Source organism: Brassica napus, chromosome A6 (genome assembly GCF_020379485.1).
Source record: "Brassica napus cultivar Da-Ae chromosome A6, Da-Ae, whole genome shotgun sequence".
Classification (NCBI taxonomy): Eukaryota; Viridiplantae; Streptophyta; class Magnoliopsida; order Brassicales; family Brassicaceae; genus Brassica; species Brassica napus.
The window spans coordinates 10,463,044-10,587,205 of NC_063439.1; the positions used below are offsets into that span (position 1 = coordinate 10,463,044).

At 37.0% G+C, this 124,162-nt stretch overlaps 15 protein-coding genes and 4 long non-coding RNA genes across 35 annotated transcripts; 9 read left to right on the forward strand and 10 right to left on the reverse strand.

The window, feature by feature from the left end:
- Positions 1-2,012: 2,012 nt before the first annotated feature.
- Positions 2,013-4,280, forward strand: LOC106430799. The gene is made up of 3 exons (XR_001286084.3): positions 2,013-3,029; positions 3,296-3,674; positions 3,775-4,280. It is a non-coding gene; the product is annotated as an uncharacterized LOC106430799 (long non-coding RNA).
- A 10,528-nt stretch (positions 4,281-14,808) lies between these two features.
- Positions 14,809-16,598, forward strand: LOC106430785 (cytochrome P450 94B3-like). The gene has a single exon (XM_048782624.1). The coding sequence runs from the start codon at positions 14,940-14,942 to the stop codon at positions 16,458-16,460; it is 1,521 nt and encodes a 506-aa protein (XP_048638581.1). The 5' UTR covers positions 14,809-14,939; the 3' UTR covers positions 16,461-16,598.
- Positions 16,599-17,683: 1,085 nt separating this feature from the next.
- On the reverse strand, positions 17,684-20,426 carry LOC106430775. Of its 15 annotated transcripts, none has more exons than XR_002652674.2 (6): positions 20,146-20,426; positions 19,964-20,073; positions 19,567-19,670; positions 19,382-19,457; positions 18,215-18,899; positions 17,684-18,107 (listed from the first exon to the last, which is right to left on the reverse strand). It is a non-coding gene; the product is annotated as an uncharacterized LOC106430775 (long non-coding RNA). The 15 variants fall into 15 exon arrangements; XR_002652681.2 differs by lacking the exon at positions 17,684-18,107 and having other exon boundaries at positions 18,118-18,497; positions 18,847-19,325; XR_007340358.1 differs by lacking the exon at positions 17,684-18,107 and having other exon boundaries at positions 18,118-18,501; positions 18,847-19,325.
- A 9,392-nt stretch (positions 20,427-29,818) lies between these two features.
- LOC111198618 lies at positions 29,819-35,515 on the forward strand. 3 transcript variants are annotated; one of them, XR_007340360.1, is made up of 11 exons: positions 29,831-30,037; positions 30,422-30,629; positions 30,716-30,888; positions 30,974-32,192; positions 32,468-32,617; positions 32,756-33,165; positions 33,285-33,557; positions 33,634-33,845; positions 33,940-34,945; positions 35,029-35,122; positions 35,206-35,515. It is a non-coding gene; the product is annotated as an uncharacterized LOC111198618 (long non-coding RNA). The 3 variants fall into 3 exon arrangements; XR_007340359.1 differs by having other exon boundaries at positions 29,819-30,033; positions 33,634-34,945; XR_002652691.2 differs by having other exon boundaries at positions 33,634-34,945.
- On the reverse strand, positions 29,899-30,817 carry LOC125610295 (ATP-dependent DNA helicase PIF1-like). The gene is made up of 2 exons (XM_048782626.1): positions 30,298-30,817; positions 29,899-30,023 (listed from the first exon to the last, which is right to left on the reverse strand). Exons 1-2 carry the CDS (start codon positions 30,815-30,817, stop codon positions 29,983-29,985), a joined length of 561 nt encoding a protein of 186 aa, XP_048638583.1. The 3' UTR covers positions 29,899-29,982.
- Positions 35,516-36,823: 1,308 nt separating the features above from the next.
- Positions 36,824-39,823, reverse strand: LOC106430793. Its single transcript, XM_048782627.1, has 10 exons — positions 39,583-39,823; positions 39,329-39,495; positions 38,883-39,156; positions 38,707-38,797; positions 38,251-38,375; positions 37,928-38,127; positions 37,684-37,847; positions 37,489-37,603; positions 37,236-37,400; positions 36,824-37,162 (listed from the first exon to the last, which is right to left on the reverse strand). Exons 2-10 carry the CDS (start codon positions 39,359-39,361, stop codon positions 36,998-37,000), a joined length of 1,332 nt encoding a protein of 443 aa, XP_048638584.1. The 5' UTR covers positions 39,362-39,495; positions 39,583-39,823; the 3' UTR covers positions 36,824-36,997.
- Positions 39,824-41,102: 1,279 nt separating this feature from the next.
- On the forward strand, positions 41,103-42,841 carry LOC106430784. The gene is made up of 2 exons (XR_001286076.3): positions 41,103-41,441; positions 41,530-42,841. It is a non-coding gene; the product is annotated as an uncharacterized LOC106430784 (long non-coding RNA).
- A 1,258-nt stretch (positions 42,842-44,099) lies between these two features.
- Positions 44,100-46,564, forward strand: LOC111198875. Its single transcript, XM_022688216.2, has 7 exons — positions 44,100-44,535; positions 44,625-44,846; positions 44,967-45,026; positions 45,211-45,270; positions 45,452-45,511; positions 45,697-46,074; positions 46,148-46,564. The coding sequence occupies exons 1-7, from the start codon at positions 44,100-44,102 to the stop codon at positions 46,357-46,359; spliced, it is 1,428 nt and encodes a 475-aa protein (XP_022543937.2). The 3' UTR covers positions 46,360-46,564.
- A 538-nt stretch (positions 46,565-47,102) lies between these two features.
- On the forward strand, positions 47,103-48,907 carry LOC111198992. The gene is made up of 2 exons (XM_022688388.1): positions 47,103-47,969; positions 48,083-48,907. The coding sequence occupies exons 1-2, from the start codon at positions 47,103-47,105 to the stop codon at positions 48,905-48,907; spliced, it is 1,692 nt and encodes a 563-aa protein (XP_022544109.1).
- A 2,030-nt stretch (positions 48,908-50,937) lies between these two features.
- LOC106430794 lies at positions 50,938-54,958 on the reverse strand. The gene is made up of 9 exons (XM_013871596.3): positions 53,960-54,958; positions 53,297-53,890; positions 53,168-53,218; positions 52,979-53,074; positions 52,649-52,753; positions 52,378-52,458; positions 51,958-52,298; positions 51,775-51,856; positions 50,938-51,690 (listed from the first exon to the last, which is right to left on the reverse strand). Exons 1-9 carry the CDS (start codon positions 54,851-54,853, stop codon positions 51,073-51,075), a joined length of 2,862 nt encoding a protein of 953 aa, XP_013727050.3. The 5' UTR covers positions 54,854-54,958; the 3' UTR covers positions 50,938-51,072.
- A 2,968-nt stretch (positions 54,959-57,926) lies between these two features.
- LOC106430797 lies at positions 57,927-58,753 on the reverse strand. Its single transcript, XM_013871597.3, has 2 exons — positions 58,524-58,753; positions 57,927-58,391 (listed from the first exon to the last, which is right to left on the reverse strand). The coding sequence occupies exons 1-2, from the start codon at positions 58,615-58,617 to the stop codon at positions 58,108-58,110; spliced, it is 378 nt and encodes a 125-aa protein (XP_013727051.2). The 5' UTR covers positions 58,618-58,753; the 3' UTR covers positions 57,927-58,107.
- A 2,867-nt stretch (positions 58,754-61,620) lies between these two features.
- On the reverse strand, positions 61,621-65,252 carry LOC106430802 (GDSL esterase/lipase At3g48460-like). Its single transcript, XM_013871598.3, has 3 exons — positions 63,872-65,252; positions 62,523-62,704; positions 61,621-62,045 (listed from the first exon to the last, which is right to left on the reverse strand). The coding sequence occupies exons 1-3, from the start codon at positions 64,514-64,516 to the stop codon at positions 61,724-61,726; spliced, it is 1,149 nt and encodes a 382-aa protein (XP_013727052.2). The 5' UTR covers positions 64,517-65,252; the 3' UTR covers positions 61,621-61,723.
- A 17,486-nt stretch (positions 65,253-82,738) lies between these two features.
- On the forward strand, positions 82,739-83,490 carry LOC106430821 (RPM1-interacting protein 4-like). The gene is made up of 3 exons (XM_013871620.3): positions 82,739-82,856; positions 82,938-83,165; positions 83,256-83,490. Exons 1-3 carry the CDS (start codon positions 82,848-82,850, stop codon positions 83,277-83,279), a joined length of 261 nt encoding a protein of 86 aa, XP_013727074.1. The 5' UTR covers positions 82,739-82,847; the 3' UTR covers positions 83,280-83,490.
- Positions 83,491-83,603: 113 nt separating this feature from the next.
- LOC106430820 (zinc finger CCCH domain-containing protein 43-like) lies at positions 83,604-86,085 on the reverse strand. The gene is made up of 6 exons (XM_013871619.3): positions 85,622-86,085; positions 85,037-85,105; positions 84,829-84,951; positions 84,461-84,748; positions 84,120-84,395; positions 83,604-84,005 (listed from the first exon to the last, which is right to left on the reverse strand). Exons 1-6 carry the CDS (start codon positions 85,967-85,969, stop codon positions 83,838-83,840), a joined length of 1,272 nt encoding a protein of 423 aa, XP_013727073.2. The 5' UTR covers positions 85,970-86,085; the 3' UTR covers positions 83,604-83,837.
- A 7,366-nt stretch (positions 86,086-93,451) lies between these two features.
- On the reverse strand, positions 93,452-99,167 carry LOC111199047 (lysine-specific demethylase REF6-like). Its single transcript, XM_022688493.2, has 8 exons — positions 97,994-99,167; positions 97,416-97,494; positions 97,260-97,327; positions 97,006-97,156; positions 96,311-96,918; positions 95,732-96,238; positions 95,277-95,644; positions 93,452-95,184 (listed from the first exon to the last, which is right to left on the reverse strand). The coding sequence occupies exons 1-8, from the start codon at positions 98,865-98,867 to the stop codon at positions 93,691-93,693; spliced, it is 4,149 nt and encodes a 1,382-aa protein (XP_022544214.2). The 5' UTR covers positions 98,868-99,167; the 3' UTR covers positions 93,452-93,690.
- Positions 99,168-99,935: 768 nt separating this feature from the next.
- LOC106428922 (DNA-(apurinic or apyrimidinic site) endonuclease) lies at positions 99,936-102,570 on the reverse strand. Its single transcript, XM_013869673.3, has 9 exons — positions 102,138-102,570; positions 101,809-101,901; positions 101,467-101,611; positions 101,106-101,307; positions 100,928-101,006; positions 100,690-100,751; positions 100,490-100,576; positions 100,294-100,397; positions 99,936-100,196 (listed from the first exon to the last, which is right to left on the reverse strand). Exons 1-9 carry the CDS (start codon positions 102,354-102,356, stop codon positions 100,111-100,113), a joined length of 1,077 nt encoding a protein of 358 aa, XP_013725127.2. The 5' UTR covers positions 102,357-102,570; the 3' UTR covers positions 99,936-100,110.
- Positions 102,571-114,923: 12,353 nt separating this feature from the next.
- Positions 114,924-118,930, forward strand: LOC111216059. Its single transcript, XM_022720342.2, has 2 exons — positions 114,924-115,468; positions 117,012-118,930. The coding sequence occupies exon 2, from the start codon at positions 117,367-117,369 to the stop codon at positions 118,147-118,149; it is 783 nt and encodes a 260-aa protein (XP_022576063.2). The 5' UTR covers positions 114,924-115,468; positions 117,012-117,366; the 3' UTR covers positions 118,150-118,930.
- Positions 118,931-119,047: 117 nt separating this feature from the next.
- LOC125610296 (protein LAZ1 homolog 2-like) lies at positions 119,048-121,036 on the forward strand. The gene is made up of 6 exons (XM_048782628.1): positions 119,048-119,310; positions 119,469-119,525; positions 119,606-119,714; positions 119,820-120,013; positions 120,085-120,173; positions 120,268-121,036. Exons 1-6 carry the CDS (start codon positions 119,182-119,184, stop codon positions 120,890-120,892), a joined length of 1,203 nt encoding a protein of 400 aa, XP_048638585.1. The 5' UTR covers positions 119,048-119,181; the 3' UTR covers positions 120,893-121,036.
- Positions 120,964-123,027, reverse strand: LOC106428942 (CBBY-like protein). Its single transcript, XM_013869687.3, has 8 exons — positions 122,570-123,027; positions 122,425-122,495; positions 122,159-122,317; positions 121,853-121,919; positions 121,602-121,697; positions 121,456-121,502; positions 121,281-121,361; positions 120,964-121,178 (listed from the first exon to the last, which is right to left on the reverse strand). The coding sequence occupies exons 1-8, from the start codon at positions 122,888-122,890 to the stop codon at positions 121,055-121,057; spliced, it is 966 nt and encodes a 321-aa protein (XP_013725141.1). The 5' UTR covers positions 122,891-123,027; the 3' UTR covers positions 120,964-121,054.
- Positions 123,028-124,162: the final 1,135 nt, after the last annotated feature.

Here is a 124,162-nt window from a genome sequence, read left to right on the forward strand (position 1 = left end):
GATTATGTGTTGATCATTTATGAAATCTTAAAAACTGTTATAAATTGACTGTCGATAATTTATGGTTTCTATTTATTTTTATTTATTTTAATTAGATTTTTAAAAAAATCTATAAACAGTTAATATCACTTGCCAAAAATCTACATAATATTACAAATAATTATTTATAGTAACTAATTATTGAAACAAAAGAAAAAGTAATAATGTTCGATCATTTTATATATTTATATACTAGATAAAATAGTAAAAAAAAAGTTTATTAAAATCGATATAATGATTTTATATTCTTATATAAAGCGTTATATTTGTATATGGCCTTATATTTTTATATAAAGTATTATAATAACTATTAATATCTAATAAAATTCATACATGCTTTTATAAATCATTTATAAAAATTAGAAATACATTTATAAAATTATTTATCTTGGCTTATCATATGATTCAAATTATGATAAGAGGTTTTAATTTATTTATACAAGCTCATAAATTAATTTATAAAATCTATTTTTAAATTTTATTTTATATGAAATGATAAATCACTTAATTTATTTTTTCTTAGGTGTCGATCATATATAGAGTTTGAGAAAAAAATATTATAACTTGATTTATTAATGTATTTTCAATTTTTATTTATTTATGATTACGAAAATTAGTTCTAGAAATAGTTTTATCAGTATCCAAATGACCTAAATATATGGCACAAAATAAATTATGGTAATTAAATATTTGATTTATATAATATATATAATGCTTCATAAAATTATTTTTAGCAATCAAGTATTTCTAAATTATATAAAATATTCCAAAAGTTTTAGTATTATATAGCTTCAAAAATTAAATAATTTTATTAAAAACTGAATCATGAATATTATACATAACTAATTTTAGTACAATTATCAATACAAAATGTCAAAAAAAATATTTAAAATAGTCATATTTATATTTTTTTAAACAATTATTCTTAGAAAAATATTTAACAAAAAAACATTTTAATAAAAAATATTTCAATTAAAAAAATTATAATAAATATATTGTTACAAAACATTCAAACCCGCGAAACCACGGGCATCCACCTAGTTTTCTTTAAAAAAGAAGATATTCCCACTTTTAAAAGTATGTGAATTCCGTACATAGCAGTTAGATGAATATATCTAGCTTGTGATGCAATCGAAAATTTAATATGATTGTTGATCACGCAATGGATATTTAGAAAGAATTTGTGGCTTCCTAAATTTTAGTAAGTCAAACTTAATTAGTTCATATACGGATATTAATGCTTAATTGTTTTCAAGAAAAAAATTGTTTTTTTAGAGCAAAAATGATAATTATGTCCATTTAAACTAATTTCATATACTTTATGTCCCATTAGGTTAATTATTTTCAAAATGACAAAAAAACTCTTAAAATTTTAATTTTAAAATATAATAAATAATGGGTTCGATCAAGGAGGATAGATCGATCCAAAATTACAAGGTCGAACAGATCAATCGATCCTGAACATTATGAGGAACAAAATAAACGAGGAGCATATACTGATCGAGCTGGTCCATTTCACTCGATCGGCAAAGGTCGATTTCATACACTACATGCAGCATAGATATGAATCATAGTAGAAATAATGTGAAAATTTTGTGAACAATCAATGAAATATAGAAGACTGCGTGAGAAAATGGTTACAACGTTTTAAAAAAAATCGAGTTTTTTCAAAATATGAAAATGAATATTCCCAAATATTTTGTTTCCATATTTTTGGAAACTGATTTCTTATCCGTAAAATATTGTTAATTTGTAGAAATCGGTTTCTACATGTCTTTAGAATTATAGTAATGTGTAGATTTTGATTTCTACATGTTTTAGATTTACAGTAAATCTGTAGAAGTCGGTTTCTACGTGTCTTAGATTTATATTAATGTGTGGATTTTGATTTCTAAAGATTTTAGATCGGTAGGTTAAGCGCGGAATGTGTATTCTAAATATTTTTAGAATATTCTTATTTACGTATATCACATATTCTAAACATTGTAGATTCAATGAAAAAAATGGATTTCGTTTTTTACTTCGGAGAATGTCATTTCTACTTTATTTAGAATAGAATCTGAAAATTATGATTTAAACATTTTTAGAACTGAGAAAAATACCATTAAGTTCATACAGGTATTTTATCAATAGTTACTATTTTTCTAATTTTTTTGTTTGTAAGACATTTATTAAATTTATATTCAAAAATAGGTATTATAAGCAAAAATGACACAAAATAGATATTAGTCTAAAAAGACATAGTTATCATTTTTTTCTTCTCTAAAATTTTTTTTCCCAATTTTCAATTGGTTGACTATGATCTCACTGTATGTTGTTTACAATTATGATTGAGCACGCAAATATTGTATACGTTTTTGCAAGATTTTTGGCTTCATATTTAATATTTTGTTTACCAAATGTTATTTTCCTTGCAGGTAATATCTTTATGAATCAAAATACATAACCGGTTGGTTACTTAAACCGAATGCTTGAAATGGATAATGAGAAAAACAGAACCAGCTTGTCAGAGTACGTTGTATCTATAAAAAATATATTAGTAATATAATATCTAACCTATACTAAAAGTTGGATATGCTCAACAACTAACGTGTCCACCTAAACATAAAAAATCATCCAATTATAGAGTTTCAATCTGCCACGTCATAAATAATAACTAAATTCTAAAATCAATTAAATAATACGGACAGAGCAGCCCAAAGCCCAAATTACCTTAGGTCTTCCTAACTCTGTCTTCAATAGTATCGGTGACTTTCCTCCTTCCTCTCCCATTCACTGTTCTGTGAAAATCAAACGTCACCGGTCAAAGATCTTCGAGAAACATATTTCCTCAAACTTTACTATCCTTCTCAAATTAATAACGATCCTCTCTCTCTCTTCAGCTTCAAATATCTTTATATATAAGCTGATGCGTACTTACACAACGAACTTCCAATCCAACTACAACATGGATGCTCATCCAGCTTAGGCATCTTCTCATCGATGAATAGGTACCGTTTCATTTTCTCCTCTAATTTTAATATTTGTAATCTCCAACAACGATTCTTTTAAGGACAATGAACTTTGTTTTTTGTGTGTTTTTAATCTTTGATGTGATTTCTTTCTATCCATGCTATGCTAATTGTTTTGGATTGCACAGAACAAGTTGCAGAATTTGGTTTGATCACTATTGAGAACTTGAGTTCGACAATCAGTTAATATACGAGTCAAGCTTATTAGAATTTTCTGACTGTCTTTGTGCTTTGTGATCTTCCAGGTTCACCTGGATCAAGCTATGGAAGAGACATGACCGAAAACATGTGCTCTGTTATATATTCTTATTGTGCTTTTCCTTACTCTTGCTTTGAAATCTCGGAAGCATTTTCGTTACAACCATATGATCAGAGTTCTGATCTTTTGTTATCTTTTTTTTTTGGCTGCTCTATCCGGTAGACATTTGTCCTTTTGTTGGTATTTTTCTGCTCTACTCATAAATGGCTCGAGTTAAAGCTTCAAGATACTGTTAGAGTAATATATGTCTTTGTCTCACAACACTGAGTATTGAAAGATATTGTATCTGATACGTATTCGAGAGTCCATTTATTTTTGATATATGTAGAGAGCGCAAAGAAATTTTGAGGCTGGTCAAGAAAGAGGTACAGTGTCCACAATATCATATGATCATCTGGATAAGTAGTTTGCTTGATTATCAAACTGTGTCCTTGATTGAAAGTCATTGTCTTTCGGTTTCTGCAGATGGAATTTCTATAACACAATGGCGGAGCGAGAATATGCTGATTGTGAAAAATCTGCGATGAATGCATACAAAGTAGCTACAGAAAATAGTGACACATGTGATGAAATTTCTCAAGGCAGTCACCTCGCACCAAATCATCCTGAACCAAAACCAGTTTCTGGTTTGGCCCAGATGATGATGTTGTCTGATGCAAGACTACAGATTAAAGACAAGGAGTGATGCAAGCCGTGAAGACTATGGATTCCTGTCCCGTCTGCGTTTTCTCGATGCCAAGGCCTCAATGAAGTTAAAAAAACTGATAAAAGATTTAAGTCGCCAGTTCTTTTAACGCCATTGTGGAAGAAACATAAAATATTAGAACATATCGAATGATTACCCGGTAAGCTACGAGCATATGTATATTTTTCAAGTTTTTGTTTGTTCGGTATGGTTGGAAGTTCTATTGGTTCAAATACTCTGATGGGTATGGTTAATAACATTGAAGAATAAGTCTATGTTACATCCATATAGAGATCTATATACTTATATACGTTGCACACATATATACTGAGATATATAACATTTATGAATAGCAAATGTGTAGCGTAGGAAGAAGGATGGAAACATAGCAAATCGTGTTAGTAACGGCGGCGATATATTCATTAAATAAAAATGTTATTGAGAGTACGGCTACAAGTAAATACCCCATTCTAGATTTCCAAGATTTTTTATTCGTTGACTAAAAAAACAATACATTGCTTATGATATAGTACATTTGTTTATTTGATCTTTTAGAACTGATTTTGTTAGTAAAATCTTAATTTTATCTATGTATAGCAATGTGTATGTGGAGGAAGAAGTATGGAGACGTAATAAATCCATCCATATTTCTAAATAATGCATTTGAAATATGAAAGTATTTAAGTAATTTTTTTTTCATATTCCATTAGCTAATTTAATAGTCATGTTCATGTAGTAATTTCGCCATTTCATTTGTTTTATTTAGTCAAAAAATTATTATAATACAAAACTAATCCTATTTTATCATTTGCATCTGAACATAAAAATATTCACTGTTTCCAAACCATAAATACATTAGATCACATCTTATTATATAAAAATTGGTTTTTCAAAGTTGCTAATATTAATATTAAGTTGTGAATATTTGTTCAAAACCTTTATAAAAAAAATTCAAAGCAAATTTGATTGCGTTTCGACCATTCTCTTCTACGAACTTGAGATGCTTCAAAGCATGAGTTAGTTCTTTATGTATGCCTAATGAGAGGCTTAACGACGCGATTAACATGCTGAGGATTAGTTTAGAATAGCAGCGGTACCACGAGCTTCACGTCATGGATCAGTTATGGTGTTCTCTTTGTGGAGTAGATCTACTAAGCTCTTTGTGTAGTTTGATTTTCTTTTGTACGTAATTAAATGTCAGCTTCAAGATTTATCTCTTCTCAACATGTTCTCTTTTTTTCCACATAATTCTAATACTCATGCCTTTCTAATGCAAAGATAAATTGGTCAACAAAATTAAAATGGATCTCTCTCACCATTTTTCCTCTTTCTCTTTGTTTCCGTTAACAAACATGGGTCACTTGAACGTTAATTTTGAGAACAAGATTGTAGATTTTATACAAGAATTGAATCTAAAAAAGCCTTAAGATGGTTAAATTCCTATGGATTTTATTTATAATCAGATAGCTCATGCTGATTTGTTTCGGCTATACAAAGCGGCTGAGCATTTGTGTTGCCTACACGAGGAAATAACACAAACACAAGTCCATATTCTGATTAATGATTGTGCTGCTTTCAACTAAGCTATATTTATTAATCCATTTAATTACTAATAATGAAGTTCTTATGTACGGTGTTACAGAATCAAAATGTATTCTTAGAATCTATATGGATCATAATTAAAGCTTAGACAACATAAATGCTCTCCGCCTCTCTGTATATAGCCGAAGCAAATCAACATACGAGAGTTATGTGATAATAAATAAAATACACCAAAATTTAACCATTTCTAGGCTAACACAAATGTTCTCTATTCATCTCACATGTTTGCTCAGCATCCCAAATACATTTTTTGATAGTAACAATAAGCAAATTTTGAGTTTAAATCATTGCAAATTTGATATACGATTTAGATTATATATTTAGAAAAATATAACTGTCAAAAATCCGGGCGTAGCCCGGGAAAATCCCTAGTAGATATAGAATTGCAGCAATGTCTAAATTTATGCGCAATTAAAAAAAAATATATTTTTCAGTTATCGAGAAGTGTATTTTGTGTAAGAAGTCTGAAACTTAAATTTAATTTACTGAACCGGCTCAAATAAATGTCATATATCATCTTAATGGGCTTCAATTTATATTATACTATTATTTGACAAGTAATTTTGCTGATTTGTCAATTTATCATATATATATATACCGATAATAACAATATTTAGATGAAGTCTTGCCGATAATTCCCTTCCTTCAATTATTTTTTCTGTTTGGCTCACTGTCAACGAAGAAGAACATGTTGTTTCTTTGTCTAACCAATAGTTTTAATTTTGGTTCAATCGTTTCAGCTCTGTCTATCCCCTCTCTTTTCCCATTCCTTTTCTTTATGGTGAGTGCACACAGTCAACATTAGATTTCTTACGTAGGCTGTTCTTTCTGTCACACAAGTCTGGTAACGTGCTTATTTGAATCTGGTGGTTTTTTCTTGTGTTGGTAGATTGATGAGTTTAACATAGCAAACAAGGAAGAGGACATTGGGTTTTACGCTGGATTTGTTGGCGAGCCATCTTCATATTGTTCTCTTTTTCTTATATATATCCAAGTTCTTGACCACCTTAGACTTATTTCAAGTGTTAGAAATGTAAGCCTTATCAGACTCACAATATCTTCCTTTGAAGGTTGCTCTTTCATCCTCATAGGAACTGCGTTAGTGTTAGTAATTTTTAACGTTTTTGATTCTTTAATCTTTATCTCATCTTTTTGGTTTGTTTCTTATCTAACAAATTAAAGTTAAGATTAAAGTCAAAGCATTATTGAAAATATATGTAATAAAATGTTAATTGTATACTTATGCTAAATATTTTATATAATTTACATATTAACCAAATATTAAACAATTATATTTCTAACTAAAATACATTAATTTGTATTTATACACGATGGACATCCAATTATTTTTTGATCCATAAAATTACAGATATTATCAAAATAATACATTTAAAACAAAAATAAAAAAATAAAAAATAACGACAAAACGAAACTAAAATATTAAAAAGTATATAGAAGCATGAAAACAATAAATAACATAAAATAAATTGATAAATAATAAACATAATATAAGTATAATCTAAGAGAATATGTCAATAGTTTTTTGTATTTTATTATTTTTGTTTTGGCTCATGGTTTTCAAAATCTAAATTGTTGATAATATATGATGTTTAGTGGCTTTTGTTGTTTTATTGATGTTTTATAAGTTGTAACAGTGTATAAGGCTTTCAGTGCCACTAAAATTATTTTCAATCCACACATACAATTTGATAATTACTATATTACATACCATAAATAAAAATATGAAAACATAATTTAATACATTGATGGCCAATATAAATATTGAAGGGAAGTTAGAGAATTTATAATATCAATTTAAAATTTATATATAATTTAATAATTTATATCTAAATTAAAATAACATTATGAAAAGTTATTGGATATATACTCTCTCCATTTCATGAAAATAGTAGTTTTGAGATTTTTATTTGTTTCACAAAATTAGTATAACTTTATACTTTATTTACTCATTTTACAAATAATATTTTTTTTAGAAATTATGTATTAAAGTAGAATTATTTTGGTATGATTTATTATTAAAATGGGTAAAAATTATAAAACTACAATTTTCGTGAAATAGAAAGAGTATATAATAATCTGCACAAGGTGCGGGTCATCTAGTGTTTTGTAATAACGAAAGATTTATGTTATATTTGTTAAAGTCAGTGGTATACGATGGTAAATACTGTAGAAAACTCATGGTTAAGTACAAAATGTATTTCAGTTTTAATAGTTTAGATATAAGAACTACCTCTTCCCTGTTATTTCAAAAATTCCCAGACATATCTACAAATGACTAAATAAAGAGCACTTCCAGGCTATGTTTTTACTCTTTATCCCTGTTAATGATGTTTATAATAGTAATATTAGCATGATTGATGTTATTAATATCTGATGTGGGATAGTAATAGGCTCCCTCGATATATAGGTGGGAAACGGTCAAACGGAAACAGCCCAAACCGTGGAAATATCACAACAATATGAACCACTTGTACTAGCTACATAAGTAAGAAACTGTTTACGTGGGAAATTGAAAATCATATGCTCGACCAAACACCATAGACTCTGGTACCATATTAATGATGAGCCTAACTCACACCCAAAAGCAACTCAAGAGTGCAGGATTGTCCTTACATTTATATATTGCCCAATGATCACATTACTATCCGATGTGGGATACTAATAAATGTAACTTAAAAAGAGATTAACAACTTTTCTGTTCAACAGTTTGAAGATGACTAAATCCAGATCTATTAAAAAATCAGACCTAACACCTGGGTTTGAGGTGCGGCCCACAGTTGAATCCTCTCTCAGGTATTCAAATGGACCGTAAACAAGAGGTCCATATTTGTATGGCCACATGTGAAACTAATAATTTTGCATTATAGAAGAATTGATCTCTATCCTAGACCAACAGGATAACTCTTCATCTATTGAAAACCACTAAACTACTACGACGTGCTTTACAGTTTGAAGATGCCATCAGACATTCAGTGACCTGAGTCAAATGTAATTCTTACAAATGCTAAAAACAGGAAAAGAATAATAAAGAAGTTAGTAACCAGTTTGTAAGAACACGAAAGAGTATGTGTGGCATATGGATGATAAATGCCATGTTTAAAAATGTAACTGGAAAATGATATATATTAGGTAGAACCATTCAATTGTGACAGCCAAGTAAACTGATTCTAACTGCCACCCTTCAAGCAATCTAACTTTGAACCTGATATGCTTAGTTTAGCAAAACAATAGGATAGGAAACAAAAGACACTCTTCTTAACGTGGACATGACAAAATATCAAAATTCACTAAAACTGATTTCTATATGAAAAATCAAAACCATTTTTTGACCAATAACACAATTCTTACATATGAGCCTCCATTTCAAAAATTCCATAACTTAATCTAGGGATGGCCCAATTTTTATTTAGGTATGCTTCAAGTTTCTTTGTCTTTAGCAAAAGTTTAGTCTTTAATGTAATCTCAAATATGAACCATATGTGATTTTAGCTCAAGAATTTAATATTCCAAGTAAAACTGGTCTGCAGGAGGAGCATTAATGCATAATCTTAATATGAACAAATCAACTTATAGAAACACCGTGGTCTAATGGTTAAAATTTTAAATTTTTTACAACTAAACTATTCAATTTCTTATAGATTATATGATGCAAAACTGTTTATTGTGGTTTCACTGCGGTAATCAGAGTGTATAAAAGCAGGACCGGTTAATATGGGGAACAAACAGTGGGATCGCCCCGGATCCAAACCCGTGTCCTCTGTATCTTAATAATTAAAGCGTCCAATATTTTTATATATGCATATTTTATATAATATTTAAAAATAATAATTTTGGTCGAAAAAGTCCTTAAAATTTTTACATGTATTTTGTTTTCATCACAAAATTTTACAAAGATGTTAGCGATAAATTTTTTAAATGACATTGAAATTTTTATATAAACGTAAATATTAAGAACTTTAATTTTTTTTTGCCTAGAAGTCCATATAAATGTTGAGCCGATCCTCTATATATAAGAATAAGAGTAACGATGTCGAGCAGCCAAAATATCCTTGGCCGAAACCTACTGTAGTTTCTTTCTAGAGGAGCTCGCCATAAGAAATACGAAAAAAAGTAAGAATTACAGCCTATGATTTCACAACTAAACTGGCAACGGCAATGAACAATGAACCGCTAAAGGAATATATACCTCTCTTTTTTGGTAAAATGGTAAATATAAAGGGATATATACTTTAGTTTAAACATTACAAAAGGGATCGGGTACCTGACCATCTAAGCTCAAAAAATATATTTTGAACATAATCAGTTCTTTGAAAACCAGTGCAATCGTAAAATCTACCTCTATGAACCAAAACCCACGTGGTTTGGAACGACCACCTATAAGTAATGGTAAGTTACAATCAATGAAGACCGTTATGGGTGGATCGTGCAAGATTCAAGGGGAACGTATGTAAACATTACACACTATACACAGTGACATGATGAAGAGTCAAACGTTTTCATGGGCATCACGTTTTGTATTCGTAGGTTTTTTATCTTTGAATATAGCTTAATGAAAATGTAAAGACGGTTTACCAGTATGAGATATCATAGTGCATGGTGAAAAAAAGATTTTTAAAATAAATAAAGATATAAGTTTCAGTTTTGTTTTATGGACGGTGAACTTGATAAGAGTTATTGAAAGGAATAAAAAACGGCTAATCCTTTTCTTATTATGTCTCCTCTTTTTGTCTCTTTGTATCAAATCAACTTATCTTGCAATCACCTAATTCATAGAACGGCGCCCCTAATTTTTGGTCGCTCACAATTTCTGCACGAGTGTTTTTTTCTGCCCTTTAATTTATCAGATTGTGCACGAGAAGATATCCTAATTAAGGTGAATGGCTGGAATCCATTTCACCGAAATAATTTCGCTAATCCTAAAAATATCAACATTACTTAAACATATATTACCAACTCTAATAAATAGAAAATCATAACTTACAATCTAAATTTTACTTATTATGCAAAATATAATATAATATAATCTATTAATTTTTAATTTATATATTTTTTCAATAAATGGCTATTCTAATCTTAAAAAGACCCCATATCCAAAAGCCAATTCAATGAAATTGAATCAATACAAAGTACAAACTATAACAATTTACATAATTTAAAATTGTTTATACTTACATATTTTAATGTATTCTCCAACAAATATTTTTAAAAATATTATAAATTAATTTTTAAGATTAAATACATGAATACGTAAACACTTCATTATTGTTTCAAGAAGTTTTTTCTTGGTATAAAATTCAAAGTGTCTATAATTTATTTTTTTGTTTGGTCGTAGAGAGATAGTTCTAATTTTACTATTTTTATAGGTTACGGTTACAGTTTATTGTATTTGAAATGTAAATTTGCATTCAAGTTTAAGTTTTACATTATTTTTGGTAAATTACCCAAAACAATTAATTTGTATCCACCGGAATTTTAGTTAAACTTCTTAGCTGTTTTTGTTCATTTTAAACAGTATCAATACTATTAAAAGGGAAGGAGTCTAAAAAAATCTAACTATAAAAGTTGTTTGGACCCTTTCATTTAACTCTTTATTTTTTGGTCTTACCTTAAATTTATACTAACAATATGTTACCATATATTTCTCTAACAATAAATTTAGTCAATTCTTTTATTTATTTAAATCTCAATCCTAAATTCTAATCATTACTATTACTATATTTATCATTTTGATTTTTAATTATAAAAGCATTGAAACGAATGTTTTATATTATCACTTTTATCATATAATATATGATTTAAAACAAGATAAATTACAAGACATATATGTGTACATTCTAACTTCCTCATTCGTTTATAATAAAGTAATCATATTATATCTAAACTTTTCCACTAAAATCTCATATTATATACTAAACTTTCAACTGTCTATAGTTTGATAATATTTTCATATTTAAAAATAATTTTTCTGAATATTCATGTTACCTTCACAAAAATGAAGAAATTCATTGGTTCTATTAAAGCTAACCCGACTTCACGATATCAGTATTGATTATTCAAGATTTTGAAAATTATTTGTTTAGATATTATACTTTTATATATTTTTCACTTAAAACGAATCAATACTATTAAAAGGGAAAGAATTTTAAAAAATCTAATATAAAAAATTGTTGGAGTTATGTATAACTATTTATTATTTTTCTGATAATACATTAATCATTCTAAACATACAATATTTCAAATATTTTTAACTGATCTTAATATTATTTTTTATGATACCTTTACTCAGAAAAATATTTCATCAACCATGTTTTTGTACAATAACATTAAAAATCTATATCAAAAGGTTGTTGGATCTGATATGGACGTAATGAGTCTACATCTGTTCGGGTATTTAATTTGAAACAAAATATCCGAAACACGAAAAGTATTTGAAACTCCAAACAAATACCAAAAAAATTCAAATAACTAAAAATTTAAAATCTTATTCAAAATCCGACACGATGAACTGAAAAATACCCAAAATTTTATCCAAATACCCAATTTTTTTTAATTTAAAAAATTTACCTGAAATCAAAATTCTAATCGTAAACCAAAAACTTAAAAATAATATCCATAATACTGGAAACATATTCGAAATATTCAAATATACCTAATAAACACATATTTATGATCGGGTCTAGGATAGGACCCAGACTCAAACAAAGACCTGCAAGTCAAAAAAACACAATAGATTATCTTCTTTATACCTGAACTAAACCTATAATTTTGGGTCGGTTCGGTTTGTTTTTTTGATCCGAATATAATTTTCATGTCGAAAAGAAACTTACGTAAAAGTGTACATATAAAATCTCAAATAAACTAATTTGTAGATTATATAGCTGTTAAAAATTATGTTTTTCGATATAATAAAACTTTGTATTATAATATAATCGAACAACCTCGCGCTTTCCAAGCACGGGTCAAAATCTAGTTATTAGTTAAAAATCATTGAGGAACTGTACTTAGGTAACAAATCCTCCTAAAAAGTTATTTTTTCAAACATCATTGGTAATATATCTAATTAACCCGTGAAAATCTATCCTTCAAAGATCATCAAAATTTTTATTGGATTTTGACGGAACTTATTTCAATTTTCTTATGAAATTATTTAGTTATTTGAAATAAATAATTGAACAAATTTCATTACTAGAAAACAAAATAAAATACAAAGCACTAAAATAGTTCAATAAAACAGAAAAACGATTCTCTGTTGGAAAATCTGGAAGTTTCATTCATAGAAATTCCTACAACTTGAAGAATTCACTACAGTAGTGTTGTTTATTTCTTCCAAATTAACAGGATGATTTTTGTTGAGATAGTTGCGTAAGTCAGATCAGATCAGGATGTCTCCTGCCTTACTCGTCTAGATAAATTAACATATTGGTTATAAAAACTATAATTAAACAATTATAAAAATATTGATTAAAAGAAGAAATATATATACTAGATCGTCTTCGTGGGTTTCTATATTTTCATAGCATCACCCATTATACGTTGCAGTTTCGTTACTATACCTAGCTCTATCACTTTCACGGTTCTTTAAGGAGTAATTTTCGTTCTAATACGCCGTGAACCCATCCCAAATCGTTGTGTTCAAATTGACCGACTTCTCTTTACCGTTTCCACTTGTTCAGGTGGTTGGAGTCTTAAGTTTTTGGTTGCTTGTCAAACTTATGATTTTTTGTCCCAACTGTATACTCTTACTATAGATGAAAAAAAAAAACCTTTTTATTAGTGTTCCAGTTACAAAAATAACATTTATATTAGTGTTGATATATTTTTAGAAAGTCAAAATACAGTAGAGATAGTTTTCCATGCGTAAAGATAATATGATATCAGTAAACGAAAACTATGGGTGATTTCCGGATACACGCGCGTGATAGGCTCAATCCTAAAAAGGGTACATGCAAAAATGAAAAGACACCACCAAAAACGGTATTTCGTAATTTTATTTTCTTCTTTTCAGTGTCTTCTTCTCACATTTCGGCTCGAGATTTATTTGACACCGTACCCGACCATTTTATCAAAAGTGTAATGGCTAAGCTGCTTTCAAGATGTTTTTTTTTTTTGGACAAATCTGCTTTCAAGACGTTTTAAGCCACCAATATATTTAAGTTCAACTTTTATTTATGACCAGGTTCAAATATCAACTACAATTATATCTTACAAACATTTTTGGTATTCAAATTTAGAACTGATAAATACTATTGCTTTCTCCGTTTTAGTTTATTGTCGTCATATTATAAAATTTTCGTTTCAAAATAAGTGTCGTTTTAAAATTTCAATGTAAATTTATTAATAATATTTTTTAATTTATTTTTGTATTGGTTGAAATATGGTTAGTGTATGAATACTGATGTTTTTATTTTAGAAATATGTAAAATTAAATATTTTTGTACATAAACCTAAAAAGACAGCTATAATGAAAGGGATTAAATATACAAATTTTGATGTCCATATTATTATAACCATTACTGGGAGATGTCGTGTATCATTTGAATTTTTGTTGCTCACCTTTTTAAAAATATGCATACTTGTATTGTTGTAGTAGTAACGTACCGAATGAAAAATAAAATACTAACGTACAGAATGATATAGTTACGTTACAAGGTTGATTGTTTTTGGTGTTACGGTTTCTCTCTATAAGTGGTTTTGTGACGCTTGTCGGCTAATATGACACGTGATAAGCTTTTGACTAACACCTCTCCAAAAGTCTAAAGCGTTTACAACACGTCAAAATTTTGAAGACAAGTGTGCCTCGGATGGACTCTACTGAGTAAAAAATAAATCATGTTTTTGTTTTTTTTTTACAATAGAAAAACAATGTAACTGCCTTAAATCAAGTATATATTGTATTTTACTAATGTATCCACCTGCTAAAAATTCGTGTATAAATTTACACTACAGCAATTCAAATTTCCTCATGGAGTTTATTACTTAAATCAATCATAAGTCAAACCTAGCTAAAATTGTTAGGAACTCGATACAATCTTATTCTTAAAAGGAGCCGATTAAATATTCTTATATTTCTAACTAAGAAAATAAATAAATGAAGGAGTAACACCATACACTTACATTAATAATATAGTGCCATGTGGATAAAAATAAAACTTATTTAAAACGATGCCCTTTAGGGCGACGGACCCGCCACCACCTTTTCTCTCCTATAAGACACACGCAATACCCACGACGAAGTAAGAACCTGTAGACACATACAAATAGTTGAAATCACTCGCAAAATTTCTCAGATACACACCAAAGCAAAATTCAAGAAAGTAAACAAATGGCATTTCTTCTAAACATTTTTCTTCTAGCGGTTCTTGTAATGATCATCCTATTAATTTTATCTTCATATTCAACAAAAAAGATCCAAGAAACCACCGCAAATGGTCCAAGAGCGTATCCACTCATTGGCTCCACACTCTCTTTCAACAAAAACCGTCACCGTCTTCTCCAATGGTACACCGAACTCCTCCGTCTCTCTCCGTCGCAGACCATCTCAATTCCTCTCCTTGGAAGCCGTCGCACCATCGTCACAGCCAACCCAGAAAACGTAGAATACATTCTCAAGACAAATTTCTTCAACTTCCCAAAAGGGAAACCTTTCACCGATCTTCTCGGTGATCTACTCGGAAAAGGCATTTTTAACGTCGACGGTCATGCATGGAGTTCGCAGCGTAAACTCGCTAGCCACGAGTTTTCTGCTCGTTCGCTGAGGAGTTTCTCTTTCGAGGTTCTTAAAGAAGAAGTCGAGAACCGTCTTGTACCGGGGCTGTCTGCGGCGGCTGATGCTGGTACGACAGTAGACTTGCAAGATGTTTTGAAACGTTTTGCTTTCGATGTTGTTTGTAAAGTCTCTTTGGGTTGGGATCCGGATTGTTTGGATTTGACCCGACCCGTTAACCCACTTGCCGAGGCGTTTGATACGGCTACTGAGATTAGTGCTCGCCGTGCCACGGAGCCGGTTTACGCTGTTTGGAAAGTGAAGAGAGCGCTGAACGTGGGAAGCGAGAGGAGGTTGAGAGAAGCGATTAGGACCGTCCACGTGTTGGTGTCCGAGATTGTCAGAGCTAAGAAGAAGAGTCTTGAGATAGGGACCGGAGAAGAAGCCAAACAAGATCTTCTGTCGAGGTTTCTAGCCGCCGGCCACGACGGAGAATCGGTGAGAGACATGGTTATTAGTTTCATCATGGCGGGAAGGGATACGACTTCAGCGGCGATGACGTGGCTGTTTTGGTTGTTGTCTGAGAACGGTAACGTGGAGAGGAAGCTTCTAGAGGAAGTGGACCCGTTGATAAGTTTAGGGCTAGGGTTTGAGGAACTGAAAGAGATGAGCTACACGAAGGCTTGCTTATGTGAAGCCATGAGGCTTTACCCACCTGTGTCGTGGGACTCAAAGCATGCTGCAAACGACGACGTTTTGCCTGACGGCACACGTGTTAAAAAAGGAGATAAGGTGACTTATTTTCCGTACGGTATGGGGAGGATGGAGAATCTGTGGGGGAAGGACTGGGATGAGTTTAAACCAAGCCGGTGGTTTGATTCTGAACCGGGGAGTACACGGCCGGTTTTGAAACCGGTTAGTCCTTTCAAGTTTCCGGTTTTCCAGGCTGGACCCAGGGTTTGTGTAGGGAAGGAGATGGCGTTCATGCAGATGAAGTACGTGGTTGGTTACGTTTTGAGTCGGTTTGAGATTGTAACGGTTAATAAGGACAAGCCGGCTTTTGTTCCTCTTTTGACAGCTCATATGGCTGGTGGACTCAAGGTGAAGATCAAGAGGAGGGAATTCATGTCACATCCTTGACCATGCACGCACGTTTTAATAGAATAATTTAGGAAACGTAAAATGAGTGAATTTGTATACTAGTACGGTAAACTCGTGCAAAAAATCTAATCTGTAGATTCCTAAGGCATGAAAACAACCGGTATTTGTTTGCACCAACCTACTATGTTTCAAAGAAACCAGTAAAAATCAGAAATTAATAGGAGCAATTGGGTCAGACAACCAAATCAAATTGGAATGAGTAAAGCGATCACAACCAATACTAAATCCGTAATTGAGTTTTAGTTCGGTCCGGACACTTAAAGGAATTAGCAAAATATCGCAAGACAAATTTTGCAACGTCTATTTTTATGTTCGTAAATTGCTACAATTGTTGGCTTTGTACAATCGGTCCGGACACTTAAAGGATTAGCAAAATTTTGACAATCTGGCCTGGATTCACGTTGCTGCCAGATTCCAAAGCCAAGTTTCGGAAGCAACCGTACAATTTACTTTGTAAGAAATTTCCTGCTGTATCTTTTATAGGAGGTGCAGTTCTTTCAGAGTTGGGATTTGGCTTGTTGAACAGACTATTGGGTGTTGACCCTGAGAAGAGGCTTACAGTTGACGAGTCTATTAGCCATGGATGGTTCACTGTAAGTACCTCTCTAGAAATCTAAGGAGTTCATGCCAACATTTCCTCCAAACCGTAATTGAGGAGTCTAAATATTTGTATTCTTATTTTGTAAGCTTTTAAACCAAAGAGATGATTAGGAGGAACTTGCTGATCTAGTGGTCCATAAAAGGTGTGTGTGTCTGCCGCTCTCTCTACCTTGTATAAATACCAGTATCAAAATTAGTTGAGCGAGATACGTTGCTTTTTGAGTTTCTTTCTTAGGTTGATAGTCTTTTCTTTTTGTGTTATCTTCTTCACGAGGTATATAATACTCTAAAGAGTTAGCCTAAAAGATGGAAGGGGACTTTGCCATCTGTAAGTTGTGTTACGTGTGCCATAAGGTTACGTGAACCTGTAGTTTTTTTTTTTAGGTTCGTGCCTTATATAGTTTCCTCATTTATTCTAATAAGCGGTATGTTCTGTAACAATGTTTCTGTAAGATTGCTGATCGTTTTAAAACCACTTATGGTCTGGACATGGTGTCTACTGGTGAGTAAGCGATCCATAATGGCTCATTTCGTTTATTTTAACTCCTTTTTTGTGGGTCGCTTCACTGTCTTTATTGGCAGATAGTAAGCGTGAGCTGAAATTAAGACTCAGATCTTGACTAGTTTCTAAAAACCACCATGAAGCAAAATGTTGCGGTATTCCTCGATTGCTTACAAGGCGATCACCGAGATGTTCTTGTATGGAGTCTACTATAAACAGAAATTTAGTGGAGGATTATTGTAGACGTGACAATCTATGCATGTTGTGGTCACTCGAGTACTAGATTCAACTTGCGCTTGTTGTAGCTACTGTTGTCAGTGATTTACTACTACTAGTACTATTTCACGTATAGACAAGCCCTCACTCTTGTACACCACAACAAAACTCGATACGACGAGCAGAACACAATTTTACCATATCTTGACCATCTTGTAGATCATGATTATGTGTTCACGAAATGAAAGCCTACCAAATCCTTTTTCGGGTCAATAAGAGCCCGTCGGTTCTTAACTTTTAATTTTTTTCTGTAGACAATGTAAAAATGTTATATAATTACCAATTTTCAGTTTAGTAGCAGAAGGAGAAAAATTAAAATACAACAGCAAACAAAGACGGAAGAAAAAACACTCACCAAAAGACAAGCGCATGGCAATATAGACTGAAGCAAACCTAAGCTAGAAGACTGAGAATAAGCCATGTCTGATCAAAACTTCAGCTAGGATCTAGGTCGACGGCTCATTGATCTCAACACATACGAATCAGGGGGAACATCATCGACAGCAGAAACCCCTGCCAAGCTAGCCAAGCAACACCTAAGAACCATGCACACCGATGATGCCTTACTATTACTCGGCATTTGTAGCTACTAACGAGCAACTTCTGATCCACTACGAGCAACTTCTGATCCAAAAGAGCTACCTTATATAGTATTGAGTAATCAAGCAACCAACCCATTGACCTTGATCCCCATCGAAGTAATGACAATGACTTTAAAAATATCAACGTGTGACTAATTACTAATTAGCTAACCAAAATGAGTAACTGAAACCTATACTTGTAGGGCAATCAAGCTAACTTTATGTTTCAAACTTTCCCTGTTACCCACACACAAAATCAAGTTTCATAGGTGGAAACTTATTAGCTATGTAGTGTTCTCTCTAGTTTGGTCCAAAGGAAGTAACATAATAGAACAAACCATGAATCGTGAAACAAGAAAGAATATATAACTAAGTAGATAGGAGCAACATACAGGTACACTCATACCGCTGAATCTTGCCAGTCAATGGATTGAACAACTCCAGGGTACCACGGTCTAGCTGCAAGACAAAGCGTTTAATGAGACCAAAAGCTAACTAGGAAGAAAATTAGATTCATAATATTATTTTTATCTAAGAAATCATGAAATTCGAAATACAAAGTTGAAAATGAAAAGGCCAGGAAAAAATGTTTCAAAACTCAAGCATCAAATGCACGACACTGAAAAAGCCTAATGCCCACATGATTTCTATCAAAACTGTCACATGATTTATCTAACATCAAGTTGAGTTCACTCCAGCTTGCCATCAAAAGTAAACATTTTATATGTATACAGGCCATCAGTGCTCTTTGCATTCCAAGGCGCAAACAGAGAAATAACTTATTTCTCAACTCCACGCACGCTACGGTGTGATCAAAGGATTCAATCACTACTTTATTTCTCACCAAATCAAGTCTACAACTCATGTTGCCGTGAAAACTATAACCTGTGATATGGTGCAGCAGAATCAGACACACAAAGGCATGAGGTAGAAAGCCTTACTTGAGGAAACAGATGATTATGATATGCCCGTAGTAGAATCTGTAAGTAACAAACCCCCAACCGAAGAGCTTCCTCTCTGCAAGAAAGCAACCACAAGAAAAGGGTAATTTATATATAATCAGTAGCAGTCCTTAAAGAAAAAAGAAGTGAACGATCTATAAGAAGAGGATAAGAGCAACACTTACAAGATTGCTGTAGTGAATCATGCACAAGAGCATCTATTATGCAAGTAAGGAACTAACAAGAATCAATGAATACAGCATCTTTAAGCCTGAGATGGATACTGAAGCTGTAAACGATGGTAAAAGTAGTAGATAAGTAGTATAAGCAAGTTTCAGCCAAAGCAAGGCTGCTAAAACTATGAAAAGCTAAAAGAGAGAGAGAGACTTCCATCTAACATCATAAAGAGGGGACAATCTAAGATCCATTTGTTTAGTGTTTCCACTGTCTACAGAATCGGTTCTGTGAAAACTAGATCCAATAACAACTGTTATCAAAGGATTTAATCACACTATTTTCTTTCTCACCAATCAACTGATGATGGATGTTAGTATATTACTTGTCCGTGGTTCACCCACTTACCACAATAATTGGTCCATGTAACGGTTCTCCACTTGGTATAGTGTAACACCTCTTAGAGATTCCATGTACCAGAGTTTATCTCCCATTTGCATTACCTCGTTATGCTTAACCTGTGTACTAACAAACTCAATCCTAGAAAATGATCACATCAATAAGAAGAAAGATCAATTTTTGTTTTAAACCTTTCACATGCGTCTAACTTCATTTTCAGCAACTCTAAAACTCCATCCATCTCAACCTGCCACAAAGAATCAATCAAACTGCAATGAATACAATCCAAATGTACAACCAAAATGAGATTCGATACAAAGTTTCACCGGAGACACTCAGAAGGCCCTTTCTGAAATGAGACTTGTTCGACATAGCAAGCCCTGCTGCTGATTATGAGGCACACGATAGACTGTGGAATCTCGCGTGAAAGTCACTCAGATCTGAGTTAACGAGTCTACTCGACCCGGGTTTTTTTTTTTCCCAATAAAAATTTTAATTAAAAGACCTAAAAGACCACAGTACAGCCAAAAGTCCAAGAAGACGAACCAAAAAACAATACACATCTGGGCCCAAGGCCCACCTACGAAAACCCGATGAGCCAATTACAGATTTTCGTAGGACAAACGCTGCGGCTCCGACGTCGTCCTCGCTTCGAAACACCACCGGATAACCAACCGTCGATTCATCCGAAACCACCTGAGTTCACTGACTCCACACCATCACCACCGCAAACGACTTCAACTCGAGTGAACCGAATCTCGAAGAGCATCAATCGACTGTTTGAGATCTCATCCGTCACCATTCAACACCAGCACCGAGAGGGAAGCTTCACGCGAACCATCACTGTTAACCATGACCGATCTTCGATCATCCTCCTACGAGATCTCCACCAACCCAACCAAACCAGAACCGTAAAAAAAAAAAAAGAGAAGAACAAACCCTAAAACGAAACTAAGGGATCAAAAGTCGGTGAGGCAAAGTAAAGAAACGCCTTCATCCTCCGGGATCTAAACCGACGACGGCAGAGCTGACAAAGCCTCCACCTCGCGGGGACAGAAACCGGCGTCGACAGAGCTGGAGGAGCCTCCGCCTCCTGAAGACAAAACCAAGAAACCGAACGAGAAGCTTTACCGCACCTTCCTCAACACGACTGTGCCCTTACGCCAGAGACAGATCCGCCATGGACGGCCTTGTTCCAGAGCTCAGGCAAGGCGGAGGAAAGAATGGACGAGAACGAAGCGAAAATCGACAGCTTTAAGGGTGGCTTGAGGGGCTCCGGTGACGGCACGCACGCTCACGCGCCGTCCGGTCACCGTACCCGATTACAGATCTACTTTCTCTTTCTTACACTACTTGCAGTTCGTTTTTTTGTTTGTTACACTCGACCCGGTTTATATATACTTATTATTAATAAATAAATGGAAAGTAATAAAATAAATAAATATTAAAAAAAGGAAGGAGAGAGAAAGTCCAAATAAATACAGTCCCACTCTCTCTCTTTCTCGCTCCCACTCTCTCTCGAATTTCAAAAATGGCGAATCGTTTGAATCAACGACGACGACGCGATGCTACTCCTCCCACTCCCACTCTCACACTTACAGAGATAGAAGCTTCTCACCATGCCGAGGATCACCCAACGTTACGGTTACTAACAAAGCGGAGACGGTGAGGAGGTGGATCAGAAACACTCGCTACGCTAACAAGAATCACCTCCGCCACAACCGCCTGCCTGATCGTAGGTCTTGGTCTAAGTGATGAGATAAATGAAGATCCTGCTTCAACGGTACATCTATGCGTTGGTACGAACTGTCTCATCATCCAACTCGATCAAATCCGAGAAGCTCGCCGTCGTCGGAATTTTCAACGGTGGCCACGCCAACAAGCGCTGGGATTCAAGTTGCAAACATCCACGACGTCAATGACTCTCTTCCTTCTCAGGAAAACCACCGTTCCTACAAACAGGTTATTGAAGCTTCCCGCATCGACCGCTCATTCCACGGATTTGATCTGGATCCTGCCATCACCAACAGCGAGTGGAGCAAGCCTGAGCTGGATGGACCACAGATCTCTCAAGCGAGGAGGAGTGCGTTGATTCTTCTTTCCTTTGCTTGATAACCAAGTCAAATACACATAACTATACTAAGATGTTTGCTGCTTTGAATATAACTAGAAAACTGCTTTGCTTTGTGTGATTGATCACATATTACGTAAGAAACTATTGATTTGCTTTGTGTGTTGCCTTTGAATATAACCTAATATTTTAGAAAACTGCTTTGCTTTGTGTGTGTTCTGCTGAATGTGTTATATAGCTAGAGAAGATGATATAATGGCTCTATTTGGAGCCACATGTATGTGGTGATCGATTAGGTACAATAAACGGGAAATCGGCTAATTCCTACATCAACACAGTCCAGCGGTCCCGATCAGTACATAAACACATAAGCTGTGCAAATACATACATGAACACGTAGTTAATTCAAATATCATACATGAACAAACAAAATTTGGTTTTTGCATACATTGACCAATTATCCGTTAGTCAAACGTAACGGAATCTGAGATGTCCGTTATATACCGCTTACGTGGCTTTTTACGTTTTTAAATAATAAATAAATTAATAAAAAAAATTAAATGATGGTTACAAGGTGGAGTCGAACCCTGGTTTGAGATATAACCATCAGAAGATGAAACCATTGTGCCAGACCCATCCTATTCTTTATAGTCCCAGTTGTTTTGTATTTATACAGATATTTCATTCACATATTTCTTTTTTTTCTTTCCATGTTTGACTTATCATCCAAATTGTTCTCTTTTTTCTTTTCTTGTGGAAGAAATTATTTTTTGTATATTCGAAAAAATAAAATAAAATAAAATAATATATATTATTAAAAAGAGTTACGTACATTGGAGTTGTCTTCTATCTTTATTATCTCTTTGTGAATCTCTATTTTTAAAAATAATATTTACTTTTAATAATCAACCCGATAAACAAAAATTCAAATGTCCATTACAAGCTTAAATTGAACAAAACATAACTCATGTCTAATTTCGTTCAACTACCACACCGGCGCGTTCCGCTAAACCGATCCATAATCCTTAGTAATATCAATTTCCTTTTTGAACTAGTTCGTTCTCTTGTTGAAATCTTTAATTTGCTTTTGTTTAAATTTTGAGTAAATTTTTCTTCAGTTTCCAGTAATTGTAAGAGAACGTTAGAAACATAAGGGTTTGCAAATAAACTCAAATTCAAACAAGAGGAAATTTGAAAATTTCAGCAAGAGAACGATCTCTCGATCTCTATCTCACAAAAATATAGTAAAGCTAGAAACAATTTCAATGTATGTGACCCCTTTTTAATAATATATATTATTATTTTATTTTTTTAATATATAAAAATGTTATTTCTTCCACAAAAGAATATTTGAATATTTTTTCATTTTGTTTGGATGATAAGTCTCTTTTCTGAACAATTTGGATGATAAGGTCAACCACAAAAAAAAAAATATGTGAATGAAATATCCATTAGTTATAAATATGAAATCATCCGGACTACAAATAATAAATCTGCCTTGGCACAGTGGTTTAGGCTGCATTGGGTATTGGTCAGACCCAGGTTCGATTCCCCCTTTAAAAACGTAAAAAGCCACGTAAGCAGTATATAACGGACAATTCAAATTCCGTTACGATTGACTAACGGATAATTGGTCAATGTATGCAAAAACCGAATTTTATTAGTTCGTGTATGAGATTTGAATTAACTACGTGTTCATGTATGTATTTGCACAGCTTATGTGTTTATGTACTGATCGGGACCGCTGGACTTTGTTGATGTATGAATTAGCCGTTTTCCCTACAATAAACAGACAAGGATACACCTTCCCTTTTCTCATTCCACTGCCTAGCTAAGTTTGATTGGGATTACTTGAATCTTGAAGCCACAGGTTGATACATTGTGTTTTGACTTGCATAAAAGAGTAGAGGGAAGGTGTATTCGAGAGTCAATGGGTATATATATCTCCCATCCACACAAAATCCTCTTTCTGCAGCCTTTACCAAAACTTCAGAAGCTCTGGAATAGAGGAAGAAGAGACAGAGCACCAGACATTGGGCATTGTGTTCTTTTGATATGGTTCCATTTACTGAAGTGGCCAGCCAAGCACCACAACTAAAAGCATTTGTTGGCATCTTCGAAAGGAAGGTAATGGAGAGACAGACACACACTAAGGTCAGGTGTCCCAAAGGAGAAGGTAATATCTAGTCCAACAAACCCTTTTTTTAATTTACAAGTTCTCATCATGAGAAAGTAGCTGTATTTAACTACGAACGAACTTCTTCTCTGATCTGGAGATACACACTAACCTGAGTTGAGTAACAAATAAACACCTTCATTACGTAGAGAAAGAGAAAATGTGAATGAGAGGGTTTCTTCTAGATATAGATAGATGCTTAAGGATGATAGGTACAACGACAGAAAGCAAATCCTTCCTCGGGATTGGCTAGCTAAGCTCACCCATTCAAGAGAGATATCCAACTCCTGCAGCATATTGTTAAACTATAATCTAATCTCTCCTTGATACATTTACATAAGTTAGTTATTTATGTTATTACACAAAGAGTTGTAACTCTTCATGTTGTGTCCTTTAGTATAAAGAGTTGTGTCTCTTATACTTGTATTGATTCGATCTCTATATAAAGATCAATCATCTGTTGTAAACATTATTACCGAATCTCAATAATACAAAAGTATTTTCAGAAAAGTTTATAAGCCTGAAACGTCTATCTTATTCTTTCTCTCGAACTCGTGTGTAACACATTGTGATCGTTGTGTAACACAAGCGGTTGGTAAAAGATTAACATGGTATCAGAGCTTTACGTTTGAGAGGACAGAGAACAAAGCACTAGTAAGAGAAACACTTGGCGTGGAGAAAAGGAGGCTAGAGGATTTTGTCATACGATTTCGGAATCACTCAAAACGATGAAGAATCAAGTAATCCCCATATTTGATGGAGAGAAGTACGACTTCTGGAGCATTAAGATGACAACCATTCTCAAGACCAGGAAGTTATGGTCCGTGGTTGAAGAAGGCGTAGCAGCCCCACCAGCACAAGTGGATGAAACCCCTGAAACAGCAAGGGCAAGATCGCTTAGAGAAGAAGCGATGATGAACGATACATTGGCTTTGCAAATCTTGCAAACTGCTGTATCGGATCAAATCTTCTCACGAATTGCAGCAGCATCAACATCCAAAGAGGCGTGGGATGCATTGAAGGAGGAGTATGAAGGCTCTCCTCAAGTTCGTTTGATTAAACTTCAAACATTGCGAAGGGAGTATGAGAATCTGAAGATGTATGAGAATGAAGACATTAAGGTCTTCACAGATAAGATAGTTGAATTGGCAAATCAATTAACTTATCATGGTGAACAGAAGTCGGATGTTCAACTCATACAGAAGATACTCATCTCTCTCCCAGCCAAGTTCGATAGCATAGTCAGTGTGTTGGAGCAAACAAGCGATTTGACTTCAACAAAGATGACAGAGTTGATCGGGATCTTGAAGGCTCATGAAGCAAGGCTGGCTGCAAGAGAAGAAAGCACCAGTGAAGGAGCATTCGATGCTCGTGTTAAACACAAAAATTCTGGTGTTACACAAGACAACTCAAAGCGCCAAGGAGGCAAGAAGTGGTGCGGTTTCTGCAAGAGAAACAACCACAATGAGAGCGAGTGTTGGAGGAAACAGAAGAAGGAAGATCCAAAGAAGGATCACAGAAGTAACAAAGAGTGTTACAATTGTGGCAAGTTAGGCCACTTTGCAAATCAGTGCTACTCAAAGAAGAAAGAGAAGGCACATGTGAGTCTCGAAGAAGATTCAAATGAAGATCACATGTTGTTCAGTGCGAGCGAAGCAGCAACAACAGTGATGGAAGATGTCTGGTTAGTAGACAGTGGAGCAACTAATCATATGACAAAGGAGGAGAGTTACTTCTCAAAGCTTGATAGGAGTATCAAGGTTCCAATAAAGATTGGAAATGGAAGCACAGTCATGACAGCCGGTAAAGGAGACATTACCGTCATGATCAAAGGTGGCAAGAAGACCATCAGAAATGTATTCTTGGTTCCAGGTTTGGCAAAAAATTTGTTGAGTGTTCCACAAATTATTTCAAGCGGATACCGGGTGAGTTTCCAAGAGAAGAGATGCATCATAGATGATGCAAAAGGAAGGAGGATAATGGATATCCCAATGACTCACAAAAGCTATCGAATCAGGATGAGTTCGGCTCAGGTAGAAGAAGCCTTGAGCGCTAGTGAGCAAGGAAAGATGGAGACATGGCACAAAAGACTTGGTCATGTAGGCGACAAAAGGTTGCAACAAATGCAGGACAAAAACTTGGTAAAGGGATTACCAAAGTTTAAAGTCAAGAAGGAAGCATGTGAGGCGTGTAGACTTGGAAAGCAATCACGCAAAAGCTTCCCAAAGGAATCTCAAACTATGACAAGAGAGAAGCTTGAGATTGTACATACGGATGTATGTGGGCCGATGCAGCACCAGTCTGTTGATGGAAGCCGATACTTTTTGCTATTCTTGGATGATCATACTCACATGTGTTGGGTATACTTCATGAAGCAAAAGTCAGAGACATTCTCACTGTTCAAGAAGTTCAAAGCAATGGTGGAGAAGCAGTCGGATTGTACCATCAAGACACTGAGATCAGATGGAGGTGGTGAGTTCACTTCACGAGAATTCAACCGGTTCTGTGAAGAAGAAGGAATCAATAAGCAAGTCACCTTGCCTTATTCACCACAACAAAATGGTGCAGCGGAGCGCATGAATAGGACCTTGGTGGAGATGGCTAGATCGATGTTGGCAGAGCAAGACTTACCGCTCAAGTTATGGGCAGAAGCGGTATACACTGCCTCATATCTTCAAAACCGTCTGCCATCAAAGACAATAGAAGAAGATGTCACTCCTATAGAGAAGTGGTGTGGACACAAGCCAGATGTGTCACACATGAGAATGTTTGGTAGCATATGCTACATACATATCCCAAATCAAAAGAGGAGGAAGCTAGACGTCAAGGCAAAGCGTGGAGTCTTTGTTGGATATAGCAACCAATCCAAAGGCTATAGAGTTCTCATTTTGGAGAATGAGAAGATTGAAGTATCAAGAGATGTCGAGTTTGAAGAAGGAAAGAAGTGGGATTGGAAAAGGCAAGAAGAAGTGAGGAAGACATTGGAGTTGTCTATGGAAGACTCTCACTCGCCTGAGGATCAAACCGAAGGTGCATCCAGTCCTGAGGAACAAACCGAAAGTGCATCCAGTCCTGAGGAACAATTAAGAAGTACTTTCAGTCCTATTTCTTTTCAAAATGATGATCATGATACTAGTAGTGGAGATGAAGAAACTTCTGAGGCACTAAGGAAGTTCAAGTCCATGGTTGATATCATGGAAAGGGCACCGAGAGTAGAGCTTGATGAAGCGGCTCAAGCTATAGAAGCTTGTCTTCATGCAAATGAAGAACCATACACTTATGATGAAGCGTGTGGTACCAAGGAATGGAGAGAAGCAATGAATGAGGAGATAGCCATGATTGAGAAGAACAAGACATGGGAACTAGTGGACAAGCCAAAGAAGAAGAATGTGATAAGTGTGAAGTGGATCTACAAGATCAAGACCGATGCAAACGGCAATCACATCAAGCACAAGGCGCGGCTAGTTGCAAGAGGGTTCTCTCAAGAGTATGGTGTTGACTACCTTGAGACGTTTGCTCCTGTCTCAAGACATGATACAATACGAGCCATACTTGCCTATGCGGCTCAGATGAAGTGGCGATTGTATCAGATGGATGTGAAGTCAGCCTTTCTCAATGGCGACCTCAAGGAAGAAGTGTATGTCACACAACCGCCTGGGTATGTGACACACGGGAAGGAACACAAAGTGTTAAGGCTACACAAAGCTTTATATGGTTTAAAGCAAGCCCCAAGGGCATGGTATGGAAGGATAGATTCATACTTTCTTCAAAACGGTTTTGAGAGGAGTATGAATGATGCGGCTTTATACATCATGAAGCAAGGAGGAGATGTGTTGATCGTGAGTCTATATGTGGATGATATAATCATCACAGGAAGCAACATTCAGAGCATCAACACATTCAAGGAGAACATGAAGAAAGAATTCGAGATGGTGGATCTTGGATTGTTGAACTACTTTCTTGGAATGGAAGTAATTCAAGACAATGGAGGCATATTTCTCTCACAAGAAAAGTATGCAAACAAACTTGTAGACAAGTTTGGGATGCGAGACAGCAAGAGTGTAAGCAACCCACTTACACCACAAGGAAAAAGAGTTGAAGATGACAAGGAGTATGGAGATCCGACTAAGTATAGAAGCATCATTGGAGGGCTTTTGTACTTGTGTGCATCAAGACCTGATGTGATGTATGCAAGCGCCTATCTCTCAAGATACATGTCATCACCTCGCATGAAGCACTACCAAGAAGCCAAGAGGGTGTTAAGATATGTCAAAGGAACATCAAACTTTGGAGTGTACTTCACAAGCGTGAAAGAACCAAGACTTCTAGGCTACACGGACAGCGATTGGGGTGGTTCTAAGGAAGACAAGAAAAGCACTTCAGGTTATGTGTTTACTATTGGATCAGCCATGTTTTGTTGGCAGTCAAGCAAGCAACAAACAGTGGCGCAATCAACGGCTGAGGCAGAGTACATAGCCGTGTGTGCAGCAGCAAATCAAGCAGTGTGGTTACAAAGACTATTTGAAGACTTTGGTCAGAAGTTTGAAGGAGGCATTCCAATCTTATGTGACAATAAATCAGCAATAGCAATTGGGAAGAATCCAGTGCAACACAGAAGGACGAAGCACATAGAGATCAAGTACCATTTCGTGAGGGAAGCTGAGCAAAAGGGAATCATTGAACTGAAGTATTGCAAAGGGGATGATCAACTCGCAGACATTCTCACAAAGGCATTGGGCGGTTCAAGATTTGAAGATCTAAGGAAGCAGCTTGGAGTCAAGTCGAGATATGATTAAGGAGGAGTGTTAAACTATAATCTAATCTCTCCTTGATACATTTACATAAGTTAGTTATTTATGTTACTAGGGCCACAGCCCCCGCGCACGCGCGGGGCCGGATACTTTGCCGTTCTGTCGTGTAGTTCTGTGTTAGGAATTTTTGTCGAATGTGTGTTCTTCAGTTTTCGTGTTTTCTAAGGTGTGGAGAAGATAGGTCAGCCAATTGGTTCTGGTGTTGGTTATCAGTGGGTATGAGGTGGATATTAAAATAACGTTAATGAATTGATATAATGAATTGGTTCTGGTGTTGGTTATTAGTGTTTGGATACTTTACATATATGTTTGCATAATGAATTGATATAACGTTAATGTATTTAACGTGTGCATGGAATAACTGTATAAGTTTATGGGCCTCTGTATGTAGTTAGTTGTTAATATGTTTTTGGAGATATCTATATATATAAAACTCTCGATAGTAATTTATAATCTTACCTAATCCTGTTTTTTTTTAAAAAAAAAATCCGTAAATAAATAAATGGTTATAGTATTTCTAAACATAATTAATAATTAATTAAACATAAGATTTGTAATAAAAAAGAATTGCATTAAAATTAGAGGGTAAGTTGTAATTATAATAGAAGTGCTTTTAAAAATAGTTGATATGTTGTTTAGAAAAGTTTTAACTGGGCTTTGTTCGACATTAGATGTTGGTGAGTTAGAAGGCCTGGAAAAAGGATAACCCAAAAATAGTAGTTGTTTAATTAATTGTTTGTAAAATAAAACTGGTTTAATTGAAAAAAACCGGTCCGGAGACAACATGGGAGAATGTCACGGAGAACAGCGACTGTGCGAAACAAACGAAACAGAGACCAAAGATTCATGCCCTGCAAAGAGACATTGGAGTGTTGGGATCGGGGATGTTCAATTTCAATCTGTGTTGTAAATTGATTTGACTGACTGAGGAGAGATTGGCTTACCTGAGGTCCATCTGATTCCGCCGTTGTCATTGATCCTCGGCTGCCTCGTCGGCGTCGTATGTTACACCTGCAAGAGAGTAGGTTTGAATTTTTTTTTTTTTATTTGTTGTTTTGCCCCTTGATTAAAAATGATCATGTCATATACGTTTTAATGAAGTTTTATGATGACAATAAAGAGGTTGTTTTTAAAAATAGATTTGTGAAAGTCTAGCTGTTGAGACACATGGTTCGTTGACAGATATTTCGTTAGAGCCATACTTCCTAGGTTTTTTTATTTCTGTTAAGGCTTGAAACCACAAGGAAATTATGAAATGCTTAGGTGGAGAAAGTAGTTAGCGTACCGGTTGTTTTTGGGAGGCCTTTGAAGGCCTCTCTGTAGACAATGTTGTCTATCGTCTTGCTTCCCTCCACATTACTGCTCATGTCTAAAATCTTGAGACCTTTGGGTGTTGTGACTCTTGACAGGGCCACATATAGCTGACCATGGCTGAAGACTGGTTTAGGCAAGTATAGAGCAACGTTTGATAAAGTCTGGCCTTGGCTTTTATTCACTGTCATCGCATAGCAAACTCGGATTGGAAACTGGCGACGTTTCAAGGTGAAAGGATGGTTGGATTCTAGTGGTGACAGGATGATCCGTGGCAGCAGGATAGGATCTGTCTTCTTTGTAGCAGTAAGCAGTTCGGTTTTAATAACCTTTTCACCCATGTGTGTCACTATTAGCCTTGTGCCGTTACATAAGCCTTCTTTCTGGTTCAGGTTACGCAGGAGCATGACTGGGACACCCACTTTCAGCCGGAGTTTGTGAGCTGGTAGGCCTGGGAACTCCAAGGAGTTCAGATATTCCAATGGGTAGGACATTTTGAACTCCTCTGAATGCTGTTCATCCTCTGCAAAGGTGTCTGCACTTAAGTATTCTCTGTCTGGTCCAGGTACTCTTGAAACCAAAAAATTGTTGATTTCATCAACTGTCACATTCCTTGGTGTTAAAATGGCTGTCTCTTTGAATTTTCTCAGGTCCGTGTATTGGTTTGCAAAATCTGGAAAAGCAGAAGAACATAGTGTCTCCAAAGGAGTTGAAGTTCTAGGGAGGAGGACAGTGTCATCTAAGAATATTTTGTCCTCTGGTGTTTCACAGTCGCCTAGGCTATGAGGCTCACCTGCTGCTACGCCATCACCTACCTGAAGAATCCAGTCTGCGAACTCTTTTTCTTCTGGCTCGACACGCATGTTTTGGGTGAGTAGAAAAATGTTACAGTGGTTCCAGAGGTGCGAACGATTAAGAGCAGCGTTGACTGTCTCTTGTCTTGTTCCTTGTGGTATAACTGGCAAAATCTGGCGGAAATCACCACCGAGAAGGACGGTTTTCCCCCCAAAAGGTTTCATGGCGGCCGCTTTATCTGATACGGATATTATATCTCTGAGAGTACGATCAACAGCCTCAAAGGCGTGGCGATGTGCCATGGGAGCTTCGTCCCAGATGATGAGGTCTGATTCGCTGAGGAAGTTGGCGAGGATTGATCCAGTCTTCACTTCGCAGTAAGAATCTTCATAAAGCTTCAGAGGAATACTGAACCTTGAATGTGCTGTGCGACCACCAGGTAAGAGAAGGGCGGCAATGGCGGAGGATGCCACGGGTATAACCTTTTTACTTCCTGATCGTAAAGCTGCAATGATTGCTCTATATAGGAATGTTTTCCCCGTTCCTCCTGCTCCATAGAGAAAGAATAGCTTGCCTTGGTGCTCACGAACGGACTTGATCACTGCATCATATACTGCCCGCTGTTGATTGTTGAGCTTGCAGAAAAGTTCCTGGTGAACCTTTTGTTCTTCAGCTAAATCAAACTGGTTGTGCCTCGCCATTGCTCTATTCTTCATTTCGTCCATGATAGCTTTGTTTGGAAGTGGCATGCCTGCAAACTCAGTCAATGACTTCTCGTAGTTCTGAAGCAGGGTCTCTATTTCAATAAGTGTGTATTGCTGCAGTTCGTCTGGGGTTAGCTGGAGGTCTGGGAATCGAAGAAGGCGTCTCTGGCGCATCAAGACATCTTCTGCCATATATTCCCAAGAATGATCCCAAAGTTTCCTTGGTTCTGAAACTTGACAGTAGATGAGTATTAGTACGAAGAGGTAGCGAAGAGATCTTGGTGATGAAAATTGAGATGCTTCAGACATAGAATCATGCCAGTCCTTGTCTGTTCCGAGAAAGCCTCTAGCATAGCAGGCTTCTTGAAAGGTATCATATTTGATCTCACCCACCGTATATAAATCGTCATAACATGTAGGGCCTCGAACTAAGCTGACTAAAATCCCAAGATAATATTTGTCACCAGCTGCTGGGTTTATGTTTACAATCCTTCCAATGCTCCCTCTTTGCTGTCGCTTTATGTAAATCTTGTTTGAATTGTCCCAGACAAACATTGTTAGCATCTCGATGTATTTTAGTTTTCTGACTTCTTCATAACGTCTGTTCATTTCAAACCATTCCGTTAACATAGTCCGGCCATGTAGGTACCTGTCTTCAACGTTCTGGAGGTCCTCATTCTCATCAAAAACAGCCATGTGTTCGCCAGGAAGGTGAATTGGTAATTTCTGCACTGCTGGACTGTTGTGGTAAATATCAAACACAAAAATTCTCCACATCGACTCACATGCTGAAAGGTACCGCTCCTCAATGTATTCATTAATTTCATTCCTTGGCTGTTCTGGTTTTTTTGGCTCTGACCGTTCGGAATGCTCTGGGGTTTTCTGAACTTTGAAGGTAGCTCTATCAACACCTTTAGTAATGTATTTGAACAGGTACTTGATGGCGCTTGATTTGTTGCACCATTCGACATTGACATGGGCCTTGTATTTCTTCAAGATCTGGAGGTTGTGGGGGACAACAAATTGATTATCAAGCTTGATCTTTCCCTTGGAAACAAACTGCCCAGTCTGTCTGCGCTTGTACAAGATGTAGCCTGATTCATTAACTTGGGTGTGTGGAACATAACTGCGGGGGAATTTCTTTGTGCAAACACCATTGTCCATGCAAGGAGATGATAATCTGTCTTTCCCACAGGGACCATGCATCATGTGTTGCTCCACCAAACCAAAAGCTTCAGGGTCCTTTTCCTTGTCAGGGAGCTCTGCTGAGATGATGTTGTCAATATCAGCTGCAGTGGGATTTCTGAAGTCCCCTTCGAGCCATAGAAGTATGTGGGCGTGTGGTAAGCCTCTCTTCTGGAACTCTATGGTGTAGACAACTGTTTGGCAAAGAGTAGTTGGTTAGAAACGGTGTGTTTGTATAGAAAACCTTAATGTTGATTAATAACAATATTATTTGCAGGAATGGTACCTGCTTTGGGTCTGGGAAAAAATATGCCTTTGTTGAAATCTGACATCAACTCATCGAGCTTCATCTTGAACACTCTAGACTCGAGGTCGGGCCGGTCGTTGGGATCGTCGGTTCCATACAGTTTGAGGTGGTCAGATAGCTCTTCCCATTTAGGATTTGTTGTAATAGTGATAAATAAGTCTGGATTCCCGTGCCATCGACATATTGCCATCGCATCATGATACTTTTCTGCCATATAACGGGGGCTGCCCGTATAGCTGGAGGGTAAGATGACTCTTTTTCCTATTGTTTTTGCATCTGTGTCACCTTTCATGACTGCATCTTGTATATTGTTGTATAGGTCTGCTCTGATTTTCTTCTGGTTTAAGCGGAACCAACGCAACCTTTCCTGCTCTATGCATGTAAAAGCGTCAACAATATACTGGTGGAACAACCTTTTGGACCTCACAATAACCATGCCTTCAGCTAAGCGGGTTTGTATTTGATGAGCAAAGTACTCTCTTTTTGTGATGTAGCCCCTTTTCCTAGGCTCTCCGTCAGTATTTATGACCGGTATGTTCTCGTTGAAGCCTATCTGTCCATACGGGAAGAGGATTGGGTATTGCAAAGTCATAAAGAGTGGGTGCATATCACTTATATGCTGCAGGCCTGAAGATCTGTGTTGCACAATTATATCTCTCTCGCCCATATCCTCCGTAAAGTCACCAACGATCAGACCAGCAATTTCATCAGTTTGAGGCATATCATATTGACGATCACGCTTTGACTTGCCTTTCAGTCTTATGCTAAATTCCTGGCAGCTATCAGTTTCATGGATGTCTCTAGCTTTTCTGAAAATCTTAGTCAGACAGTTGTGAGTGTCCATTGTTTCTATCAGCTCTTTTACTATATTAGGATCCAGTTCACCTACTGTGGCCGTACGCTTGACAGTGGAGATTCTATTTTTAATCTCATTAGCGGTATCGATGATGTAGAGCTGACTGAATTTTGGAGGTTGTCCTGCTCCAGGAACCAAAGACCCGATCCTGTGTGCATTTTGACCATGGATTCTGAAAGTGAAAGGCCCTGTTTTGTGCATTACGGAATGATCAATCTGTGCGCCCATTGACGTAAATGCGAGGATGGAGTTATATGTCCGGATATCATGCTGGAAATGTTTGGAGCTGAGGAGCAGTGTTTTCAAGGCGGGTGGAGCTTCTGGTTCTGGTGGGAGTTTTACTCGGCCTTGTTGACAGCATATACTGAAAAGCGGTATTCTGTTAGGACCTCTGGTCCCTTTTTTTTCTTTCTCCCAAACCAGAGCATGACAAAGGGGACATTCTATGATCCCATTAGTTGCCTTTTTAAGAGATCGTGACGTCTTCCCAGAAGTGCGTGATGTCCCTGAAGTGCGTGATGACCTCCCTAAAGTGCGGGGTCTGGAGCCTACGCAAACAAATGTTGCCAAAAGTTAGTATGGGTGATTGGTCATTTCATATTTGAAGAGAGTAGGTGAATCTGTTATTTCCATATTCAAAAAAGTTGAAGACAAAGGAGGAGAAAGCTATTCCATGGTCGGATATCTTTTTGCTTACTTGGGTGCTTTCGGATTGACTTCTTTGATAATAGTATGGCTCGCCGCATTTCCCTTGCTCTTCTTTGAGTATCTGCAGGTATAATAGTTGGTAGGAGTCATATATATTGGTATGTTTGGTTAATTCTCTTATTGCGGCAAGTGGTTTCATATATATGTAAGGTCTATGGGTGAAGCTTACCTTTACGGTTTGAGTTTTCGCCAGAGGAGCTAGGGATCATTGATGACGTGTCTGATCGGAGGAGAGTATCTGCAGGTATAATAGTTGTTAGGAGTCATATATATTGGTAGGCGTTGTTAATTCTCTTATTGAGTCAAGTGGTTTCATATATATGTAAGGTTTACGGGTGAAGCTCACCTTTACGGTTTGAGTTCTCGCCAGAGGAGCTAGGGATAATTGACGACGTGTCTGATCGGAGGAGAGTGCTTTGTCTGTAGCGTTTGTTCCATTCAGTTGCTGTTGGATCGTCTGTTTTCCTTTTTCCCATGATGAACAGTTGTGATTTTGGTGTAAAAACTCTGTGCGTGTTAGTCCTAAAGACGGGGTGTAGGAATTCTGATGAACAGTCGTGATATTGTTGGTTTGATTACGTAACGTATATTTGTTGTGGAGACATTTACATAATGAACCCCATTTATTTTCACTCTACTATTTTGGTGCTTTTACAGAAAATTAATATGATAATGTAGTGGACTGAAATTGAGGTATAATAAAAGGACCTTTGATACGTAGGAGTTTTAATAAATTTTGCTAATTTTATTTTAAATTTCTGTTTAATAGATAATGTTTATATTTACAATTTAAATTGTAGAGTTGTAGGAATTTCGCATCAACAGTTTTACGACGTACATAAGTTGATCTTTAAGATTAATAAAAAATTGGTGGATATTATAGTGGAATTTGTGCGTTGCCGTGTGGAGGACGTTTAACGGGCTTGCACCAGTTATTATGAGTAATTCATTTTTTCCCATGAAGGCTTGGAATCAGTAATACAGTTATTATCTTCTCTTGTCCCACAACTTCTTATCAGTTCAAATGCAACAGCTTGATATCAGGTCAGAGTCCTTGTTAAATTGTGAATTGGTGGAGACGACGGTTAATAATCAGAGTTTGTTTTTTTTTTTTTTTTGTGGCAATTATCATTGCCTTTTTAATTATTGAATTAGGAAAACAACAAACAAAAGATCGAGTCTACGCTCGGCAACAACTGGAAATGGAAATGAGTGTTCATGGTCCCGTGGGAGAAGAAAGCGAAACACAATTATTAGAAAAAAAAACTTAAAAACTGGAGGCCATAACACATGAACTCCTCAGCGGTTGACGATGTTGTTGAGACCCATGATCATCTCAATGAACTCAGACACCAGGAAGAAGTGAAAACACTTACTACATGCTGTGTTGAGCTCATCGGGGTGGCAATTGATCTCTGGCTGCACATTTTCATATGACTTCAAGTAAACATCTCTCATAGAGAGGGTAAAGCCGCTCAAGGCAGTCTGGACTGTGTCCCAGCAGTCCTCAACAACAGTGATGCCTTTGGTCTCGGCTAAGTTGTTGATCACCTTCTTACCCTTCTTATCCTTGCCAAAACACATGAGCAGAATCCCAAAGAGGTATGCTGCTTCTGGATGGCCTTGCCAAAAGTTATAGGCTAGAAATATATACAATAGATAAAAAAAATCTTTTATATAACCAATAGGTGTAACTCTTTATGTGCACGTATATTTCCCTGGAAAACTTTGCCTCTGCCTATTTTTTAAAATTTATACATAAATTCTTTTAACAATAAGATGATAGAACAATTAAGACAACCGCATACACACATAATAAGAATTAGACCTTTATTCCTCTATTTTTGTAGTCCAGCAATGGCAATAACTTACAAATCAATAGCTCTCTCTATTATCTCTAACTTATATATATATATATATATTCATAAACATGAGATCATAAACATAAGTAGAACCCGTCAATATTTCATTAATAAGCAAAGAGAAATTAAACATCCAAACAGAAAAAGATGGCAGAAGAAAATTATGCAAAGTCTGAAATGGAAACAAAGATAGTAGTAGTTATTTTAAAGCGCAAAAACTAAGTAGTTGACGGGTTCATAGGAATGGATCATTCCATTCACTCACGGGAGCGCTTGCGGTTGTTCCGAGTGACTGCAATCTCTGGGGGATCTGTGGTACCACACTCCTCCCCGACATTCTCTCCCAAAACAGACGGACCCGAAGGTGGTGCTTTCAACCCGCTGTCACCTTCATTGCCTCCAAGAATGTTCTCATCTTCCTCCTGAGATAAACGAACTTTAGCTTCAAACAAAAGGTTCAAACAATAAACATATCGACAAGTATTATTGAACAACCTTGCCATGGGTCAGCGAGATGATATCTTCAGTTATAGTCGAGACAGTGAAAGTACGGTGGTTTGGTGTGAAGTTGAAAGGTGTCACACGGATCTGGAACACAAACTCCTTATCAGTTAGCTCTTCAAGACAGATTGGGAGGTTCTCCTCTCCGCCATTTGCAGCCTGCACGTCAGCAATATTCAGTAACTAAACTTATTAGCAGGGGAGTGCAATGGGAATGAATATTTTAAATGTGAAAAGCAGAAAGAACCTCATCGAGGGCGAGGACAGCAGCATCTTGCTGGGTAAGTTTTGTCATCTCCTTATCAAAGACGACAAATGTGGCGCTATCGTTGCCATCATCAACAGCAAGCTCAACACGGAACCTATGATCGAGCAATGACATGGTCAGTGAATGCTTAGCGTAAGATGTTTTTAATAAATAGAGCATAGCATACAAAGTTACCTGACAACACCGGTAACGGCATCAGTTACACATCTGTTGCAGCTTAGTGAAGTTCCAATCCTCTCCAATTTTCTGTTGCAGCCAGTGCATGCCACAAAGGACCACCCATTCTCATGGACGACACCAACAATCCGTGCTTTGCAGAAGAAATCAGCCTCCTGAGTCTGACCATGAAAACACGTCAGTCACTGTAATCTAAAATCGCAGCATACACAGATAAACGTGGACACAGTAAGATCACAACCTGCTCATTGGAGTTGGAGATGAAAGTGTTGAGATCTGCTATTGAGACAAGCTCCTTCTTCTTAATTCCTTGGAGAGTGTCGACAAGAGGAAACACTTTGGATGATTCACCTCCAACCATGCTGACAAACGTTGCTATCTCAGGGAGACTGGTGTCGAAAAAGAAGCGAGTCCCTGGTGTGGAGTTCAAGTACATGTTACCTGGTCAAAAAAAAAAAAAAAAAAAAAAACCAAACTATTAGATATATCAATATGTTAGAGGATTCTGAGTTCAAACGTGTATGAGACCAGATTGGAATGAAGCAGGAAGTAAATGGTCAGAACCTCCAAATAGTTTAGGAATGACCGTGGTCACCAACATCACAGACTTGGTCTTATCGCCTGCTTTCAAGAGACCCCTGAAGGTCGATGCAGCCTCATCCCACAGAGATAAGTAGACAGTCACATCTCTGTCGGAGAAACAATAAGTAATCATTAGTAAAGCAAAGCACAGTAATGAACTAAACAGATATATAAGTAGCGGACGTGACTTATCAAGATGATTCCACAGAGTTATAAAACAAACCATAACAATGTAATAAACAGCCAAACAGCGGACGCGACTTGTCAAGATGATTTCATTAGTTATAAAACACAGCGAACTCGACCTACCAAGATGATCCCACATAATAATAAAACACAGCACAACAATAACTAAACAGCTACGAATCAGCGGACTCCACTAATCAAAATGCTCTCGAGACATTACAAAAATCTGTAAGAAAATAAACTAATACTTACGGTTCGATTAAGAGGCGGACCACCACTCTGGTTGTTGCTGCATCGTTCCGGAGATCGGACCCTTGGACGGAGCGTATCTCACCCACGACGTCTGCCAGTTTATGGAAAGTTACTTATTTTAAAAGCAAAAATAAAAGAAATATTGAATCATAGTTTTTGTAATTATGGAAACAAACCGGGGAGCTCCAGGTTCGTGTTCGAGAGAACGTGAAGGTGGTTGTAGCGCCGCACCATGAATTTTTCAGAGTTGATCACAGGCGCGTCAGTGAGGACCTCGCAGATACGCGTGGAAGGGGTGAAACGGATCACGAACTGATGCTCTGTGATCTTGTACGTGTGAGCGCACCTTGCAACTTCAAAACGATCCACTTTTACTATAGAACCAGACTTCAGATCAGGACGGTAGTGACTCGCTCGATTAGCGGGAATGAACCCGTGAATAACCGAGTCCTGCAAGGAAATTTTAAAATCAAAATATCAGATTTTTTTAATCAACAATTAGAACCTTTTAATCATAAAAAAAACGTAAAGAGATCTATAATACAAAATTCAGTACTCACCAAAAAAACGTAAAGCTAGCAGATCTATAATACAAAAGAGATCTAAAGGCAAAATTCAGTACCAGTTCATCGAGGAGGAGTATCGTGATCCCCATGAACTCCCCATTCTTCTTGATGTTGCGGGAATCCCAGAAGCGGATTAGACGACCAACAACGAACTGAGAAGTTCGTCCGAGACGGAGAGAGTTGAATGTGGATCGGGCGACGACGGCGTTAGCGACCGGAGAAACTGCGGTAGTCATTTTCGGAGCAGGCGTTACAGAGCTAAGCAGAGAGAAAACGTAGAGAGAAAAGTCAGGAGCAACCGAGAGCTAACCTTGGAAGAAGCTATATAATGGAGACTGGAGAAGCGTTAGAAGAAGCCAAATCGTATCAGCGGCGGTGTAATTGTGCGTTAATGAGATGAGTTACGGAAGGAAGGAAGGAAGGTGAAGGATCGGCTGCGCAAACGAAGTCGTCTCTTCTCCTGGAGCTGTGAAGATGAACTCACGTGAACCCTAGAAGAAAACACAGCGTTTCACCACGACGTATTGGATACAGCACGGCTTGGGCTCTAGGAAGCAAGTAACGGCCCATTATGAAGGTGTAATAAAAAAAAATTAAAAAGGAAGCCGGGGTATTCGAACCCGTACACTCAAGCTTTACTATGAGCGGGTTATACCACTGGGCCAAGTAGACTTTAGTTGTTATAGCCAGGGCGACGTAACTCTTATACGAAAATATATTCGGCCCATTGAAACACAAAGCCCATACGTATAAGTAAATGGGACACGTGGCGACTTCGTGGATGAAGGTGTAATAGAAAAAAATTAAAAAGGAAGCCAGGGCGATTCGAACCCGTACACCCAAGCTTTACTATGAGCAGGTTATACTACTGGGCCAAGTAGACTTTAGTTGTTATAGCCAGGTCGACGTAAGTGTTATACTATATTTGGCCCCTTTAAAAAGTGCTGACGTGTCACCTCGGGAGGAGAGAAACTCCCTCATTATATTATAGATTACACAAAGAGTTGTAACTCTTCATGTTGTGTCCTTTAGTATAAAGAGTTGTGTCTCTTATATTTGTATTGATTCGATCTCTATATAAAGATCAATCATCTGTTGTAAACATTATTACCGAATCTCAATAATACAAAAGTATTTTCAGAAAAGTTTATAAGCCTGAAACGTCTATCTTATTCTTTCTCTCGAACTCGTGTGTAACACATTGTGATCGTTGTGTAACACAAGCGGTTGGTAAAAGATTAACACATATACCACCACAATACAATCAGCCACGGCGCAAACACAGTATATACTTAAGGCTTGAACAACATCCTTTGGAAGCGTGTGCTGCCATGCATGGCCATATATACTCTTTTGACTGATCAAAGCTATATAACACAAACAGGTAAATCAATCAGAAGTTCACTCACACAAGAAACCCGTCTTCACTTTCTCTCCCCTTCTCCTACCACTCGAAAAGGCTAAGAAAATTGAACTCGCAGTTGCACCATTCCTCTAGCTAGTATCGGAGGTCATCAGTCTTATATCTCCTTTGTTCCAAGCGTGGAGTGTAGATATTTGCTGAAACGATCGAGGATCAGTAATTAGCATCTTTGGACCTATAGATGGATACTCAAGCAGCTGTAACGGTAAGAGATTCAAGTGCATGCGGTGAAGTAAGAGTACTAGATCATGATCTTTCAAAATGTAGAAATATGGGAATATTTCCTTATTCTATATAATACAAAATCTGTGTATACTTATTAGTTATGACTATTATTATTATTATTATTTTTTCTTTTAAAAAGTAATTTTTTGCTAAAATCTAATTATATAAAGTATAGTTCACTCTCTCCTGGTGATGCCACGTCATCAATTGGGTAAAGGAGAGAGTGACACCTGTCCAACTCTAAAGAAACTTTTTTGCTTTTCGTTTGGTTTGTTATGGGTTTTCACGTTTACAGTTTTGGGCTTGAGCTTACTTAATATAATTTTCCTACACGCAGCGTTTTTCATCGTTGCTGTCTGCGTCTCCCAGTGCGTCAATGTCGTTTCGGTCGATTTTCACTGCACGTGTCTTTGCAGACGGAGGCGTAACGATTCAATTTGTGGCATTTACGTTTTCATTCACTCCATTAAACCACGATCTCCACTAACTCGCATTCAAGATGACCATCGTCTTCCTCGAAGGTAACGAATCTGAACCTATAAATAAGGATGTATGCTTCGTTGAAATTCATTACTTTCTCATTCTCAATCATTACAAACTCTTGCTTAGCTCCTCCCTTATGCTTGCCGACTTAAAATCCGGTCGTTGTGCCAACACTGTTGAAGCCCGGCTTCTGAGGATCTGGGATGCGCAATTGTAGAGAAAGGCAGTGTGCTCATAGTCTACATGTTGTCCTTTGACGAGCAGGTGATTCCGGCGACCATTGACTGCCTATTAGTACTTTTCTGGTAGGCGTAGCTATTAAGGCGATACTGATTTGTTGTCTTTTTTAGTTTTTTTTACGAAACGGGAAAGGTAATCCAAGGTTCCGTCAACGATCTCTGACTATGCAATGTCCTTAAGCTTCTGGTCTTCTCAAGCCTTGGTTATTAACAGTATCTATTTTTCTTTTCTTTTTTGCAATAACCAGTATCTGTTTTTTCATTCTAATCTCTATGAACGATTAAGGCTTATGTAATAATTTGATATTTGTTTTCTTTCTCTTCAACAGGTTCCTTTGATCACCAAATGTGATTACATAAGCAATTTTAAGTTACAATCTTCAGCTTCTGGGAATGGATATCATCATCTCAAGCTCGAAAACTTGCTAGGTGGAGCAGAAACATTTTAGGCCATCTAGAAATTCTGCTGCTGTCTCCCGCTGGACTTGAATCCTCTCAACATCGCTCCACTGAGATGTGCATCAGAGTATTTGTACATGATTGAAGAATTTCAAGACGGGAATGTAATCTCCCGGGCAGATGCTTTCATAAATTTTGTAGTACTTGCCTCATGGAGACTCTCACTGTTCTGAGATCATGTGCAAACTTATCTCCATGGGCAGAAAAACTACAGACTGTACGGAGATACTGCGACTTGCTTGCTATTAAAGCCTTCAATGATAATCATGACATACTAGAAGATGCTGATAGCAATGGAAAATGTCAATACAATGGTATATCTAACCTTCCACTTGATCACTTCATGAGGGTTGTAACAACTGTAAACGGCAAGACGGTTCAAACCAGATATTATAGGTAAACTCATCATGAAGTATGCAGAGAACTGGTTGCACAAATCGATGATGATTTGGAAGGAATATGAGGTTACGAGTCAAGTAAGGAAACAATGAATTGCAATTCAGTGTTGGAAGAGAAAGAAAAGAGGAAAGAAGTTTAGAATGTCAAGAAAAAAAGCGAATCATTGAAAGCTTATTTGAGTTTAGTCTTTCTTTTGTTTTTTTTTTTTAAATTAGGACTTTGGTTGAACTTTATTAATCCAAGTCAGTTTCACGTTTCACCACATAATGGTTTCACCAGTCTTTCGTTTACGATCTCCTATTGTTTGACTTTCATTACACTATTCATTAGGGCTTACTCTGCAGAATTACAAATCTACAATACAGTGACGACATAACTCTACAATACATCGATGACATATATATAGTATATAATTAGGAAAATTAACCAAAAAAAAGACCACTCTAGGACCAAACTTCACGAAGTTCAGTCTCAGACGCTCAAACCTTGAAAATGTGCTATATATAGATTTAATAAAAAAACATTAGCAATTTATTTATTTTTAAAAGGATTTGTAATTACCATAAACCTTCGATTAATAATAAGGGTGAATTGGGTCAATATCTACTAAGAAGTGCATAATTAGGTAATTGCCCAAAATAATTTTGTGTGAGGATCAGATTCAATCCAGTGGACGTTGCAATTACCAAACTAACCTCACGACGTTTTGTGTTCGCGATTTAGGGTAGGCTGTATTTAGCTAGCAAGCTAAAATGTTTATAATTATAATTGGGGGGTTAGTAATGATTGCACTTTTTCTATATCTTTTACGTGTGTTTGTTTGAGCATCACGAACCAGTAGAAACATAGGAAAACCTGACACAGCCGCTGCATGGCCAGGAAGATCAAAAGAAAAGATATTGGGTTGCATGCGAAAAGTTTTTCTGGGGGAGGGTTTCAAAAACATGTACTCGAGGTTTGTGTATAAAAGGGAGCTCAACGATGAGCTACTCCTCACACTTGAGGAAATAAATCAAGGTGAATATTCCTGACACAAAATAAATGTACTTCTCTCTTTGTCGTTCGAATGTTCTTCTCAGTTGCAATAAATTTGCTTTCTTGTGTGTCTGCTATCCAATTACTGTAGAATCATCTTCTCACCTGCAATAAATTTGTTTCCTTCTGATTTGGATTGGCGTTGATGTCCGAAATTAATTTGTTGTCATCGTATGTCTGAGAGAAGTCCATTATAGCTACATTTATTTTGTTTCGTTCTTGTTAAGTCCGTTAGTCCTGCATTTACTATCTAATCATCACCATGATCATCTTTCCGCATTAATTTGTTTTCATTCTTGTCATGCTCGTGTTGCATCCGTACATGCTATAGTAAATTTTTACAGAGATCGTTGATCTTTCATCAAAAAACCGCTATTTTTGTGTGCGATTTGTAACATATCTTATGTGTAAAAAAACGTTCGATGCATGCAATACATTCTTCGAATATATATATATATATATATGCATGTTATTTATTATTTGTAAATTGGTAACCAATCTAGTGTTCAACTATGGATGCATGCAAATTCTTGTTTGTAATTAGAATGTGTGTTTCCATCTCAGATGGTTCGCTGTGTGCGATTTTGGCGAGGCCAATGGAAGAAGAGTGGAGATGAGTGGGAGTTCATAACCCATCCAGAAGACATAGGCTATAGGGTGGTCGTCTATGCGACTGTGAGCTACAATGCGATTGACCAGATATTAAGACAGCGCTACGGTCTCAGCCAGAATACCCCTCTTGTCCTTTCTCACCGACTTCCTAGTTGGATGCTCGGTCCCCAAGGTAACCGGATACCGCCAGCGACGATCTCGAGCACGGCTGAGTTGTCTTGGCTTCTCCATGGGAGAACCTGGATAAGTGAGCTTCCTATACTCATAATGATGGGTCCAAAAGACGTTGCTGAATATGAGTTTCACTGCCGTACTAATTTTGCAATAGGCAATACAACGTATGTCTTTGATCACACAGCAAACGATAACTCAAGAGCCGCTTACGAAAGTATTAATCTAAACCCTAGATAGAGTGATATCAATTGGCTTGCGAACAGGTTTCAATTAATGTATAATATTTGTTGTATCATGCAACAGGTTTAGTCTTTGGTAATCGTGCAGCACAGACCGAGCGGGTCATGGATGCTTTATTTCCCCAAGACAGCTTGCGTCTCTTCCACCGAGTTTCATTGGAGATGGCTTTCGCAGACAACTTTCTGGCTACCCAACAGGGAGGAACACAGCCAGTTAGAGAGATAATCGAACTTGACGACGATGACACTGAAATGGATGAAGTAGCACTAGGAAATGCTACAACAGGTGAGTGATGAATCTATCTATCGTACCTAGCCTGATAGTATCTATTAGTGTAGTGCAAGGTTTTAAAATTAGCAGGTTAACAGAACCCCATTGACAAAAATAAAATTTTCTCAATTGAAGGTATAACCGGCTTTGGAGCCGAAGCCATTGGACCTGATGGTGAAGGAAATGCGAACCCTGGTCAGTCAAATAAGTTTTTTGTTTATCCAATTAAGTGAAATTAAATTGGCATGTCTAAAAGCTTTGGGTTGGAAGTATATATGTCGCAACGTTAAGTCCGTTTAATTTTTAAATTGAAGTGCTATTGCTAATGTTTAGCATGCTAAATGAGATTAATTGACAATATTTGATTTTTGGGTTGAAGGTGTATCCGGGCTTCTTAACGAGGTCGTAGGAACTGTTGTTCAAGGAAATGCGATCCCTGGTGAGTGAAAATATTTGAATTGTTTAACGGGTTACGATAAGTTAATTGATAATATAAAATTGTTGGGTGAATGATCTATTTGTCAAAGTTAGACCGTTAATAATTTTAAAAATAGTATAAATCTGTATCTTTAGCAGGCTATCCGAATATTATTTGACAGTATTTAAATGTTTGGTTGCAGGCGTAACTGGGCTTGGTACCGAAGGAGATGGACCTGTTCTTCAAGAAAATGCGACCCCGGGTGCGTCTAAAATTTAGATTGTATTAGATATTAAACTTTTTTGGATTATATGTGTCGTAGTTATCCCGTTAAGAAGGTTCTATGTGTTATAGTTAGACCGTCAAAAATTTTTGTTGTAGTGTAAATCTATATCTTTAGCATGTTACCTGAAAAATTATTTGACAAAATTTAAATTTTGGTTGAAGGTGTGACTGTGCTTGGTAACGAAGTCGTTGGGCCTGTTGGTCAAGGAGATGCGCCCCCAATATTATGGGATGTTGGTATGGACATGACGGCAATGGAAGAGCATCGAAGGGCGCGGGCAACGCCAACTGAGGGACTTGATGATGGTATGATGTTTTGGGCTCGTATAGCGACAGAATGTCTGGCAGGCGGTGGACGTGGGGCTACTGTGAACATAAATGATAATGTTGGGTCCGAAGTGGGAGAGCGAATTGAGCCTGTTCGCCCAGTGGACAGACGGGGTTTGAGCCCATCTCCAGATGGTCTTGATGACAGCGAAGGTTCTTACACGGACTCGACGCATGCAGACATTGGGCCCCTAACACAGCCCACAAGTGACGGTATGTGGGTTTGATTACAAATATCTATGTTGTTTAAATAAAGATTGTTAACGAGACAAGATTTTTATTTCAGAGTTGGAGGCGGCTCGTGGATTGGTGTTGGCCACTACTAAACCAGTGGAGGGGGATATTCCAATGGGGACCGAACCAACCGCAAGTAAAACTCTTGCTCCGATGGTGAAGTTGGCAATGTTCTGTGCAACAAAAGGCGAAGGGTCCACCAATCCAAAACAGAGGCCGAAGGAGACTTCTTCTGAAGGGAGCAGCACAGAAGGTGGGTGGTGAATTCGATTCAATTAAGTCAAGTAGCTCTTTTTCCTGTGGATATGTCGGATGTTTAATATTGCGTTTGTGTTGGTTTGCTAATATTTTGATTATCAAGGGGAGATTGTGTTTTGGGTAGGGTTTAAAATTATGTAACATTTTCAAAGTCGGGGTTGTTCAAGGTTTTCCAAAGGTTAAACGGCTAAGTTAGCGTTGATCTAATGTACCAAGCCAGTCAGTTTGTACCAAAGCAGTCAGTTTGTATCCAAGTTTATTAGATTGATATAATGTCGGTTATCGTTGGTTTTTTGTGTTTTGGCAAGTATTAGATTAATCTACCAAGCTTTTATCTGTATTAGCATGTTAATGTAAAGTATTAAGTCAAGTACCTCTGTTTCCTGTGGATATGTCGGATGTTTAGTATTGCGTTTAAGTTGGTTTGCTAATATTTTGATTATCAAGTGGACTTTGTGTTTTGGATAGTATTTTTGATTATGTAACATTTTCAAAGTCGGGGTTGTTCAAGGATTTCCAAAGGTTAAACGGCTAAGCTAGTGTTTATCTAATGTACCAAGCCAGTCAGTTTGTACCAGATCAATCAGTTTGTATCCGAGTTTATTAGCTTGATATAATGTCGGGTATCGTCGGATTTTGTGTTTTGGCAAGTATTAGATTAATCTACCATATTTTCAACTAGTGTTGGCAGACTTTTATCTGTATTAGCATGTTAAAATTCAATTGACGTCGGCAGTCAAATTCTAACTATGACTTTTCCAGGAGACATTGGACACTACGATGGCGAGGTGGAAACAGGCATGATATTCAGGAACCGGGACGCTATCAGACAGTATATGGCGGTTCACGCAATAAACAAGAAGTTTCGTTTCAGGAGTAGGAAATCCGAACCAGGGTTGATGGTTCTTGAGTGCTGTGGAGAGAGTTGTCCTTGGAGGGTATATGCCGTTAAGCTGAAGGATGCGAAGGTTTTCGAGATAAGGAAAGTCATACCGGAACACTCATGTTCCATTGACGACCGCGGTGGCTATCAAAGGCAAGCAACAGCAACTGTTATTGGCGAAATCTTGAGGACCAAGTTTGGCGGGGCTTGCACGGGACCAAAACCCCGAGAAATAAAACAGATGATGCATGGTGATCATGATGTAGATATATCGTACTGGAAGGCGTGGCGATCGAGAGACGTTGCCATTGACAAAGTGAAGGGCACAACGAATTCATCTTACTTGCAGCTCCCAACCTATCTAAAGCAGCTAGTTGTTGCAAATCCGGGGACCATCACAAGCCTTTATACAGAAGCAATTGACGGCGGAGGTGAACGTTTCAAGTACATGTTTGTGGCCTTTGGTGCTTCTATTCAGGGTTATGAGTATATGAGGAAGGTTATCGTCGTTGATGGTACGCATTTGAAGGGTAAATACGCGGGTTGCTTGCTTACAGCATCTGCCCAGGATGGCAACTACCAAATATTCCCCCTGGCATTTGCAATCGTGGATAGTGAGAACGACTCGTCATGGGAGTGGTTTTTTCAGCAGATGACAACATTTGTAAATGGTGACGAGGGGTTGGTGTTTGTCTCTGATAGGCACCCATCAATATCCAAGGGGATTAGCAAGGTAATTTGTTGCATTATCCACTAATATAATTCTTAGCATGTTAAACTGTCAGACACACAAGTATAAAAAAAAAAATTTAGACAGTGATGGGTTTATATTGCTTTGGAATACAGGTGTATCCCACGGCAGGGCATTGTATTTGCGCGGTGCATTTGAAGAGGAACATACGTTCAAATTTCAGAGCAAGACACTTGGAGTATCTCGTTGCAAAGGCGGCGCGGACTTTCAGGATGCAAGACTTCTATATCATTTTCAACGACATTAAGAACATGGATGCAAGGTGCGCAGAGTATCTTCTGGAAATCGGTTTGGAACATTGGGCGAGAGCGCATTTTCCTGGGAACCGTTACAATATCATGACTAGCAACTTAGCGGAGTCTTGGAATGCAGTGTTGCGTGAAGCTCGAGAATTCCCGGTAATACCGTTGATTGACTTCATCCGTACCAAGTTGACGGAGTGGTTTGCTACTCGTCGAGAAGCCGCAAACAAGAATAAAGGCTCTGTCACACCGAAGGTTGCAAGTATGCTGACAAAAAATTTTGAAATTGGTGGAGGTTACCAAGTAACCCTTATTGCGGAGGATGAGTATGAAGTGCGTAACAAGACCGGTGGGAGTTTTCATGTTGATCTTGCTAAAAAAACTTGTAGCTGCTCCGAATTTCAAATGCTAGCTATACCATGTTCTCATGCTGTTGCTGCTGCAATAAAGGGGAAAGTTAGCGTCGAGTCCTTGGTGTTACCCGCATATACTGTGGGGGAGCTGAGGTCCGCATATGCAGGAAGTGTGCTCCCGGTGCCAGACACTATTGAGGTGACCGAGTTGGCTAGCGAATTGGGTGGGATGAATTTATATCCTCCTACAACAAGAAGGCCACCTGGTAGGCCAAAAAAGCAAAGGTTCTTCTCGAGGGGTGAAAAAATTGTGAGTGTCTCTTAAGGATGTTTGTAATGTTACAATTCATATAAATGATATGATCATGGTGACAACATTTACAGATGAAACGAATTAGAAGGAGGACTTTGTGCAGCCGTTGTAAGGGGGTGGGGCACAACAAGGCCACATGCAAGGAAGCAATATAAGAAGGTGGCCGAGTATGTAGGAGGGTGTTTCATGCGAAGGGACGGTTGTTCGGAAAGGGGTGGAATCATTTTGGGACTAAGCTCATGTATAATCTTATGTTTATGAGTACTAGTACGAAAAATCCCAATATGAAGGTGTGTAGGAATTATGATGTATCGCAATGTGACAATAAATAAAAACTCCCTCCATTTATTTTGCCAGTCTAAATCTAAGTATAATGTGTCAGTGTTGCGTATTGTATTGCTAACATAAAAAAATCTATGAAACTAAAAGGAGATATCAATCATTCACACACGAAAAGCAATATAGCAGATATAGCTTCAAAATTTGTTGGTAGAAATTTTTGTTAGAATCTATATATCGTGATAAACACATGAGTAGCATATCTCAAGCGTATAGCGGTATGAAGTTGCTTCAGCATAGCATGCTAAAGTATGGTGCATATTTGATAAACGTGTTTGTTAATGTTAATAGAAAGACGGGAAATGTAAACTAATTGGGGTAAATTGTCTTATACAGTGTTGATGATTTAGTAGATGCTAATTTGTGATGCATGTGGTATATTATTTTTGTTAGCCTTGTAAACGAGAATGAAATTAAGTGATTATGTTCTGAATAACAAAAGAAAACTCAGGTGTGTTACGTTTTGGAATGTACATGTAGTTAGCAGTGCTAGGACTGAGTGACCACCACTATGAAACGCAATTCATGATATAATAATTCTTTTGCTACTGGGGGAAAGACAACAACCGTAGATACATTGATGATGAAGTATTACCGGCAATATAACCAACATTTAACAAAAAACATCCTTTGGATAATAAGCTTGAAGCTAGGCCAATTACTGATTAGTGACAGACACTTATAATATACCACATCATCCGGTAGAGCTCCCGTTAGGAGGCATCTCGAGCATGTGCTGACTATATTCCAGTTGCTTCGCCAAACCAACCATCTCGGATCTCATATCTGAAACCTTCTCTTCCAAATCACTAACTAACACTTTCATGTCCTCGACTTCTTCCACTATACGTTCGTCGGTCCAGGTGAAAAGATGATATTTGTCCTGAAACAATGTCGAACATAAGAATGACTCCAAATAGATTTCTCAAAAAGCTAAGATGAAAAATTACATAACAGTACCCCTTCAGATCCAAAAGGACAACAGTAGAAAAGCCTCCCAGGGTTTTTAGCGGTGCCGGAAGTTCTGATGATGGGGACCTCCCCGCATCGACAGTGTATGGGAATCCCCCTACCTCTTTCTGCTCTTCGATTACGGCATCTACTGGTGTCTACATATTTTTTAGGAACACATCAGAGATATATGACAAAGACCATTGTGCCATTTCATAATTGGTTACCTGGCTGCGCCGACGAACTGCCCTTCGATAGGTTTGACATTGCTTTTGGTCGGTATTTGTCAAGATCGGCGATGACGATGGAACCAAGAAGAAACCTCTAAAGAGAGAGACACACTTTAAGAAAGCGGATATGACTAGGTATATAAAATAGAACGACGGCGTTTTGTTTAAGTCCAATTCCGGTTGGCCATCAAGATAACACTATCAAATGGGCCCAAACTATGTAGGGGTAAAATGTGTACGTGTACATGAGTTGGATGGCTAAAAACATATTACCGAATGGTAAATTTAAAAATGACAAGGATAAATGGTAAATTTACGCGTAAACAAGGGAAATAGAATTACACATGTCAATACGTTTTGTTTTCGTATACAAATGTGATTGTAGGGCTGGAATTACCAATAATACAGTGATGAGTTTATTCTCCGAAAATCAATCTATTCTATGCATTGTGTTATTGTTTTAGCCTGCTAATAGAAGCGATTATCAATTTGGTTGTGGGTGATAACAAAGACAGGCTAGTATTTAACATAAACATTCTTAGATCGAAAATAACAAAAGTCAAACATGTTTTCCGGTCTGATACACATTAGGAACATATACAACAAAAAAGACACACTTAAAAGCTACGGCTAGATTGTAAAACACAACTTCGAGTTTTAGAGAGGAGCTACGTTTTCCTCGTACATCATAACCGCAACCCGTTGAACCTCCGTGTCGAGGACTTCTCGGTTTATACATTTGCATACATCAACACCCCCCACCGCATGAGCCTGGATAAGCAGTACAGAAGTAATACCGGACTCATACAAGTTGTTGTTTTGAGGGACCGCTCGTGGCCTATCAATGGAAAGGGGCTTCATCTCCTTCGCAGTCACCTGTTTTCCAGCTTGTCTGATAATGAATGGGAACATTTGTGTGATGGGACGCAGGTCTGCTGCCACCATTGCCTCCGTCTTCAAAGATGTGTTGCAGTCAAGCACTATCACCTGGGCTAGGGAGACGTCGACGCACACACCCACCCAGTGCTGTTTGTCGAAATTGAAGGGGAAATAGAATCGATTAACTTCAGCGATCGGGAGATCAGCAGCAACAAAGGAGCACAGAGCTGGTGGGAAACGGAAATTGTCTTTCTTGGCCGTCTTTGAGAACTTGGTAAATGATTTAGATAGGAGGGACACAAACTTGGTGTCTAGGAACACACAGTTCTTCGAATGCATTTGTTCTGCATTCGATAGAAATACATAACGTGTGTGGTGAATAAGCACATCCATCATCTGTAACAAGCGAAACGATTAGATAAGTTACTGTTACAAATTCTTCTGGTATGCTAACACATATATTTTGATGAAAAGATTTACCGTGGAAGGTAAATGAGACGACCTATCAACAATTGCCGACAACTCACTGGATTCGACAGTTATGCCACCAAAATCGATAACACTGCTAGTGGCCAAATAGAGATAATATCAACAAAGCTTACCCGTTAGGCGTTGTTTATCCGAGTAAATTATTAGTTAGTGACTCAAAGTAAGGAAACTTACAATGGTGATCCGCCGAGTACTTCCAATAGCAACGCAAATTTGGCGGCATAGTCGATGCTTGGGGTGCTGCAGATCGCATTGACAAACGATTCCCATGCACGAGTGAGGAACCGTTTGTCGCACTGGTAATCCCCGACAAGGTTTCTTGGCACAACTTTGGCTCGCTTGCTTTTTCTGTTGAGTATCGGAGCATCTTTATCGACGTTGGACTCCGGTAACGGCTCTTCCAGGTTTTTTGGGTGTACTACATGATCCACATCTTGAGCGTTTGATTTGTTCATTTGGGTGAGGCCAATAGAAAAAGAGGGGTCCGGGAAGGACAGGCCAGTAGTGACTGCTTCCTACATGTAAAACGGCCTTCATTGTCAGATATATGAATCAGTAGAGTGGTCTACACTAAAAGGAACAGACCATAAGTACCTGATTAGCATTGACGACGTTAGTGGGATCCTCGATGATTGTCTCGCTCCTGTTAAAAGGAGGAGCAATTACCTGTTCCACCTGCACATTATAAACAAATTTTGGGTTGGAAAAATAGCAGGTGGATAAAATTGGTGATTAATTTGCTAAAAGCTATCTGTGTGAATAAACAAGCGTTTCTTAGCCATTATAACTTTCACAAATAGCGTCAACGTTATGTTGATAAAAAATAGCAAGGAAGTACGTAGATAAGCAAAAGAGATTTAGGTACCGCGTTTTCCCCGTGGACGTTAGAGTTTGTTATGGGGTCTTGACAAGCCCCAACATCCCCGATGTCGTCAGCCTCCCCGTTGAACATGTACGCTACAAGTGGGTCCTGACACAAACATTATAAAAAAAAACGAGGATTTGCCTTTTGTAGCAGGTTAATATACACGAGTGTACTGCCAAAAAAGACACGAGTTATGTTAAGTTAATAATTATACAAGCTACGTTTCGTGTTATAGCGTTGTAGTTCATATGTGCCTCGCTAAATTTTCTTCCTAAGCATAGAACAAAGACGCACCGAACATTACATAGAGAAATTTTATAGGAATTTTACCTCCTCCCGGTCTCCGTGATTCGGGTTTAACTCATCCCCTACGCCGTGATCCATAGCTTCATGTTCTTCAGACCTGAGAGGCTCGGAGAAAATATCCTACCAAAATTTCATTCGCAACGTCTCAGAACAATTCATGGTTATATTAAATGGACAGTGTTCTTGGTAGAAGATGAGAATCTAAAGTTGTACCTCATCGCAAGGATGTCCCCTTTGACCACCAACCACATTTTCTCGAGATTCCTAAGAAACGTACGAGTTAGCAACACTGTTTTATATACAAGGAATATTTGCATGATATCTATTGTCCTTGAAACTTACTTGACGTGTATGAGCTGACTCCTTGTTCGCAAATCGCATAGCTTCCTGTATTATGTCGGACACAACGAAAGGGTTCGAGTCTCTTTCCGGTAAATTTGATTCACCAGTGTTATCGGGTGGACAGTCAACCGGTGGTCGAGCGTGAGACCGAGTACAGTACTTGGTCATTGTGTCCAAGATTTCCTTCTGTGAGATTCTCATAAAGTCTTCCATCTTCTTCTGGAAAAGGTTTTGCGAGTTGCATAGAGACAGAGCAAGGTCCTTTATTTGATCACCCATGTTGGATAGATCTGCAGATAAGCTGTTTTTAACAATAGATGCAACATACTCAGCGTCTACACCTTCTGTCGCAGGTAATTTCCGATTGGCTCTTGCGGTTTTCCGGTTGTTGTTCTCCTTGATGGCTTCGTCACGCATACGGCTAACATCAGCTTTGGTCGCGCCACCTTTGAAGTTTGAGTTGGAAAAAGAGAATCCTTCACGAGCTGCCTTCACAAGATTGTCAACAAGCACATCTTCCTCGTCCTCTGACTCCACGCCGGGTTTGAAATTCGGTAGGTCAACGCCATCAGATATGATAGAAACAACATTTACCTGTAAAACATGTCAGAAGATTAGATACAGAAAAAATTTGGAGCAGGATAAGTGATTGAAATACATTACCTTGCAAGCAGCATCAATGGAACGAATGTGTCCTGTGTTAATACTAATCTTCCCTTCCCTTTCAACAAGACCGGATTCTTCGTCTGCTTCGGATTCTGATTCTGAACCAGAGGAAGCTCCATCTCTAACAACGCCCATGAGGGAAGGTACAGCTTCGATTAGCACAAGCTGAATCGACATCACAAACCCTTTGAACGCAATTGTATTCTGTGATAGAGATATTTCATTCCTCTCTTTGATACTGTCCATGAGCATATCGAAAGATTGACGGCCCCAAGGATATGCAAGGAACTGATCTAAATCTTTAATCCTCTCGGCAGCCGCATGTAAAATGCGGGGGTTGTGGGATGTTGGTAGTATTACAGCTGAGAGCAATGAGAGAAGTGCATACTTAATCCTCATTCCTCTATCGGTCACAGTCTTCTTTTTCAACATTGTTACAACAGAGGAGACCGTAACTTCAGTCATTGCCCCAAAAAGCTCCCCCCAGTACGGCTTCTCCGATAAGATCTTCTTGCTCCTCTTCTTGCTGTGCGGTGGGTATCTGCGGCAATTGAGGCCGGTGACTAGTGCGAATTCTCTGATTGAGAATCTTATTGGTTTCCCGGCAAAAAGAAACCACGCTTCATGCTTTTTCCGGATCTTCAGTAGACGAGAAAACAATAGGCGCCCAATACGGCCAGAAAAGGAAGGTTTCTCAGAGATTTCAACGAGTTTACCGAATGGAGATTCTCTAACAAACCGTAACTCTTCTTCATCTAGAGCGTTTAGAATCTTAGAAATGCAAGAGGGTTTGTGATAGGGTGTTACCCTAATGCCCAGTGGTTCATCGCCCATTGCAAACATTCTGTCCGGGAAGGAGATTGGAGGCGGATCGCCGTGATTTGTGTCCATTTCTGCGATTAGAACAGAAATAGGAGAATTTTGAGTGAAAGATATGATATATGTTTGATTTGTAATCCAGAGCAATAACAGTGTCTTATAAATAGAGAACGGAAATGATTCTCTCACTTGCATCGGTCGCGACGTTTTGGGGGAATTTTTAATTTATAATATAAAATGAAATTAGTATCAACTTGTCTGACACACTTTATATTGCGTGTTGCCTTGTATAAAGAAAGGGAAAGATACGCGAAAAAAAAGAGAAGTTGCATCCGTTAAAAACGAAGTGAATAACGTATAGGGGTAAAATGGTAAAAGACTCACATGCTATTTATACAAGACGACAAAAATAGGGTATATAGCTAATATGCACATATTCCTTGTGTGTGCAGTGCAATTTCCCTAATAATAACATGGTTTCTTATTTTACGTCAAGGGAAATATGGAAGAAGTAAACTTTTGGAGGTCAACAAGGTGAGAAGCCAATTGGGGTGTACGTAGCAGCAAGGAATCTTTTCACTTATTTATGAATAAGGGAGAAAGAAAACAGAGGAGTGAGGTCTTTCGGTTGAGGTACTGTTTTCCAATTTACAGGTTGCTGGCCGGTTTATATGATTTAAAGCAAACTTTGGCTGGTATTTTTTTTTTTTTAAATTGTCTTTGGTTTTATTTGGTTTCCGTCTATTTTATTTGTAATGTGTTCTCATGAATTGGTACGGAGGACAAACATACATTTGTGGCATTTTTACTCGATTCATTCTTTATTATAAAATAGTTTAGTTTAATTAAAAAATAACCCGTTTAAATAATCAGTTTCAGTCAAAACCGTGTTTAGCAGTTTTATTTTTCTTAATTATGTTGCAATTTTATCAATCTCTTAAACCCTTCTCTACTCAACAATTTAGCTAAAACAAATTTGGTCTCTTTGGCCAGCCTAATAAACTAACTCTGGTACTCAATCAACAAAAAAATATATAGCCGTAAATTTAGTTAGCCAAAAGAATCTACTATCGTTTGATATAGAAAATGTAAACAACGCGTTTCTACGTTTTATACTGCCTTTGAAGACGGATGCCAGAGAAATAGAATCTCATTGACTTGAAAAACATAAAAAAAATTTAAATAAGTTGTAAATTTTAACAATTATTTATATGAAAACTTAAAAAATAAGATAAAAGTATTTAAAACATAAACAAAGTTTAATTAATTTTAATTTCACATTGCTTACCATCCGTTAATTTCCAATATTGAAAATACAACAAATAATGAGTTTTAATCATTTCAAATTAGTTGGACAACACAATAAATAAAATTAATAATACAAAATTGGCATATTAATTATACTTTAATATTCAGTTTTAATATAATATATATCTATTTAAATGTAAATTATAGCTATATTTTTAATCCCGGGCGTAGCCCGGGCTTACCCTAGTATTTTATAAAATTTTATGCACAAAATATTCATCACAAAAAAGGGGAAAAAAAGAAAAGAAAAAGTCAATTACATGGACTAGGGTTTAGCAAGCTTGTAAATATATACAATATACCAAAGGAAACTAAATTAAGAGCAGAGATGGGATCGTTGAGAAAAAAGAAAGAGATCAAATATGTACTGGATTGAAAGAAGAAGAAGAAGAAGAAGAAGAAAACGGAAAGTTGAAAAACCAAATTTCATCGATGATTTACCAGAGAGCTTGGTGTTGCACGAGATTTTTTCCAAGCTACGTAACCCTAGAGATCTCGTGTCTTGCAAAAACGTGAGCAAGCGATGGAACTCTCTCATATCTTCTTCTTCTTCTTCTTCTCATAACAACCCAAGCTTGGCTTTGATACTCAACACCCAGCCTCATCAATATGCTACAAACGACATATGCTTGGAGGTTTGGAAAGGGTTCGACCTAAGCAACTACGTTGATCCCGAGTTTGATCCTCCTATGTGTGTTCTAGCTTCTTGCAAAGATGTATTGCTGTGCATGAAATCTGAAGAGTTGTACATTGTGAATCCTGTGACTATGCAGTGGACTCGTCTTCCTGATCCCTGCGGTGCGACTTGGGGGTTACCCATTGGATTAATAGGCAATGGGACAAAAGGGCTGTACCATGTTGTCATGTTGGAGATGTCTACACAATCCTGCTTTAGATTATTCTCGTTCGACTCTATGCTCGGTACATGGAAGGGCGTTGGAGTTCAGCATCCGCCTTGGTCACAATCCGGATGGTGTCCAACTCAATACCAAGCCTTGCCCTTTAAAGGAGCTTTACATTGGTTAGCTGAGGACGGGCCTGTCGTGGCTTACAACCCTAATCATCAAAACACATGCCTACTCATCCATCGTTCCCACGACATGTCTCATGCTTCTTCTTATTGTGCCGACGCAATTGTTTCAGAGACCTTAACTGTCTCCACAGGCCATCTACGCATCCTTCAGCTCGTTGCATCTGTTGATCGTCAACATCTCTATATTTGGACACTCGCGGACTACAAACGATCCATATGGAGACGAGAGCATGATGAGCCTATCTCTTTCACTGACCTTCCTTGGCTGCAAGACTGGACGTTCTCTGACCTAAACTATATGTTTATGTCACGTTTCGTGACTCATCCAGAAACTAGAAAGCGGATTCTTTATCCAAAACCTTTGTGTTGTCATCCATACAACCCTCTCCTCGTCTACTTTTGTTTGCCCGAAAGCATTGTCTCTCTCGACGTTGCAACTAGGCAAATGAAGTTAATTACCACACTGAGCAAAAGTAGCACACAAGGCGTTCACTGGAATGAATATGATAAGGTGATACCGATGACAATGCAGTTAGACCCCTCTCTAATCCCGGATCATGGCCACGTACTGCAGAGACGTCGTAAACACAGAAGATTCTTTTAGAGTTTAGAATGGAAAATATAGATATGCATGTTTCGCTTTTGACTTGTTGTTTTCAGATAGTTATGTTCCTCTTTCTTTTTAAAATGAATCTGTTTTGGTTGATTTTAGGCATTGGACTAAGACCATGGTTTATATTACCACCATCCAATCCACTCTTAGTGGCTTTGGTCGCTCTTATTACAATTTTCAGATGCATAAAATCAAAGGGTAGAAATTTAACCAACAATTATATAATTGCACACAAACAGAAAAATGCATAGTATCTTTAGACACCTTCCAAACAGAATCGTCTAGTTACATTTTTACATCAATAAACTCAGCACAATTATATTTCTGTCTTGGCAATCTTGGGCAACTACATGAAGATCAGATTTGGTCGCATTACAAAGCACTCTCAGTCTCTGTCGTTGTGTGAGACAAGTTTCGTGCCTGAGCTTGATTCTTGTACCTGCAAAACATAGATAGCACTGACGGATTCTTCTTCTTTACACAAGAACCCGAGTCTATACCCATTATTGCATCATCAGAGCCATTGCACAGAGACACATCATCATGAGCTTCTCTCTGTGTATCTGAAGATGAAGGCGGATTCTCAAGCTCTGTTACTGGAGAAGGACCAACAGTGTCCAGTCTTGAGCCTTGCTTAAGCTTAAGCAGTGTTGACTCTACAAAAAGGAAACCTAGATCTTGAAATCAAGCTTGACTAAGGGTTCCTTTGCTGGTCAATTAAAGAACAAGTGGTCGGAATCTGAAAATTGGAAAAGAGACAGTGAGAGAGAGAGAGAGAGAGAGAGTACCGTAGACTGAGAGAGGATCGTCTTTAATGATCTTCGCTGGATATCTCTCTAGACTGTCCGGCGAAGATGGCGGCGGTCTCAGCCTCCCAAACATTATCTCTCTCAATTCGATTTGCTGCCTCAGGTGAAATTGGAATCCCGTGCTCTTCGAAATGGAATCTAAAAAGACGATCGATTTTGGTTTTTGGCGCCTCGATCGACAAGAAAGAGCGGGAATCGTCTTGTGGAATCTTCTCCCGGCAGAGATTATTTCCACGTCTTGTCGGATGAAATTATGGGCCTCAATATCGGCCCATTTTAATACTTATGGGCCCTTCGTCCTGCACGTACATAGTTTAAATAAATTCATTTTGTTGCCATCAATCTTAAATAGATTATTCATTCAACTAAGATTCATTTTTATAAAAGCTGATCATAATATTAAAAAATAGGTGTGGGCTCGCACCCAGTTTATTCTTATACGAGCTGATGTATATTCTTAATAATTTTATTTTAATATTATTTGTATATTTATCCTAATGTCTTTAATTAGATATAAATACTAATTTTTGTGTGTTTTCGGTCTTTTAACCAAATTTCAATTGCTTGTTGTGTGGAATTTTTTTTCTTATTTTTTATACATATTATTCTATCTGGAAATTAAATCCAAATTTAAAAAAAAATTAAATTAAATTAAACTCTGAATAAAATTTTGCATTGTGTCAAGAATAGTTAATTCTAACTTAGTTAAAGATCTTCCTTTGCAATAAGATATCTTTAAGGTTCAACATTCAAAAAAAGTTTCAATAATATATAAAACATAAAACATTAGAAAGAAGAACTCATGAACAAACATACTACAAATATGAAACATCAATACAAACAAAATATGATATAGAAATTTCACTGACTAAAAATGCTATTGACGTCCCAATATTTATTTAAATTCCTTGAAATAATTATTTCTTACTTCTTTTGGAAAATCATCACAAGTAAGATTTTGGTTATTCTATAGAAATATATCTTAAAAAGCAGAGGAGTCGTTCTATATTTTATGGTATAATCACTGAAGGTGAAACTATGTAGAATAAAAGAATTCTCTTGAGATAACTTAGATCGGAAATTACCAAAGTTTCCAAAATAACATTTATCAACAGAAGCATGAGTCCTAGTTCCTACAAATTAAATTTCAAAATAAGTGACTAAAACCAAATCATATAATTAATGTGAATCAATAATGAAAGAAATTAATATATTTACAACAGTAACGACCAACACCAATTCATTTGAAACAAATTTTATTTTTTTTCATGATTCTAAAATATCAATACCTTTACTCTAATTTTATACAATCTTTAGTCGACTAATAAGAAAAAGTGAAACATGCTTCTTTTTCAAAAAGACAACATTTGAAAGTGTTTCATATTATTTAAAAATGAAGTTTTATGTGTATTTCTTTTTTTTTTGAATTATACAGAGGTATCCTGGCCCCAGAAAAGTGATCCAGACTAGTCACGTGTTGCCACTTGTCGGTCCTCTGTCCCTGGCGATGCCGAAATGTTAATTCTCCAGTGGCCGAAATTCGAACCCAGGTAGCGGTACTCACAGCTGTAAGCCCTTTACCACTAGAGCTAGAAACTCCGGTTCGTTTTGGCATATGATGAAAATATATACTATCATAGCATAGAGTCAGCGAATTATTATAATACATTATTAAGATGGATACTAAGATAAAGTCGGCATCATAATTCTCTGTATTAGCATTTACATACTACTATAACTATAATACGACATAGACTAAAATAACTATATATCACTTACACATTATCTATACTATCACTAAACTATAAACTATAATAAAAGAAATATTATATTCCACATCCTCCATTAACAAATATGAATTAATATTATCCAGTAACAAATATGTTTTTAAAACAGAATAATAAGAATTGCTCCTAACTCGTCAAAGTTACAATTTATTTTTAAAAAATTATGTATCTAATTACAAAGCTTGAAATAGTTATATTATTTAAATTAATAAATTAATAACTCAGCTAAAAACTAATAATAAATTAATGACTTAGCTAAAACCTAATTAAAAATGATAAATTAGAAAAAGTAACTAAAATCATGGAGAACATGACAAATAAGCAAAATCAAAATCATTATATATCAATAATTATATATCTTATTACAAAGTTCATAGTTATTTTATTTAAATTAATAAATTAATGTCTCATCTAAAAACTAATAAAAATGACTAAGCTAAAACCTAATAAAAGTATGACAAATAATCAAAATTAACTAAAATCATGGAGAACATGAAAAATAAGCAAAATAAAAATAATTATATATCTAGTTACACATTTTATAGTTATATTATTTAAATTAGTAAATTATTAAGTCAACTAAAAACTATTAATAATTTAATGTCTCAATTAAAACCTAATTAAAACATGACAAATAAAAAAAAATAACTAAATTCATGGAAAACATGACAAATAAGCAAAATCACTTCATAAATAAGAGTATAGATATATTAAGATACTTGTTTCAAATTTTGGATAATTTTTAAAATTTTGGTCCTGAAATGTTTTTGATCCACAACAAGAAAAAAGATGACCAGAAACCTAAAATGTGGTTCATGTTTCTACTTTTCTTCAATCCTTTTTTAAAGCTACTTTTCTTCATCTTCTCGAGTCTCATTCTAGTAAATTTTTGCGACCGTTTGTGTTTCCAGAAAACTATTGATCTAAGAAATTAGTTTTGTTTAGATTGTTGTTGTTTATTTTTTATTGTTTACATATTAAAATAAAACAACAAAATTGGTTATGTGTTTTTAAAAGGAAAATTTGAACCAATAACCAACAAAAAAATTATATTTCACTAACTAACCATTTCCTTCCCTCTCTCCTTCTTTTTCTTCCTATCTCTCTCTACTCTCTTACTACAAAACTAATATTTTCTTCCAATATAGTTATTCAACAAATTAACCCTTTTTAAAATAGGGCCACAATTTTGTTTAAACTTATTCACAACAAGAATAAAGAAAAATAGGCTCTAATTTTTAAACCATTAGATTCCAGTACATTTGCTTTTTATGTATGAGCTCGGAACGGGTCACATTTTCTGGTAAAATAAGAAAAATTCGTGTGATCATATTTCACTAAACAATGTCAAAAACTCCAAAACCAAACATATAAAACGGTAAAATCTTTCTATCATAAACCGTTTAGTTTCTTGTTCAACAAGTAACTAAACTTAGGTCGAGTGAAACTGCCATCAAGAAACATATCGGCCATAACCTTATACATGCCTTCGGTCAAGTGGACTCCGTCCCAGTTAATGTAACGACTCGGTTCCTTACACGCCGTGGCTGAAGCTGACCCACACGTGTCAAACACTTGAAAGTTATACGGCTCTCCTATTCCGCAGCACGCCTTGAACTTTTCGGAGATACCGTACTTACTAGGGTTCTTTATTACCTTACGGTACGCGTTCCAGTAGTCTGCATAGACTATTGTGGCGTTCGGATACTTGATCCTGCATTTACAACAAAAATGTTAATAATAGAACGCTCTTGAACAGACATTCGGGATAAACACATTTCCCTTTTTGTTTTTGTGTTTACTTATATCAAATGAACATATGTAGAGAGAAAGAGTAACTAATTTTATTTAACTGATAAGTGTTAAATTGATTAAACAAATGTTCTACTAGTAAGATCAAATTATTAGAAATCTTAATCGATATAAAAACATGTAAATCCAAAAATAATCGTCCATTGGTTATAATTATATTCGGTTCATGTTGCTTAGCTTTGGTTTAAAGTTTCAAGTCGGTTAGTTGGTTTTAGTTAACCGTGCCTCACTAATTGAAAGCAATCACATGAACCAGCCCTGGAACTGGAAGCAACATATATGGTAACATGATGGAAATATGATGGAAGAGTCGGTTAAATACCTTCTCTTTGCTAAGCATTGTATAGTTTTTTAGTATGTATATAGAGTATAGACTGACCTAAGTTCTTCAAGTTTGGATTGCAGTGCAAGATTGTGAGTGTAGCTCTGATTATTGACACTCTTAACACATCCTAGATTGTCTCGATCGTCTTGCGCAGCCAGAGTCATCGTTAACGTCAAGCATCCAGTTGCCGGATGTCCTTGTACCAACATATATCTTACACCTTTGTTCAACAATGTCTGCAATTACAATTGAAAAATGTTATATAACCAAGCATAAGAGAATCAACATATGCCAAGCCGGTTTGTTAGGTTCATGACCAGCAGATATTTTTCTTCCAAGATACGGTTAAGCTCTAGGCCAGCCTGGTCTATTAGGTTAGCAAACTTTAAAACAATTTCATTTATCCAAATCATATACAATTTTTTAGGGTTTTTATTCAATAAACACACAAATTTGTTAAGGTTTCGCACCTTTATCGTAATCTTAAAAATACATTTTCTCTGTTGGAGACCCTATCATGTCAATCTAGACTCGATTCTTGTAAACCGAAAATCTTAAATTCAAATGAAACTAAATTGGATATCGATTAGCAATGATGCATAAATATCAACTATCTACAGTTGTAAATGTTGGAAAACTAAGATATTTGGTTATAGTAGATTAGTGCGTCAAATTTGTAAGCCGTATTTTACCGGTTTCTTAATCCTCCATATGCATGGACTTCCTGTTGTATTGATAGCTCGACTGCTCGAGGTATCTTAAGCATGACTAGTCGGTTAGATCACTTCGGTGTCATGACTTGCAAGTTGCAATATATACATATATGAAATATTATATACAGTAATTTTTTTGTGTTTTATATATAATAAATTCTATAACTTACTATTCGGTAAATTAAAAAATCTCCGTTCCCATTACAGCTAGATCAGTGTAAATACTAATAATTTTTTTTCTAAAAATTTATGCAAATATATGATATAATATAATAAATTACTCAATATTAGATATAAATTTTTATGAACATAAATCAGTAATATATACTTTCTTCATTGTATCCCTATTTTTCATAATTTGAAAATATTTTATTTTTGTTTTTTAGAACTACATGTAAAACGCTTGTAGACTTTAAATAATTAATAAAAATCAAACCTCTAAAATTTAGTGAATATATAAAATCGTGAAATGTATTTTGATTCTGAAATAAATTATTTTTTAATTAACAAATCTATAAATTTATAAAATATTTTAGTTTTGATGATTATGCTTAGTTTTTTACAGTTCTTGCAAATTAGAGAACAATTAATTGGTTCAGTTAACCGAATCTAACCAATCGGTTGAATTAGGCATCAGTCATCACTATTGCAAAAAAATTAATTATGCACATGATTTGATAGAAAGGTTACCTCCAAAAACCTTGTGTGTGTTGAAATACTGAGTTCTCTTATTGTGTCGCTTGAGACAGCAGAACCAACGGTGTACGCATAGTCGTTTACTCCAATTTCTCCGATCCAAAAGAGAGAATCATTAAACAACGAAACCTTATCTCTAGTTTCAAGTGTCTCTAAATACTTCTCGAACCAGCCAAGCTCCGTCTCGATAGATTGAGGAGTCATATCCAGTGTCAGATTATTCTCCGAGAAGAAAGAGTGTTCAATCACCGTTGCTCCAGAGACGGCGAAGTTAACGCCGTAACTATCAGCAGCTGTGCCTTTACTACCGTTAGTGGATCTGAGGCTGAGATACGGTGGCAGGAACGGTAAGTTCATCGACTGTGCCACGAAGTCGATGGTGAGTCGACCGTCGGAGTATCGGTTTGTTGGACGTAGGAAGTAAGTCATGCCGTAGGGAAAGCTTGACAAGTGTCCGAATCCGGCTGGTCCTTCGCCGGAGCGTGAGTTTCCTGTGTCGGTGAATGAGTCGCCGAACGCGTAGATTCTGTTGAATGGACGGCGGACACCGGAAGTTGGTGCGGCGGAGGAGATTGTGGATAAGAAGAGGATCGCGGTGGAGACAGCGGTTGCGAGGATAAGGGAGATGGAGGGAGACATCGTGGAAGGAGGTTGATATTTAAAAGTGAAGCTCTTTCAATGGGAATGCACCGAATGGTCTAGTGTTACATATATAATGGTGGGGGAAATTATTTATTTTATTTTAACGAATTATGGCAGATCAGATCCCGGTTTTGAAATAAAAGAATTTCGAAAATAATTAAAAAGTGTTAAAAAATTTTTATATGTGAATTATGATTCATGTGGATTATATAACCCCAGTTCATATTTTTAATCTCTATATTCATGAACGCTGATTAGGGGTGTTCAATCCGGATATCGGTCCAGTTTCGGTTCGGTTTTTTTAGTTTTTTTCGGTTTTTTGGTATTTCGGTTAGTAAAATATAACTACTATTCTAAATCTATATTTACTTTGGTTCGGTTCGGTTTATATACCGTCGATTTTTGGTATATTCGGTTTTATACAAAAACATAATTATTTAGTTTGATATCATATTATATAATTTTTAGAGTTATACTGTCATTATAGTCATTTATTAAAAAAATATTATATTTTCAAATAAAAGAACAAAAAACATAAAAACGCTTATACCTTCAGATGAAATAATCAAATCTAGAATTAAAATCAAAGTTCGAAATTTTGAAAATAAAAACAAAAACAAAAGAGAAGTACGAAAGAAAAGTTTTTCCACTCTTCCATATTTAGTGTTTATCAAAGTCATACTTCTTCGAGTGAAACACTGTTCGTTTATAAATAAGAAAAAAATTATGAAGAATTTTTTGTAGTTATTATCAGTCAAATTTATAACATTCAATTCAATTTAATCAATGCTAAAAGAAAGCAATATGATTAAAAGAAGAAGATTAAAAAATTAAGAAGCCTCATTTGAGATGAATTGTTATTTAATTATATTTTAACCGCTTTTCAAATTAGGATTCTTTATTACTATAAAAATATGGTAATAATTATTAGCAAAATCATAACTTATATAAAAATAGATTTTCATGTGACGTTATAAAAGATGTACATATTTACATGTTTCTACTTTTGATCGGTTTTGTTCGGTTTATTCGGTTTAATTGGTTATAAACCAAACCATATCCAAATCCTACAGTTTTTATAAAATCATATCTAGGGCTGGGCATAAAATCCGAAACCCGAAATCCGAACCGAATCCGAACCGAAACACCCGATCCGTACCCGATCCGAAATGTAAAAAATACCTCAATAGATCTTATAGGATGTTACAAAACATATTCAAACCCGAAGTGTTATTAACCGAACCCGAACGGGTAACCCAAAAACCCGAAAAAATATCCGAAGAAACCGATCCGAATGTCCAAATTAATATATAATATAAATATTTGAAACATAAATATGTACTTCAAATATTCAATTTCATATTTATTTGGATATGATATAAAATTTAAATAAACACCTTAAATACTTCATTATATACAAAGAAGGATATATTTCTTATGTTTTACTTTTAAATTTTAGATTTTACTTTGGATATACCCGAATTATCCAATATAACCCAAATCCGAATGATATATGGTTACTTCGGACATATCCGAACCGATCCGAAACCGAAGTGTTATATTCGAATCCAATCCGTACTTGTAAATTTACTAGAATGGGACCTAAGTGGTGTTACAAAATGGAACCAAAATCCGAAAAACCCGATCCGAATCCGAACGCCCAGGTTTAATCATATCTATTCGGTTTATATGGTATATACCAAAACCACACCATATTGTCAATTTTGGTTCGGTTCGGTTTGGTACGGTTCGGTTTTACCATATTGGACAGGCCTAACGCTGATGCAAACCGAACCATGAAAAATTAGGAATACTATAATGCAAAAAGTGTCAAGTATCATTTGTCTAGATTTGAACTTAGAGCATCTCTAATGATACACTATTTTTCCATCTATAATTTACACTAAAATAGAGTAACTCTATTAGACCATCTCTAATGATTCATCATATTTTTCATTCTAAAATAGAATAACTCTGTAATAGAGTTGTGATATACTTCAATGGTACTATATTTAAAGTGGAAAATAGAACGATGAACAAAAAAAAACAACTTAATCTATATATAGAGTAAACCTATTTTTTATTCTACTATAGAGTAAAAATAGAGTACCATTGAAGCATTTTTACTCTAAACTCTATTTTAGAATGAAAAAATAAAGTGGAGTTGAAAATGCTCTTATAGAATAATTTTTGCTCCAATGGTATTACGTTATAGAGTTACTCTATTATAGAGTAAAATATAAAGGAACGTCACATATTTACTATTAAAATAGACTAAAATGTGACTTTCATTTATATTGCAGTTTATAATAGAGTATTACCATTGTAGCAAAATTACTTGATAATAGAGTTACAATATTTTAGTTTAAGTTATAGAAGAAAAAATAGTGTGCCATTGGAGATGGTCTTAGCATTCCGCTAACGCAATTTAGTAGTCAATAGAAAGGAAACATTATAGCAACTGTAGGCCGGCCTTGACAAAATCTAAAATAATTTGGGTTGGAAGCACAAACTTGTACAAAAATAATTGGTTCAATAAGTTGCTTAGACATTTGGATCTAGCACATCTAGAAAGACATTCACAAGATTTAACCAACTGAGTTAAAAAAAAATAGGCCAAAAAGTTGTATATTTTATGTAGGGCCGAAAGCTTATGCTTCTATTGCTTCGGCCCAGGATCGCTACTGTGTAACATTTTATATTTGTCGCATTCTATAGCACTAAAATGAGAAAAAGTTCATTTAATTTGATGCCTAACATATCATGATATGATATGTTCAATCTATATATCTATATTTTCAAAAAGTCCAAATATCATATATCTTATTTAAGTTTTTGGCGAAATCATAAACTAATCGCCACATAAACTAACCATTATCTATTTTTATTAACATTTATATTTTATCAGCTAATTTTGATAACAAAAGTGTCTATATACAATTATATTTTAAAATAAAAATTGTCATTATATAATTGTGTTTTTTTAAATATAATCATTATAAATTCTTATTACTTACTAAAATTAACCAAAATTAATTTAAAATAATAAATTGTATTGTATGTAAGAGACATTTTTGCTACTTCATTCGTTTCTGAATAAGTGTCACTTTGACATTTTTCACACATATTAAGAAAGTAGTGGAAATATATTTAAGTTGTTATTAATTATACCTCTTTCACCAATAGTATTTGAGATAAATAAAATTATTTATAAAATCAATGCATTTTTCAATTAATTTTCAGCTGAAAGTAAATATAATTTGCATTATAATTGTAAAGTGACACTTTTTTGTAACAAGAAAAATAAAATAAAATGACACTTATTATGAAACAGATGAAGTATAATTTTTCCTTCCTATTGACTTTTCTCGTGTTAATATCCATTAATGGTTGGAGGAATTTTATGTTTACCACTTTTATAGTACTATTATTTATCTTTATCACTACTAAAGGGACAATTTCAAAATAAATTCTTCAACTTTAAACCCTAAATCTAGATTGGTTAACCCTATGAGAATAAATGTATTTTACCATTTATTAAAAATGAGAGTAAAAGTGATTAGTGTAAAGATGAAAAATGGTACTATGAATGTGGTATTTAGGTATTTGTGGTAATTTTCCTTAATGGTTTTGTAATGATTAGGTGCTAATGTTTGTGGTGTGTTACTCTTGGTTAATTTTGATTATGTTTTTTGCATTGAAAATTTTAGATTGACATACAATAAATTCTAAATTTTTAAAATAAAATTATTTGCATGATCACCTAAAAGTTTTCTTTAAAAATAACCAAAATTAATACTAGAGAATTTGATATATTGTAATTACAAATATATCTTTTATATCAGATAAAATTTAATTATTTTAATTAATATTTGGCTAATTTTACTAAATAATTAGAATTTATAAACCAATATATTTTTATAAAAATCTTTTTTAATAAATAAAATTATTGTAAAGGTGGCATTATCATCATCAAAATTAACTGATATAAAATTCACATCAACAAAATTAGATGATCTGAGAGCTCATGTGGTGACTGTGTATAAATTGCTAGAAAAAAATAAGACGTATGATATTTAAAAATTTTCAGTTTAACTATATAGGGGAAATTACATGTTTACCACTTTCATAGTACCACTTTTCATTTTTACCACCACTAAAGAGACATTTTCAAAAATAAATTCTTCATTAAGTAGCAAAAGACTCTTATGCCCTTGTTATTTATATATATAATAAATTATTATTTAAATAAAAAATAAAAAAATAAAAAATAAAAAAAATAAAAAAAAAATAAAAAAAAGTAAAAAAAAATAAAAAAAAATAATTTTTTTATGTTTTCGAATTATAATTTTTCAAATTCGAACTTTTTTATAAATTTTTTTTTAAATTTCTTTTTTGAATTTTTTTTATTTTTTTTTTCAAATTTCTTTTTGAAAAGCGAAAACTATGTTTGAAACTATTTTTTAAAAAAAATTATATATTTTTTAAGTATTTATTTATATATTTATTAGAATCCTAAATTTTACATTTCAAAAAGCCTACCCCACTCCTCAACTCTAAATCCTAAATCTAGATTAATTAACCCTAAGGGTATAATTATAGGAAATTGCCACAAATACCACATTCATAGTACCAGTTTTCATGTTTACACTAATCACTTTTACCCTCACTTTTAATGAAGGATAAAATACAATTATACCCTTAGGGTTAACTAATCTAGACTTAGGGTTTAGAGTTGAGGGGTGGGGTAGGGTTTTGGAATGTGAAATTTATGATTCTAATAAATATATAAATACTTAAAAAATATATAAAAATAGTTTCAAACATAATTTTCGTTTTTCAAAAATAAATTTTATTTTTTTTATAAAAAGATTCGAATTTGAAAAAGTATAATTCGAAAACATAAAAAAAAATTACATTTTTTGTTTATTTTTTTATTTTTTATTTTTTTATTATTTTTTATTTTTTTATTATTTTTATTATATTTTTTTATTTAAATAATGATTTATTATATATAAATAACAAGGGCATAAGAGTCTTTTGCCACTTAATAAAGAATGTATTTTTGAAAATGTCTCATTAGTGGTGGTAGAAATGAGAAGTGGTACTATGAAAGTGGTAAACATGTAATTTCCCCTATAATTATCTTTTACTTTTCATTAAAAGTGGGGGAAATTACATGTTTATCACTTTCATGGTACCACTTTTCATTTTTACCACTACTAATGAGACATTTTCAAAAATACATTTTTCATTAAGTGGCAAAAGACTCTTATGCCCTTGTTATTTATATATATAATAAATTATTATTTAAATAAAAAATAAAAATAAAAATAAATAAATAAAAATAAATAAAAAATAAAAAAAATGTAAATTTCTTTTTTATGTTTTCGAATTATACTTTTTCAAATTCGAACTTTTTTATAAAATTTTTTATTTTCGAATTTTTTTTTCAAATTTCTTTTTGAAAAACAAAAATTATGTTTGAAACTATTTTTTTAAAAAAATTATATATTTTTAATTATATATTAATTAGAATCATAAATTTCACATTCCAAAAACCTTATCCCACCCCTCAACTCTAAACCCTAAGTCTAGATTAGTTAACCCTAAGGGTATAATTGTATTTTATCCTTCATTAAAAGTGAGGGTAAAAGTGGTTAGTGTAAACATGAAAAGTGGTACTATAAATGTGGTATTTGTGATAATTTCCCTTAAAAGTGAGGGTAAAAGTGGTTAGTGTAAACATGAAAAATGGTACTGTAAATGTGCTATATATGGCAATTTCCCAAATATATATACATAATGATAGAAGTGATTTACTGAATATATTACAATATGTTGTATATAAAATGTCTCTTTTCCCGTATAAACTTACATGGACAAACATATCAGATAATATATGAATGGATATCTTTTATATATTAGTTGAAAAACATTACAACATTATTTTGTAGCCACGTGTCACTATGAGAATAAAATTCAGAATTCTTACAGAAATATATCGATTCATCTTAACTTATATATTATAATTTTTATTAAATTAACTATTAAATTGATAAATAGTGTACAAAAGAATATTCTCGCACTTTCCTTAAATAAAAGCTACGAAATTGCTTAATATGGTTAACATATATATGACAATTAATGATTATGAATAATAAATATTTGATAATAATTTTTGTATTTTAGCTCTTTTTTGTTTAATTTTATATTATTAAAAGATATTAAAAAAACCACATTTACCATATAATAAACAAAATTATTTTTTTTCTTATATGTTATATTTTGAATTTTTAAAACGACTATAAATTATTAAAAACGTTAAATGTCTCACACTAAACTTTTCTGATCAATGGTTTAACTTTTTTTTTTGTAATAACAAGATACAAATATTCATAAATCATATGAATATAAAGTCTCATTTACTAGACATTCATATTATATATTAATATAGTTTAAAATTAAAGTATATAACATAGAAAAATAATTAAATATGATAATTTTAAAATTTGTATTGGAAATGTATTGAAACCTTAATATTTTAATTTTGAAAATTGCATTAAAAAAATCGCACATTAGAAATTTTGTGTTTATCACATGAGTATGAATTCTCAATAATAAATATATATATTAAAATACACTATATATCTATGTCTATGTCATTGAAATTTAGTTATTTACCATATAAAATAAATAAAATTATTTTTTTGATTTATTTACTAAAAAAATATCTTAAATAAACAAGATGTATTGTTTTGATTTATGTGTCTTCTCTAACTTAATTATATACATAATACGTAAATGAATACAAATAAAAAATAAAAAATAAAAAAATTTATATGTAAAATTTATTCTACGCAATTGCGCGGGTTTATATATTATAAACAAAGTAGGTGAGTCACTGAGTGGTTAATGTAGTCGGTTGTGGAAAGAATTTTAGTTATCATAAATATATCAGTCAGCCAGCCAGGGGTGGAGCCAGAATGTTTTCGTACCGGGATCGGTCATACATATATATATATATAATTATTTATAAATGCCTAAAATAATATTACAAAAAGTATTTTTCTATAGCTTAATTTTTTTTGTTATATTTAAATTTTTAAATCTTTAAATATTTTTAACCAAAAAAATGAGAGAATCATTTAAAAACTAGTCACCGACATAATTTTGTAATACTATTTTCATAATTTTATTTCTACAAAATTCTCACAGTTATTTAATAAAATTTTAAATTAAAACTCTCCAAAATCTATAAAAAAATAGATAATTTACAAATTCTAAATTCTAAATAAATACATTAGTAGCTTTCATGTTTTATCAAATTCTAAATAAAATCCAAAGCAAAATATAGAAAATTAAATTAGTGTAAAAGAAGATAACTTGAACATACATGATGTTGTATATTTTCTACTTCACAAAAAGCAGAGATGAAACAGTAGGCTAACTTTGATAAAAAAAAAATAGTAGGCTAAGGAAGAGTTTTTGCCTATTTCAAAATCTGATTTTTATGTTTTGCTAAAAATAACTAATAACTATATAACATTTAAAAATTGTAATTATTACTTGCCCAATTAAATTAAGCTTTTCTTTCCATTGTTTTGATTATTGTGGGGTCAAACTATAAAATTTGGTGGGGTCATTATATTTTTTCTTGAAAAAAAAATTTGTATTTTATAAATAAGGTGGGGTCAGCTGACCCCCTCCAACCTCTATGAGTCATAGTCGGCATTCGGGGTCCCAATCGGGTTTCGGTTTTATCCATTCGGGTTTCGGTTTTTCGGGTTTAACAAAATTAACCCCATTCGGGTTATATAAAAGTTCGGTTCGGGACCCGTTCGGTTTATATCGGGTTCGGGTCGGGGTTAGTAAATCTTCAAAGAACCGGTATAACCCATTGTACTTTCGGGTTCGGATCTCAATCGGTTCTCCGGTTTAAAAATACATGATTTGTACCTATTTTGTAACTAAAACATAAATAAAATCGGTTCTTTGGATTTAAAATACATGATTTGTACATATTTTAATAGCCAAAACATAAGTAAAATCGATTCAAAAAAAAAAACATCAAACGTGATCATTCAAAATCAAGCGAAAGATAAATATAGTTAATGATAGAAAGAAAACCAGATAAATGAAATCATAAAACAAAAACTAACACTACAAGAAAACAGCGACATACTGAGGGAAAATATCGTCGGTATGTCGTCGGAATAACGCTATTCCGACGACATACCGACGAAAAAAGTCCTCGGAAATAACTCCTCGGAATTTCATTTTTCCTCGGAAATTCCTCGGAAATTTCCGACGGAATTCCGAGGAAACGAATTTCCGAGGAAATTCCGAGGACCACAAGTTCGTCGGAATTTCCTCGGAATATTCCGAGGAAGATGTTGTCGGAATATCCCGAGGGATACACTTCCTCGGAATATTTCCAAAATTAAAAAAAAATATAAATTTATTTTTTTAAATTGAAATTCGAAAATATAAAACTAAAATTGAAATAGAAAATATATTTAAAATACAAAAAAATAAAATAGTTTTATAAATAAAAAAAATGTTTTATAAATACAAAATTAGTTATAATAAATATAAATATTTTTATAAATATGAAATCATCTTTTTATAAATACAAAATAGTTTTTATAAATACAAAAAAAAACTAAAATAGTTTTTATAAATAAAAAAATGTTTTATAAATACAAAATTAGTTATAATAAATATAAATATTTTTATAAATATGAAATCATCTTTTTATAAATACAAAATAGTTTTTAAAATACAAAAAAAATAAAATAGTTTTTATAAATAAAAAAAATGTTTTATAAATACAAAATTAGTTATAATAAATATAAATATTTTTATAAATATGAAATCATCTTTTTATAAATACAAAATAGTTTTTATAAATACAAAAAAAAACTAAAATAGTTTTTATAAATAAAAAAATGTTTTATAAATACAAAATTAGTTATAATAAATATAAATATTTTTATAAATATGAAATCATCTTTTTATAAATACAAAATAGTTTTTATAAATACAAAAAATAATAAAATAGTGTTTATAAATCAAAAAAATGTTTTATAAATACAAAATTAGTTTTAATAAATATAAATATTTTTATAAATATGAAATCATCTTTTTATAAATACAAAATAGTTTTTATAAATACAAAAAATAATAAAATAGTGTTTATAATAAAAAAAATGTTTTATAAATACAAAATTAGTTTTAATAAATATAAAATAGTATAAAAATTAAAAAATAGTTTAAATAAATCACAAAAACAGTTAATAATTACAAAAAATAGTTTTAAAAATATTTAAAATGTTAAATAATTACAAAAAATAGTTTTCATAATATTAAAAATGTTTAATAAATATAGAAATTTATATTTTATATATAAAATACATAAAACGTTTTATAACCACAAAAAAATGATTTTAAATATTATATATATGATTTTTAATCTTAAAAAAAGTTTTATAGATTTTAAAAATGTTTAATAAATATATAAATGAATTTAAAATGCAAAAAATAGATTTTATATACAAAAAACGTTTTCAATATATATATATAATTACAAATTCGATTTTTATAACCACAAAATTAATAAAAACTAAAAAAAAAATTCAAATCAAGTGATACAAATCAAATCTACCATTCACCCTAACAAAATCTATAAATCTACCATTCACCCTAACAAAATCTATAAATCTCATTCCAAAATCATCAAATCTACTTAAAAACCATACAAATCTAACCTAAAAGAGTGGGATAGGGTTCATACATGAGGATTAGGGTGGAAATCGCGAGGGAGAAGAGAGAAAGCGCCGCAAATCGCAAGGGAGAAGAGAGGAGTCGACGAAATCGCAGGAGAAAGAGAGGTTGCGGCGGAGAGAAATGGGGAAGAAGGTCGGGCTCGACCTAATAAAATGAGGGGTCCGACGGAAATTATCCGTCGGAATTTCCTCGGAAATATTTACTATATCCGTCGGAATTTCCTCGGAAATCATTAATTCAATTTTCGCGAAATATTTGGCGGCTTGGTTTACCCGGTTAAATGAAAATATTCCGAGGAATCAGGTTTCCTCGGAATTTCCTCGGAATTTACCGAGGAAATTCCGAGGAACCAGGGTTTGGGGTTTCAAAACATCGATTATTTTCGCCGTATTTCATTTCTTATACAATTATAATGCATACCATTGAGGATTCTTTGTATAGATGATCATAAACCATGAAATAACAAAATTTCAAAAATAATTGTAAGTATTCTCTTTACCGTTTGTTAAAGTGTATAAGTGTTTCTCTTATGTTGTATGGTTTTCGTTCATGCAATCGTAAAAGTGTTTGTTATTGGGTAAAACACCAAAGTTTGACTTCATAATCTGGTTAAGACACTTAATGAAGGTTATATACGTGTTATTCAATCCGTAAAACGTTGTTTTCGGTTTAAAACCCCAAGTTCCTCGGAATTTCCTCGGAATTTTCCGAGGGAATTCCGAGGAAAACTCTATCGTCGTCGGAATTTCCTCGGAAAATTCCAAGGAAATTCCGAGGAACCAGGTTTCCTCGGAATTTCCTCGGAATTTACCGAGGAAATTCCGAGGAACCAGGGTTTGGGGTTTCAAAACATCGATTATTTTCGCCGTATTTCATTTCTTATACAATTATAATGCATACCATTGAGGATTCTTTGTATAGATGATCATAAACCATGAAATAACAAAATTTCAAAAATAATTGTAAGTATTCTCTTTACCGTTTGTTAAAGTGTATAAGTGTTTCTCTTATGTATAATCAAATCTCTAAATCGACAAGATCTATTCCGAGGAAATTCCGAGGAAAACCTTTCTGCCCTCGGAATTTCCTCGGAATTTTTAAAATCCCCCCAACGGCTCTCTAACGTCTATAATATTTCCTCGGAATTCATCGGTTTTTTCCTAGGAATACTATTTTCCTCGGTATTCCGTCGGAATATTCCGACGAACTGAATTTTCCTCGGTATTCCGTCGGAATATTCCGACGAACTGAATTTTCCTCGGAATTCCGTCGGTATATTCCGGGTATATTCCGAGGAAGCCAAATTTTGTGTTTCCTCGGAATTGCCTCGGAAATTCCTCGGTATATTCCGAGGAATTCATTTTCCGTCGGAACGTCCGTCAGAATACCGCTGTTTTCTTGTAGTGTAAGTTCTCATGAAATGAAATGAGAAACACTATTCAATGAAAACAAAACCAAAATAAAAAAACTTTAGGCTTCAACCGCTACATTCCACCATCAACCTTCATATAATAGATAATTATTTTAGAAGTTCAATAATATCTTACAGTATTTTAGATACATATTAAGAATTAAGATTACATTTTGTAGAAGTTTTTTTGTTATTATAAATATTTCGGGTTCTATCGGATATCCATTTAGGTCCGGGTTCGGTTCGGATAATACCTATAACCCAATATACCAAAAAACAGGATCCATTCGGTATTTATGTCGGGTTCGGATCGGTTCGGATTCATTTTTATCGGATCGGGTTCGGTTCGGATTTTCGGGTTCGGTTTATTTGCCCAGCCCTATCTATGACTCTGCCCCTGCAGCCAGCCCTCTCATGAAAAATAACCCCAACAGTGTTGCAGCAACAAAATTCAGTGTTTTAATTTCCGTAGAAAGCGTAATGTCTATTACTATTACACTAGTACTACACGTCGCTATTTGGGGTACACTATCAAATAACGCAGCTTTACTATTCCATTTTAACATATTAAAACTTTACTTTCCTTCTGTATAGTGACCATTATTCATAGAAAATAGTTGAAATGTGCATATGAAGACGGTAGGTGTCTCTTAATTTCACTAAAATACATAGGTTACCTAAAATACTGACCATCTAAATATTTTATGATTGTTGCAGATGGGTTTTACCTAACTTTAAACCTAGTTTGATAGTCTAAGGGTTTCATAAGAAGACAATAAGCCCACAAAAAAACCCCATTTCACATTTAAAAAGATTACTGTCGATATCTAACGCGGTTAACCTAAAATGTAAAGATGATTTAAGACATTAAAGACAGTTTTCAAAACACTGGATACTTGTGGGAGAGCACACCATCATTAGGATTTTCTTCTTAACGTTTATAAAAAGACGAAAAAAGAAAAGGAGAGGAAGAGCCAATTCATCTCATATCATGACTTATACTCAAATTACTTTAGTATTCTCTTACTATCTGCTACTCCTTATTCATCACAATTGTATAAGCTTATAAGTTTAATAACATACACTTTTCATACCTAACTTACCGTTAAACAGTCTTATTATAAATTACTTCCCCGATACATTAGTATAAATCTTAACCCTATTTTTTGAGTTAAATTTAAGATTTGTCATTTGTCAATAGGAGGAGGGGAAATTCAACACACCCCTCTGAAGATTCTGACGTAAATTAAACCAACATCACAGTGAGATAAATTTAACGGGTTCTAGGTTTAGAGATATATATATATATAGGTTTGTATGTAAATGTTTAAATATTAAAATTTTTAAAGTTTATAAGTAAATATTTAAAGATTTGTATATATAATTTGGTTTTATAATTTAAGAATTTTTTTTGTGATTTAGTGTTTATATGTTTATGGTTTAGAGCTTGATAATTTAGTTTAAAAGTAATTTTTAAAGGTTAAAGGTTATGTTTACGATTTAGGGGTTTGGAGTTTGTGGACAGAGGGTTTAGAGTTTAGATATAAAGGTTTGTGCTTAAGATTTCAAAACTTTGTATTTAAAAGTTATAACTTGTCAAAAGGTTTAGATCTTAGTTTATGTTATATTATAGTATTTAGTTTTTTTATTTAATGTTTATGGTTCAAATTTTATATGTATTTTTAAATTATTAATTTTATTGAAAGATAAATATATTAATAGTTGTAAAATGATTATACGTGTATAGTTAATAGTTATATTTTGTTTTAGTGGTTTATAATTTCATTATTATTATTAAAATTTTAAAGTTGATGATTTGATGTTTATGATATAGTGTATTAGGAAAGTAATTTAGGGTTTAAATTTAAGATTTAAATCAAGTTTAAAGAAAATGAGATCTAAAGTTTAAGTTAAGATTTGGATTTAATTTTTGAAAATATTATATTTGAAAAATTGAATTTAATGTTTGGACTATATGATTTAAGTTTTAAGTTCAGGGTATAGAAAAAATTAATATACCACATAAGTTATGTGGTAAAATCATGGCTATCAAGACAACCACAGAAGTAATGTGGCAAAGAAGTGCTAAAATAGTAGCCACATAAATAAACGTGGCAAAGTTGTGGCTACATGTATAGTCACTGTTATTTCCAGACTAAACCTTGGTTAATATAAGAATATTTTATTTGTTGACTAGATAGTGAGTTACATGTCAACTATATATTTTTCAGAGCTATTTTTAAATTATGGTTAAAATGTAGCTGACCGTAATTTTTTTTTAGTTACGATTTTATTATATCATAAGATTTATGTGGTGTTTATTTAATAGTTATAGTGTTTTTTTTTTGCAACATAGGCTATACTAAACTAAGAATATCCTGAGTCCGAGAACCAACTCGGTAGAATCGAATCAGTATAAACCATAGAAGAAGATGAATCTGAGCATTTTATGCAAGTTTGTCAAGCCATTGTGTTCTTTTGTTTTAGGATATATTAAATGCCGAAGTGAGTGAAGAATTCCTTACAATGATGAAATTCTTCGAAATGCGTAGTGAAAGTCGGCCATTCTTTCGGTGCAGACACTATCTTCACCAGTTGAGAACTGTCAGCTGGAAACACCACCTCCTTGTATGATAGTGTCTTCATACATTCCATTATAGAGTCTTCGTACATTCCACTGCCAGATTAGAGCTTCCATTCATCATGTAAGGGTGACAAGCTTCGTCGGATATTCATGGCTCTCATCATTTTTTCAGATGAACCCTCTTTTTTACAAAACCATCTTTGTCCTGAAAATTTATCATGTTCTTTCCAAGCGCCATCGAAAAAAACACCATTTATCCTCCCACAATAATTGGGGATAACTGTATCACATCTCTGTAAGAAACAATTGTCTGATTTTTGCGCATCTGTCTATAAATCTCCTTCAATGTTCGCTATCTGTAATATCTCCTGTGGATATTCATTTTTACCTTTAAAAACTTTGTCATTCCTATTTTTCATATATACCACATTATCCGAAAGAAATTCCCAAAATTCGCCTCCTTAGACAATTTTCAAAACAAATAAGCAATATTTGTTAAAAACCAAAACTCTCGGATAAAACTCTGTGTTTGATGGGATTTTTTAGAGTGCCCACGTTCATACCGCTGGTGGGCATTCAAACCGAGCATGATTTATGGTTTCCTCTTTCGCTCCAAAAATAATACATTATGAATCATATTTAATGCCAAGAGTCTGTAAGTTTTTTGTGACTTGTAAACACCCAGATATTGCTTGCCAAAGAAAGTATCTTATTTTGGAGGACATTGTAAAGTCCATGTAAATGCCAGTAGGAATTTCGTGACAGGACCAAAAGAATTTTGATATGCTAATCGCATGTCCGGTTGTGATTTTTCCATTTTATACCCGATTTGACTGTATACCTTCCTGTAACCGTGGGATTCCATCCATACATATCTGGTTTAGATGACCGACTAACCGGAATACACGGAATAATCGTTACATCATCAGGATGTATGTATACCTTAAGTAGATCCTCATTCCATGGAAAATTCACTGGATTGATTAAATTTTCTGTTCTTATTAGAGGGTCGGAAATTGAATTTGATGTTTTGGTAATGCTGACATCGAGCGAGGAGTAGGGATCCAAAGATCATTTCATACATAAATAAGTTTTCATGTTCCCGATATTTTGATTAGTCCTTTGTTAACCAGTGATTGAGCTGAAGTAATGCTTTTACATCTTTAAAATGGAGAATAAGATTTTAGTGGATCAAGAGGATCTGATCTCCGATAATATTTTCCTTTTAAAAATTTTGGCGAATAGTGGTTCTAGTTAATCAATTAGCCTCTATAACTGCTTTGCTAATAGAGCGGTATTAAAACTTTGTAATCTCAAAAACCTATGCATCCATCCTATTTATCCGTACATATTTTGTCTCAAGTTAACCAACGGATACCTTATTATTACTGCTACAACTCAACCAAAAGTATGTAATTTCACTTGTTAATTTCCTTGTGACTGTTTTTAGCAATCGAAAACAAGACATGACATGTGTTCGCATAGCAGATCTCACTAACTTTAAAAGTACCTCCTTTCTGCCTTTTGCGAGAGGTCGTATAGTCCAACTGTTCATTGAGGTAACCAAATATCTGTGTTTTGGAGCCACCAAGACTCTATAGAATACCCAAATAGTTCTCATTTCTCCAATGGTGTAAATTACAAATATATGCTGAACTTCTTCCCTTACAGGATCCAGGATTTTGTGTCCAAACTGGTTTAGATGATTTCATAAATTTTATTTGTTGCCCAAGGCCTCTTCGTAATCTTTCAAAAATTTAAAATAACCTCACATTGTTTGTTTATTTTTGTACAAAACAACAAACTATCATCTGCAAATAATAGATGTGATATCGGTGGTCTCCCTGTTGCTATTTTAATCTTGTCAAAAGTGTTTCTTTTTCTTTTTTGCCGAAAGTTAGCAATAAGAACTCCCGTACATAAGATAAAAAGATATGGTGATAAAGGATCTCCCTGCCTCAAACCTCTTTAGGGACAATATGTCATTTTGGTTGTCCATCTATTAAAACTTTATACTACACTGGGGATATACACTGCATCATCCTCAAAACCCATGTTGTTGAGAAACCCACTTTAGCAGTACTTTACCTACAAACGGAAATTATTCCAGATCATACGCTTTACTCATATCCGTTTTATGGCCAAATTTTTTCCCTTGCATGTCTTATTTATTTGTAGCCCATGGAACATCTCTTGCGCGATCAAAATATCATCTGAATTAATTTTCCAGAAACAAAGACATATTGTGTTTCCAAAATAAAATGTGGGAATAAGCATTTTAGCCGCTGACACAAAACTTTGGAAATAATTTTATATCTCATGTTGCATAAACTTATCGATCGTAACTCTGTCATACGACTTGGCCTGGTCGTCTTAAGAACAAGATATATATTTATTGAATTAAGGCGTTCATCCAAAAAACCAGTCCGCAGAAAATCATTAACTATACTCACTACATCCGTTTTAATAATTAATCAAGATTGCTGAAAAAAAAGAGTTGTCATTCCATCAGACCCATGAATTTTTTTGGATGCATCATAAAAAAAGCTACCCTCACTTCCACCTCAATAGCTAAAGTAGTCAGTACAACATTCTGATCATCAGTAATTGTTGTTGGTACCTCTTGTAAGAAATCATCAAAGTCAGTAGGCATCACCGACTTGAATTCGTTATAACAGGTTATTGCGACTTTCTCGACCTCTAAATCCTAAGGGACCCATATATCATCAGTTAAAATAGGTTATTACGATTTTTATTTTGGATCCGTCGCTGTATATGAAGTCAAAGAGTTTCTAAAATAAAAGTCGTAAAAGTATTTAACTGATGGTTTTAGGTAGTCTCTATAAATATTCTTTAGCTTTTTTTTTGTCAAGGGATATGTCCAAAATAACCCAAGAGTGGATAAATGTTTAAATATATATGGGAAGAAGTTCAGCATATGCAGAATTTTATCCATACATATTTTGTCTCAAGAAAACCAACAGATACCTTATTATTACCGTAATACTTTTATGACTTTTATTTTGGAAACTCTTCGACCCCATGTACCGTAACTGATGGACATATCCAAAATAACCCAAGAGTTGGACATATCCCTTGACACAAAAAAAAGCTAAAGAGTATTTATAAAAGTAGGACATATCCCTTGGACCAGAGGATATATATATATCGTAACTCTAAAGAAATACTGGGTGCCTTATTTTCATTTTTTTTCTTCCCAAATTGAATTATATTAGAACAACAAAATACATAGTCTACTGCATAAGCTGAAGTAAGAAGAAAATATCCTCAGAAGCTAATTAAATCCCATAAGAAGAGAAACTAAAACCCATAAGAAGGGACCCTTAAACCCACACACGGGGAACATAAACAACCAGGCAAATTTCAAAACTTAAATCCCCACATTACTGAGAGCTCAAAGGAGAGGACGGAAGAGATAGTAACCATGAACCTTAGAACCATCGGAAGCTTACAAGGAGACAGCCAAACGAAACAAGGATGGGCCTCCAATAAGGACAGACCACCAACACTTGAGAGCTTGACAACTAAACCAAAGAACAGAAACAGGTCCACCCGCCACACACAGCAGGACAGAGTACAACACACCTTAAATCAGACTTTTTCACCGGAAAGAAGCCAGTAGCAACCAAAGTATCCTCGGGACGCTTCACCGTTGCAGAAAAACCTCAAAGACACATACCATTCCGCACCAAACTTATTTTGTAATTGCTTATGTAAAAAAAAAAAAATAATTGCTTATGTAACTTTAAACCAGCTTTCAGAAAACTATTTATGTAACTGTAGTCTATAGTTAAATATCGTGATACTGAATATACATGTATAATCACTATGGGGCTAGATAAACACAATTCAATAATCCGTTTCATCGTCAACTCGGTCAGTAAAGTTTGGCTTTGAGGACTTAATTTGCTTTTCGATTTGGATTACACTGTTACTATTTGAATATCGCAAGCGCTTTTGTTTTAAGTTGAAAAGTAACTATTTTATACTAATAAAAAGGCATTGCAGACTTGACGAAGCTTTTATTTATTTATTCGAACGCCAACCATTTGTGATCCTAGAAGGCACATAGTAGCAGCCTACCACCATAAGAGAGGTAGATTATAATATACAGGCTTTCGACACGACCTTATCTAGACTACTAGAAACTAATTAAACATAGTAGTAGATTATAACCATACAGATTCGAAAAATTCTTCTAAGGCTGCTGAAAGTTGGTCTCATACCATTGATGCATAGTGGAATTGGTGGAGAAGACGAGAACATTTGCCTATACTCCACGTTTTTAGTCTTTGTTCTCCAATATATTTATATATATATATATATATATATAATTTGCTAATTAATTTATTTTAGGTATATCTGTTGGGAAAGACGCGGGAAGGAGAAAAGGTGTATGAAACAAAGGAGATTGATGTGTTTCAACGACGACGTGGTCTTCCTTTCTCATCCTTTATATTAAAACTTCACCTCCTCTTCCCATATCATCATCAATATTCTCTCCTCTGTTCTAATTTGGACAAATGGCCACGGTAAGAACAACATCCATCTCCTTGTCTTCATATCTTAAACCTTAAATCGAATTATGATGATGAACAAATATGTTTCTCTAGGGAAACAAAGGAAGACAACTGCCAAAGTTTGGGGAATGGGACGCCACTAATCCAGCCTCAGCACAAGGGTTCACCGTCATCTTCAACCAGGCTCGTGACGACAAGAAGACCAAGAAAACAGCTGTCGCGGGACCTGAGAGTCTGGTTACACCTCCAGTAAACATTGAGCCTCAGCGGAGACACAACCATCATAATAATAAACGTAATCCCCAAATCCAACGAGAAAAGGTACCTTCTTCTTTCCACCCCCAAAACCAAATCTTGACAAAAAAAGAGAGTAGGCTTCTCACAGATATTAGCTTCTTCTCTGTTTTGCAGAAGGGATGGCTATGTTTCCGCTAACTCGGTTGAAGAAGTCGATGATAAGGAAGCAGAACCAGTGAGCTGTTGCAAACTTGTCTTCTTCTTGCTTCACTTTTTTTGGGTACATAAATAAATTATATTTTACATTGTTCTTGGTTCGAATATATAAAGATTGAGATATGTCCTTAGTAGTCATGTAATACAAACTGCATAAACGTCATGTTATATGTCTGAATACTCAAGAGCCTGCGTCTCAAACCCCTTTGCGGCAAAAAAACAAACATCAACTGTCCTCAGGTTCCAAAACTTAAAACTGATCGCAGTTTATGCAGCTATAGTAAAGTTATACGAATAAAGAACCAATGGAAAAAAACAGACAGGCTCCATTTATAACCTCAAGAGGTAGAGGGTGGTGGATAGATTACAAAAGTTCTTTGGTGAAAATCTGTCAAAAGCACCGAGGATAGGCTTGCCGCATAGATATTGTTCAGAGAGTGTAGTTTTTTAACCTAAACGTTTGTTACGAAAATTTAAAAAAAAAAAAACCAACGATAAAGACAAAATGTATCAGTTATGTAAGCTCATGAAGCTTGGTGGTCAATTCCAACCGTCACTTTCATTCCCATTAGCACCGACCTGAGGAGGTTCTGCTACAACATGGGAGCTTCCTGTCGAATCCGGGAGCTGGATGGAATGGTCAAACCTACAAGCTGGACCAAATTTGCAGATGCCGTAGCGACTGTAATGTGTACAGATGACTTGATCCTAGATTTCAGTTAAACCAATAAGTCAAATGCAAATTGGTTACAAAGCCTACAACTATCTAATACAAACACACAAGAACAGAGATACAGAAAGACAAAAAAAAAGGAAACTTACAGGCCTAAGGGGAAGGCCCTTGTCATTGAGAGCGAAAGGAGGCTGTTTCGGCAATCGATTCTTAGGATGATGGTATTTGCAAGTGAACTTGAACTTACAGTCCCCAGTTTTAAGATAATAACTGCAATCAGGCTGGTCGGGACGTTCTGGAAACTCCTCAGCAGGTTTTTGATATTTGTATGGTGTGAAAATACTTGTTTCAGCTGATGAGTTGTTCATAAGGTATGTGGTGGAAGTAGAAAACACACTCCTTTCTGACGGATACATAGTAGTAGCCTAGGCAAATACAAAAGATGTTTAAAAAATATAAACTTCAAACATTAAGATCCACAACTTACTACCTGATAGCCATTCCACTCGGGAGTTTGGGATGAAGCTCCACGACTCTGAGACAACATGGATGGAATAAAAGGAGCTGTACCATTGGCATGCCTCGGTGAAGACCATGAGGTTGAACTTGGTTGGAATGTGCTTTTGGGGGAAAATGATCCGATGGATCCACCATTGTTACCATGAAAAGACAGAGAGTCGGTTCCTCCAAGAGTTGTGGGATCAGGATGATCAAATTTGCAGTCAGCTCCGAACTTACAGGAGCCATTGCGCATGTAGAAAGGACATTCTATCTCTCCCTGCCAATTAGGTTGTTGGTTATATAGCATTTGACAAAAGTTAAACCAACAAAAAGTGAATTAAAAATGGGGGGAATTACAGGTCGGATGGGAAGGCCGAGGAAGTTAAGCTCAGGTGCAGAGGGTGGAACATCAGAGTTTGGTTTAGTGTGGTTGAATCTACAAGTTAATCCATATTTGCAACCTCCTGTCCTGAAGTAATACTGCAAACCGCATACAAGAACTGAGTATCAGTTTATGCCATGAAGATAATAATTACAAAAGAGAGAGAGCATGGTAACAAGGAACCTTGCAATCCATGAGTCTCATTTTATCAGCATCCTCTTCCTTTTCTCTTACTTTACTCTCCCTAGCAATCTTCAAAACAATGAAAAACGAAACATAATTTTTTAAAGAAGAACCCTGAATGTGGTTCCATCATAAGCATATAAAGTTCAGACAGAGCATAAACATTTCTCCTTTGGTCCAGCAACGAAGCACAAATTAATATATACTACTCTATATACACATGTGCCACTGATTAAAATAATGATGTTTCTTTATAAGCAAATCTTCTTTAAGACCATTGAAACACACAATTAAGAACAAATATCTTTGTCAGAAGAATCTCATTCACGTAAATACAAAGCATAGGAGCTTACTAGAAATATCCTAAACCCTGAAACAGGTTCCACCAGAAGCATATACAGCTAAGACAGAACATAAAAGAAAGCTTTCTCCTTTTGGTCCAGCACATAGCACACAGATAGTATAATATAGAACTATCTATACCCATGTGGCTGTAATTAAAATAAACAAACCTCCTTCCATAAGATTAATTAAAAAAAAAAAACAATCTTTCACGTAAAGACAAGACAAAGCATATTCACTTACTTGGATGTTAGTGGGATTTGGAAGAGGGTGGTTGAATTTGCAAGTGGATCCGAATTTGCAGCTCCCAGTTCTCATGTAAAACGCGCAATCCTCTGCTCCTGGCCTCACCGGATACAACGCCTCACTCTCATTCTCGCTCACACCATCTTCTTCTTCTTTCGAATCATCGCCGCCGCCAGGGACACTCATCATCTTCTCTTCATCCAGACCCACATTCTTTAACTCCTTACTGAGGACATCCGCCGCGTGATTGAGATCAGAAGGCGATCCATCAGCCAACGAAGGAGATCGAGACACAGGTTCGGTCTCGAGCCCGTCTCTCGCAATTGACCCGCAGATTCCTATCATTGTTGTTTTTTTTTTCTCCTTACAAACACATGACAAAACCCTAATCTTCAGGGAGGAAGAAGAAGAAGATCAAAGGGTGTTAATGAAAAGACGAAACAGAAGTAAATAAAGTTGTTCGATTTTTATTATATTATATTCTTTTTATGGGCTTCTTTTTATGTTGACTTTCTGTAATCGTCAGGAATGAGATTCCCTAAGAAACCGTTTGCTTTTCAAGTTCCAATATACTACTCCCTCTGTTTTTAATTATAAGTAGTTTTACTTAAAATCACAAATATTTAGAAAGTTGTTATCTAAAAAAATATATCATTTAATCAATTAATTCAACCAATTATAAAAAGCTTAATATTATTTTATTGGTCACACAATATCCAATAAATGAAAAAGGTGCATTGAAATATGTAAACTACTTATATTGTGAAACAAACTCTTTTTGCTAAAACTACCTACATTTAAAAACAGAGGGAGTATTATAGTTTGTTTACATTACATACTAACCATTCTATGCGTTTCAGATTTCTTTCTCTTAAAACGTTTCTTCTTGTAAGATAAAAACGTCAGACTTCTCTCCCTAAGATCTTTTATAGAGAAAGATTTTTTTCTTTTTGGTTCTCGCTGATGGCTGTTCCGACCTCTCTGTAACATGTTTTCCGGCTAAAACCGTAAAGTTAAATTTCCCGCCAAATGTATAAAATTGTGTATTTTGGTAAAATCGTAAAATCTTGTTTTCCCACGTAGAATTTCTGTTTTCAAATCAAAACCATTAAACTTTCATTTTTTCGCCAAAATTACAAAAAATACATTTTCCCAATCCAAAAGGTCTCAAGTTAACAAAATCCTACTTTTAAAAGTTTGGATATATTTGTTCATTTAGAGACCATTGACTAATTGGATCTTTAACCCATTTAGATCGTTTTTTAATTGGGCGCATTCATGATGACCGGTCACAATGAATTGGACTGGATTTGTCCTTGGGCGAACGGACAGAATCAACTGCTCCAGTGCTCCTGTCCAAAAAAAAATTATCATGTACTCATGTCCGAAAAATTAATTAAATAAAATTCTATTTAAATCTAAAAAAAAAGTAAAAGATCACGAAACCAAAAGGGACTTGCATAATTGCAACTCAACTAAGGCCATTGCGCGGACCATCCAGATCCGATCTATAAAATTCAGATTTGTTTCTCCATAACTTCCAAAAAATTAGTAAGAGTTGGTGTAACTGTAAACATTTGTGTTACTGTGCAACTTAATAAAACTTCAACTAAATTGCACTTTTAGTAAATGTAAAACTTAGTAAAATTTCAACTAATTTTAATTGTATTTTTTACATTGGCATTAATTTTTTTGAAACACATTGGCAATATGTTGTTTTATTGTATCTTTTACATTGGCAATATGTTCTTTTATTGAAGCTAAAATAAATAAAGATAATTTTATAGAGAAAAAGTAGAGACATTACATTATGAAATGTATTTTACATACACTTAGCAAAATAGATTAAAATTACATGTTATTACTCATAAACACACAATCAATCTCCAATTGGCCAATCACGAGCAATCAAATGAATTTCATTGTAGAAGTCCCAAGCTGCACATTGCCAGAAACAACGATCACATTTCTATCGTGTTCTTGATTCATCTATGGAGACTACAAACACTGGTTCTATTATTGCAGAACACCAGCAATCATAGGAGACATTGAGATCTATTCTCCAATAGAGACATAAACATCTCAGGTTTACCGTAATCCCAATGGCCAGAGAACGCCCAACTAGTGATCATGTGATACATCTGATTACCATATTCACGAGTAAAATCAGGATAGTTGTGAACCAATCCTCTATGATCAAGGCTAAATGCTAAGTTCATAATATCATCTATGTATTTGGCCAACAAGCATCCTCTCTCACCAGCAAGATGATTTTTTTCCCTTCCTTCATCAAATAAATGGAAGATGAAGTATTCATACATACCTCGCAAGTAGATGGCCTCTGGATTACCCAGTTGATAGCACTGAAGCCTGAATGTTCTAACAACATTGACCTGATCTATCCAGTCATTCAAGAAAATGAAATCGGCCGATTTGTAAAAGTAATCTTCTCTGCCAACTGCGTTAAACCCGGAAAAGCAACTCTTGCACAACCAAAGTCTTGTATACTGGTTGTTGCTACCTTGGATAGAATCTTGTGAAGCATGGAAGGAGGGAGAGAAGCCAAGTTGAAGTTCGCCATGGAGATATATTTGTTTTATCAAGTAAATGAAGAGAAATTCGTTTTATGAAGTAAATAGAGAGATGTTCGTTTTATTTATTTGGAGAAGGTGATAATGATCCTCTGACCCATCTACAAGTAGACGCCTCGAGAAAACACAAGTTCATAAGACAAAACTTCTCACTGCAATAGTCGCATGCCTTGGATATGAAACTTATGGATTTAAAACTTTGCATAACTTTAGTTGATAAAAATGTATAACTTTGTATAAGTAAGTGAAATAACTGATTTAGATTGTATAAAATCATGAAACTAAGCAAAATTTTAATGATTTATATAGTCTAAATATAAGAAACTATGTAAAATTATATGAAATTTAGATATTATATTGTTATATTTTTGAAGAAATTATAGCAACAAGCATTATCGAAGATAATAAATGAGGATGATAATATTTATTTTAATTTTTGTTATTTAATAATTTATTACCCCAACTACAAGTTGTAACTCTTCCATTTAAGAGTGATTTGATAGACGGCTCCAGAAGGCAAAAGTTCAAAAGACACGACTTCTTTTACACGACTTCTCATGGCAACAATCGCATGCATTGGATTTGAAACTTTATATAACTTTAATTGATAAAAAATTATAACTTTGTTTAAGTAAGTGAAATAACTGATTTAGATTGTCTAAATATATGAAACTAAGCCAAATTTTAACGATTTAGTCTAAATATATGAAATTATGTAAAATTATAAGAAATTTAGATATTTTATTGTTATATTTTGCAAGAAATGATGGTAACAAGCAGTATCGGAGATAATAAATGAAAATTATAATATTTAGTAACTTTAATTTTTGTTATTTATTGATTTATTACCCCAATAACAAGTTGTAACTCTTCCATTTGACTCGAGTTCAGAAGACACGACTTCAGAAGACACGACTTCTCTATCGCTTATGATCATCATTACACTTGCATTTAAACTCCACAACTCTAAACTGTGTACAATCATCATTACATTTGCATTTAAACTCCACCTCAGTAAGTTAAATCGTCTCCTTCATTGCGGATAGTTAGATCCAAAAACATTTCACTGCAAAGATAAGATTCATCATCTCTAACAAACAATATGTCACACTAGAATAGGCTTTCTGAAGTTGTCTATGACGAAAAGCTCACGTGTTGGCGTTTCAGAGTGAAAATTCTAAGGATCTACATTTTCTATTCCTATATTATCGGCAATGAACCATACTGGGCTTATGTTCTAGCAGATGAAGCTGTAAGTGCAAAATCATCATCTCTCAAGTTTCTAAACAACAATACAAAATCAAAACTTAATCCTTGAACTTTATTTATGCAGGGAACCAAGATGGAGATGACCATTTATGATGTATATGGAGATAGGTATAGAGGCCTAGAGAAGCAAGAGAGAAAATATGTGGAAATCTTTTGAGTCAAAGTTGGCCATGCCTATTCAGGTTTCAAGGCAGAAAAATCTCCATTCAGACTAACTACTACGAGCGATACGCAAGTCTACATCATCGATCCTATGAACAATCAGCTCTACTTTGACTTCAAGAACATCCATGAAATCCCTCACATCAGAAACATGGACATAAACTATCCTATAGGTACAAATTCTAACTACTAAATATATTTCATATATGTAGATGTAAGTAACATAAGCAAAAATACTTATCTGGTAGATACAATGGGAGTGGTCTTCAACACGGAAGCCCATTTCGATGATCATAAAAGGCCAAAGATGGTGTTTTATATAAGGGACAACATGTAAGTATAAAGTAACATATGATCAAAGCAAGATGTTTGCATTAGTGTAATTGACATGTAATTGACATGTAATTGACACACTTTGTATTATTCATCACATGGAGAGTCAGATAAAATGTGTGGCAACTGGCCATCATGCTTATGCCTTCCGGGAAGGGTTTCAAAACATGGGAGATCGTGGAGAGGTGATTGTGATCCTTAAGATGTGGAGGTCTATAGATATATTGGTAAGTGTAGTTTATGTGTTGAGTTTTAAATGTGTTAGTTGATAGTTGAGTAAAACCTTTCCTAAACTCATTTATACATGTTATGTTGGTCCTATTGAACTATGGTTTGAGACCGAGGATGAATTATCTGACTTCAGGTACAATCTACTTTAGCCAGAGGTTGAGGAGTTCAGGCAGTCTCTACTACGCAGTGACCTTATGTTCAGAAACATGGGCTATAAGGCCTTTGTAAATCTTGTTGTTCTCATTGTTCTCTATCTTCGTATTTGTCTTAAACTTGTTAGTTTGTTGTAAAATTGCTAATGTGTGTTAAACTCCTATGTTAAATGTTGGTGTAACTTTATGCTTCTAACTTTTTCAATTTTCTAATTTTGTAAAAATAAGACGTCCTTGAAGTTCTTGCTCGTATAAAAAAGTCAAATTTTGTGTTAGTTTCACTTTCTCAATTGTCCAACATCGTAAAAATTAGAGAAACTTTTACAATAGATCAAACTTTATAATTGTCAAACTTCGCATAACTTAGGCGAAACATACGAAAAACTTAGAAAAAACAGAAAATTTAACTTTATCATAGCTTTAGGAATTACTTGTGCATCAAAATTCCTGCAACTACAACGACACTGAGACCCAGAATAAGACAACCTCCTGATATTATTTTGGAACCTTCACTTCTTATTATTGCTTTGAGAACTTGAACTTCTTCTTCTAGCATTCGAACTTGGTAGTCCAACTATTGTATCTCATCAGTGAAAGCTTAATCAACCCATTTGGAGATGTGATTGTCATTCTCAAGCTACAACATTTTGTCCAAAAATTTTAAAAGTACAGCTGTTCAAAAAATATAAAGGTACAACTTAAGTGAAAATGCTTTCAATAACTAAGGCTAAACGAACGTACCTTCCTTTGAGCCACATAGTGACACCGATAATACCGGCGATATGGATTTAGATTGATTTTGGAGATGAGCTCTGTGATGTACTCCCTGAACCAACACTTAATAGGTATTCCCGGAGTTCTTATTTGTATCCCAACACTGGTCATGGAAGATGATGAAGCATACATTATTTCTCTTTTGGGGTTGGGAGAAAATGAAGGTTGATAGATGGGAAGATAGAGAAAGGGAAAGACAGAAAATGAGGAAAACCCAAAAAAAGGTTTTAATACTTTGCTTAAACGATTTTGGGGTATGCAAAATTTAGCCAGTTAGGAAAGGGGATGAGGGAAAATTAGAAATTCAAAAAAGCTGGTGGGCGGAAAAATTTATCCTACGATTTTCATGATAGAAGTTTCACCAAGTTTGCAGTTTTACATAAAATATCATAGTTGTACTTTTAATTTTTTTTCATTTATCTTTGTTTTACTCTACTTGAATGACTGATTTCATGGTTATATCAATTATATTATGTTTTTTAGATTCATTTCTAATATGATTATGTAAACATAAACTTGATTTACAGGCCATAGTAAATTTTCAAATGTAACAAGGTGAATATTAACGAAAAAGCTATAAGAACACAATGTAATTCCTATATGATTACTAATAAGTAAAGAGATGGGAAAATTATTAGTTCTGATTAAATCATAGTTAACATTTTCATAAATAACCATCTTAGTACTCTTGTGTTTCTTGTGGGGATGTTCATATTTAGTTGTACAAACACAAAATACAAATTTCACTTTTCAACGTTTCCATATGACAAAAACATTAAAACCAAAAGTGAAAGATTTACAACCTACTACTCTTGTGTTTATTGTGGGGATGTTCATTGTGTTCCTTCTGTTCCAAATCAGTACCCACATTCTCTTCTTCTCCATATTCACCCTCACGCTCACTATAGTTTCTACTACATGAGCTTTTTTTCTCAACTCTTGATAGTTGATCGGTTATTTGAACTATTTCTAATTTTTCGATGTCCTCTATGTACAAAATACTTCTTCTTTGCTCTTTATTCACTTATGTTAGATAAACAAACACATTTTCATTATCCAAAATATACGATTGCCTCTTAGGTTTCATCCTCAATGGAATATAACACAAATTCAACCTCTTCATAAACATACATATTCTCATCTTCATGCATATCCTCTCCTTCAACTGCAATGCGATAATAGCAATAGCTCAATGATTCAGCAAAATCGCAATGCGATAATATCAAAGAAGAAGAAGAACAAGGGGAATAGAATGCTTCGACGAATGAGAGAGACGATACACTCCCGATTTGGAGTGATTTGATTGGTCAGTAAGAGAATGACACTTTCAACATTAACCATCCATAGAGAGAATATTTATGTGAAAATTAGTATTAATATGACATAATGAATTTTTCCTCATTAAGGTGGGGGTATTGGATCTAGAAATTTGATGGAATTTAAAAGAATTATAGTTTCCATTAAATTCTACTGTTATTCAATTAAGAATTTCATCAATTCTTTCAAAATCTTGTGTTATTGGTTTAAAGATTTGTAATTAATTTTCTAATTCTTTTAAATTCTAGTGTTATTCAATATTTGGTAGATTTTGTAGTAATGTTATTTGGAAAGAATTTAATGGAAAATGTAATGTAAAAATGTGAAGAACCAATTTCTTCCTCTAATGAGGAGATTTGGCATCGTAAGTCTGAAATTTCGTGATGTTAGTAATCCTCATCTCCATTCTTCTTACAAGTATGGTATTATAATTGACGAGATGGCTATTCAACGGACCTGGGTAACTCAACGACCACCTTAACGTGAACGAGATGGTATTAGTCACGTTTCATGTTTAGTCAAGCTTCTTTTCATTTCTAAGTAATGAAAACAAAAAGTGACAAAATTGAAATAACACAAATATTTTTCATCGTCAAAGTGTAGCACAATTAAAATATACCTTTATTTTGTTTTATGGAATAAAATTGCTACAATCAGTGAACTTTTGTAGTAGTAGTAACTGTTATATTTCTTTCAGTTTTATAACTAAAATAATGTTTGTTATCTTTTCAATATAATAAAGATTCAAAATTTTAATTGATTTTAGAGAAATTGATATTCTATCAAATTTAAGTGCATTCCTTTAAAATCCATAACAAAAGTAAACATGAGAATTATGTAAATGCATTAAATCCTCATCAAATCTTTTAAACTACTACAAAAATTATTATTTATGAATTCTTTCAAATTCTATTAAATTCTTGGATTGAATACTAAGAGTATCTGAACGTTTCACTGGGACCAATTGACAGTTCTAATTTAAATTATGAAAGCACAAATTCTGCTAAAAACCAGGATTGTTTTAAATTTATTCAAACATTTAAGAAGACGACAGAGAATACAACAACAAGAGCTTCTGTTCTAAACAAGACAATGGCTCTCCTGAATGTTAAGACTTTGAATGAACAATAACCAGACCGAGATGAACAATTTTAAACCACTAAATCTCCTTCTAATCCAATGGATTAATAATAGAGCTTCATGATAGATAGATTCCATGTTAAAAAGCTAAGTCAAGTCACTTTTTCTTGATCTTCTTAGCTGAATGACCCGTCTTCCTTTTGTGCCTGCTAAAATCTGAGACAAACCTGAATGTCTGACTACAACCCGGTTCAGCACATACATAAGGCCTCTCACCAGTGTGTACCCTTATGTGTTCCGTTCTAGACCAAGCCCACTTGAACGTCATCTTGCACCCCTTCCATGGACATTTCAGTGGACGCTCATCTGAGTGAACGCGCTGGTGCTGAACCAGATACTTGTGTGAGAAGAAGTTTTTGCCACAGCCTTTAACAGGGCAGATGTTTCTTTTATGCAGAGACAACTGTTTTTCTGAACTGAAACTCATTGTGCAACCCTCCATGTCACATTGGTACGGCAAGCATTCCTCTTGTTCATCTTCCTCCACCTCTTCTTCACTTGCGACTCCGGAGAGGGAAGAAACATTACTTCCTTTCTTACCAGTTTTCTTTGGTTTTGTCTCCAAAGACCTTCTCGGGGGCTTCAGGGTTCTCACCCTTATCCGTGTGCTAGCTTCCTCACTTTCTTCTTCATTTTCCTCCACCTCTTCTTCACTTGCAACTTCTGAGAAGGAAACATTTCTTCCCTTCTTACCAGTTTTCTTCGGCTTTGTTGCTGAAGATCCTCTCGAGGGTTTCGGGGTTCTCACCCTAAGCCGTGTGCTAGGTCCCTCCATGTATGAATCTAGCTCTTTCATCTTCTTTCTGGATCCAGACTGTAGCAAAGTGCGACCTCCTGTGTCTCCCAGACTCTGAACTATCTTGGTTTTTACTTTACGTTTAGCGATGGACCTGGTTTGCCTTTTCCCGCTACTGCAAAAGTCTTGTTCCTCCAATGAATTCTCTTCTGAATCGTACTCGTCATCCATTCGACTAGTCTGTGCATCACTTGTGAATACCCTTTCCCTTTGCTGATCTTCTGAATCATATGAAACCAGATCTCTAAAAACTTTAGTCCGTTTGCTCCTTGGAATCCCTCTAGGGTGCCTGTACATATCATTATCACCATACATTGGCTGGTCCTCTCTGTATACCTGAAAGCCATTCTCCTTCGAGCTTTCTGAAGATGCATATTCCCTCCTTACAGTATATTCTTGTCCAAGTGAACGCTCTGAAACTTCATCATCATCTGATTCAACACCCTTGAGCTGTTGCTGATCAGACATTTGATTCGACGAATCACCAGAAACCTCATTCCCCGTCTCAAAATAAGACTCTTCCTCATCCCCGTAAGCCCTCCATTGCTGCTTATAGGAATGATCCTCTGATGTGTCATCAGAAACTCCTGCTTCCCTCTTAAAAGAGGTAAGCTTCTTGCGTGGCGCAGCCTTCCCTCTCGCCTTTCTCTTCCTAGAATACTTTCTTCCGAACATTGTGGTTGCATCTCTAGAGTCATTACCATGAACAGTGACATCCTCATCCAGAGCAGCTCGCAGATGACTTCTTTCAGTTTCTTCCCCCTCTAAGTCCTCCTCCAGCAGAAAAGGATGCACCTGAAGAAAGAAAACAAAACCAGTCTTAAACTGAAGCAAACCAAGCAGAAAAGTCTGAACTAGTATGGTTTCAAGTTAATCAAATAGTGTACCTGATGCGACATCCAAACCTTACCACACCATTTTCCAGCAACATATTTCCTCTGTCTGGAAGATCTTATACCAGAAACTTGGGGCGTTGCTGGAGAGGTGCGACCGAACACATTGTAAATGACGGAGTTGTACGGCATCTGCTTACTGTAGAGAGGAGAGCGACTGAGGATAGCACTGTGAGAAAGGTTAATACCCAACTTTACAGCCCAGTCGCTGTTCCCAGCCTTAGCTTCAACGTTTGCCAACGCCGCCTGAATCGTTTCCTCATCCTCTCGGGTCACATTCTTGAACTCAGTGTAATTCCACTCGTGGTTGACTCCAAGCTCTTTGGCAACTACCTTTCCTTCAGCCTCTATCCTGGGGTAATCTGCAAAATAGCGTGTCTTAATGATAGCAAAAGAAAACAAACAATGCCATCACTTTTTTTTTCAAAACTTGTGGTTTTGCTGTTTACCTGGATGGCATAATAACATTATGTTAATCCCCCCAATAGGATGAAGTCGTTGTTCCACTTCCGCAGCATGCTCAAGACAAAACACGTGTAACCGAGAGAAATCGTCATCAGATCTTGGAATAAATGGTAAAGTGATCTCTACGGATGATGTATTCCCGCCTTTGCTTAGATTAGCATGTGATACGTCAACCTCTTTTCCTTTCTCACATGCAAGTCCTTGGGTGTTTAAAGCAGAAGATATACCATTTCCAGCCTCGTCGTTGCCATCTGTATCGAAAGATGATGCTTCAAGTACGCAAGCAACTTCATTCGAAACAGGATTATCTAAGCCTTTGTGATCTTCTTCCTCAGAATCAGAAGAGTCTCCATATGCTGAAGCTAACAACCCTAGAGCACCATTCTCTTTTGTTAGGGAACTTGATGAAGTTCTTTGATCAACGGTCTTCGTTGTTGAATGATACGGAGTTTGAACAGGAGCATTGTATAAGTCACCAACATCTTGCTTTCCTGTGTTTTCGGCGTCATGAAACAGAGTTAACACTTTAAAGCCATTAACAGAATGAAAGACTAGTTACTTACCTGAAGGAGGCATCACTACATCCTGACCAAGGTTTCCAGATCCGGAAGCAACTGTCCAATCATTCAAGAAGCTACAATCCGCAGACATTAGATATCTAGCTGCAGCTTCTTTAGGTTGAATAATAGCAACACAATCAAAGCTCAAGACTCCACATGTAACACAAGAGAAAAGCCTCTGATCCGAAAGCCCCACAGCTCCATTATTTTTCCTCCTTTCAACATCTGTTGAAGTTCCTTGGGTTTCGTCCTCTTTGCTTGCCAGATGATCTCTGTTCCTTTCACACAAAGATGTAAACTTCTCTTTCACACCGTTACTGAGACTGACCATAACACTATCGGAACTCAAGTCTTCAGATTTTATAAGGAGTGTTGTCTGTTCCTGGTTAGCACCCAAATGAGATCCAATTCGCACGTCAGAGCAGACCGATACATCTGAGGAACTCTGCGGAAGAAGAGCTATTGGAGATCCTTTTCCAAGAGAGCGGAGCAACTCGTTGTTGTGGATAATGTTTTGCACAAACAGTTCATTAGTCAGTTTTTCTCCTTCGCTTTTTTTCTTATCTTTCAATCTAGAACTCCTTGGTTTGTTGTGGATGCTATCTGGCACTCTGCAATGAGTGACGCACACCTTATGTAAACCATTTTAAGAGTTCTATGACTAAACTTGAAGAGTGTGTGGAAAGAAGAAAGAGTACCTTGAACCTAGAGCCAATGCATAGTCATAAAGTAACTGGAGATGAGAAACCATTGGAGGGTAATTTATGGAAGCTCGCCGGATGGCTGCATCTTTTGCCATTCTCAACCATTGTGGAGTTGCAATGTTAGATGCTTCCCCAAAATTGAATCCTGCAACCCCCCAAAATTGTGTTGTTGGATGATAAAGTTTATATTAACGCATTAAGCCTTGAATAATGAACTTGAATATAGTGAATAAAGGTTGCTTGCTCACCATGACTAAACCCTGAGTGATATGCTCCTGGAAAGGTGATGACAAAATCTCCAGGATTTTGCACTAACCTGGTACAAGCAAACCACTTGCGTGAATAAAACAGGAGAAAAAAAACTGTTTACTTTCTAAACAGAGCACAAACAGAGAACCCAGTACCTGCAACATGGTATCCCAGCTCTAACAAATACTTCAGGAGACATAACAGTTGTCTTCTCACCAAGAGTAGAAAATGTCACTGGTAAAACAGCAATATAAAGAGGTATAACCACTTAGTTTGCTTGAATGCAGCTGCATAAGCGGTTCAAAGCAACAGAAGGAACAGAACATACAACAAAGCCAACAATCAAAACAAGAAACTGAACCACTAAGTAACTCTAAGTCACTCTAGTCTCACATAACACCAATCGACATCCACCAGATACTCGCCAAGATAAGTATTTAGTATACTTGTGTACAGCTACATGAACATATTCTTCATTGGTCAACTTTTAGAAACAAAGCAGACAGTTAAAAGCAACACAAATATGCTAACAATCAGAACAATGAACTGAAACTGAACTCTCAGACTCGCAGAATCTAAATAATTTAACTTTCAAAAGAAACTTGTTATCAAAAGAAGACTCTAGTTTGAAACAAAAACCGACCAAGCACCGGGCATTACTACTGACATTTTTTTGACAAACGTAACAGAGTATCCCATAGCAAAAAGCATATCAGTAGAAAAGAAAACTGACCAAGAGGATTAAGCTCTTCTCCATAACCATGAACCCTGACCACCTCCTCAAAGGCCATAGCAGCATCTTTTGGAACACCGTACCAAGTCTTACCAGCACCCATATGCAAGTAATTGAGACTATGGAGGTCATGGTCCTCCACATGCCAAGCAAACCAACTAAACATCATAGCGATATAAACCATGGGAGATGTGACCCCAGGGATCTCCTCTTTCATGAACTTAAGCAAAGACCCTTCAGCTCTAGCCATGGCCCTCATGTTCCAAGCAGTCTCACCAACAGTCCCACAATCACCACCAGATTCTCTCCTCCTCGCGGCTGCTAAACTCAGAGGCACAAAAGCGGACCCGGGCATGTCGTTGGCGTACTCAACGGAGAAGGGCTTATCGACCGAGGCTCTCCAGTAAAGGGTCTCGACTTCGAGCGGCGAGACGGAACCCTTCTTGCCGCACTTCTTAAGATAACTCTTTTCAAAGTTCTTAGCTTTAAACTCGAACTCATCGAAAGTGTAACGCTCACCGCTCTGCCACACGGGTCTCTGCACGGGGCGCTGCCTCCTAGGGCAAAACCCGATCTGCTGCTGACGCGTGGTGAATGTGGGACCGCCGTCGTAATCGGGCTTTCCGCCGTCGCGAGCCCTGGCCCTGGCTCGAGCGGCGAGAGAGCGGTTGAGGTTGTTAATGGCGGTTTTCTTAGAGGAAGGAGGAACGGGAGGCACAATTTTGCAGATGCCGTATCTGGAAGCTTCCTCTTCGATCTTGCAAATGTAAGCCATCGGATCTTGGAACTCTGCCAGAGTGGGTCTGAACTCTGGGGCCACTGGCAGCGATTTCAGCCATGGGAACACGTCTTGACTCTGCTCTGAAACCGCCATCTCTCTCTCTCTCCAAAGCTTAAACCTTTCTCTCAAATTCTTCAAATCGCCATTACAGAGCAGAAACAGAGCAAAAATTGGAAAACAGATTTAGAGAGATTCGACGAGTCACCACCATGTGTTCAGCCAATAGGTTTTGGTTTGTTAAAGGGCCATCTACTTTTCCTCGAGAAAAGCGACGGGCTTTGATCTCCTTTCTTAGGTCTCTCTCTCTCTCTGTTTTTATTATATACGGGATTAAAAGAAACAGAGGAAAACAATTGTATTTTTATTGGGTCTGGGGCAGAGTAAAGAGATGTGATTTTCTCTGTATTTAACGAGTAAAGAAACACACTGAGTAGTAGTAAGGGTTTTTCAAATCCTCTCATAAGGGCAATCATCTTACTTTTATTTACGATTCTGCCACTTCATTTCTTCGTCACAGTCGCACACATTTCTTGTTGGGCTCTCTGTCTGTTTGCACATTCAAAAACTCTCATTTTGTCAAGCATATCTTCTTGATATATAAATGACATACGTTTCACAAAAAAAACATCTTTTCAAAGTAAATTTTATCAGAGATAATTAAGAGAAAAATAAGTAATAAATAGGCTTTCCCAAGTAAATATTCAGATTTATGGGATATGATTTCAGGTTTAAAAATATAAAAGTGAAATAGACATTTCATTAAACATTTTCCTTATATTTTTTTTACGATACATTTAATTTTTCTAATCTTTTGATATCTAAAAATTTATTAAGATTCCAAGGTATTTAAAATTCACTATGTCAATGAGTCAACAATGAAATTCAAGACCAAAAAGTAATGTTGTTTGACAATGAGTCAACAATGAAATTTACCATTTACAATTATATATGAATATTATGATCCCTTGGTTTGTTTAACGAATGTTGCCTCGACCCACTGACTACACAATAAAGCAAAGGGTATCTATTCTCAAAATACACCAGAAAGAATTCCAACTCTTAAGAAAATTTAAACTAATAATCTTTTTTGGAAGATTAAAATGTAGAATATCTACATTTCTTAGAAATAGAAGCATATTAATGTTTGTAAAATCACAACAATAATTAATAAGTAGCACCTTTGAGAGCTCAAGGCCAAATAAGTGTCTCAATAACATCAACCTAAATATTTGTCTTTCAAAAGTAAATTAAAAGATCATCTAAGCTCAACTCTGATAAAACAAGCTTTGGTTTGAGTCTAAAAAAGGCTCGTTTTCTATTACAGAAGATGATGGTTTCAGTTAGAAACCTGGTTCTCTTCCGTATATGAAGATGGCTTCGAAAGCTCAAGTGAAACCGGACAGTGATCACTACCATAGAAACCTGAAAGAACAAAATAAAATTAAGAACCAAGTTGCTGCAAAAGAGCTAGATGATGTTCTATGTGATAAACTGCACATTAAATTTTATCTAGGGGCACCTTCTAATTCTATCCCACGACCGTGCATCTTACAAGAAACTATACGGTCTTTGAGCTGTTCAGAAACCAGAAAATAGTCGATCCTCATCCTCTTTCCCCTGTACCTATTCCAACAAAAAGATCCATATGAAGCTTTAGAAACATGCCAATGTTGGTGATGCAAAAACAAACACAAGTATATGAGGTATCCACTCACTTTCCAATAGGATTCCCAGACCATGAGAACCCACTTTCCATGTCTGGTTCCTTGTGAAGATACCGGTATGCATCAACAAGCCTTCCTCTGTAACATTCCCATGATATTTTAATTTAGAGTCACATGGTCAATCACTATAATCTCTATTCTACAAAAAATTACTAGTAAAACTTCCCAGTGCAAGGATTTATTATACATACTCTTTCATGATTGTACCGAAGCGTGCTCTCTCTGATGGTGTAAATCCAGGCTGTCCGCAGTCCTATATGATCAAAACCATTTATAGTCACCGTGTGATCTTAAAGCATATATCGTGGACAAGCTTTTGGTTAAGGCCTAGTACAGTCATCTACTATAAGAGGTAACAGTGAGAATGCTGAGACAAGAAAATAAGAGAAACCAAAGGAAACTTAGCCTCTGTTTCTCTGTATTTATTACCTCTTTGTTTGGAGGAACATAACCATTAAGCTTTGCGGTTGCAAAAAAATCTGGATGGCTAACATCTATCTCCTCATGACTGTATATTACAACATAAGTTGAATCACGGAAAGAACACTGGAAGGGCTTTGAAGAAAAGAGTGTGGCAAAAGAAGAGGCAGAAAAGCTTCCTCAATACCTGACATTTAAGTCGCCGCACCATATTAGAGGTTTATCAGAGGTTTGGGAAAGGAACTCAACAATCCTCTTGTCCCATTTCCTTCTCCTCTGAAACGCATTCTCCTCCTCTTTCCAACCATTGTTAGGCGAATACGTGTTCAACAGACGAAACGTCTCAAATTCAGCTAAGATTACACGACCATCAGGTTCATGTTTAGATGCTGCATGATCGAAACAAGTATATAAGCAATCTGAGATAGCTATGTTAAATAATATACTTTGAAAAATTGCAGACACAGAGAGACAAGAAACAACATGCAAGAGATTTATGTGATGGTAAGATAAGAAACAAACAAAGTTTCAGAAAAAAAAAAAAGTACCTAGTTTGTCTAGGTTGAAGTAAACTTTATGGGGCTTGAAACACTTTTTAACTAGCAAGGCTGTCCCTGCATACTTGGACTCCGCAAGAGACCACCAAACTCGATAGTTTCCAAATGGTGGAGTTGAGAGAGCCCTCATCAAAATCTGCACAACGGTATTCAAGCATGAACATAAGAATTCAAGCGACAAGGAGAGTTGGTTACTCTAAAAGTGGCTCTTGCCACTGCATTTTTCTAGTCTAACTCAAACACCAAACTCTGCTTGTAACTGTAACATACAAATAAAATACAAAAATGTTGACAGATAAAGAGGGTGGGTAATCAAATAGTAGTAGGGGGTACCTGTTTCTCCTCACGCAAAGCTTTGGTGTCATCGCTCAACTCGCCGTAGTTTTTAGGTTTACCCTTGCCACCAGCAGCAGGCATTCTTACCTCCTAACATTAAGAACACAGTCAACACTAAGCTCAGAGTCACAGAATGTGTTGCATCAACAAGTTTTGGACTCAGAGTGAATCCAAGACACAAAAGCTAGCACTAGAGAACTAAACAGAGAACTAAAAGCAACCTTAGGCCAGTAAAACCCTGGAGAATTTTAAAGGGATATTCATACACAAACACCTAACAAGATTTAAGTCACATTGGTCGGAAACCAAAAAAAAAGGAATCTCACCTGTATGGCAATGACATCAGGATCGAAATCGGAGACGAACTTAGAGAGCTCGGACCAGTCGTTTTTCACACGAAGGAGGAAGCTGTTAGCGTTCCAAGTTACAAACTTTGTCGGCTCTTTCTGGTTCTTTCCTTCTTCAACACCGTCTTCCGGCGAGAGGCAGGGCTTCTTAGGCGCCGATGAGCCGTCTTTCTCGATGGGCTTGAAGAATCGCTTCATAGCTCCGTTCTTTGTCTTTATTAATCCAATCAAAAACTGAAATGCCAATTTGAAAGGAAGAAACTTTAATAACTCAATTCTTCTCCGGAAAGAAAAAGATTCAGGCTTTGTTCATGGCCGTTTAGTGTATCCTTCAACAGTTGAAAAATTCGGAACGTCTGATTATAATGAAACCCACAAAAGCAAAACCTTTTTACACAATCAAATGAGTAAAAACCCAAACAATACTCATTAGCCCATCCATATTATATAATGTATTAAATCGATTTATATGATTATTTTCGTAACTCTTCGAAACCTGAGATCTGTTGGGGATGGATTTAACCCATCTACAAAGCCCATCGAACAAAGGGCCCAATCCAGCAGATCGAGTCAACCTCGGCTCGGAAGCCGATTCTCGGGGTATCGGCTTAGCCAGGAAATGCTGTTAGTCGAAGCGGAGAGCAAACGAAGCGGGACCAATCGACTAAGCGGCTCAGAGCGAGCACCTCCTAATCAGGCCCGAAGGGCCGACAAGGTCCAATCGGTAAAAGGAGATTAGGTTAAGGTAATCGAACAGAGTATAAAAGGAGAGGAAAGCAAAGGAGAAAGGCATCGACACTTAGCTACACAAACTTAGCGGCGAGATTAGGGTTTATCATCCGTACAATCATCTCTCTGCTATTTGTACTTTTCCGGTTTAAGCTCTCACGAGCTCCGGCTTGCTTTTACTTTCTCCACCTTTGTAACATCATCTCGAAATCTAATAAACGCCTCTGTTCGACCCATTTCTAGTATTGTTTACTTCACCCAAGACCAAACTCACCTTAAACAATTGGCGCCCACCGTGGGGCAGAACAGACCCAGCGTTTCTAGACCGATATGACCACCGGAGGTACGAACCCAGATACCTCAGGAGAGGAGCCGGCACTCACGCCTCCTCCGCCTCCTCCCCTCCTCTCGTCGGAATTCATGAGTTCAGTCATAGCCCGACTTGCTCATCAAGAAGAAGTTCAGAAGACGACGAATGATCAGCTCGCCGCCATTGTCGCTGCTCTTAGCGCCTCCACCGGCAACTCACAACCGCTCCGTCGTTACCTCTTCAATACAAACCCTCCTACTCCGGCAGAAGGACGAACGACGAACCCAGTCGATCCCACTCTTCAACTCGCGGAAACCCTAGCCGCCGATGCTTCTCCTACAACGTCAGATCCATCAACTGTCCGAGAAATCGCTGAGCTTAAACTAAATTTCCAACAAATGAGTTCGAGGATCCACCAAGCAACGAGTGCAGTACCCGAGATTGACAGTGTCATCGCATCAACATCGCGTACTCCTTTCACCGAGGAACTGACGGAGGTCAAACTCCGAAAGATGGACAAGTTGCGTCTTCTGGAATACAAACCAGGAGGAGACCCCGTCGAGCACTTGACGGCTTTTAATATTGCGGTAGCGAGGGCCAGACTCGCCCCCGATGAAAGAGACGCGGGATACTGCCAACTTTTCATTGAAACACTCAACGAGCAAGCCTTAACCTGGTTCTCGGGACTCGAAGAGAATTCAATTAGAAGCTTCAAAGAGCTCTCCTCGGCTTTTCTCAAGACTTACATCATGTTTACCAAGCGTGAAGCAACGGCGTCGACTCTCTGGAACCTCAAGCAAACGAAGGATCAGAATCTTCGTGATTACATGGAACGTTTTAAGTCGGTCGTGTCAATAATCAATATCCCAGACCACATCGCCGTCGATGCCTTGAGGAACAATCTCCTTGTGGAATGTAAGTTCCGAAAAGATCTCTATCGATGCACCGCCACGACGTTGCAAGATGCCGTTGCTCGTTCTCACAACTTCATTCGTATGGAAGAAGACACTAAAGCCATCTTGAGCAAGCACAACTCGGCGAAGCAATCGGCGCCTAAAAATGCCGCCACAGCTCACGTCGAACCTCGTCAGCATGCTCCAAGCGATAAAAACAACCGTAAGAACGGTCTCCTTTACGTCGTCGACGAAAACGGGAAGAAGTGGAACACCTTTCATCGGGAAACCGATCCTCCAAGCGAATCCCCCCGAGCAACAGCGCCAGCCACGGTCGCCCAGGTCGATTCGGCAGCGGGATCTTCCCGGACCCCACCAGGGCTTACTAAATCGTGCAAACTCCACGGTGTAAAAGGTCACGACACTTCAGAGTGCAAAACACTTTTTGCGCAATTCCTCTCCTCACTCGAAAGCGGTGAAATTAAGATTCCTCCTCCGAAGCCAAAAAGCGAGAACAGTTGGAGCAGAAACAAGGACAGGAAAAATCAGCGAAAAAATCAAGCAAAACCGCGTCAAGACGACCAAAAGCCAAAGGTCGCCGAGCAAATCCCACATCCAGACGACGATGGTGACGCCTCAGCTGACGAAGATCCGCCAGCAGCCAGACAAAGGATTGAAGTTATTCGCGCCCAACCGGAGTCCTCATCAGACGAAGAGAGTGATCTCGAGGAAGCCCTCGACCCGTTGGACTTACGAGTACTCCTCAAACGAAAGACCACGTCGATGAATGACAAGACTCCCGGATCTTCCGATCTCCGAGTCGAGCTCAATGCTAAAAGAGCTAAGCATTCGCTGAGCCCAGGATCTTCACTGGCAACTACTGACGGTAATCATATCGTCGATCTACGAGATCAGCTTAACGCGCGAGTCAGTGATCTGCGTGAAAAGCTAGACCACAAAAAAGCCGGGTCGCCGAAAGAAAGCGAAGACCTCCGAGCTCTTCTCACCAGGAAGCAATCAAGTGTCAGGCCGCGGATCAACGTGATTATGGGAGGATCTCCACCTTGCGGGGACTCCGTACGAGCAGTCAAAGATCACCGACGAATGGTGGACACCTCGCAGCGCTGGCCGCAGAAGTCCCCAGCTGATCCTCCAATCTCCTTCTCAACCGAAGACCTTCTCGGAGTAAACTTTCCTCATAACGACCCTCTTCTCGTCGTTTTGGCTATCGATAAGTACGACGTCACCAAAGTGCTGATCGATACTGGCAGCTCGGTCGATATCATTTTTCGCGAAACTCTCGTAAAAATGGGAATCGACTTAAAAGACGTGAAACCGTCTTCCAGGACTCTCACCGGCTTTAACGGCTCCTCTGAAGTGATCATGGGAACTATCCGTCTCTCAGTACAAGCTGAGGGAGTAGCTCGGATGGTCAAGTTTTCGGTAGTCAGCACCAAGGCTCCCTACCACGTGATACTAGGCACTCCATGGTTATACTCCATGCGAGCGATCGCATCAACGTACCATCAGTGCGTCAAATTTCCAGGAATGGATGGTACGATTAAGACAGTGAGAGAAGATCAACGGGCCGCTCGAGATCTCTTAATTGCCACGGTCAAACTGCAGCGATCTCAGTCGATAGTCAACTCGATCTCCCCTCCTGTAAGCAAGATCTGCCCACAAAAAGAAGAGGTGCTCGAAGTCCCAGTCGACGAATCGGATCCAAGTAAAGTGCTACGAGTAGGCGCTTATCTATCGGACGAGATGCAGCGCGATATCACGGATTTCCTGAAGCAAAACTTGTCTACCTTTGCTTGGTCGATGACTGACATGCAGGGAATCGACCCGTCCATCACGACTCACGAGTTAAACATAGACCCAAATATCAAGCCCATTCGACAGAAGAGACGAAAGTTGGGTCCCGAAAGATCCAAAGCAGTTGTTGAGGAAGTCGAACGCTTATTAAGCGCGGGCTCGATAGCAGAAGTTCGTTACCCGGAATGGCTCGCTAACCCGGTGGTTGTCAAGAAGAAAAACGGCAAGTGGCGCATGTGCGTCGATTTTACCGACCTCAACAAGGCTTGCTCAAAAGACAGCTACCCGCTTCCGAACATCGACAGGCTTGTCGAATCAACTGCCGGCAATGAAATGCTCACGTTTATGGACGCTTTCTCGGGATACAACCAGATCATGATGCATCCTGATGATCGAGAGAAGACGTCGTTCATAACTGATCGAGGAACTTACTGCTACAAAGTAATGCCCTTCGGGCTGAAGAACGCCGGTGCGACGTACCAGCGACTTGTCAATCGCATGTTCGCTAAACAGCTCGGTACAACGATGGAAGTCTACATTGATGACATGCTCGTCAAATCAGTCCGAGCAGACGACCACCTGGCACATTTACGGGAGTGTTTCGACATCCTAAATGCGTACAAGATAAAGCTAAACCCGGCCAAATGCACCTTCGGCGTATCGTCCGGAGAATTCCTCGGCTACATAGTGACGCAGCGAGGAATCGAAGCAAACCCGAAGCAAATATCAGCCGTCCTCGATCTACCCAGTCCGAGAAATTGCCGAGAAGTCCTGCGACTAACAGGCCGAATCGCAGCACTTAATCGTTTCATCTCTCGGTCTACCGATAAATGTCTCCCCTTCTACGATCTCCTCCGAGGAAACAAAAAATTCATTTGGGACGATAAATGTGAGGAGGCTTTTAATCAGCTCAAACATTACCTGACGACGCCCCCTATCCTGGCAAAGCCAGACATAGGCGACGTTTTATCTCTCTACATTGCGGTCTCATCCGCCGCAGTCAGCAGCGTGCTAATCAAGGAGGACCGAGGAGAACAACGACCCGTTTTCTACATGAGCAGAAGGATGACCGGACCAGAAACCCGGTACCCGACACTTGAAAAGATGGCCCTGGCCGTCGTCGAATCAGCGAGGAAACTCCGCCCATATTTTCAGTCACATTCGGTAGAAGTCCTCACCGACCAGCCGCTCAGAACTGTCTTGCAAAACACGAGCAGAGCTGGCCGTCTTACCAAGTGGGCGATCGAACTCGGAGAGCTCGACATCACTTACAAGTGTAGAACTGCCGCTAAGGCCCAAGTCCTCGCCGATTTCCTCGTGGAGTTATCTCCGGAACTCGCTCAGGATTTGGAAACTTCGGATTCAACATGGATCCTGCATGTCGACGGTTCCTCGACAAACAAAGGCTCTGGAGCAGGGGTTCAGCTTCAATCCCCATCGGGAGAACTCATTCGACAGTCGTTCAGTTTCGGTTTCCCAGCATCAAACAACGAAGCGGAGTATGAGTCACTCATCGCCGGCCTTCGCCTCGCCAAAGCAGTCAAGGCTAAGCGGCTCAGTGCATACTGCGACTCACAGCTCGTCGCCAGTCAGTTCAGCGGTGATTACGATGCGCGCAACGATAGAATGAACGCTTACCTCCGAGTCGTACAAGCATTAGCTAAAGAGTTCGAATTCTTCGAGCTCACAAAGGTTCCCCGCGGAGAAAATGTATGTGCGGATGCGTTAGCAGCACTCGGAAGCAAGCTACGCGATCAAGTCAAAAGGACTATTCCAATCCACCGAATCGAGAAACCAAGTATCGACATCTCAACGGAATCAGCTAACTTCGTCACCACAGAATCCGAAACAACGCCCTTATCTGAGACCAACGACGACTCCGAGATGACAGACCAAGATCAGCTGATACCAGACTGGAGGACTGAATTCATCCAATATCTCACCGTGGGCACGCTTCCAACTGATAAATGGGCCGCAAGACGATTAAAGAGACGCAGCGCGCACTACGTCGTCATGGAAGAAGAACTTCACCGGGTAACAGCTAACAAGGTCCTCCTCAAATGCATTTTTGCCGAGCAAACTCAGTTAGTAATGGCAGAAACTCACAAAGGAGCAGGTGGAAACCACTCTGGAGGTCGGTCACTAGCCCTGAAAATTCGGAACTTAGGATTTTTCTGGCCAACTATGAATACCGACTGCGAAGCATATGCCCGGCGATGCGACAAATGCCAACGACACGCTCCGAGTATCCATAGCCCAACCGAGCTACTACGAACTTCCGCAGCCCCTTACCCATTTATGCGATGGGGGATGGATATCATCGGACTAATGCCGAATTCTCGCCAACGTCGCTTCGTGCTGGTATTGACCGACTACTTCACCAAATGGATCGAAGCAGAAGCCTTCGCGCAGGTTACAGAGAAGGAAGTTCGCGGCTTTGTCTGGAAGAGCATCATCTGTCGCCACGGCCTACCATACGAGATCGTGACAGATAACGGATCACAGTTTATGGCCGGAAATTTTAAAGATTTCTGCAACAAGTGGAACATCCGACTAAGCCCTTCGACGCCAAGATATCCTCAAGGAAACGGACAAGCAGAATCCTCGAACAAGATCATCATCGACGGAATCAAGAAGCGCCTTGATCTCAAAAAGGGACATTGGGCCGACGAACTCGACGGCGTGCTCTGGTCGCACCGGACAACCCCCCGAGGAGCAACAAAATCTACCTCCTTCTCACTCGCTTACGGGATGGAGGCGATGGCTCCGGCCGAGGTCAATGTAACAAGTCTCCGCCGGTCCAAGATGCCTCAGCACGTTGAGCTTAACCAAGAGATGTTGCTAGATGCCCTCGATGGGATAGAGGAGAAGCGCGACCAAGCCTTGCTTCGGATCCAGAATTACCAAAACCAAATCGAGAGCTACTACAACAAGAAGGTCCGCTCGCGTCCCCTCGAGCTCGGCGATCTGGTTATGCGAAAAGTCTTCGAGAACACCAAAGAACCCAACGCTGGAAAACTCGGCGCGAATTGGGAAGGACCGTATAAGATCACTCGAGTCGTCAAACCAGGAGTATACCGACTCGAGACTTCCCGCGGAGAAGCAGTCCCACGAGCTTGGAACTCCATGCATCTTCGTCGTTTTTACTCGTAAAATGAGTAACTTTTCAGAGCGAGTAAAATGATCTACATCACCTTTTTACTCACAAAAAAAAAAAAAAAAAACCGAGTAGATGCACCTTACGGTCACTTCTACTCGTCCAAGTAAATGACTACCAAGTCACTTTTACTTGGACCAAAACGAACTACGAAAGGCTTGATCCTCCTCGGAGGTACGTAGGCATCCCCTCTACGGGGTCCAGCCCCAACCTAACAAAAATACATCTCGTCTCACTCTCTCGAGTAAAATGACGAGAGTAAAAGTCCCATCAAATGATGCTAGCCCCTTAATTCGAAAGCGGCGCACGAGCACTCATCCCATTTAGTCGAAGATATCCTGATCAGATATCAAACGAAGGGAAAAACAGAGTCCCGCGTCACCGATGCTCAGGGCATTGACCGACTCACGAGCGAAATTTCTGGATCTTATTGCAAATCGAAGAATAATGAGTTGGCCGACCAAATTTCTCTCGATTACTGCGAAGCATCCGGACACCTTTTCCTCGGAAACTCGTTAAAATTCCTTGCCTTGTTTTTCTTTGTTAATCAATTACAGACAAGGTTAGCAGGAACGACTTAACGAAAAACGGATTACGATTCAAAGCAAACAAACACTTGATAAAAGCCTTAAGGAAAAGAAATATCCCGAGTATCGAACAACAAGACCCATACGGGCCAATGATACATAAAAATTCAAAGGCTTCAAACGAGCCGAGACCGAGGTAAAACGCAAGGAGTAAAGGAGTCTTCTAAAAAGTAAAAGGGAGAAAGAAGTTACAACAAACAACAGAGATTATTAATCGACCACAGGAGGATCCTTGTCGCCACTGCCGTCACCTTCTCCGGGACCCGAGACGCGGCCGAACTTTGTTGGAATTGAGTCAGTCACATTTGCAGCTGGCGTCTCCGTTGGAAGCTCGTCTTCCTTCCCCGGGTCTTCCGACGAGGAAGCGGACGAGCTGGCATTCTTCGATGCCTTCGCGGAGGAATCGGTCAGCACGATGGTAGGCACTGCCCCGTCCTTCTGAATAACCGCTCCCACTGATGTTCGCTCTGCCGGATCGACGCCTTGGTCGGTGTGCTGATTGGAAGATACGGCCGTCTGAGCGGGCTTCTCCGTCGGATCTACAGAGCGGGGATCTCGGTCGGCGAGAGGAGTACGAAGAGCAATAGCAGCCTCTGAATCGATCAAACCAATGTTCGATCCAAACGGATCGAGCTGACGCCAAATCTCTTCGATCAGGAACCGAGACTCCAACACTAACGGGGAGAGGCGAAGGTCCTCTGCTGGAATTTCCTTTACTTCCAAGCGTTCTGCTTCCTCTTCATAATGCCTCTCTTGCCCAGCGAAGAAATCGATGGTTTCCTGCGGGATTTCGACACCCGAGGCTTTAATCTGCTCGAGGCATTTCCTTGTTCCAAAGGCTTGGCTGTAGAGGCATCTAGCATCGTCGTACTTGTCTCTTTGGTCCTCACGAAGGGAAATCTTGTGGAAGCGCTTCTCAGCCTTAGCAATCATGGCGATCAGCACGCGAATTCTCTCGTGCGTAACCTCATACCTACGAGATTTCCGAAGCCTGGTCATTTCCTCGGAATGCCTAAGTGATTCCGCGGCCATCCTTCTCTCTAGGTCAACATTTTCCTTCCGCTGCTTGTCCACCACAACTTCAAGGTTGTTCATCGCCTCCTTACACATCTGCAGCTCAGCCGCGTCAGATGTTCGCGTCTCGTCAAACGCTTTCCTGAGAGATCTCTCCCGAGCAATGGCTTCAGTCTTTTCCCGCGAAGACACCCGAAGAGCCTCCTCCGCTTTCTTCTTGGCTTCTTCGCTCTCACGGATCTGCTCTCTAGCCCGCCTGAGGGCTGCGTCATACTTCCCGACCAGAACATTCCAGTCGCCGTGACTCTGATCAAAACACAAAAAGACTTAGCCAAAATAATTTAAGGTTCAGAAAAGAAGGAAACGAGCAACCACTTACCTTTACCGACGAGCAAGAGGCGTGCTCATACTCGTCTTTGAAGATGAGGTCCCCCACTGAAGGAAGCTGATCGGGACCGCCTTTGACTAACCGTAGCAAGCGAGCACAATCCTCCGGGTAACAGGCCAGCGGGAGCTCTCGGTTGAACTCGAACTTGAACCCATCCTCCGGGGTTTCCTTGGGACGGCCGGACACACGAGTCTCAGAACCTTCCGTGATATGAGCCGAAGAGTCGCCCCTCAGAGGGACTTGCTGTCTTTCAGAGGCTGGCAACTCCCTCGGAACCTCCGAGATGCCCTGACCGCCCACCGAGGCTCCGCGATTCTGCTGAGGGCCCTCTCGTCTCCTCCGACGCAAAGCTATGGTCTCATTTTCATCATCATCCGAGGTCCCAACCTCGGGAGTAGCATCAGGGACCAAAACCTGGAGTTCCTCCTCGCAAACCGAGGATGGTCGGGGCACGGAGAAATCTTGCTTCTTCGTTTTTTTCTTCCTAGGAACGTCTTCCGCAGGCGGTTCCACGGCCTTCCTCTTCTTACCACCCTTCTTAGAGGGGTTATCCGGATCGGTTTGATCCATCTCATTGGACTCCTTCCGAGTCTCCTTGCTTTTCTTCTTCTTCGAGTTCTTTCCCTGAGAAGAACCGCCAGTAGGCGCCCGCTCAGCGGTAACGGGGGCAGCGTCCGTAATCCCGACCCCCGCGGAGTCGTCAGTACCCTTTTTGGCACCTATCTTCCCCGCCGTAATAAGGCTTAGATCAGGCAGTTGCTTCATTGTTCGGGCCCGATTGATCTCCTTTTGCTCGGCTCGTGTGAAAAGGGACAACCGCTTCAAAGTCGATCGATTGATGTGAGGAAGCGAATCCGAGATCCAATGCTCTGCAAAAGAGAATCCTTAATAAGATATTATTCGCTTGATAGGAAACATAAAAGGGAAATGAGAACTTACGACTCGCAATCCGTTCTACAGATCTTTGAATTCTCTCCCGAGTAAAATCCTCCCAGTGATCTTGCTTCTGCAACGCAACAATCCGAGCACTCTCCTTCCAATCCTCGGGGTACGTAGCGAGATTCAGATGACCAACTACAAAAAAAAAAAGAGATACGCGTTAGACGAGCACACGCTACAATCGTCACATAAGACAGTGTGCAGTACCCATCTCTGCATTCCAGAGAACGCGATAACCAGACTTCGGAGGCTCTTCGAACGCTGATCTGTTCGACTTCACATAGAAGTACGAACGCTGCCAATCTGAGGTTTTGGTCGGATACCCCGTGACCACGTTATAGTTTGGGCGCATCCTCGTCGAGACGAGCCCATCGTCGGAAATTGAAACTGAAGTCAACTCTTCAAACGACCTCACACTCATCGATGTCCCTGCCTCAGCCGCAATCACCGATAAAACGACCATCAACCGGAGAGAACCGTTCATCAACTGGCTTAAAGCGACCCCTCTGCGGAACGCGTAAGCCGTGACAATTCGGGGAATTGGGAACCACAACTTCGTGTCGTTCCGGAAATATGACTCGTAAATGCATTGATACCCCTTCGGGGACGACCAAGGCCTCTGATCCCGCTTTGGAATGATGAACGAGACCCCGTGTGCATTGAGATCTCGGAGGATAGCCTCCACCGACTCCACGGTGGACTTCGTCCTCTCGACGTTGGACCAATCTTGTCCATCGACGACCGAAGGTCGAATTCTCCAAACCTCCAGTGGGCTCTCCTCGGCGAAGATGTTCCCGGGGTAGTAGCTGATCGGAACAATCGAGGTGTCGACCGCTTCTTGACCGTCGTCGTCACCCCGGAACTGTTCTCTTGCTTCCGAGACCAAAAGACGCTGCGCTAAGTCCATATTCCCCGTATCCATCATTGCTCCGTGATGGATACTGTCAGGATTCTCAGCAGAATCCCGAGAAGATACCGCCCCCTTTCCTTTTTGTTCTCGCGTCAAACGATGCGACGACATCTCGGATAATCGCAGATCTAAAAACAGAGATAAAGAGAGAGAAGGAGCGTAGAGAGAGAAGGAGCGTAGAGAGAGAAAGTACCTTTAGCGCTGCGGAGAAAAATGAAAAGAAGTGGAGAGGGGTGCGCTATTTATAGGGAGAGATAAGCGCAGGGATCAAGGCGTCATCATTACGCCTAATAAGGCCTAAGTGGGCCTAAACCCAATTAGGCGCGTGATCGACGATGCGTCGATCCGTCTTCTCGACCCGTAAGCGTTTATCTCACGATCGCAACGCGTGATAAACAGATGCGCCAATCCATTCCCTCGGTTGAGAAGCGTTGATTAAACGGATTGACTCCTCAACGATCAGTCACTTGCTCGGATTGAACCTTTTGTTCTCCGAACTAAAGACACCAAATTCATCGAAGATCGATTGCTCGACCATCAATGAACTGGGGGGGGGGACTTACTGTTGGGGATGGATTTAACCCATCCACAAAGCCCATCGAACAAAGGGCCCAATCCAGCAGATCGAGTCAACCTCGGCTCGGAAGCCGATTCTCGGGGTATCGGCTTAGCCAGGAAATGCTGTTAGTCGAAGCGGAGAGCAAACGAAGCGGGACCAATCGACTAAGCGGCTCAGAGCGAGCACCTCCTAATCAGGCCCGAAGGGCCGACAAGGCCCAATCGGTAAAAGGAGATTAGGTTAAGGTAATCGAACAGAGTATAAAAGGAGAGGAAAGCAAAGGAGAAAGGCATCGACACTTAGCTACACAAACTTAGCAGCGAGATTAGGGTTTATCATCCGTACAATCATCTCTCTGCTATTTGTACTTTTCCGGTTTAAGCTCTCACGAGCTCCGGCTTGCTTTTACTTTCTCCACCTTTGTAACATCATCTCGAAATCTAATAAACGCCTCTGTTCGACCCATTTCTAGTATTGTTTACTTCACCCGAGACCAAACTCACCTTAAACAAGATCGATCATTCCGGATTGAAAGAAGGGGTCATTCACATTTCACATGATTCCCATTAAATCATAATAGTACATTTCTTCGAGGAATATATATGAGAACATTCCTAAGATTTTGCTGCGCAGCGTTACTCATCTAGATACTGATGTATTTATAGCTTTAAGATTTCGGTTACGTTGGTGGCGTAATTCTTTTTTTATTTGATTTGATTAGTACAATATGGAACATGGTATGGATAGTTCACATCCTTAAAAGCATATATTATATACCCAGTCTGGAGGGAGAGGAATAATAGAAGACATGACTCGTCAGCACTTCCGCCGGGCCAGATGATCAAAATGGTCGATAGACAGGTTCGCAATCAATGCCTCATCGTTGTTTCAAATAGATTTATAAAATATGATGGTGTCCTTCAGTCTGGACTTAACACAAGGTCCTTAACAAAAGTGAAAAAAAAAAAATCAAAAATGCCAAATTAATGCAGAAGCGCTATCAAAACTGGGCTTTTGAGTATTGGTAAGAAGCCCTATCGTGGCGCTTTCTCATTGGACCGGCCATCAATGCTGTCTCTCTCCTTCGTCGCGAGAAACCAAAGCGCTCTCATTCTCGACTTCTCCGTCTACTCTCTTCGTGATCTCGTCGTCCCTGTCTACTCTCTTGGTGATCTCGTCGTCTCTGTCTCGAATCTCGTCGTCTCTCTCTCGAGTCTCGTCGTCTCTGTCTCGAATCTCGTCGTCTATCTCTCCAGTCTCGTCGTCTCTCTCTCGAACCTCGTCGTCTCTCACTCGAACCTCTTCGTCTCTGTCTCGGTGATCTCGTCGTCTCTCTGTCGACTCATTCTCGACTTCTCCGTCTTCTCTCTCGGTGATCTCGTCTTCTCTCTCGCGAGTCTCGTCGTGTCTCTCTCGAACCTCGTACCTCGTCGTCTCTGTCTCGACTTCTCCTTATTGGTAAGAAATCATCCGTTTTTTTTAATCTTTATGTTGCTGCTGTCTCGAATTTGGTTTATCTCACATTATCTGTTCGTGATCCTCTGTTTTGTCTTCTTCCTCCAGAAGTTATGATGAAGGTCAGAAGATAGAAGCTTCAAGAGAAAGCATCACTGAGGGAAGGATGAAACTCAGACAAGATTGGAGATGAAGAAGAAGCAAGATAAGTTCGAACATTCCTTGTCTTTAGTCAAATAAATTTTTAAAACTGATGTCGATAGTGATTGTTTTATAATATTGAGGCCACATTATCTGTTAGATTACTAGTACATTGTTTGTGGAAATGGATATGCTTAAGTTTGCCTCTGTTTTGTATAAGGTAGCGATGGTGGGATTGATTTTTAGGTTTCTGTTTTAGTTTTCGTTTATCTCATTACAGAGACTACGTTTTTAATTATACTTTGTTTGTTGGTTGTGTGAGGGTTGAGGATGTCTGTGGAAGAAAGGCAACGGAATGGTGCTTAACATGATCAAATCAAAGCTTTTGTCTTCATCTTCACAGTTGAGATAAGGTAAATTATATTTTCTGTCTAAGTAGAATATCTTTAAATGGTTGTTAGAAATTGATTGTGTGCTTTCGTAAGTGGTTGGAAATTGAATGGTCTTAAGTTTTGAAGTGATTGACCTGTTGTTTGCGGGGTTGTTCATTGTGTGCTTTAGTAAGTGGTTGGGAAGATTAAATGGTCTTTAGTTTTAGTTTAGGTGTATATTTACTTGCCATTAAAACTTCAACAACTAAATCTATTTCCATCTATTTCCAACGTTAGCACCTATAAATCATCCTCGAAATCTATTAAGTTTTCCAAAACCAATTCCTTCTCCAAATCTATTTCCATATATTTTCCTTCTCCAAAGCTCTCATGGATCCTTATACTCAAAATTGTAGCTTTCAAAACCTGTTAAACAGTCAAAACCCTTATCAGTCCGTCCCTCGTGAGCCAACTGTAGAAGTCTCTGCGTCGGATGCCTCTATGCTCGGTTCACCATGGAACGAAGATGTAGACGATGATGTAGAGATCTTGTCTGACCGTAAAGAGAGACGAAAATGGACACTCACAGAAGATGTGGTGCTGATAAGCGCTTGGTTGAACACCTCCAAGGACCCAGTGGTTGGAAATGAGCAGAAAGCAGTTGCGTTTTGGAAACGAATTGCGGCTTATTTTGCCGCGAGTCCAAAGCTGGATGGCTTGCAATAGAGAGAGCCATCACACTGTAAAGCGAGGTGGGGGAAGATTAATGAGGGCGTGTGTAAATTTGTTGGGTGTTATGAGGCTGCAACGAAGCAGAGATCGAGTGGACAGAACGAGAATGACGTTTTGAAGTTGGCTCACATGATTTTCTTCAATGATCACAAGGTGAAGTTCAACCTAGAGCATGCATGGTTAGAGCTTCGCCATGATCAGAAATGGCGTGGAGCGACTTGTACCAAGGATAAAGTTCAAGCAAAAAGAAGGAAGTTGGATGCCAGTCACCAACTTCAATGGCTGGACAGGATGAACCAATGGCTCGGCCAGAAGGTGTTAAAGCAGCAAAGGCAAAAGGAAAGAACCCAGGGAGCAAGCAAGCGACTTCGGAAGCGGAACAGAAGGAGAAGATAGAGTTTCAAAGCTTTTGGGAGATCAGGCAGAGCGATTTTGCTTTGAAGGCAACTCTTAACAAGCAAAAATTGCTTGAGGGCCTAATTAACAAGTCGGAGCCACTAACTGAACTCGAAATTGAATTCAAAAATAAGCTTCTTCGCGAAATGTTAGGTTGAGCCTTAAGTTGCAAGTCTGTATGTGGTTTCTGTCTTAAGTTGCAAGTCTGTTTGTGTCGAGTCTTTAGTTCGAGTCTGTATGCTTTGAGTTCGAGTCTGTATGCTTTGAATTCATTCGAGTCTGTATGCTTTGGATGTTTATGGTTAATGGATGTTTATGTTAATGGTTCTGCTTTTGATGTCTTTGTACTTCGAATCTTTGAGACTTGTTAATGGCAACTTAATGCTTCTGTGTTGTTTTGTATAATTGATGGTTTTGTTAGTTGGGACTCACCACGTTTTGCTTGTGTATATTGCAGGTGGAGTGAAGAATGAAGCCAAGACGTTAACAACTCGTGACACAAGGATCCAAGACCAAAGACATGTGACACAAAAAGCAAAGTTGTGTGTTGCCTGTGACCCAATAAGCCAAGACCGAAGACATGTGACACAAAAAGCCAAGTTGTGTTTTGAAAATTTTACTCTATAAGTTGCGTGTCTCTTCTCTTTGTTCAAACATATATTTTCTCTCTTCTCGTCTGTTGAAACATATGTTTTTATCTTATCATTTCACCAAATCCAAAATCTTTATTATATTGTATTTCTCTTATCATTTCACCAATCCAAAATCTTTATTTTTCTCTTGACGTTTCTAATTCAAGATTACATTTCTAAATGGATGCTTCTTCCTCTAATAATTTTGACGACTTTATGGATGAAAAGTTCGATCAAATCTTCGATCAACAATTTGATAATCTCCTCACTCGGGCTGAAAATCGTCAAGAAACATCAAGATCAAAAAAAAAACGAGCTTACAGTGAAAGACAACGCGAACAAGGACACTTACAGTTATGGAACGACTACTTTAGTGAGGATGCAACATATCCTTCTCACATGTTTCGACGCCGTTTTAGAATGAACAAGTCGTTGTTCATGCGAATCATTGATCGACTCTCCGCTGAAATCCCATACTTTCAACAGAGAAGAGATGCTACTGGAAGGTTAGGTCTCTCTCCGTTACAAAAGGCAACGGCAGCAATTCGTATGATGGCATATGGTTGCCCAGCTGATGCGGTCGACGAACACCTCCGACTTGGTGAGACTACCGCGCTTTTATGCTTAGAACATTTTGTTCAAGGAATCATAAATTTATTTGGAGCTGAGTATCTAAGAACCCCCACTCCAGAAGATCTTCAACGACTACTCGATATTGGAGAGATACGCGGATTTCCCGGGATGATAGGAAGCATTGATTGTATGCACTGGGAGTGGAAGAATTGTCCGACCGCATGGAAAGGACAATATACACATGGATCCGGAAAGCCAACAATTGTTCTTGAGGCTGTAGCTTCACAAGACCTCTGGATATGGCACGCGTTTTTCGGCCCTCCAGGTACATTAAACGATATCAATGTTCTTGAACGATCACCCGTTTTTGATGATATATTACAAGGTTGAGCTCCGAAAGTTAACTATACTGTCAACGGACACGAGTACCGTTTGGCTTACTATCTCACAGATGGTATTTATCCAAAATGGGCTACGTTTGTCCAATCTATTCCACTTCCGCAAGGTCCAAAAGCATCTTTATTCGCTACATATCAAGAAGCTGTACGTAAAGATGTCGAGCGAGCTTTTGGGGTCTTGCAAGCTCGGTTTGCCTTAGTCAAAAATCCAGCTCTTTTATGGGATAAAATAAAAATTGGAAAGATAATGAGAGCTTGTATCATCCTACATAATATGATCGTCGAAGACGAACGAGATGGGTACACCCAGTTTGATGTTTCGATTTTCGAAACATCAGATTCAAACCGAAGTTCAGAAGTGGATCTCTCGTTTTCTACAGATATGCCTTCAAATCTCGGCAATATGATGAGCATTCGGAATCAAGTTCGTGATCGAACAATACATCAACGATTGAAAGCGGATTTGGTTGAGCATATATGGCAAAAATTTGGAACAAATTAAGATTTCAGCTAATCTGTTTTTTCTCGTCTACGGTTTATATTTGTATGTTTAATATGCTTTTATGTCATTTTTAATGAAAATTTTATGTATCAATTTCTTTCATATCATTCAACTTAAAAAAAATAAAAATAAATTTAAGTACCCCAATGTGGTCCTACCAATTGAGGATGGAAAAATAAAATAGATTAATAGAGGTACTTAACCTTTCAAATCACTCCATTATATATTAATTTAATTTTAAGTATCTATTAGGGATCCTAATGGATGGAGGTGGTCTTAGGAGCCATCATCTTAATTCACTTATACGGTTTTACCTATGTTTCCTTTTTCTCATTGTGAGACGTGTCGCAGAACGCATATGGTATGTGGCGTCCGCGAACGGGTTACACGTGAGCATAACCTCAAAAACAAAACACACACCGATCGTTAAAAAGAAGAAGATAATAAGGCAAAAACATATTTTGGAAAAGGCACAGTTTGATTGATAAAAATGATGACAATGTTGCCTCATCTATTGTTATTATGATGTCAAATACGTACAGAGATCTACATTTTCCGGCTTTACTCGTCGGAGGTTCTTTCGCCGCCGTCGCAATATGTCTCTCCCTTTTCCTTATCCTCCAGCACCTCCGTTACTACACCAATCCCTCTGTCCGTACATACAAACATCCTTCCTTTTATATATATTTTCCGACTTATAAGTTTCATTCTCCGTATACATCTGCGTGACAGATGCTTACGTATCTTCTTATAGAAAATTATCGGTTGTCTTTTGAGTATTGATGAATTTGAGAATAAATCATTTGCAGGAGCAAAAATGGATTGTTCCTGTTTTGTTTATGGTTCCAGTTTATGCTACTGAATCGGTAAGTGATCTCCTTTCTTTCTACCCTTTCAGGTGTTTCTAGTTTTCAGTTTAATTGAAGCCGTTTGTTTTGTGGTTTAGATAATTTCCTTGTCCAATCCAAAACTCTCACTGCCTTGTGACATATTGAGAAACTGCTATGAGGCTTTCGCTTTATATTCCTTTGGAAGTTACTTGGTCGCTTGTCTAGGTGACACAACCCTTTCTGCTCTCCCTCTCTCTCTCTCTCTCTTGTGTGTGAATTCAGAACTATATTAAAAGCTTAAACCAAACTATCCAATATGTATATGCTCAGGTGGTGAAAGAAGAGTTGTTGAATTACTGGAAGATGAATCAAGAGAACCATTACTAGAAGGAGAAGAGAATAAGAGTAAGAAGAAGACAAAGAAGACGCAGAAGCAGAGGAATCCATTATGGAAGTTCTTGTGTGAACCATATGTCTTGGGTCCTGAGCTCTTTGTCATAGAGAAGTTCGGTCTTGTCCAATATGTAAGTTGCCTTCTACATCATTTCAGTTGTTTCTTCTTTCTTTTTTTGTAATATTTTTATTTTGTTTTCAGATGATCCTCAAAACCTTGTGTGCATTCTTGGCATTTTTGTTGGAGCTTCTCGGTGTTTATGGTGATGGTGAATTCAAATGGTATTACGGGTATGCCAGGAAACACATCATGTGTCTGTTTTTCATCAGATGGAGAAGAAAAAACGAGTGATGAATCTTTTTGATTTTTTTTTTTAAATGTTAGATATCCATACATAGAGGTGGTGCTAAACTTCAGCCAGATGTGGGCTCTCTTCTGCCTAGTCCAGTTCTACAACGTGACTCACGAACGCCTTAAAGAAATCAAACCCTTGGCCAAGTTCATCAGCTTCAAGGCCATCGTCTTTGCCACTTGGTGGCAAGGCTTCGGCATCGCCTTGCTTTGCTACTACGGCGTGCTTCCAAAAGAAGGAAGGTTCCAGAACGCATTACAAGATTTTCTCATATGCATCGAGATGGCCATAGCAGCGGTGGCGCATATCTTTGTATTCCCAGTTGAGCCTTACCACTACATCCCGGTCTCAGAGTGCGGTAAAATCACGAGGACGAAGACGACGGAGGCTAAGCTAGACGAAGGTGGCGGTGTTGTAGAGAAGAAGGAGACTCATGTTGAAGCATCGGGGACAAGCATTAAGGAGAGTGTACAGGATATAGTTATGGACGGTGGTCAGCATGTTGTGAAGGATGTGGTTCTGACGATAAACCAAGCGATGGGACCGGTTGAGAAGGGTGTGACGAAGATACAGGAGAAGCTTTTGGATTCGGATGGTAAAGAAAAAGAAGAAGCAGAAGTGACCGTTGAGACTTCTGTGGAGAAAAAAGATCAATGAAGTCGGCTCATCCTTCGACCTGTGATGAAAATTTCGGACTCTAGTGGTTTTGTTGAAACTGAAACATCTGCTGATGGAAATGTGAGAGATATAATGTGTATAACGAGTTTACAGTGAATAAGTCTTTTTGACTATACACGCCAATGTTGAGAGATTGTAGTTTTAACTAACGAACTGTTTCTGGAGAAGGCTTCCACAGAATGATAGATCAAATCTCTCTTCTGGAGGGTCTCCAATGCAGTCGAAAACCGCGTCTGCGTTCACAAAATCTTCATCCGCAGTGTATCTGCAAATCCCCATATATGAAGAGTACTCATTTTATTTTCTGATTGATTATGAACTTACGAATCATCAGGTTATGATAAGATGTGTTAGTGAAACTACTCACCCACTCTTTGTAACTATACAAGTCATACCCGCAGCTTTTGCAGCTGCTAGCCCTATAGCGCTATCTTCAACCACAACACATCTGCACATACAAATAGAGCCACACTCTTCAGAAGACCTTTTTCTATAAAAATATCTACTCATTCTCCTGTAAATAACTATAGAAACACACTTACTTTGAGGGATCAACTCCAAGGGTTTCAGCTGCTAAGTTGTATATGGCCTGTTAAAAATATATCTTTAGCTAAGATGAAGCAAAAGATGTCCTGTTGTAATGAAAAGGTGTGTTGAGGAACGTTAAGATGGGAAGCGAGTAAATCACCGGATCAGGCTTTTTCTTGGGGACAACGTCTCCAGCGAATATCTTGATATTCTCTGCTCGTTCTGGTCCAAGCAAGCATGAAACGATAGCCGAAACCTGAGAGATCACGTCTCCATAAGATTAATATATAAATTTCTTCGAAGCTAAAGGAATATCTGAGAACATTCTTGTGGGAATAACACAGCTGCCTATCCATTTATATGACTAATATGGCCATGGAAACTAAAGTAGTAGAACCTGAGTGATCATACCGCCTTCTCATTTGAAGTGCTGCACACGGCAACTTTTACTCCATTCGTTAATGCTTGATCAACCAACCTACAATGTTCCAACATGAGAATATGCTTAGATAAACAAAGAAATAGTCGAAACCTACAAGAGATGATGTTTCAGTAAAGAAACCACAACGTGTATATGATTCCTAGAGATAACTAGCCTTAACCAACATTAAATAGCATCAGGAGAATCCATCAAATAATGTTCTAAATGTCCTAATTAGTTTTGTTTATAATCAAATCCCAAGAAGGCTATATATATAAGAATTGATTCTAACTAACTTGGCAACACCGGGTCGAAGAGGAAGCAGCTTTTTCTCGATGAGAACCATGAAGAGCTCAGTCTTCTGCTTGTGAAGCCCAGCTATGAACGCTTTCCTCTCTGCCTCATCCTTGGGAGCTTTCTCTGGCCAACCTACCTTGTTAAAATACGCTGTCATTCTACAAAAAAAAAAAACACAAAGCCATCTCAATGAAAAATAATATTAATTTCATTCAGACAAGACTAAACTGAAACTTCATTAACATCGAGTTTTGGTAATAAATACCTTTCTTTCCCGCCACCGATTTTCAGCAGCTCGCCGTATAAATCGACATCCCATGTAACACCCAAATCTCTCTGCGAGATTACAAAACTCAAAAAGATTGCAGCCTTAAGCCCAATAAAAAGTTAAAGGGGGAGAAAAGAGTGACCTCCTTGAAAGTGTCGTTGAAGGAGATCCTGTGACCGTCCTTCTCCGTATCAACAAGCACGCCATCGCAATCGAAGAGAAGAGCTGAGGGAAGAGTCGCCGGAGAAGATGAAGCAGAGCATTTGATTCCTCCGGAGCGAGATCCTCTGTGTGTTATCATCGGGTTTGATCTCAAGCACTTACCCATGAACCGCGACCTCGAAGCCTTTGCCGACAAAGGTGTCGCGTTAAACGCACGCGCTGCATTGGGGATGAATGACGCCGCTGATAGCTTTGACTGAATTGAAGAAGGTGAAGACAGAGAGAGTTTCACAGTCGCCATTGTTTGTTTGATGATTCTCTATCTCTCTATCTCTTTTGCCAAGTAAAATAACGGTCGGGGATTTCTTCAACTTATCCGGTCTTTGTGCTAACGACCACAAGTAATAACCACCCGGTTCGGGTTGTTGGATCAGGATACATACACTTGTACTAAAAAACCGGGTCGGATTGCTTTTGGTGACTTGTACAAATTTAATCTTGGGACATTATCTCAATGACAAGGCCAATCAAACTCTACCCATCGTGTGATAAAGGAATAAACGTTTTTTACAAAATTTTCACTTTTCAGTGTGAAAGATTCATAAGAATGTAAGACAGTAAGAGCATGGCCATTGGAATTATATCAAGAGTGTTTTACAAAAAAACTTCAAAGAAAATTAAAAATATCTCAAAGTATTTCATTTAAATACTTCAAAATGTAGTTCTCATCACTTAAGATATATAATTAATGAAATAATAAATTTTCTTTATTTATGAAATATTTTGGTGAGATATTTCTCTTGTTCATGATATGAATGTTGATCATGCAATCGCAAATAAGCCTAGTACCTTTAGGAAAAACGATCAGATGAAACTTAGTTATGTGAAGAATTACTAACATGTGAAGATCATTTTAGAGAATATATTTAAAGTTGGGGTGGACATCGTAATAACTTCATTCAAGAACATATTTGATCAAACATCGAATTTTTAAAGTTTTTTTGAGTTGTTATTTAATTTGAGAAAACTAAAGGCACTAGATGAAAGTGAAATACAAGAACATTGTACTAATTTTCACTATTTTTTTTTTCATTGTAGTTTTACAGATGTTGATTTAAATTATTAGTAACATTTGTCTTAATAAAACATGAACACTAACTAAAACCTTATATTATGTGATATTTATGACAAATTCAATTTAATATTGAATTTGATATTAATTTCCTTAAGATTATATTTGTATTTTAGAGTTTAGTCATACATATATGTTGATCAAATTATTTGTATGAATTAAATATTTGAGTGAATAACATATATTAAGTGTAATTTATAAAACGTCCACTTCATTTAAATTATTAAACCAGAAATTACAATGTGTTTGTTTTTGTTCTTTTAAACTTGAATTTTCTCGTTATTATCTATGTTTTTTAGGTTTCTTATAAGTTCTATTGGTGATATAAACTTTTCTACCACAAAGTTCTTTGATTATTTACAATGATTTTTTCAATGTTAAACTTTTATTTGCAATTCTTCATCTATCATACATCATGTTATATAATTAACACTTCAGTCT

What these genes read in the sequence shown, in the direction of transcription:
- LOC106430785 (XM_048782624.1), top strand. Translation starts at nt 14,940, where the DNA reads ATGGCATTTCTTCTAAACATTTTTCTTCTAGCGGTTCTTGTAATGATC.
- LOC125610295 (XM_048782626.1), bottom strand. Translation starts at nt 30,817, where the DNA reads ATGTCCTACCCATTGGAATATCTGAACTCCTTGGAGTTCCCAGGCCTA. An exon ending in AGGCCTCCCAAAAACAACCG is followed by an intron (nt 30,024 to 30,297) that starts GTACGCTAACTA and finishes ACTCTCTTGCAG; the next exon opens with GTGTAACATACGACGCCGAC.
- LOC106430793 (XM_048782627.1), bottom strand. Translation starts at nt 39,361, where the DNA reads ATGGGGATCACGATACTCCTCCTCGATGAACTG. An exon ending in GTCCGCCTCTTAATCGAACC is followed by an intron (nt 38,376 to 38,706) that starts GTAAGTATTAGT and finishes TTTCTCCGACAG; the next exon opens with AGATGTGACTGTCTACTTAT. An exon ending in TCTCCAACTCCAATGAGCAG is followed by an intron (nt 37,848 to 37,927) that starts GTTGTGATCTTA and finishes TTTCATGGTCAG; the next exon opens with ACTCAGGAGGCTGATTTCTT.
- LOC111198875 (XM_022688216.2), top strand. Translation starts at nt 44,100, where the DNA reads ATGGTTCGCTGTGTGCGATTTTGGCGAGGCCAATGGAAGAAGAGTGGA. An exon ending in TGAAGGAAATGCGAACCCTG is followed by an intron (nt 45,027 to 45,210) that starts GTCAGTCAAATA and finishes TTTGGGTTGAAG; the next exon opens with GTGTATCCGGGCTTCTTAAC. An exon ending in TCAAGAAAATGCGACCCCGG is followed by an intron (nt 45,512 to 45,696) that starts GTGCGTCTAAAA and finishes TTTTGGTTGAAG; the next exon opens with GTGTGACTGTGCTTGGTAAC.
- LOC111198992 (XM_022688388.1), top strand. Translation starts at nt 47,103, where the DNA reads ATGACTTTTCCAGGAGACATTGGACACTACGATGGCGAGGTGGAAACA. An exon ending in TATCCAAGGGGATTAGCAAG is followed by an intron (nt 47,970 to 48,082) that starts GTAATTTGTTGC and finishes TTTGGAATACAG; the next exon opens with GTGTATCCCACGGCAGGGCA.
- LOC106430794 (XM_013871596.3), bottom strand. Translation starts at nt 54,853, where the DNA reads ATGGACACAAATCACGGCGATCCGCCTCCAATCTCCTTCCCGGACAGA. An exon ending in CCATTGATGCTGCTTGCAAG is followed by an intron (nt 53,891 to 53,959) that starts GTAATGTATTTC and finishes CATGTTTTACAG; the next exon opens with GTAAATGTTGTTTCTATCAT. An exon ending in AGTCAGCTCATACACGTCAA is followed by an intron (nt 53,219 to 53,296) that starts GTAAGTTTCAAG and finishes TACGTTTCTTAG; the next exon opens with GAATCTCGAGAAAATGTGGT.
- LOC106430797 (XM_013871597.3), bottom strand. Translation starts at nt 58,617, where the DNA reads ATGTTTGGGAGGCTGAGACCGCCGCCATCTTCGCCGGACAGTCTAGAG. An exon ending in CGATCCTCTCTCAGTCTACG is followed by an intron (nt 58,392 to 58,523) that starts GTACTCTCTCTC and finishes TCCTTTTTGTAG; the next exon opens with AGTCAACACTGCTTAAGCTT.
- LOC106430802 (XM_013871598.3), bottom strand. Translation starts at nt 64,516, where the DNA reads ATGTCTCCCTCCATCTCCCTTATCCTCGCAACCGCTGTCTCCACCGCG. An exon ending in CACACACAAGGTTTTTGGAG is followed by an intron (nt 62,705 to 63,871) that starts GTAACCTTTCTA and finishes TTGTAATTGCAG; the next exon opens with ACATTGTTGAACAAAGGTGT. An exon ending in TCCAAACTTGAAGAACTTAG is followed by an intron (nt 62,046 to 62,522) that starts GTCAGTCTATAC and finishes TTGTAAATGCAG; the next exon opens with GATCAAGTATCCGAACGCCA.
- LOC106430821 (XM_013871620.3), top strand. An exon ending in CCCAAATCCAACGAGAAAAG is followed by an intron (nt 83,166 to 83,255) that starts GTACCTTCTTCT and finishes TCTGTTTTGCAG; the next exon opens with AAGGGATGGCTATGTTTCCG.
- LOC106430820 (XM_013871619.3), bottom strand. Translation starts at nt 85,969, where the DNA reads ATGATAGGAATCTGCGGGTCAATTGCGAGAGACGGGCTCGAGACCGAA. An exon ending in CAAATCCCACTAACATCCAA is followed by an intron (nt 85,106 to 85,621) that starts GTAAGTGAATAT and finishes ATTGTTTTGAAG; the next exon opens with ATTGCTAGGGAGAGTAAAGT. An exon ending in AGGGCCTTCCCCTTAGGCCT is followed by an intron (nt 84,006 to 84,119) that starts GTAAGTTTCCTT and finishes ACTGAAATCTAG; the next exon opens with GATCAAGTCATCTGTACACA.
- LOC111199047 (XM_022688493.2), bottom strand. Translation starts at nt 98,867, where the DNA reads ATGGCGGTTTCAGAGCAGAGTCAAGACGTGTTCCCATGGCTGAAATCG. An exon ending in AGAAGAGCTTAATCCTCTTG is followed by an intron (nt 97,495 to 97,993) that starts GTCAGTTTTCTT and finishes CTGTTTTACCAG; the next exon opens with TGACATTTTCTACTCTTGGT. An exon ending in AATGTTATTATGCCATCCAG is followed by an intron (nt 95,645 to 95,731) that starts GTAAACAGCAAA and finishes GCTATTTTGCAG; the next exon opens with ATTACCCCAGGATAGAGGCT.
- LOC106428922 (XM_013869673.3), bottom strand. Translation starts at nt 102,356, where the DNA reads ATGAAGCGATTCTTCAAGCCCATCGAGAAAGACGGCTCATCGGCGCCT. An exon ending in CTTTGCGTGAGGAGAAACAG is followed by an intron (nt 101,612 to 101,808) that starts GTACCCCCTACT and finishes ACCGTTGTGCAG; the next exon opens with ATTTTGATGAGGGCTCTCTC. An exon ending in ATGTTCCTCCAAACAAAGAG is followed by an intron (nt 100,752 to 100,927) that starts GTAATAAATACA and finishes TTGATCATATAG; the next exon opens with GACTGCGGACAGCCTGGATT.
- LOC111216059 (XM_022720342.2), top strand. Translation starts at nt 117,367, where the DNA reads ATGGATGCTTCTTCCTCTAATAATTTTGACGACTTTATGGATGAAAAG.
- LOC125610296 (XM_048782628.1), top strand. Translation starts at nt 119,182, where the DNA reads ATGATGTCAAATACGTACAGAGATCTACATTTTCCGGCTTTACTCGTC. An exon ending in GTTACTACACCAATCCCTCT is followed by an intron (nt 119,311 to 119,468) that starts GTCCGTACATAC and finishes AATCATTTGCAG; the next exon opens with GAGCAAAAATGGATTGTTCC. An exon ending in GAATTCAAATGGTATTACGG is followed by an intron (nt 120,174 to 120,267) that starts GTATGCCAGGAA and finishes TTTAAATGTTAG; the next exon opens with ATATCCATACATAGAGGTGG.
- LOC106428942 (XM_013869687.3), bottom strand. Translation starts at nt 122,890, where the DNA reads ATGGCGACTGTGAAACTCTCTCTGTCTTCACCTTCTTCAATTCAGTCA. An exon ending in TCAACGACACTTTCAAGGAG is followed by an intron (nt 122,496 to 122,569) that starts GTCACTCTTTTC and finishes GTAATCTCGCAG; the next exon opens with AGAGATTTGGGTGTTACATG. An exon ending in ATCGGTGGCGGGAAAGAAAG is followed by an intron (nt 122,318 to 122,424) that starts GTATTTATTACC and finishes TTTTTTTTGTAG; the next exon opens with AATGACAGCGTATTTTAACA.